The 144179-nt window shown below is 37.7% G+C and overlaps 3 protein-coding genes across 3 annotated transcripts in view; 1 reads left to right on the forward strand and 2 right to left on the reverse strand.

The window, feature by feature from the left end:
- The window catches only part of LOC139685879 (erlin-1-like), a 41724-nt gene extending 36904 nt beyond the window's left edge, over nt 1-4820 (forward strand). Inside the window, exons 5-7 of the mRNA XM_071583003.1 lie at nt 1573-1724; nt 2613-2794; nt 3870-4820. Coding sequence (XP_071439104.1) covers nt 1573-1724; nt 2613-2794; nt 3870-4150 — 615 coding nt within the window. The 3' untranslated portion in view covers nt 4151-4820. The remainder of the gene's footprint in view (nt 1-1572; nt 1725-2612; nt 2795-3869) is intronic.
- An 8254-nt stretch (nt 4821-13074) lies between these two features.
- On the reverse strand, nt 13075-86264 carry LOC139685717 (sodium- and chloride-dependent GABA transporter 1-like). Its single transcript, XM_071582750.1, has 14 exons — nt 85919-86264; nt 39698-40030; nt 38127-38258; nt 37937-38038; nt 36441-36624; nt 30049-30181; nt 29795-29929; nt 28639-28742; nt 28340-28464; nt 25209-25321; nt 24946-25077; nt 23439-23642; nt 17964-18131; nt 13075-16248 (listed from the first exon to the last, which is right to left on the reverse strand). The coding sequence occupies exons 2-14, from the start codon at nt 39957-39959 to the stop codon at nt 16159-16161; spliced, it is 1884 nt and encodes a 627-aa protein (XP_071438851.1). The 5' UTR covers nt 39960-40030; nt 85919-86264; the 3' UTR covers nt 13075-16158.
- Nucleotides 86265-132284: 46020 nt separating this feature from the next.
- The window catches only part of LOC139685819 (pickpocket protein 28-like), an 81368-nt gene continuing 69473 nt past the window's right edge, over nt 132285-144179 (reverse strand). Inside the window, exon 7 of the mRNA XM_071582937.1 lies at nt 132285-132397. Coding sequence (XP_071439038.1) covers nt 132285-132397 — 113 coding nt within the window. The remainder of the gene's footprint in view (nt 132398-144179) is intronic.

The following is a 144179-nucleotide window of genomic DNA, read 5'->3' on the forward strand; positions in this document are numbered from 1 at the left end:
AATGTACTCAGACTCTTTATGATAAGTGCTTTCAATTGAAATGAAATTATTTCCTTGGGAAATATTAAAAATTGGGCTTTTATTAGCAAAACACCTATTGGCCTTCTGTGATTTCAACTTCGCTCAAGAGTTCGGTTTGATTTAGGCCCCAAGTAATGGCATTTAACAGGTATGTGAAATACCTACTCATTTCTCAGTTTTGAGATCTTTATGTGTGTGAATTGCATGGCTATGCTGCATGATAATATTTCGTATATTCTTTCTAAAATAAAAATTTCCTTAAAAAGTCATGTAGAATAAAATAATAATTACTTGTCAGTTTTAATGAGTGTCCAAAAGTGCCATGAACATTTTTAAATGAAACAAATTTTTTTGAGCTGTCGTTGTTTATAATACTGTACAGAGGATTGAGGTTCAATTTTTTTAAGTTATGGAGGAACCTAGCATCCAATTAGAAGCAGTATATGACAAACAGTGCAACAAGTGCACATCGAGAAACATGATGGCGTCTTGTGATTGAGCAATATATGTGGAAATTTAAAACTTGTTTCATGCTGTTACTCAGGGCTGAAATTCAAATTTTAAAATTTTCATTGAAATTGTGGACATTTGTGAGACTTCTTGTTTTTCATGATGTTTCAAATGGCTGAAACAGGCAAACCTTAGTGCCAGTTGCAGTGTTACTATATAGGTAATGATGTGGTAGATAGGTAGTTCTGGGTTTTATTAGATAGGTGTAAGGGAGGCTATTTGCCTTGCCACCATCAATTCAAATTTGTAGTAATATTAGAAAGCTATAAAAATAGTAACCTTACTTATATGAATAGCAATAGCTACCTTCCCCCACTAGAGTAAACACCTTGCCAAAAAATGTTGTTAATGGCAATGTGTAAAGCATGTTTTACTAGCTGGTAGCAGCTATTACTGGAGCTTTTTTTTTAGGTTTTCATATGAAAGGAAGTACATGGATTGAAAATTTTTATGTTTGTGAAAAAAGACGTTAAACCATGGAATTGTGTAGTGCTTTCTGTATTTCCCCAAAATTCGCCAGTATATCATAAGCCATAATAATATTCTTGACTAATGCAATTCATAATTTTTTGTAACTGGTATATTTCTCTCTTGAATCTAATTTGATAGAAAAGCCACTAGGTATGACAAAGCTTGAAAATCATCTGCATATGAAGGGTGTTGTCATGAATTCATGTGCATTCAATTTCAGTAATGCATGAGACCTCCACTTGGTAGAGTTAAGGTTTTTCTAATTGCTTGTGGAAATTTTTAACAGTCATGCTCTGGCAAGCATCTATTTGCACAGTATCAGGGAAACTCATTATTTTAATTATATATTTTCATTAGTTTACTCCCGTTGTCATAAATTTTCTCTCAATCAAGTGAGTATCCGCTATGTAAATCATTAGTTAATATGGCTCAATTTTGGCAACACTGGTGCATAAATGATGATACATATATTTGATATTAAGCATTGTTTGCAAAAACTTGGGCGCATTTTTCATCAGTATACCATGAGGTGATTTACTTTTTCTCAGAAGATATCCTTGTGTCTTTCAGGTCTATATTGACTTATTTGATCAGATCGATGAAAATCTGAAAACAGCCTTACAGAGGGATCTAAATGAAATGGCCCCTGGCTTATATATTCAAGCTGTGAGAGTCACGAAGCCTAAGATTCCAGAAACTATACGAAAGAACTACGAGTTGATGTAAGTTGTGATATGATTAGTTCAAAAAATATCATCAATTCTTTTAAATATCCTGAATAGATATAGTGATGAATTTCATAGTTATCGTTGTATATGAAAATTATTTCAGCAGCAGTCCTAATTGGAATCATTTGAATCTCTGAATAATATATTCTATCTCATAAAACCCTGTACTGAAGGTCACTGGTTTTTTCAGTTTCAGTGTGTTTATTCAATTCATTCCTGTTTTACTGAAGTGCTTAAGCTAACCTTTGATTTTTTAATGGAAATATTACTTTTTAATATGTTATTTAGGTCGTGTGTTTTCCAAGTCAGTAGATTCTTCCTTAGTCATTTCAGTTTAATGGGCAATTCAAGTTGATCTGGTATAACTCTTTCCAGATTTGAAAAATACTTTTTTATTTGTCTTGCAGTAGATGCTGAAAGAAAGAAAGTTTTCCCGCCAGTTTTATGACCCACAAGTGGTAACTGCCATAAAAAATTATTTGAAAATGGCTGTTTGGTCTCCTGTAGTTGCACAAGTTAACTGCCACCTGCCTACCTATATTTCTTATAATGTTTGATCTTAAGATTGAAATTCAAAGAAAAGGCCAGAATAGGTCAACAGTAAATTGGGCCACCTTGAAAAATAGGTGCTATGTGAGGAATATTTTTTCCCTGGCAGTTCACAACCAGAACAGTAGGAAACACGTTCTAAAATTTGGGCTTCATGAATATAAATGCTAATTATTACCATTGGCTCTAATGGCTGGTGACAAAGCAACCGTAAAGGACATTTTTGTTACTTCTAATTATTACCATTGGCTCTAATGGCTGGTGACAAAGCAACCGTAAAGGAAATTTTTGTTACTTTTCTTTAAGTAATAATCTTCAATGGTTTCTTCACAGGGAAGGTGAGAAGACGAAGCTTTTGATTTCCATTCAGCATCAGAAGGTTGTGGAAAAAGATGCAGAGACTGAGAGAAAAAAAGCAATAATTGAAGCAGAAAAAGAAGCACAAGTGGCTAAAATTCAATTTGGACAGAAAATCATGGAAAAAGTTTCTTTACAAAGAATGTCACAAATTGAAGGTATGTGGCTGGTTTATAATTTGACAGAAGTATTTTTTAAGGTGGCCATCTAAATGACATCAGTTATGGGTGGGCTGCAAGAAATTGCTAGTAAGTGTTTCTTTAAAAGGAGTTTAACTTAGTGTCATTTTTTATCGCAATGCACAACCTACAATATCATTCTGATGGTTAAATTACCCCTAGCATGCTCATTTTAGACATTTAGTTTGCTTTTCCATGAATGAAATGGCAGAAATAGCTGTTCATGTATATTCTTTCTTGTTCAGCCTTGGCTATCACTTGTTTTATGAGTATTTTGTCTGTGCACTTATTTTTGTGGCTGGAGGTTTGTGAAATGCCATTTATCTATCTTTGTTCATGGGGGCTACCCACCCCTGAAACTAGCGAATACAATCTTCTAGGAATTTTAGATCATTGGTTTAAAATTGCTGAGAAAAATACTAAGTCTCTTGCACTGTTAATGGCATTTTTATAACACTGTAATGTATATTTTCATATAGTAAATGGTGAAATAATATACATATAGCTAAAGGAAAAGGGTACCACCATTGCTATCTGTGATTTATCGAAATCCTCTTATTGATATAAAATAGTTTGAAAAACCTTGAATTGTGTCAGTTTTGGTGATTGAATCAAGATTTTCATATGTGCAATACTAATTTTTAGACGCAATGCCCCCAAATGCTTAGTGTGGCTCTGCAAATGAAATTACCCTCTTGTAGAAATGCAACAAGTTGTATGTCTTTTATTGTGACTGGATGTCATTTATTACCTCTGATGTTTTATTGTTAAAGTCATGCAATTTTGTTGGAGTTTTATTTTCAACTATAGTGCCATATTTACTCTAAAAATTGCGCATAAAACTTGATAGATGTTTTGAATGCACAGCTGCAGATAAGAATCACACTTTTGTGCTATGATGTACATAAATCATTATATTTTTTCTATGCAGCGGGTGATGACATATTTAGTTAATGAATAGGCAAGCTTATTGCTAAAATTAATATTTACCAAAATGTAGGCTTGAGGCAAAGAGAGAGTTTTTACTTGATTCTGAAAAATTTCATCTTTTCAGATGAAATGCATGTGGCCCGACAGAAGAGCAGATCTGATGCTGAGTTTTATCAAATGCAGAAGCAAGCAGAAGCTAATAATTTGCTTTTAACAAATGGTTACCTGGAACTCAAGAAATATGAATATATTTCTTCAAACACAAAAATATTTTATGGGTCTGAAATTCCAAAATTATTTGTTCAGGGTGGCTGCAATGCTAAAGAGGCAGACTTAGATGAAACAGTTAATGGGAAAACTATTTCTAAGTCAGGAATTACTCCTTCTGTATCAAAGAATGAGTAAGATAATTGTTGGTGTGTAAATTTTAATTTACACAATTTTGCAAACTTTTCATTCCATGAATGGTTTGACATAGCAGTTTGCCCAACTGAATACAAGACTGGTATTTTATATATTTTTAAAGTCAATGGATTGAATGTTTTTTCCATTGCGAAAGTTTGTCTGATGATTGAGTAGGCTCATTTTGTTCTTTCAGAATTTTAAGAACTCACTGCCACTATGTAGTGTCAAGATAAATCTTGGAACAACTATTGTTATAAATTTGTTTCAAATTAAAACATCAGAGGTAGTTTTTTTTGGAAGATATGATTTTGTTTTGTATTGAAATAGTGGCTATTGACCATTATCATTAATTCTGATGTTTAAGTTGACCAAAATTGTTAAAAACAACAATGTGGTCAACATTTTGTGTTTTTGCTAATTTTTAATTTTTGACAGTCATTGATGCCAATTTTTCATGAGGTTTTTCAGAAAATGCTAGAACTCTGATGAGGGAGGGAGTTGTGTCTGAACTCCCCCAGCTTCTTCTGAGTAATGTGATTTTCTACTTCTTGTTTGTGCAATGTAACAATTTGAAATTATGATTGCCAGCAAAGATTTGTTAAGTATTGCTAAAATATGTTTTTCCTTGTATCTTGTGAAGTGCTTTATTTAAGACACACTTTCATGACACTTTGCATGCCATCATTTAAATAAATATGGTTTCACTGAAGCAGTTTTTATTCATGTTGTTTATCATTTATTAATTCATAGTGAGAGTATTTTAATTATTAATTATATTATGCATTTTCAATATTCAGATACCACCTATACAGATACTATTTATAAAGGGTTTTGGAATGGACCATTTGGATGAATTTTTATTCCTCGTGTTATGTTCTTCTCTTCATTCCTACCCTGAATGTTTGGAATTTTTATCTGTAGTTCAAGTCCTTGTCAAAGAAACTTTTTAATGCTCGTGATCTGCTGCCATCCATCTTTCTCACAATTCCTTTGTTTGTCATTTGTGTGTGTTCCTATCCCTTTTCCTGATATCTTTATCCATGTGAATGAATATGTGTTTGCCATTTGGTGGGTTTAACATTATGAAAGTCCTTTCAGCATCAATATATATTTTTCCTGGAGGTCTTGGTTGGCTTTTGGTTGCCTTTTTTTTACAAATTTTGATAATATAACAGTAATCAACAGCGTTTGAATATTTTGTTGACAGTACTTGAAAGAAAAAAATCCCAGATGAAGAGTAAATGAATACAATGTAACCCGTTTGGTTAAAAGTCATATTATTTGCTGCTGCAAAACTTGTGCGCATTGAGCTAACAAGGATATCACCTTTCTGATAATACATTGCAAATCTCCCAATAAGCTCGTCTACCGGTTGAAATCCTAATTAATATGGAGTATCATAAAGGCATAGAAAATGGATGCTATTAATGCATATTCTGATCCGATATCAAAGTAATAACAGAAACTGTGTCCCATAAAAAGTTAAAATGATGATAAATTCATGGGGTCTTAAGCGAGAAGATTGTCTTATAGTATTGCATTTCAACCTGAATACGTGAAATGCACTCCAGAATATGGAAGCAAGGAAGCTTGTAGGCATTTTGGCCCAGTGATATGGTATGTATGGGATTCTATGATGAATAAATGTTGAGATATGTGTAGCTGCTTAACTTTTAATGTAGCAACTTAATTGTCATGTTAAGTGTTAACAAAATACTTTGATCCTTTTCCTTCCTGCTCCAAGTATTTTTCATAAAATCTAGCCTGAATCAGGGTGTCTCTTATGGGCTGGGAAACATGGTAGATGTTTTAGGGCTCTACAAAGTGAGGTAGGAAGATAGTGGGAATTACTGAAGTGCTAGTTTTAGAGTACTATGCAGCGGAGGGGAAAAGAGTCGGTGAAGGGTGGCTATAATACTGAACAATAAGGTAGGTATAAAAGTAGTAAACATAGCAAGCGATAAAATATAATTGTTAGAGGTATATACCGAACTAACAAACTTGGTCATTGTTCAGGTATTCATGTCACCAGACATTTAAATACTCGGGGACTCTTGAATGTATTAGTTGAGTTAGGCATAGATTTAGTGACAACATGACAAATTACTGTCTCCTGGGAGCAGATGCGGACTCAGATCACAATATAGTAATTATGAAGTGTAGTATTGGATTCAAAAAAGATAAAAGGGGAAGATGGTTTAGGAAATGGAGCATAGAAGCACCAATCGAATCAACAAGGGAGGAGTATCTGCAGGCTGTAGAGAAAGTCATGATTGGGGAAAGAAGGCTGGGTACTGAAGAGGAGAAATGAAGAATATATCAAAAAAGGAATATCGAAAGCCACAAAAGTAACCATTGGAATAGGAAAAGGGCAAGGAAATCATGGATTATGGACTAGATTAGTTGGAAGATTGATGGCAGAAGGAAATAGAAGAACATAAATTCAGTCAGGTAGAAGGCAGTATAAAGAGTAATAAACTGAGGCACAAAGCAAATCGGGGAAAAAAACATGGTGGAAAATGCAGTACAAGTATTAAATTACAGGGAAAGGGTGAAATTGGTGCACTATACAGGCAGATTAAAGTATTATTGAGAAGTAAGAAAGGAAAATCATTGAAATCAATGAAAGATAGTTCAGGAAAAATATTAGTTGGTCCAGAAAAGATGCAATAGAGATGGAAAGAATTTTTAGAATAACTTCATGGAAATATTGACATTGTCAACTTTGTAATGTAATTGCTGGATTTAAAAGACAAAGAATGGTGGAGCTTTAAATTTGAACACCTTTGTGCTGATATAGAAATATTGGTGAAAAACAAATGTGAACTTCGTTCACAGCACAAGTGGTCTTCTTTAAAAGGCTTGAAAGAAGGAAGATATTATTATTATTATTAAAAATACACATGTGCTGATAGACATTGTCAGGTGGCACACAAGTCCCAAATAATTGCAAAAGATAAAGAGCAATAACAAAACAAGTGAATCCCCATCCCATTTACAGCCATTAATCAGCAAGAAAAAAAAAGATAAATTAAAAAAAAATTAAGCTATTACATATAATACAATACACCACACATCAATCAAATTATTACATATATGCTTTACATCTATTCTTAAAAGTATACACTCTGTTAGGAAAGGGCTCAAATATTTTTGCAGGTAAGGTGTTCCACTCAACAATTGTTCTATTTAGAAAAGAAAATTTTTTTTATTTGTTCTCTGTGCCTGGCATTTTACCTTAAATTTGTGATCATTTCTGCCTATAAAATTTGGGTTCCCCGCCTCTTTCCTAAGATCTGCCCAAGCTTTCTCCCCCTTCAGAATTCGGATGCTTATTTTAAACACCTAGAATGGTATTCTTGACCCAAAATCGGCTGAAGAACTAGCATTTGCTGTTCTCTCCTTATTTAAGTCTACATGTTCATGTGAACAACCATTTTCAAGCTTGAACATTATCAAGAGTCTATTGAGAAGTTGAGAACCTGGAATCTTGCCTAAAATGAAATACAACATACAAAATTAACTTAACCAAACTTTTAAAGGAGATGCAAGGCCATTGTTCACATTATTGTTTGCCAGTCATTGTCATGGTTTTATTGAAAGAAGTGAAATCAAATAAAGCCATAGGAGTAGGAAATATACCTGTAAAATTTCATAAGCGTTAAGTAAAAGATGGGAGGAGTTTTCATGGACTGATTTGTGTCATTTATGAGGGAGACATGACTGGAAGACTTAGTCAGATCAGTGTTATTTCATATTCCAAAAAGATAAAGGCTGCACTATGTGAGGGATACAGTACAGTAAGTTTGATTTTGTACACAGCTTAAGTGGTTCTCAGGATCATCAACAAGTGGATGAAGGGCAGGGCAAATGATTAATCAGGGGATGATCAGTTTGGGTTAAGGAAGGGGAGATGCATGCAAAATGCCATTGCAGGAATAAGTTAACAGATAGAGAGAAATATAGGATGTTATGAGGATGTATTTGCCTGTTTTGTTTGTTTTGTAGGTTTTGTAAAGGCATTTGGTAGAGTGAATTGGGAAAAACTAACAAAAGTACTGCAGAATATAGGAGTAGATGGAAGGGATAAAAGTCTTAACTGCAACCTGCACGTGTCTCAGATTGCTCAGGTGTGAGTGGGGAATGGAGATTCCGGATGGGCAGTGTCAAGAAGAGGAGTAAGACAGGGTTGTCCATTATCACGTGTGCTTTTCAGCAAATAAGTGGAGGAAATGATTAAAGAGGCATGGAAAGACCAGGAGATTGGAATGAAAGTTGGTGTACAATTCATAAACTCAGGTTGGTTTTGCTGTTGATCAAGCTTTAGTTTGTCATTCAGCAAAGGGGTTGCAAGCATTGCTGAGTGCATTGGATAGTCAATGCGATAGATATTTTCATAGGTTTTTGGGTTTAAATATATATTTGGCCAATGTGGCTTGTTTCCTTCTTCTGATTATGAGTGCCAAAATACGTACTGTTCCTCTCCTTTATAACATTGAATGAATGACTTTTCCTATTATCCTTTGCTCTTGTGTCCTTGTCCATTTGTCCTTTCATGGGTGAAATATCTCCGTAATGCCATCTCCTGGTGAAAGAGTCGTGGCACTTGGTTGCCTTAACCCCTTCTGTAGATTTCACTGTGATTTATATTTTCTCAATTACTCAATTGGTTAGAGCATTGAAGATCGGTAAGTTGAAGAGTTCAAGTCTCTAGTTCAAGTCTTAGCCAAGAAACATTTTTACGCTAGTGATCTGCTCAAATCCATCTTTCCCAAAATTCTTTCCCAAGTTTGTCTTTTATGAGTGTGTATGTGTGGGAGAAAACAAATATATGGAGGAAAAAATTAAAGAGGCATGAGAAGAACTGGAGATTGGAAAGAAAGTCAGTGGGGAATTCATTAAATCAATTATGTTTTCTGATCATCAAGATTTGATTAGTCAGTCAGCCAAGGGGCTATGGACATTGCTGAGTTAATTGGAAATTCAATGTGATAGAAATGGGATGAGAATTAATGTAAATAAGACAAAGGATATGCAGTTTTCCAGAAAGAGAAAGGCTAAGCTAAACATTAAAATAGGAGGGCAAAACTAGAGATGGTGGAACAATTTACTTATTTCTGAAGTATTTTAGACCAAAATGGTTAAAGTAAAAGGGATGTAAGGTGAAGAATTGCATTTGGCAAAGAGGCTTTCACAAGGAGGAGGGAGTTGATGATAGGGATGTTTTGTGAGGATGTTAAGAAAAGACTCGTCAAAACTTAAATGTGGACTGTGGTTATATGCGGCATGGGAGGATGGTCATTGACACAGGATTATAGGGATTGATTGGAGGCTTTTGAAATGTGGTTGTGGAGAAGGATGGAGAGGAGACATGGAAAATGGTTGCAAAGCATTTTGATTGGCAATGGGATGTTGAAGACTGAGATAGATGGGAGAATGTTAGGCAAATGAGAAAGAGGAATGAATAGGGTAGGGATAATGGATCTACTGAAGGGAGGAGGGAAGTATATGGAATGGAAGAGGGGCTTGTGGTAGAATAAGAGAGATGTTGGGTTGTGTTTTGTTGGGAGAAAAAAACAATTATTCGGATGTTGTGTTCATCCAAAACCTACCTCAACCCGTAGAATACTAATAATAATAAAAAATTACTTCTTAACATTTCTTTATATTCATTCACTTAGTTACTGTTAGAAAAAATAATCATGAACTGTGATAATATAACTTGTGACACATGGAAAAAACTGTTACTCTGGTGACACATTACTGAATCCAGTCCCTAAATTAGCCAAAGAGGAGGTGAGTTTCAGGACACCAATTGTTTACTTTATCTATGAAGGGGAGGGTCTGGGCTTACAGGAGAACCTCTAAATCTTCAACATCTTGTCTTGAAAATATTCCTTCTACGCACCCACATTTCAAAAGCCTCTAATCTACATCAATCATCTTGCTTATGACCATTTTTCTGTATCATACAAAGCCAAGCTTCAAGTTTTAGTGAGGCTTTTCTTAATATTCTTACTCAATGCCCCTGTCATTAATTCCTCATTGGAGGACCTTCCATTTAAACCTCTTTTCCACAGTTCTTTTGTTAATCTCTTTTGTGTTAAGTCATTCCTTGATATCAATATCACCTAGTCTGTTGTGTCTGTTACAGCCAATAACTGATTAAAAAAATTGCACATCTACTACTTGAACTCTGCTTTTTGTCATACCTTTTCTCTTTCCAGCATCAGAACCATATTAGGAAGAGAGAACTTATAAAATTACATAATTTTAACTGTCTATTTTTTTCTTGTTTTTCCTTTTGTTGTTCTATTTATTGTTCTGTAAACTGTTCAGTAATAATGTCATTTATTTTATGTATCTTTTTTTATGGCATGAATTGTCATTACCAAATGATAATGATTTGTTACTTGTTCTATTTTTGTGGTTATTATTATTTTGGCTATTACTTGTTCCCATCCTAAAAATTCAATTAGTTTTGTCGTTTTAGAGAACAGAATGCATATAAAAGCTGCTGAGTAAATGAAGCTCTAATACTGGATCTTTGTTGTTACTCTTCTATTTTTTGAATGATGATTTGGTTATCAGGGAGTAGCAGAAATGTAATTGTTATTTTGGGTGTGATTGTTATTCCAGGGCTAGCAGTGAGTTTCCAGTTTTACCATTAAATCATCATTAATGTATATGTTAAATAGAGCTGGGGATAGGCTGCATCCTTGCTTCACTGCCTGGCTTGTTTGAATTTCTTCTCTTTGTTTGTTTTCTGTGTTCATTATTGTGCTATAGTAATATGTTTCAAAGTATCACATAAAACACTTGTATTCTTGTAAAGGTTTTAGATACTTGTGAATGTGTGGGGATTTTCTGTTTTCCATTATGTGGCATAGTATTTGTCAGTTGACCAGTTCAAAAGCTTTGGCACAATCTGTGAAATTCAGGTATGTTTCCAAGTTAAGTTTTCTTTGTTTTGCTAAAATTTATTTCTGTCTAAATACATTGTCATTGCAATTTCTTCCCTTTCTAAGGTCAGCTTATTATTCAAACCATTAATGTGCGGGGATATGAGAAAATCATGCTTTCAATATACAGGCATATATATATTTCAATACACATACTTGTATATATATTTTATGGAGGACAAGGCAATCCAGTGGGTAGAGCACTGGACTGCTGACCCCAGATTCTATTTTGGGTTATGCCTTGGGGCACCCTCAGCTTCACCCATGCCATGTGATTTTTCAGGCAACTGATCTTCCTAGGAAAGCAGGTGAAGCTGGGAAAGGAATTGACCCTCTTGCCATGAAGTGTGGATTTCAGACTTTTGGGTGTGGCACTAGGTGGGATTTACCCTCACCTATCAAACCAACCTTCTGGTTGATAACTGTGGCATGTATATATATATCCTTCCTCCCTTCATTATGTTCATCATGCCAATCCTATTCTTACCTCTCTCATTTTCTGAATATTCTCCTCTTCACTATAGTCTTCAACCTCCCATCACCAATGAAATTGCTATGAATCCATTTTTCTAGCCTCCTTTTGTGTTCTCCCAACAGTCCTCTTTTCTCCCCCGCCTTGCCTAGCACTTCCTTGTTATATTTTCTTTAGTCCACTTCACCTTTTCTATCCTTCTCCATTCCTACATTTCAAAACTTCAAATATATGCCTATCATCTTGCTTCAATGACCATGTTTCTGCATGATTCAAAACCAAGCTCCACATCAATGTTTTAGTGAGCCTTTTCTAAGCATCCTTACTCAATGCCCGTTTCATCAATTCTCTCCTCCTTGTGATGCCTTTTTGCCTAATGCAATTCTTCTCCTTATGTACCTAATACTTTGACCATTTTGGTCATGAGTACATCTAAGCTACATAAACTGTTCCACGTACTCTAGTTTTTCAACTCTTATTTTATTATTTAACTTAGGCCTACTCTTTTCTTGAATGCTCAGTGACCTTTGTTTTGTCAGCATGAATTCTTATCCCATATCTATCGCACTGGCTTTCCAATACTCTCAGATATGTTGTAGGCCCTTTGCTGACTGGCAAGCTAAAGCTGAATCATCCACAAATTTACCTGATTTTATGAATTCCCCACCGACTTTTATTCCTGTCTCCAGTTCATCCAATGCCTCTTTCAACATTTCATCCATATTTGAGTAGAACAGTACAGATGATAATGGGCACCCCTGTCTTACACCTCTTAACACTGCCCATTCGGTTTCTCCATCCCCCTCTCGTACCTGAGAAGTCTGAGACATGTACAATGTGTGGGTCTTTTATCCCCCTAACCTAGACATGTTCTGCAACACATTCAATATTTATACTGAATCCTCTATATCAAATGCCATTTTGAAGTAAATACATCCTGATTGTATTCTAAATTCCTCTCTATAAGTGACCTCACTCCTACTATGGCATCACGAGTGCCTCTCTCCTTCCTGAACCCAAACTGATCATCCCCTAGGTAATCATTTGCTCTGCTCTCCATCTTTTTGGTGATCCTGAGAACCACTTTAGCTGCATGCAAAAGCAAACTTATTGTTTCCTAGTCCTCACATATGCCTCTCCCCTTTTCGGACAGAGACACTAGGATTTGATGAACACATATGTCTTTTATTCCCTGTGGTAAAGGATAAGTATGAACCCACTGTGAGATAGTAGCACTTGATACATAAGTCTTTGGGAAAATGAAGATTGATTTTCTTGAATCTCCTCAACTTGCAGAGTTGTTTTCATCATTTGCTAATTCAAAGTTATCATTATGAATTTTTCATGCAATGAGGTTTTACTAACTTAGCTACATTAACATTACCTTTCACCAGTTATTTATATTATATTGGTGAAAGTTTTATAATAAAGCAAGAAAAAAAATGTGTAGTAGGAAATGAAATAATAGTCTTCTTTTATATAAATTACTTTGTGAAATAATTTATTTTTATTGAGGCCAAATTGTGCATTAACCACATTCATTGGCTGTATATTGACAATAAAAACTTTCATATTTCTATGCTTGGCACAGTGTTTGAACTATGCTATGGCTATATGTATACGGAAAATTGTCAAACATTGGGACAAAAAGATCTGTAAAAGAAAATTACTATTAGGAGGAGACTTTCCCCGAGGAAGAAATAATACCATAGCCATAGCATTTTCTATTAGTTTACATTAGTTGGTATGACTTCCATAGTATATGATAAATATAGATGTTGGATGGAATTTAACACTTTAAAGGGACTGCTCTCATGAGAACTTGCTCCCACTCAAGTGTCTTTGAAGTCAAAATATGTACAGCAGAATTCAGTTAAAAGCCAAAAAAGTACTTGTAACACAATATTTTTATATAGTATAAATACATTAAAAACCAAAATTATAACTACATTAACAGTGCTCTTTGTATAAAGGCCAGTTTTAACAGTTGTCCCATGGTTCTTGGATGACATTTAAGTGATCATATTCCAGTTTGGTTTTAAGGTACAACATATTGTGACTATATTTTAGTGAACAACAATAGTAATTTGAAAAAAAAACATTAAACATAAGAGTTTTACCAATGTCATTCATAGGTGCACTCTCTCAGTGTTACATACGTATGAACTTCTTGACATGTAATGGTTAGGGAAAGTGAAAAATAATGGAAAAGCAATATGTACATGTGGAATATCAGAAAATGGTGGCCAATACATGAGGCAGTAAAGCTTGTTTGATACAGAGTATACTGTAAAGATTGTGAGCCATTCATTTAATAACTGACCCAACATTTATTCTTTACTCTATTTTGATATCAATACTGCTTGGAATTTTCATGATGACAATGTTAATGTTTCTCATCAATGAGGTTATTTTCTAAAGAAAAAACAGTACTTTGTGACAAAGTAGAACAATAAGTCCCTAAAACAATTGTGCATTAAATTTTTAGTCAATTAAAAGCTTAGAAACTACTGTAGTCTAATCTGCTTATGCCATATAAGCTAATACTTATAAGATAACTGATGTGGAATGAGCTAAGATTTCACCAGTAGAAATCTACAAATCCCCTTCTCAGTTCATTTTTAGGAATACCATTATTTAGCTAATAGATGCAGGTAATTTAGGAAGGAAATCAGACTTCTTATTTCATTGTTTTAGAGAATTTACATGATTCACTGGTGATTGGAGTCAGTAATTAAACTGTATGGTATGATTTAAAGTTCACCTTAAGAATGTTAGTTTTTACTCGAAGCAAGTATGTATTTAAATATTTAGTCATCACTGATAAATCAAGGCCAATTCAATGGATGTACATGTTAAAAATGAAAAGACATAGAAAATATTTTTCATTAATAATGATTTTGAGTACCTATTTCAAGTTTGTAATAAATTTTGAAGACTATTTACTTTTCTGGGAAATATTATTTGACAACTTAAATTTGATTCCTCTATGAAACAGATTCATATTTTGTAAATAAGAGAAATGAAGCTATTCACAATTAACAAATAAGCTCCCTTCCAAAACATCATTCAATGATGGTTGATGTGTTTGTAGAAAAGTGAAATTTAATTTGAGCACAAATAAGTGATGACTTCTATGATGAAATGATTGAGAAATATTGTTATGTTGTAATTGATTCTCACTATGTAAGAACGTATTGATTCTTAAGAATGAACGGTTTTAATTTTCTCAGATATATCTCTTAACCTTTTACTTGCATAAAGTTTATTTAGATAAGATATTCAGATTTTCAAGATTAATTACTGTAATTATTTTCCAATACTCTTTGAAGTAAATCATATTTTTTAGTAATTCATTCATTATACTTTCGGAAGTATTTGTAATAATTACTTTAATCATTTAAATGGACCCAGACATAAAAGACTATGTAGATGATTAGTTTAACATATGATTTTTAATGGCTTAAATCAGGAATGTTCCCTCAAATTATAAATGCTGAAAACTATTAAATAAGTTGCAGTAACTAATTATGATTATGTGAGTTTTGGCAAAAATACATAACAAATGACTGAGAAATGCTCATTTGATTGACTAATGGCTAATTTTTCTCATAGCAGCAACTTGTTATTAAATGAGAGCATCAGTGTAGAAATGGTTTATTTCTTATACAGGTAATTTTCTCAGTTGCTTTAAGTTCATTGAGCCTGCTTGGGATCATTCAACTTAACCCTTTTCATTGTATCAAGCACTGGTAACCGTAATTGTCTGAAGCACAAAAAAACCGTAGAAAAAGCTACTAAATGATGGCATTGTTCACTTGTGGCTAATCAGTTGTGATATTTTACTGTATGGCTTCATTTTACATATTGACTTCATGACACATTATTTTAATGCAATTACATTATCCACATTGGAATATTTTGCGAATGTAGTAAAAGTTGATATCTGTCTGCATGAAATAAGACTCAAACTTATATGGTTTTCTAGTTTAATGTGAGAGTATTTTCTAAATGGCTTATTGTTGGTTGATGTTTGGATTTTCCCTGGCTGTAACCTATTCTAGTTGAACATCAATCTATTACCATTCTGCAATTTGACAAGAAACCCTAACTGTTACCGGCTACTTAGTAAAATGTATTAATAACTGTTCCCACATGAAGGTTCTTAAATTGAATGTATACTGTACTAAAAATTAATCAGTTTTGTATTTTCCTTTTCTTTTTTTAAAAAAGTCTGGCAAAATGATGGCTGATCATTTTTATCTTTCAAGTTATACTATTACTGTTTGGGAACTGCAATAGATGGAAACCTAGACTGTTATTTGGTAAATGGATTAGAAACAAAATTTTTCAAACTTAATCAATTGTAATCATTATTTGTTTTAAAACTTACAATACAATACTTAAGTTTTATTATTTCTTGAAACACATTGTTAATCATAACACACCACATGAAATCTCTGTAAAGGAGAGTGAAGTATTTTGACAAAAGTTCATATGATTTGTTCATAGTATGTACAAAACATACTTTTTCTACCTCCTTATTCTGTTGCACATGTGGATTCATTATCCACTTAAAGTGCTGTGATTTCTGCTGCTTCAGCTGTCATTTTCCCCCGAAGAGTTGCAACGTCATCTTCTATCCGCACTAGCAACTTCATTTTCTGTAATTTAAAAATTGAATATAAATAGAATGGACAAACTCCCGGGGTTATCCTGGAATATTATGGCTCTATTATTCTAAAAAAAATTATTTAAACTAGGGGCAGTAATTGACTGCTGAATTGTAAATCCAATAGACTCATAAAATTTTATTTGTGAATTTTGACAACAATATATGTGGAGATATTTTACTGAACAACATGGCCTTTAGTATTGAGAGTAAATTAGTTTGTACAGATATTCTGAAGATTAATGTAAAACCATTTTAAACTACTTTTACATATGGTACTGGTGTTGGGAACATGTTTTGCTGTTCAGGGATGTTTTTAGGGATTGGAATATTTCTAGTCCCTTCCTGCAATAATAACCTTGGAAAGAAACTCCTCATTTTCCTGTGACATCAACTTAAACTGTGAAAAAAACAGCATGCAAATGTCTCGTTGTTCGGGTATGAGCAGTCTCAGAACCCGCCATGTACAAATACATTTCACATGTGTATAATTTTTTTGATACCAACATGTGGATGGCACCTAATGAAGTTCTTTATATTTATAATAGTTCTCTGAATATTATTTGATAATCTTCTCTCAAAATGACAGCAGCGGTGTTTATGTTTACTTCAATTAGAGCAGTGATTGGAGCTCTGTCCCCACATTTATTTGAAATTGTCTGCCCTCCTTCAACATTTAATGCCATATTCTGTCAGTGATGTATGGAGGATCTATACAAGCTTCTTGCATTATTCTGGTCTTGGTTGAGAATATGTTAATATATATTTATCAAATCTGTGCAACTTTCATAGACATAAACCTTTTTATAGACTTTCATAGGTTGGCAGCTTTACCACTATGATTTCCATGAGACTCATCACTATTTTAGTCTTAAAAACCAGTTGATTATACCATTGGAAAGCTCAACTATATTCTAGAACAAATAATTATTTCCAGATTCAATGTGCATTATTGTGTAACTGCTGTTCCCAAAGTTTTTGATTTTGGTCCATTTCATTTAGCTACCTCCTTATATATATAATAATAGCATAACATTTCTGTTTTTGAGATTATCCAATTCTCTATAGGTCTGATGTAACCAATTAGGTGGTCGACCCTGGAATTTTGCATGTTGTTGCTACCATAGCAGGTTTTTCTTCCATAGCATTATTTGTGATCTGATGTCTTACAATCCAGCACCAATGGTGTGCTATAACTTCAAGAACACATTCTGTTGGGCTCTGTATCATGGGATTTAAATAGTGATAATCATGTTTTGATTATGATTTGCATGAATGAAGTTCCATTTCTAAATAGTTTACCATATTACACGTTTGTGTTCTTAGGTAGACTGCATCGGAAGATTTGAATAGGATACATAGTTTACCCCAAAATAATCTACTCTAGAGAGTTCCGTCATCCTCATAGTTTGTAAAAATTGACAGAGAAAGCAATGGATAAGTTTCTCTTCTGCTAGCCGATATAAAATAATAGTAGATTATTCTTTCAATATCCTTGACTTCAGAGAATATCAAAATTCTAAAGAGTTAAAATGAAGATAATAGAATTCAAAGATAATATTTTTCATTCTTTGCAAGAAAACAACTGTACATATTTCCATGTACAATGCCATAATGTAATGTGGTTTTCCTTCTATTATTATATTATATTTAGTAAGTATTAATATAAATCACTGATTTTTAATCTTAAGAAATATGATCACTTACTGTTTGGAAGTCACCAGGAGTCTTTAGCCAGAGGTAGATCATATATCCAGGTATGCACAACATAGATGAAAGAGCTGTAATCCATCCTAAAAAGTGACTCCACCAGGGGTATTCATAATCTAAGTATTTAATTGGCTTCCACTGCACCAAATTGAAGATAAATACTCCCTAAAACAATACAGTTATGGTAGACATTAGTTTCCTGTGGAAAAATCAACTGGTAAAGATGCTTTGCATAATTAGATTAAAATTCGGATAGCTACATTTGCCTTAATGCAATAAATGAATGACAGTTAGGTGCTTTGGAAATAGAATGAATTGTAGGGCAACCTTAAGAATAATTTACTACTTTATTTTAAGATGATAAAAATATATTTTGGTAATAAATTAAAGCTTTTCAATGTAATGACATAATATGAATATATTACTTACCAGGCACATTTCATTGTACTAAATGCATATAAATAATAGCTCCTATGTTTATCGCTCAATTTCATTCACTTTATACAACATGCATATGCATTCCAATGATGCCGAAGTAAAATGGTTTCTCCAGCTGAACATTTCTGTTAATTGACTGTAGTGATGTAGATACAGGGGGAAGAAGAGCGGTTGCCTCTAACTCTACAAAGTCTGATGCCATGTATATCGATTCATAGCAAATAATAATCCACTGTTTCACTGTTAATAAAGATTTAATTCAACCTCGATTTTGATGTTACATTGTTGCTGATGTTACATTATGTTGATAGTGCAAACGTATATAGTTTTCTCCAAAATACCAAGGGGAGAGGCTGGAGGTATTTGGTGTGGGAAGAAATGGAGAGGTGTGGGTTTATATGGGAAGTGAAAGAACAAAGAAAGTTTTGACAGAAAATCCAAAGTATCCCCTACGCGTTGTCATGCAGAAGCTGGAGGAGCAACTCCTAACCTTTATTTTGCATGTGTAAAACTTTAAAATCGAGGTTACAGGCATGTTTTGAGGCAAGAAGTTAAATTTTCTGGAGCAAGTCGAAATAATCCGATGAGGGAAAAAGAAAACACCGCCCTCTTAAATGACGCCTAATTTTATTCTCCTCCTCAACGTTGTGACTTCGCTCCACTACTTCCGCCCGCTGCCGACTTGGAGGACTCCACTTCGTGGCCGCTGAGGGTTCTCAGCCCCTATCTGCCACCAGTGAGAATTCGGACTTTTCTCGCCAGGCTCCAGAACTAAGGACGGGGTGGGGGGCAGGGCAGTCCACCCCTCCTCCGATGACAACTTCACCCACCGGCGTGGATTCCCAGCCTATATCCCCCGGTTGCCAGATGACCACTCTCAGAGGGGCCATTGTCACAAATTGACTTTCTATGTACTCGTATTCCCTCTTTTTTCACATTTTCTTTATTTGGTGATCCATATCTCATTCGTTCTCTAAACAAAACCATTCATATACAGCACACTTGTCTTTCATATTTCTATCCCAAACAATGCCGTACTACCACGTCCTCCATACCCACAGCATTTAGTCGACATTTATGCTAATCTTGATATAACAAAGTAAAAGTTTCCAAACAAGAATGTGGAGAGGAGTGCGCTTACGCATACTATCACTGCCGTGGGAAAACATTACTATTTTGATGCATTCTTGATAGTGCGAGCATCCATTTTGCTGGATTCGCATACCCGATAATCTAGTCACATTTTAATCCAAGAATTTAATGGTACAAAAATTCTCCCAGACCGAGATTCAAACCACTATCCCTCGGTTTCCGGCGGAGTGCTTACGCCATTTCGTAAACGAGGCGCCCAATTACACCTTCGACTTCCGTTCAAGGTGAGTGTTTTTCCACTGCGAAATTTTTGCATTTGAGTTTATACAAGCAGATGACTCCGGTGAGTTATTGTGCAAACTGACAGAAATTTTGGTGAGTACCTTTCAACGTATGCACAAACACATTCCCAAACTTATGCTGAAAAGCGTACTCATCTTCTAGTGGAGGTCGGAAACCTTTCAGACAACCTTGCTATACTTTGTGATTGCTGTCAAACCTTTCTTTTTTCCTTCTCTTTCTATTTGCCCCCGCTTATTCTAATTTCCTCTCTCTTCAAACAACCCCTAATCTCCCCTTTTCCATCTTGGGGAAACTACGATATGTAAGCTTGCATCTTATCACAACTATGCACCTGATGATGAAGAGGTAACGCCGAAACTCTGGTCAAAAAGGATCTTATTAACAGTGGAATAGTGCATATTTATTTGAAACGAATCGTTCATGTTCGTTTCCACAACATCACGCCTAATTCGACACAATTGATCCATATATATCGCCAAGAACCACCAATTTTCAATATTGATTTGGGTGAGGAGGGGGGAGGCTTCGATCTAGTCAGTGTGGAGAATGAATATAATGCGTCTTAATCTTTTCATTTTAAGCAGGATACAAAACTTTAGGTGAGACAATTTAGGTCTATGAACCATGAAATCGAAATTTTCCTTCTTATCCAAAAGGTTCCTTGCCCAAAGTCCCACACTCCACCGACCTCTCTCTTCCATATTCCTTTTCAAAGTCATCGATACCGGAGTTACCCCTTTTCTCAGTTGCCATCTAATTCTCTTCCAATCCACAGCCCCTCACAAGTCGCTTATTAAATCCCTCCCATGAGCATTCCATCACTCTCCAAAATATATGATTTCATGTGATAAATACTGTTTTACTTCATGCTTCACTACCGTAGTGTCTTCTACACTGAATCATGATTTCCCACTGAAAAACTACATAGCTTGAGGTAGAGAACTTTGAGGACCTACGCGATTTTTAAGATAGGAATATTAGCGTGTTGCCTATTTTGGATTGCGTTGAATAATGGTTCATGTGATTTTATCAATATTATAGATGGTATTTTTGTAGTGAGAACGAAAACTTTTTCACCGTTTTTGAACTGTTGGGTGGTAGAAGTTATTTTCGTATTTATTAATTAAAAACAGAGAAAGTATTGACTTAGTAATGTCAGAAGAAAATATGTCATAGCATCTTGAATAGCCGTGAAACATTTAAAAACCCTAAGTTCACTACTTTTTTCGTTGTTAGAGATTTATTAAAGGTTGTCATTATATCGGTGTCTTTGGACCACGTAATTTGTACCGATACCTTGGCAAGCTACACATTACGAAATAAATAAGATCCTACCACTCAAAATACCAGACTTTTCAATACTGAGTTTTATGTATTTTCTAAAATGAGCGCGGCAAGATCGAATTCTCAAGACAATTCTAAAATCGACGTAAGCCGTTAGCGATCCTCAAGGGCCTGCCGTAAAGCCCACAATGGGTGTAAGCCATAATGGACTGCCATAATCACTCTTCCGTACTACCAACGTGGCGACCACGGAGCGTAAAGAATTTTTTACACTCTATGGTGCCGACCTTAGAATATATCATTTTTGACATTACAAAGGGTGGTACATGCGTACTACTGTTGATGGAGAGCGCCATGGAAACTTATCATCTTAACTTAAAACTACGAATGCTGCATACTCATTACTGTCAAGATCCTACTGCCCTAAGAGTAGGTAAGCGATGATAACACGGTGGAAACCAGGACGTGTGGAGTGAGGCACGACAGTCGAGAGGCAAGAAATGGATAAGTCACGGGTGCTTTCTCACGAAGAAGTGATTATTTTCCACTACAATTCTTTTCCAATACAGTCGAGAGGCAAGAAATGGATAAGTCACGGGTGCTTTCTCACGAAGAAGTGGTTATTTTATGAGAATATTCATTATTCAAGCTAAAAAATCTACAATTACAGCCTCCATATCAGTCATGTTGCTATTATGTTTCCAGGACCGTTACATTTCCCATGGATGACGATTTTGTATTGGAATAAAATAAATGAAGAAGGCATTTAAAGCTTTGATTCTGACAATTAATTACGAAATTTACCATCAGAACTGAATAGGTTTCAAGGTTTCGTTATCAAGAGAGCAAACCTAATGTAACGGAAAATAACTAGACAGCTCTTTTTAAAGATACAAAGGGTTTTTGACATTTTTTTGAACAATAATTTTAAAAAGTACAAAGCAAGTATGATCTGGATTCTGGATACATCCGACGTAAGTTACGCGCATTTCACTTGTTCGTATATTTGAATGCTCCTCTCACTCTTGCCGACGTTCTCATCATCGTGCGTCACCAGCAGGAGCGTCAATTTCCTCGTTGTCGTCGAATGGAACTATTTGGTGGTATTTCCCTTCTAAGAAATTTGGAAAATTTACAACGCTTGCTTGCTCTACATCACGGTCTCGGAAATTCCAAGGCATTACTTAAACTCCTAGTAAGCGATTTGTCTATCGTCTACTGTCAGAACGATCTCGACGAAACTGTCATCTTGTAGGGATTCAAGACCAAAATTCCTGATATTTGCTCCCCTATTTGTTCAAGATTATGTAATATTTTATAGCTAGATTGATGGCCCTCGCATGTTTATTGCCGAATACCTAGTATTGGGCCGCAACAACTAATGGCTAAACTTGGCTAACTTGTATTAGCGATTCATTAAACACTGCCAAAATTTCGTACACACATGTAGTGAGTTCCAAATTTTGGCACTAAACTTCATATCCGTATTCAGAATAGCAATAATTGGAATGAATGAATAGCTATTACGTGTATCAGTAGGTTAGGATACACCCGCTCTTGTTATCAGGCTGGATGAAATTGAGTGAAAAACATAGTAGATACTGATTGTATGCTTCCGGTACAGTAAAATTTATACCAGGTTAACGGAAGCTAGGAATTGATTATAAAAGTTTCCTATGACACATCGTCCTTAAAAAAATACCAGCACCTTCGCATTTACCTTCGGAAGTCCGAGGTGGCTCTGAGGTTGCTGTCCAGAAACAAAAAGCATTTAAGTTGCCAAGTGAAATCCTTTGATAAAAATTATAACCAGTAAGAAAATGGAAATACAATACTTAGCAATAGCTAATCTGTCCCTTAAACGTCATATATGTACATGGGCACCGGATACGCGCGAAGAAAACGGATTTTTAAATTCACTTTAAAATAAGCACTCAATTATTTCGTTCTAGACGCTTTATAAGCCTCCATTATTGGTGTTAAATGATTACAGCTATGATATGCAACACATTGAATTACTTCATATCAATGAACTTAGATTTAGGAAAGTACCCTATTCTTTATGATTTTTTGGTGAATAGTTTTTGGTTTATGGTAATTACATTTATATTTTTTGGTAAATGATTTTATAATTTCTCAGATTCCTTACTACGGATCATGCAAGTTTTTACTATTGTCGATGCAATTTAAACTGGTTCTGATGCTAACAAAAATACCTGAGTTACAATCGATGTCTAAATCATTTATCAATCGCTCTAACCAAAAAAAAATAGTCTATTTTTGAACGAAAAATGCGTAAGTATTCTATTTCCTGCCTTTTCTTCAACCTGATATTTATATTAACACCATACTTACAAAGCAGATTAGGGGCGTTGCAATAGTCCAGCAGAATTTCCACCACATGAAAGGATAGTATCCAATCATGTCCTTGATTCCATCGTAGAAGCGGTTCACACCAAATGCCCAGGAGATGGCAATGCATTCAAAAAATATGAGGAAGAGTAAGCAGAAACCGCTCACAGCATACGAGTCCAATATTTGAAACACGTACATGCCGCCCTATAGGAGAAGATAAAATACATATGAAATAAAATCGATTGGCCCGATATTTTGTTTTGTCGCACATTTTATTTTTAATCAAATTTTTCCACGAAATGAATCGAATACATTTTAAAATCTACTTCGCTAATTTTCAAGAAATATCCTTTCCTCACGCAGCTTAAACTTCTATTTTATTCCATCAGCTAAAATCGCGATTTTCTTGTAAACCTACGGCTTTTTGATTCACCAATTTAGAAAATAACAATTGCTTATAAGCATAGAATGACTTTTATATTAATTTTTATTGACTTTATGACATGATTTCTCTGCGGAGGAAAGTTATTGCAAGGAAAATACATATTCTGATCGGGTAAACGAAGGCTGTCTTTTGAATTAACATGTGCTGCGAACACATTGCCAACGAAATTGAGGATAATGCATGACGATAAGGTCAATGGAAAAAGAATGATGAGATTTATTATCAAATGGAGGTCAATTTATTGATGAATCATGCTACTAGGTTTGGTCAAGCTAATTTGCTGGTACCAAATTTAATTTCTGATTTAGAAATTTCCCCCTATTATACTTTAAATGATCCAACATTTATGTTATTGAAAAAAGAAAACGTTTTCGATCGCTGCTCACAGAATATTTTTAGCAATCAGCTGCACCCTCTCTGTACACTCTGTTGTTTTAGATATTAAGGAGCTTCATGAAAGACAAATTAAAATTTTTCTAAAAGTATATACTAGTGCAAGATGACTTCAGATTATTCGAAAAATCTCTCGTTGATGATCTGTAAGCATATTTAATAATTTTTGCGCCGGAGACCGAAAAATGTGTGGGGATTTTCTTTCAAATTGAAATAAAAGATATTTATTTTTATTAATCCTTCGCTAATAAAATATTCTCATTAAAGTTTACAAATAAAAATAATTAGTTTAATATGTTATTGATATATTTTTAAAGTTATTTCTGCAAAATGCATCCATACAGAATAACACTTTCCCTTAATTTCCATGGTTCGATGCATTCACATTAAGTTTGGATTATTCTATAAAAATCTATTAAGGGAAATTGGAAAATTGGTTTGTTCAATACTGCATTCTTAATGCTCGCCAAATTCATACTAGTGAAAAGAAAGAGTTGGGATAATTAATATCTATACCCTATACTGCATTTTATATAATAACCCAATTCATATAATATTTAAATGGCAATCAGGGAAATGGTGTTTCAACACTATCGTTGTTCATTGAGTAACAGGTAACTTATTCGTAATAAAGGAACGTTTTTTGTGAAATAATTCCAGAATATATACCTGTGAAACACACGAAAGACCTATGAGATACGAGAGAAAACAAACAACAGCAATGAATAGCTCCTTGCGACGTCGTAGAAGATGAGGCCATTCGTCAACCATCGCTGTGATGAACCCTTCCATTGTGCAAAACTGGAAAAAGGGAAGATACATAAAACAAACGCTTCGTCATAATTTTGAATTAGATGTAAACTAGGCTTTATTTAGGTAGAATATAAAATTCATGAGTCTTGCGATACCATACTTTCAGATTCACTTTTTACCTGGCTATCAAGTCCTATGAATAGGAGCATGAGGAAAAACAAGCAAGCCCAAAGTGGTGAGCCTGGCAATTGAAGTACTGCTGAAGGGTATGCAAGAAATGCGAGACCAGGACCTGAAAAAGTAGCAAAATTATCTAGTTACCAAAGAGTGAAAAAAGTAAACGTAGATAACTAAAGTGATTAAGTGCTAAATAACTTTTATGCACAAAAATCATTATAGTCAAAACTAAATTCAAATAGCTACACCCTTTTATCTTTGGTGGTGCCATCATGTGTTTGAAAGTGTTTAAGGTCTGCCCCAAAAATAAGTAGAAAAAATCTGGAGAAAAACATTAATTGCAGATAAAAGTACAAATTGCTAGAATTCTTCACAAGAGCACCCTTATGTATCGGCACACCAATGACAGTGCCCTCGCCAGTTGTGGTATGCTTTCTCGAGGGCATCGATGTCCTGTGGTCCAAAATGGTACTCAAAGGGGTTGTACTTGGTTCGTACTCAAAGATCAATATCTTGTTACCAGCAACCAACTATTCTAAAAAAATTGGGTCACTTTGACAGGGGTCCAAGAGGTCCAAGGCAAGATTGTCACAAAAGCAGTTTTCCGGCAGGGCCGTGGGAACCATTTGGCACGCACTCCTTTCTCATGGCTAAATCTTCTGTAAGAACGCAATGCTCTTTGGTTTTCTGATTATTGCAATCTTCTGCTAAAACGCTGACATTTGGGGGTCAATAAGAATGCATGTGTCTCACTTTTTACACATTTCGTCACACAGTGTAGTTGATGGATGTCCAGGGCATTCCTCATCGTCAACCTTCTCGTTATCCTCCCAGTACACCATGGGCAAGCAGAAAACCATCTCTTAGGGGATTTTTCCATCTCCATAAGCATCCTTAACCATAGTTATGGTCTCCAAACCCAATTATCCAAGTTTAATGCACAATATTATCGCATATCATTGCTCCATGAAAAGTGGCAACGTGAATTCGTGACGTGGTCGTCGAACAGGGGTGCAGCCTAGCAGCAATCCGCTCCCTGCAAATGCCCACAGTTAACTGACGTGGGTCTCGTTGCTTTCCCAAGGTCTTCCATTACCTGTCCTACCACAATTCACCCCACTCCAGCCATCTGCATTGGTAGCAAAAAATCATCCTACTTATTTTTGGGCAGGACCCTGTATGTTACAACTAAATGGATACAAGGTTAACTCGTGTACTCTTGCGTTCATCTTTGGCAGTCAAAAAATAAAAACAAAATTTCCTGCTTTAATTTTTAGGATTTAATGGGAAATCTGCATGCATAAAGTCTGAATTTGGGATAACCGATGATTATAGAGTTCGTGCCATACAACCCTAAAGCATAATATATTCTGTTTGGTCTCTGAATATTCGCTCAATGACCCATCGAAGAATTCAGCTCTTTCCCTTTCTTGATCCCGTCTACTTTCATGGTCAGAGACCCAGAGGCCCTCCCAAATTTTCGTGGAAATGAATCAGTAAGCCCGTTGTAATCGGTGGCGAAAGCGGCTTAGGTTTCGGAAAAGAACGAAAAATAGACCGGCAAGTAGTCACTCAAACGGTTCGGCAGGTAATGAACAAACTCCCCAGACGATCATACTCTCGTGAGCTCTTCATACTCTCCATACTCTTCTGACGATAACTCTCGTGTTTAGGTGAAGGCCGGGGTCTCACATCTCGCCTTGGACAATGTTTTTTATGCAATTGTTTTTTTACGTATAATTGTGTTTGCAGTTGTTAAGAAGTATGTATGTATGTATAAATGTATTATATAGAAAATGCCTCTCTCTGATATGGGATTCTTGAGTTTTATGGTTTGCTTCTTGAGATATGTACTTGCTACGCAATAACGGAATGGGAATGATTTTTAGGGTCTGTCAGTAATTCGTACTGTAGTAGAACTATTTATATCTGCTTTTATCTTCAGGAAAATCAGGTGTACCTGTTTGGATTAACCAATTTGAAAATGGACTACATCATTCAGTGTCGTCTCATTCCATAAGAATTACTCTATTATTTTTAAAGGCCTATAGCCAGTCCCGCACCCATAATTCCGTTGGGGGGTGTATATACGAGTATAATAATAATAATATTTATTCATTTTGAAATATGGTACAACCATATTAAATGTCGTCAATATAAATATTACTTAACATGTAAACATAAGTTCTTAAAAATGATGAAGATTGTCATAAAAGAATTCATCCAATGAGTAAAGTGGGTGAGCAAGTAACCAGGTATATACCCTATTCTTGTAACTCTAGATACCGTCTGATTTCAACTGAGTAGGCAGATCGTATGATACAGTCGTATGTTCATATTATGAAATGTCTTGTAAGTTGATGATAATCTACAATAAGTAGTATTTAGATTTACCTCTTGTGGAGTAGTTATGGATGTTAGATCTTAATTGGTAAGTTTCTAGATTAACTTTCACATGAATCAGAGCCTTAAAGATAGATAAACTAAATACAGTCATGATTCCGTACCTGATAAAAAAAGGTTTGCAGGAATCATGTGGTGGTATATTAGCAAGAGAGCGAATAGCTGTCTTTAGTAATAGCAAAATTTGTTTAACATGTGGGGAATGACCCCATAACTCAACACCATAATTCAAATGACATTGAAAGAAGGCATGGTAAAGTGTTAAACGATACTCATTGGAAATGAGAAAGTTGAGCTTTCTAAACGTATAGTATAAAAATGTTTGTGTGTCTGTATGTAAAAAGTTTTAAATAGCGGAATTTCGCAGAAAAAATTCTTTGTGTGCCATGGAACCGGTAAAATTAAAAATGAAATAGGTACTACAGAGAAAATCATATACTTTGACATACTTAAAGAAATTAGAATGTTATAAGCTCATTCGTGCAGATTTTCTTGGATCATATACCTGATACATGAGTAATTTTAATCATTCATACCCTAAAAGTTTAGGAATAGCTTACTGGTTTTCTATTTACTTTATGTTTGGGGAAATTCGTTACATGCTTAAGTTACGAATTTAAAGAACTCTAAAATATTTTTTAAACCCCCACGTAAACAAGTCACACTACACGCATATCAAAAGGCAACTTAACGTAATTTTATAGAATGGCTAAATACAAATAGTGATTACCTGATGCAGCAACTTCTGCGACAGGTTTTTGCTGCTCATGGGCCATGAAACCCACCACAGAGAAGATGACAAACCCAGAAAAGACACTAGTACTGGAGTTTATGGAGCAAACTATTAGTGCATCCCTGAAAAAAGTGATCAACGTCATAAATATGCCGTAAGGAAAGATTTATTATACATTAGTGTTATTGTGCATTCATGTAAACTCCTTGATATTATCAGCATATCGAAAGGAGCACCTTTGGATTGAAACAATATAGTAAAGGAAGAATTTATTTTTGATGAGGATATTTTCTTACTTGTAAACGTTATTGTTGAATTTGTTGTAACTTCCGAGAGCTACTAATGTCCCCAGACCAAGCCCATAGGAGAAGAATATTTGTGTGACCGCGTCAATCCAGACCTAAAAAGATGAGGGATATTTTTATGGTTTAATCCTTCGTGTCGATTCATGATTTTGTTTAGTACTTTAATCACAGTTTGCTAGAATGTATTCACGCACGATTCAAAATTTGATCTAATTTATAATATTTAATCTAAAGGAAATTCATTCAAATTGAAATGGAAGCTTGAAAAACCAATCCTGTCAATTTTCAGGTAATGTTAATTGATTTTCTGGATGGATCTTATCCATTATCATTGGGATTAAAGACTATTTTCTGATTTGTCTCTTCTGATAAACAAATACAAAGTCCTTTGAATAGAGATGTGGTGATCTTTGGCCGGTGAATTGTCCTATTTGCTTTGTTGGAAAGGATGGCATTGGTGGAAAAAGCATTTAAATGTGTAATTTCTTCGCAGGGGAAGAAATGCCCATGTAACTTCGGGCATGTTGATGCTGCATTTACTTTCCTTCCATGAGCGACTTGGGCATTTTGGTTAGCACATTCTCTTTGAATTAGGCACACATGATGTTGTATGTACTTAATTTTTGAAATAGAATTCAAGAAAAAATTATAAAGGCAAGTGCCAAAACTTTGTAATAACTGCATGACATCGAATATGAGTTTGGATATTTTCCAAACAAACTGTTTTTTCTCTTGAATAATCGGGTAGCGGTTACGGACTTAATTATTGTTCAGTCGAGTGATAAAGTTCAAATTAAGCAGGCGGAGAAATTCAAGTACCAATACTTCCCTATTAGTTTCTAGGGCATTGAAACAATTTCCGCAATTTACCATTTAATTGTATTTTGTGTTATTGCTTTCAATATCGATCGCTGATTCCGAGTCAGAGTGATTTTCTTGAGTGAATATTTTTTACTAGCTCTCAAATCCACACAAAGGAATTCCTTATCAAGCTTCCATAATTCATCTTCGGTTTAAAAATGTAGGCATGGGCATTGAGGCGGAGGCATTGGGAGTTCCAAGCGTTCTCACCTAAGTTTAACGCCGTATTTCTGGGATTTGTTGGTTTATAAATTTCCTCAGTAACTATTCTATAAGAAAAGCTTACCTCAGAGTCACCAAGACGTGACATGTCAGGCAAAATATAGAATCGTATCCCCTCTGAAGCTCCGGGCAAAGTGACTCCTCTAATGAGGAGGACAGTGAGAAGGAAATATGGGAAGAGGGCAGTGAAGTAAACCACCTATAAAATAAAGATGCAGGCTATGAGAGTATTTTTCAGGGTAAATCACTACTTTCGGCTGCCTTTTCTGTGACATCAATATAATAAATGAAAATTCATATGTAAATCAAACGAGGAACCTTTCCAGTCCAGCGCACTCCTTTCCAGATGCAAAAGTAGCACATGACCCAAACTAAGAGTAAAGTTCCGACCAGCTCCCATCGCAGCCCGCCAATATGCTCCACTCCGTCGGTGATTTGTAGAGCCCTCCGCCTAAAATAAATATGTATATTGCTTACTGTTTGAGTAATACTTATAAAACAGTAGGAAAAATAATCCGAGATTCAAATTAAAAAAAATCATTTAGCAAGAATAATGAAATTAAATAGCAAATCCTTCTCAAGATTAGGATAAACGTCTTAAAAATAGTCATTTTCTAGTAAAATCAAGTAAATTGTTATTTCGTTAGCCAAGATTATGTAGGTTTTGAATTATGAAAAATGAAATTGTAACTTGCATTTCCAAAAAATGAGATCACTATTATTTTGACCATTGAATATTTTTTTATAATTATCATGCGGTATGGACTAATTTTAATGGTATGGAATTCGGTGTTTTTATTAGTATGTATATAAATTAAAAGTAATGATGAACAATTATTATATTAAAATTATGTGAACTTGATTACATATTTATAGCTCTTCACTAGGTGGCCATATTCAATTAGTTTTTGACCTAAAATATTATGTTTTGGGACTGCGGTCAGAATATAGGGTGCATGCTGGATAAATGTGGAAGTTGAGCAAAATTCCATTTTTAATCTCGTCGAAGATATATATATATATATATATATATATATATATATATATATATAAACCATAAACAAAGTAATCAACCCGAAGGTCGGTTTGGTCTATATATATATATACCATAAACAAAGTAATCAATCAACCCGAAGGTCGGTTTGGTCTATATATAATATATAAATATATATATATATATACTATATATCGATATCGGTGACATCACAGTTGGAAAGGAGGAAAAAATTGATAACTTTCTCATTGTGGCCTCCGACGGGGCCGTGGCATTTAAGTCACTCCAAAAGAGCATCCGTACTGATATCCATCCGTTGTACTAGTATTTTTGTCTATAGGTAGGAGTTATGAGGAGTAATAATACAATGGGGGCATTTAAAGTATTGCATTGATTAATGAGAAATTTAAAAGAAAGTAGCGTAGCCACAAAAGAAAAAGCATAATAGTATGGGATCCATATGAGGTGGGACATATTAAAAAGATAGAAAAAGTTCAAAGAAAGGCAGCAAGATATGTACTCGGAAGGTACAAAAGAACAGATAGTGTCACAGAAATGTTAGACATACTGAAATGGGAGAGTTTGAAAAATAGAAGAGAAAGGAGTAGGTTAGGCGCGATGTATAGAATTGTTAGAAAGGACGAAGCGTGGGGAGATTTATGGAAAGAGATAGAAAAGCCTAACTTTAAGGGAAAAAACGACCATAGTTTCAAAATAAAAATGAGGACGCAAAAAACAAATAAGAAAAAATACTCTTTCTTAAATAGAACTATTATTAATTGGAACCAGCTGCCTGGAGGTTTGTTTGAGCCCTTTCCATCCAAATTTAGAAGTTTTCAGTATAAATGTAAAGCAGCCACTGGGTAATAAACTTCATTGTAGTTGACAAATTCCAAAGAAACTGCGGGAGATGCCGCAACAGTAACTTTTAACGGAGTCATCCGCTAATGTGCATTTCAATGCAACAATTTCAGAGTGTAAAAATCATTCGCCTTGACTGGGACTCGAACCCAGATCCTTCAATATCCGGTCGAGTGCTTCAGAGTTTAAGAGGACGCCTCGGTAGCTTAAGTGGCTAAAGCACTCGACCGGATATTGAGGGATCTAGGTACGAGTCCCAGTCAAGTCGAATGATTTTTACACTCTGAAATTGTTGCATTCATTGTAGTTATTAAAATATTGTTTGTATGTGATGTGGACGGTATTTTGTATGAGATGTGGAAGTGCCATTTTATGTAAGAATATTTTGTATCTTATCTTTTCTAATGCGTGTATTTATGTAATTTTCGTTGCAAGAGTTATCTTTGATCAAACTTGACCGTTGCCACCAGGAAAATCGCCTAATTGCAACGTAATTCTAAAATAATAAATAATAATAATGATACTTTCAATAATAGGAGTGTGTGGCTGAACGAGGAGGGAGCTGATAATAGAGACCTTAAATTAAGACGTGAAGACCTATTTGTTACTAAGATAGCATACATTTGAAAGTTGCTTTTTGGTGAGAAAAGGGGAACGTAGATTGGATGATTCTGAGAAATGGATGGAATCAAAGAAGAAAAGAGGAAAAGCTTTTGAAAGAATTTCGAAGAAGGCGGTGAAAGTGGAACTTTTTAGAGACTATAGGGTACCAAAAACTTAGTGAAGGAATAGTATTGAGTAAGTGAGGTAGAGGGAAGAAGGAAATAAGCATTTCGGATGACATGAATGGAGATATAATGTGGCAGAATTTTCCATCGGTGGTTTTATGTGGTTGGTTATTGACTGATCATGGTTGTGCAAGAATTTTGGTCAGGATACACCTAGGAGAACCGAGTAAGGGTTTTCGGGTGGGAGGTGAGAAGAAAAGGGGGATTCCCATTGAACCGTTGTTAAAATCCGGAAAGCAATGCACCTTTAGGACGAATGTGTATGAAACATGATAGAACTCGTTGGTGCGGTAAGTGGTGAGAAAGTTAAGGAAAAGGAGTTTGATTAGTAATGGAACATGGACAGTCTACAACGGTTGGGTTTGAGGGTTGTGTGTGCTTTGTTCCCCTTGAGTTGGAAAATAACTGTATCTTGAGAAATTCTAGGACGGATGAATATTTTAAATTAAGGAAATAATATTAAAGCAATTATAGGGGCTACTGCGAACGGACGTTCAGTAAAGATAATTTTTAATCCCCATGAACGAGGCTGATTTAACATTATTAATTCATGACGAAGGAAATGATAGGGGTATAAAGCATGAAGTCTAAAATAAATATACACGCTAAGGATTTTAGGAGAAATTATACCGTATAAGTGACCCGCCAAGCAAGCGTGGCGTGAAAGGGAAAGAAAAATAAAATAAAAACTGAAAAAGAAAATGTATTCCCACTCGGATTTTTATTGAACCGTACCCCTTGTGAGTTTTAAATAACCTCAATATTACCATAATATTATTTAAATAATACGCCTTTAATGTATCATAACATGCATAAAATGTGTTTTAATTGATTCCTTTTCCCAAAAACAACTAAAACACGAAAGAACTTGCAAAACGTATTGAATTAACGATGCTGCTCGTGAAGCACATTCTGCCGAAGGAAGTACACTCTTAGTGAGGATGATGCATCGAATAATCGACTCAATTGCCCTGCGAACTATAAAACTCACTTCTCTTCTAAGGCGTCAAGTTGATGTCCCTCTATGTTTATTGATTTAGTCTTGATGTGGTGGAAGAAGTCTAAACTGGAGTCCATAATTAATAAAAATGATCGCTTTTTAACTATGCATTTTGCATATAAAGTTGTTTTTTAAACATTTAATTGAAAAAAGTTAAGTTTATCGATTCTCCTGTCATTTTTCCTTCCCATTCTTTTGAAAATTATTAGGCTTGAATAAGCGTTGCCTTTTCTTGCCAGATATTTTGACGGATTACTGTTCTTTTTTGACACCAATTGAACGTGATCGTCGTTGAGTACTCCCTCCCGTCTCTTTTGTGAGTGGTTACACGGATATCAGCTGGGGCTTAACAATCTTTTTGGTAGTGTACTTATGCTCTTTGAAGGATTGTTAATTCACTGGATATGTGTTAATAACATAGTTCTGCTTCCCAGCGGAGATAAGGTTTTCTCTATCTGATTCATTATTCCAAAGAGAAAGGTCGTAGCACACTCAGATATTGGGATGTTTGCGAGTCTATTTTTATTACTTTTTCATTAGATTTGGCAGTTTAACTTTAAGTGGTCTTCAAAATACCATGTCATTATCTCTACATATTAATTAAGGCGGGTTCATTCTACTCAATTATAATGCTTTACAAACTCCATATAGAGCAAAAGAAGATAATATGGGATTGAGCCTCCTCTATAAAACACTACGCAACACTTTTGCATAATCCTCTTCACTTCTTGACCCCACCTACGAACTCCGTTCGTTCTTGCACTTGAAGATTCCGCGAGTGTCACTGATATGATCTTGTGCGAGACTCTCCGTCTGCTGGTGGTTAGCAATCGATAGATGCTGTCTTCAGTATATTCGTAGATATCTAAAATTGTTCCTGGCTTCAATTGATGGCATTAATTCATCTCGAAATGATTTAAAAATATCGTTGTATGAACACCGTGTAAATATTTTATAGCGTCCCAAAGATGATGAAAATCCTGTAAGAATGATCGGAAACAATTTTACATTGATAAGATTAAAGGTATGACACTCGTTTCTTTCTAAAAAGTGAAAATGCATTAATACATTAATGATTCTGATGACGAATTTTACGAATGACTCTAATTTCAAATGTTCTTACGTAATAGCCCGAGAGCAACAAGATGTGATCGAATCCATGGATGTTAATGACGGTACTAACTTTACATCTATAGGGAAATGGAGCAAAGTGGATGATGCAAAATTTGCCGCATATAATATTTTTTTATTCACTGTTTAAATTTGAGAATGATTTGTAAGTAACTCTCTTAAGTAAAAGTATGGGACAATGAACTACTAAAACATTAGATTTTATCAAGGCTAAATATAATTTAGGAATGGTATTATTTATCATTCCGTTTTAATTCCGAGGGAAATATACGCTTTTTATATCTTTCTAAAACATGGGAGTAAAATACTGGAAATCCAGGGTCTCCGGGATGTTTTTCCGTGTTTTTGTTCTTGAGACGACGATTTTGTGGCAATTTTAACTTCCATCGTCAGAAGTGTCTAGGCGCACTTGCAAAGAGCTCTCGGAGGTCACCTATCTCATCGATCAAACAGAGGAATTGCCGTAGAGTATCCAATCAAACTTGTTTTTTCTGCCTCTCTTCGGTGACAAAGCGTCACAGAGTAGCCGTATTCTCGGTTCAAATCATTGGCATCCTATTCTGTTTCTATGGCTTCCAAATTAAATGAGAAAAATAGCTATTTCATTTCATTAATATTTTAGCACCGTCGATTTTAATGCTGTGGTTGACTCCGGTGGAGGCATGTTTCGCGAAACATCATCCCCGAAGAGAGACAGAGACCATAACTCCGATTGGCAGGAGAGATAGGTGGCCAACCATTTAAGAAAACACTTTTTATATCCAAGTAGCTTGTCATCTGAAGAAGGACGTCGCAGTACCTTCGAAACGTCGTTTCGAGAATGAAGACTTAACGCAGTGAAACATCCGGGAAATACTGGAATCTCCAAGACGACATTGAAGACCTTCAAGTAGAATGTGCTAAAATATCAACGGAATTAAGACCTTTTTTAATTTATCATCCCTCAATTTTAATGTTTACCATAGTAGCTCTCTCTTCTGGATGGTTAATTGTTTTTACAAATCACAGTCACAAGTTTAGCAAGAATGTAAAAGTATTCAACCTTTTTTATATCTTGAATTTGGCAGAAATATGAAATTCCTTCCTTAATTATTTGATGGGAATAATCATCGATGTAGCTTAAAACTGACTAAGATTTAAGGATGAACCCATTTTATAGATGCCCTTCGAAACTCCAAAAGTAAACAGTGATCCATAGTACGCGTTTAGATAGAGCACCGGAGAATATAAACTCAAACTAGTGAGAACTAAGGCCGGCAATGGTTTGGTCGGCTGTTATTCATACTTTCTTTGTTTTAAAAGTTTTTTTAAGACAAAATAGTCACGAAGTACATTCCTTCAAGGAATTAGACATAAATTTGAAGCATGGCGAGATCAAAAATGGAAATATAAGTTGCAATATGAACTTTCTGTAGTTAGCTGCAAAGAGGGTGCTACTTATTGCTGACATTTTAAATGTCAGAATTTGACGAGTTTTCATGACTTTGATGGGGTGAATGACTTTGATGGGATGAAAAGTGCTAACATGTTTAATTGTCACTATCAGAGATAATTACGAGAAAAGCACAAGGTTGGATAACATTTCCAGGGTTCGGATTTCAGTTACAGCGACAATACGGTCCAATGCTTGGAGGAGGATCGTTTAATCGGCAACTACTACCTAGATCTATTATCTAGGAAGTCTATGTCTACGATTAAAAGGTATACTTAGTAATTATTAAAAAAATTAGCATCATAACATGTTAATGGCTCATATGCTGTCATTAATATGCCATTATGCAAAGGTATGAAATTACGGCTTATGCTACGTAACGCTATCCCACGATGGTTAGTGGTGTCTCATGTGGGTTATGTTGGTGTTGTGTGGATTTGTGTCTCCTTATGATTGGGAATTGATATCCTAAATTTAGATTATGATTTAGAAAATGTTTCTTACTCCCAAAATTCCTTCACTGGGTCTGTGAGCTCGCGGACAGATACGTTGTTTTCATTGACGGAGCACACCCGGTCGAAGGCCGTAGAGTTGAACTGTGATTCCCAACACGTCAGGTTCCCCCTCTCGTAGGCGCTGACGCATGTGTGCGTGTTCCAGTAGTTTGTGCACGTCCTCCAGGGCAAGTCTGCAATTTTAAAGCTTAGCTATCACAAACCTCATTCCATGACTCGGGCATTCCGTTTCCCAGAAAGAGAATGATTGGTTAGTTTAGGATTAACGCGTCGCTGACGCAGAGTTCCCATAATTGGAAACTTTTTGTGCAGTAAATGTAGAGAAAACTCTCTATTGCAATTTGAAAAGCAAAATGATGGATTGCAATCGATTTGGTGACGAAAGAATCCCGATTTGAGTGTTATTAAGAAAAATATTCCCTCCAAAGTTTTTACTAATTCATTACTATTTGTCGGTTTCTTGAATTGATAAAAGAAAATGTCTTCTAATGGTTGGAAAGTGTAATTGACAAAGACTGGAATAAGGATTGTCAATTACAGGTACCAAATGTTTGCATTTTCACCATTCTTATATGATACATAAAAGCAGCAAATACATGTATTAATGGTGCTGGACTACTTTCTGCAAAGAATCTCTGAGTACTTAGCATTTTCAACCCCGCCTAGTAGCAATTACTTTTCACAGGAAAAGTTATAATTCAATGATATTTTAATTTGTCAAATGTGGTCAGATTTCCCCAATTATGTGGAATAAATGTTTTTAAAAATTGGATCTGCAGTTCTGTGTTCCAAACAAACTTCAAAAAAACTTTCATCCAGTGAAATGAGGCTTCGAAAGAGCATAGCTAATTTCACTCTTACATCGATCTTGAATGCAAAATACCTCATTTACCCCTTGAATTAATACGTATTTGGTTTTATATATTTCTCCAAAGACATTAGTCAATACCAAGTTTAGAGCATGAAATTTGCTGATTGGTTAGAATTTTCGTCGGGAGTCAAATATTAATAAGTAAAACATCAACGTTTTGCGTTAATTTTGATTAGAATTTTAAGTGCATATTATTTACTAATAAGTTGCTTTGGCATATTACTTCAGTAGAGCGAAAAAATTCACAACGGAGTAAATGTGACTCGGCCAGTTCCTTGGTGCTTGCTGAAAATTTTATTGAAAGTTTGTCTTCCTCGGGATGACTTTGGCTGCCATATTTATATTACCAACACCAATAAGAAGATATATGCAGATAAATTTCAAATTTGCACTCGCTAATGCATGAAGGCTTCAGAGATTTTTCTATTGAAGAAACAATGGGCCGAAAAATTTTAAGATTACGCGTTTTTGGGATCTATTGTAAAGACACACGTTACGAATAAAAATGAGAATTTAGAATATGGATTTCTCGTGGAATGGTCGAACCCAAACCTTCAATCATTAATGACCTTTAACTACTAAACAAAGTGAAACCCGTTGGAAAGTTGACTCACCTGCTCTTATGGACATAAATAAATAGAATATAGCCCATGCCAGGATGACGATATAGTAGATATTCATCCAGCATGACATGACCGCTGCTGCATAACCTATGCCTAAAAATGAGAAAGAGAAGAATTTATCAACTCTTTCAGGAAGAGAGTAGGACTGTACACTTTTCAGATGCGGTAATGTACTACTCACCTTTAAATATGGGTGCAATTTTGAAAACTCCCAACCCACCGATCGTTAACATTTGCCCTAGGGCGAGTTCCATGAAGAACATAGGAATACCAGCCAAGATGAGCGTGAGGAAGTAAGGGATTAAGAATGCACCTGTGTAAGGAAGAAATAGAAAAATGTTTTAATTGTGATGTTTTACATTGTATAATAATTTGGCCAAACGGAATAGTTACGGAACATATTACTTTCTGTCCAGAAATACTCTAGAATGTACAAAGGCTTTCATGGTCATTTTAAATTCCATGTAACACGGTGGAATACTGGAGTGGTTTCACCTCAAACAAGAATGTAATTTTGCAGGACTTGCTGGAAGATTTAATCTCTATTTCACATGGCATGAAGAGACTTAATAATATTCCTTAGAATAGGGCACCACAACTAAAACATAAATTAGCGTTTTCAACCCAATTATTGATCATACTTATTTTAAATAGTCTAAAAATACATTGAAGACATTGACTTCGCAACTAGGTGGGAATCGAGCCCGCGATTCTGAGTAGGCTGGCGAGGGCGTTATCCCATCGCCACCGAGACCGACCTGCCAGGTTATTGCAAAATTGGAACTTATTGGAACATGAACACTACTACTGAACTTTAAGAATAAGTTCGGACACTAATGGCGGGGAGTGGGATTTACATTCGGGGTGGGGTCCACAGGTCTCTTATTCACGCTGTGTGCTGAAGTCACGAATAGCATTCGGTCGCAATAACCATCAGTGGTTATTGAAAAACATTAGTGGTATGTTACTGTATCTGCACTAAGTTTGAAGTTTGGATTGGCATATATAATTGTTCCGTTGACTGACTTCTTTTAAATTGATATTATTGAGAGAGGTTTTTCAATATTCAGGATATTTACATTGATGAAAAACTTAGGTGACTACTTCACTTTTATTAGCGTATTGCCAGTTTTACACTCACGGTTGATAAACGTTATAGAATCAAAATTCTGTGATTTTATGATCGCTCTTTTAAATTCACTTTTTACTTTCAATCTTTACGCACTTCTCTGTAGTCTTTATAGTTCAATTTAAAATGGTACATTTCTTTTATTAGAGCTATAAAATCATTGCCTGACAACTTTTTTATAACAAATACTGAAATTTGTTTTGTTACTGAGTTAAAAATAAGTAATAAATCAACCAAATATGAGCTATAATCAAACGAAATAAATTTCAAAAATCCATTTTCATTTTCCAGGGTGGTCATATTGTATGGGTTTGCATCAATCTTAGCACATGAGTGGAATGAAACAGTCGGTAATGATAAGCGGCGGTAGAAGAAAGGAGTCAGCATCAGTTTATCAACAATAATGAAGTAAGTCGGAAAAAGGTGTATATGCTTCTAGATGAAAGTATATTGTCTACCACGGTGTTCTTTGGAATGATTATCCCCGGACAGGCCTCGTGACACCCTTGCACTTTCCCAAAATACGTGTTCACTCGAGCACCGAATGTAGCATCACGATAGGAACTCTGAGAATTAGATCACTCGGCATTTTTTTAAAGACCGGCGAACCCACTTCGACATACCTCCGCCATTTCTGTAGCAGAGGTAAGGGAATCTCCACACATTTCCCAGGCCGATGGCCAAGCCGACGACGGAGAGGATGAAGTCCAATTTACTGCCCCAGGTGCCCCGTTCCGGGAGGGCGGAGACGGTCTTGCCCCCCTCGCCCTCCTGCCCACCCGCCGCGCCTGCCGCACTCCCCTCCCCCGTGCTACACTGGTTCATTTCCATCGGGAGAAGGTGCTTCTCGTTCAGTCCGAGCGATGTTTCTCTTGTTTCTGCCATTCCGTCAGTTGACGCCGCTCATGCCCCAAAACTTGCTTTCAGTCTTCACGCTGCTTCAGTCGCAGGCCTCTCTGCAATGAAAGGAAGAACGTTTGACTAAGCGGAAAATTTGATTCGTACAACTTAATTTTACAGTAAGGAATGCTATATGTAAAACATTTGATGCATATTATGACATTATTAGCATATGAGGAATATATGTATAGCCCTGTATTTTGTATCTTTATATGTATTTATCCCTCTTTTAGAAGAACATTTATTTATGTCTTATTAATAAGTTGCGTTAACACAGGCATCAAAGAAAGTATTGGTAGAGGTTGAAAAAGAAGAACTTAACGGAAGTGCCGTGTATAAAGTCGACCCGTTCGTTAGTGGGACAATCAGCAAACATTATATATATGTATAAATATAAATAGATAAATAAATAAATATATATATATTTAATGTTCACAGATTGCTCCACTAACAAACGGGGGTATATATATATATATATATATATATATATATGTATATATATATACATATATATCCATATATATATGCATATATTTCATAATATGTTTACATATGCAGATGTGTACATATGACTATCAAGAAAATACTTTTCCATGGAGGCCTTGCAGTTGAATTGATAGGCGCAAAATAACGGAGGAACGTTTCGACCTTCATCCTAAAGAGTTTTATAGAGCGGGAATAATTTTCCTAATTTTCCTAATTTTCTCCCATCAGTTCTGTCTACGTGTTCATATAACTATTTCAATTTCCCTTCAGTGGCTTTGTTAAGACCCAATCCCGAGAACTGTATTTAACCAGCTTATTTTTCCTATGTAAATAAATACATGCAATGCTACTTTGCTGCTACGTGTGACGATCTCAATGAATGCATTTGCCGTGAAGTAAATTTAGTAACTTCAAAAATGATATAATCAAGTGTATTTTGTGATCCAGATAGGGAACGGGTTTGCATGAGTATTATGTGTATTCTCCATAAGCTATATTTGAAAAGTCATTCAGTATTTCATCCTGTAAACTATGGAACTCTTTGCCTAATAAAGTAAAATTATTCAGGAACACATCCAAATTCAACAGGAACATGTTTGGGTATCTGTCTGCCACACTACCAAAATGACCTAACTACTGTTCTATCAGGCTATATATCTACGCTATGGTAATTTTAACTATTGTTATATATATATATGTATAATGTATAACACTTAGCACTAGTGGACACAGACAAAAACACACAAAAAAGAGACTCACTATTTTTCGAATTTTCGGTGGTCGTGGCCACTTTTATCAAGGAAGAGAGGGACAGAACTGCAGAGAATACGAGGGCTGGAGCGATGGATGGAAGGGGAAGGTGGGGAGAGAATGCGGAAGGGAAGGGTTTGGAGGGGCAGCGTAAGAAATATGGCTGAAAATATCTCAAATAATTAGTTGCATTTTTAATATTGAAACTTAATTACGACAGGTATATCTACAAGTTCTATTGATAAAAAAATAGCAAGATACATAACTCTTAACAAATATGGATTTAAATGGTTGGTGAAGAACTTCCGAGCATTAAAAGATACAGAGACACCTGCCCGTATACAAGCTGAGGTTGATGGAATAAGTAGCTGGAGTTTGACAACACGGTTAGGGATCTCGCCGATTTGTTCTGTTAGAAGGGTGGTGAAAATGTAGAAGGTGATGGGTGTGGAGGGGGAATGAAAAATGTTTGGAGCAGGGTAATTAATGCCTAATATTAATTCCTGGCCAATTCCAGGACTCCAAGAGCCAGATGAAGGATTGCTCTCGAGTTGTCTCGAGTTTCAGTGGAGGATCAGAGGGTGGGAGGGATGCTAAGATGGATACACCATAGCATTTATCAAAGGGAGTGTTGTGTTCGGAGGCGTGTTTGGGGATAGGGAGCATGTCAATTAGGGAAGAATTCTTGCATGGGGCTCGGTGGTTGTTAATTCTAATATGAAGGGGTGTGGTACACTGCCCAATATAATAGGCAGGGCAAAGTTGGCACTTCAGAAGGTACACTACATTGCTAGATGTGTAAGGAGAGGAGGGAATTGGTGGGAGAGAGTTAGAAAGCGGGTGGGAGAGGGATGGGATTTTGTTTTTGAAAATAGGGCATGTTTTGCATCTAGGTTTATTGCATGGCATGGGAGTGGTTTTGGGACGGGGTGGGGACTTAAGGAGTGGATTGGTTGATTTGAGGAGATCGCATAGGTTGGCGGGGCGTTTGAAAGTAACAGAGGGACATTTGGGAAAAAGGTTGGCGGTGGCATTATGATTTTTGAGGATAGGGTAGAGGTCTTTTAGGATTGATCGTAGAGATTCTAAGCCCGGGAAGTATGTGGTGCAAATTGAAAGAGGGTGGAGTCCCGCGGCGGAGGAAGGTTTGGGAGTGTAGGCATGTTTTCGGATTCTTTCGTTCAGGAGGGATTCGGGATAACCTCGTTTGAGGAGGGAACAGTGCAGATTTGAAAGGAAATTATCAAGGGAATCAGGGTCATTGCAAATTCTGTGTCCTCTTATGGACAGGGAGTAAGGAATTCCAGCGGAACTCCTGAAAGGTTTAGGAAAATGTGGGAGGAGGAGGCTACATGAGATGATGCGTAGTATCTATGAGGAAGGGATCTGGCCGGAAGAATTTGTCAGATCAGTGTTAGTTCCTATTCCGAAAAAGGTAAAGGCGAGGACTACAGAACAATAAGTTTGATATCCCATGCAGCTAAAGTTTTTCTCAGGATCATAAACAAAAGGATAGAGAGTAGGGCAAATGATTACTTAGGGGATGATCAGTTTGGGTTTAGGAAGTGGAGAGGTACGCGTGATGCCATTGCAGTAATGGGATTCTTAATCAAGAGGAATATAGAATAAAACCAGGAGGTATTTGCCTGTTCCGTAGATTTCGAAAAAGCGTTTGATAGAGTTAATTGGGAAAAACTAATGAGTATATTACAGAAAATATGATTAGATTGGAGGGAAAGGAGGCTAATCCGCAACCTTTACATGTCTCAGACTGCTCAGGTGCGAGTGGGGAACAGGGAGTCCGAATGGGCAGTTTTAGGAAGAGGTGTAAGGCAGGGTTGCCCATTATCACCGTTGCTGTTCAACCTGTATGTAGAGGAAATAATTAAAGAGGCATGAGAAGAACTGGACGTAGGAATGAAAGTGGGCGGGGAATCCGTAAAATCAGTTAGGTTTGCTGATGACGAAGCTTTGGTTTGTCAGTCAGCCAAGGGGTTGCAAGAATTGCTGAGTGAATTGGAAATTCAGTGCGACAGGTATGGGATGAGAATCAATATTAATAAAACAGGGGTTATGCGATTTTCTAGAAAGAAAAAGGCTAAGCTAAACATTAAAATAGGAGGGCAAAAATTAGAGCAGGTAGAACAGTTTGCGTATCTCGGAAGTGTTTTGGACCAACACGGTCGAAGTAGTAGGAACGTAACGAGAAGAACTGCGCTAGGCAAAGAGGCTTTCACAAGGAGCGGGGAGTTGATGACAGGGACGTTGAGCAAGGATATTAAGAAAAGAATCGTAAAAACTTTGATATGGAGCGAAGTTATGTACGCCGCGGAAACGTGGTAATTGAAGTAGGAGGATAGACGTAGACTGTAGGTGTTTAAAATGTGGGTGTGGAGACGAGTGGAGAAGGTGAAATGGACAGATTAGAAAACAAATGAGAGGTACTTGGTATGGTGGGCGAAGTGAGGGGTTTGTTGGGAGAAATCCTATGGAGGCAGGAAAAGTGGATGAAGGGGGTATTGACCGGCAGTGGAATGTTGAAGACTAATTGAGGGGAGAATGTTAGGCAAACGAGGAAAAGGAAGGAACAGGATAGGGATGTTGGACGGGATGAAGGAAGGAAGAAAGTACACAGAGATGAAGAGGGACCTGATATAGAGTAGGATTCTGGATTTTTTGTTTTGTTAGGAGTCACAAAATATTTTATTTAGTAGCTGTGTCCATCCGATTACCTAATAAATAATATATATATATATATATATATATATATATATATATATATATATATGTATGTATGTATGTATATATGTATGTATGTATTGTACTATACTGTATGTTTCGTTCAAATGATTTTAAATTATGTTTTGTGACTGGTTTAATTACCTTATTCTATGCATTATGTAAACCTGTTTCACTCTATTGGTAACCTCATATACAGGTAACCTGTAACATGTATTCCACTCCAAGGGGCTTAGCTCCCAGAGCAATAAAATTGTTTATATATATAAGAGACTAAATTTGGTGAGATTAATAACACATGAAAGCGTTTTTTATGTGCTACCTAGAATCTCAATTGATGCTTGAGTAAGTGCGGGTACAAATGTCTATGGTCACACCAAAGGTTAACTAATAACGTGCGATTTTAGACTATGAATTTTACTTAGCGCGAATAATGCAATTAAAAACTATATCCGGTTGTTATTTAATTCCAGAAAATTTACAATTTTTTATAACAATAAACCATACCATTTATTAAGATTTAAAGTTGTCTTGGTAATGGACTGAAATATCTTTTGTCCTTAAAAATAGACATTCCAATTGTTAGTGGTGTACAATTACGGAGGGTTTCGAAAATATTTGTGATATTTCGGAAGGACGGATATTTTCTGAAAATCTTCGGATTCCGTATAATGTATCAAATGAAACGTGCCTAAAAATAACTACGGTGAGAGTTATCGCGGGTAATGAGAAGGAACGCTGTCGGCATATACCGGAATGCTTGACGAGTCCGAATATGGATTATCATTCTTCATTATCAATCACCAGTAACCGTACCCCAGGTTCCATTCATACTTAAATATTTATTAACCCTCTTATTTTATATAAATGATTTATTTTACATATTTACTCTTTTAGGCTTAACTTTGTGGGATAATATACCGATTGGGGTTGAGTGGTAACACAGGGTTCCATATTTAAGTATGCTATTGACACACGAATATGGTTTCGGGCTGAGAATGTGCATGGTATCGAAATCTTGCTCGTTTATTTACTAAACGGTCATTGTAGGATTTTCTTCCTCTTAAACTTCCTCGTTCATGTGCACTAAAGATCCATGGAATAGGATACCTTATCTATGGTTAATCATTTTAGGGCAAAGCCAAGGACGGACCATACTCACTAGTTGGCGCGGATGGCATGACGTCGGCGGATGGCATGACGAGGGTTAAGGAAGTTGACGAGGGGCTCACCAATTAAGATCACTTAAAATATAATGGGGATAACGGTAATTGTGAGCCACTCGCAGAACGCCTCATTTCGTTTAATAATTCAAATGGTTTCTGTGAAGGAAAATGTAGACAAAAGCACAGACTATTTGTAGTTGAAAAAAACTGATGTGGTCTCATTTTGGCCAGCATGACAGGGCATCCGTTTGCGAGCGGAAGGCTTACTTGTTGGCAGCATAGTTTAATTTAAAAGTGTTGAAATTGAGCGTGGAAACGAGATGGGATGGATTTCAAAAGTGTTATTAATAAAACGATGAGCGCATTAACTAGCCCGGAGCCAAAGCGGTTGCGGAGCGTGAGACCACACAAGAACGAGCCAGAGCCATACTCCGTCCATTCGACCTAACATTCAAATCTGATGTGTCAGAGATAAACTTACATTTGTAATATCTGACAATCAAGTAGTGTTATGTTTTTCCAGCTCTACAACTAAAGACAGTTTCGCTGTTCGTCGTTGTGCAAATGTCGTTCATATTTGGGAAAGGTAGAAGGCGATTCCATTCCCTGGCGAGCTGTGGCGCTAACATAAAAGTCACAGAGAAGTCGTCCTTTCCTGAGGCTCTTGGCCTCAATGTCTCACTTTTCGGATCGAGGGAATTTTCCTGTCATAATTTTATTTTCTAGAAGTAATATTTCTCAGGGGAGGGGAGGGACAGCCCTGATATACTCTGCCACGAGGTTGGTAATTGGTTGGTTTTTAGAATTCTAGGAAGGTTCGTGAAAAATTCGACGCAATAATTAGTTTGCTTCTGAATGAATGGATTAATTATGTCCCTGAAAGGTGTGCCTACAACAAAGCGAACCACTCACGAGCAAAAGTAAGTTGGATGTGGTAATAAAGGAATATGGGGTCAAATAACGGACTCCCACAAACTAGATCACTGATTTTCTGCGTAGCCCTGCGTAGAGCCCTGCCCTCAGAAAAAGCAAGCAAATTGTCTCGAAATCTTTGAATCATCTAGCATGGGCTTTAGCCGAGCCATACATTTTTCTCCTTTGGTTGCCAGGTCTTTCCATGGCACACCATAACAGCGTTCTTTCCAACCTCCTCCGTCAAACTCTTCGTCATTGCATGTAAATCATTATGCTGGATACCCACTCGAAAATTACACTACCAAACTGCGCTCCACTCTTTTTTCAAAAATATATAAATAACAAATCTCAATCACCAGAAACCTATATGCGTGTTTCCTCAGAAATTTTATTGCTAAAACAGAGTCCGTGGGATGTGCTCTGGTGGATATTACTAGGAACTACTTGACCTGGATGGTTAGTCCGCCCTGTTCTGAGTGTGCACGCGAGGTAGAGGTCATTTCTCTCTCCCAGGGTCCATATGCATATTTAAAAGCATGCTCATAATATTTTCGTGCTACAGTAGTCATCGCACCTATCCAGCCCTCTGAATTTTGTGTTTTTTTAAATACTGGTGTTCACTTTTGACTTGTCTTTAAAGCATTTAAAACCAAATTCCTGCAAATTATTTCATGCTCTTTTTCCCGTCTTTATTTAATAAAAATCAATTAGCCTTCTCGGGAAATAGGAAAAATAATAAGCCGATTAAAAAAACTGGAACACGTTAAATATTAAAGTAAGAGGGTATGAATTATGGGAGATGGACTATTTTATTGGGAAGTGTTTTGGACTAGAATGAGCAGAGTAGTAAGACATTAGAGAGGAATTGTGTAACCGAAAGAAACATTTTCAAGGAGGGAGCGAATGATTGGAGCCTGAAATGTGGATGTAGTGTGGAAAGAGAAGCGTAAACTTCGTTTTGTGTTGAATGGCTCTGTTACTTGCTTACTGATGAGAGATGATGAGAGTAGATGGAAAATTTTTGGAATGTGGTTGTAGGGGAGAATGAAGAAAATGAAATACACGGAGAGGAAGCCAGAGGAAGAAGTGATAGGCGTAGTAGGGTAAGTGATGTGGTTATTGAGAAAAGGTCCAAGAAGTCGGTGACAGTGATCAAAGAAGATTTTTAGGGACAATAAGATGTTAAAGGCTGTAATAGAAGGAAGAATATTGGGTGAATGAGGTAGAAGGAGGAACAGCATTGGCATTATGGAGTATGATTTAGGTCTGTTTAGCTGAGAAGTGACAAATAGATTGATGCTCGGATTAATATCAATTCTATCAAAATCGACTTTTTATCGGTGGAACATTCATGAAAAACTATTTATCCATATTAGTAGTCGCAGTTTTCAGAAGAAGTCACAACCAAGGTAGTAATTCGTAATTTGGTGAGTGTTGGATGTTCAGAGAATGGAGGGAGGTTGAAGAGGTCTGCATGAGTTTACTATTGACGAATGGCGCTAAGGGGGCTACAATTTAATGCCTTATCCGATGGACGTAGTGCTCCACTTGAAGTACTCTCCACATAGCACCCAAAGTAGGGATCGGGATGCTACTAAAAATCTTACCATCGCCAAGGGTTGAACTCTAATCCTCGGGGTGGGAAAACAGCACGTTATCCGCCGCACCATCCCGATCCTCTCATCCATCGTCATGCACCATTTTCTCAGAATATATTTCATCTCTAGAGTAGGCCGTCTTCGAACTCGCGGCCTCTGGGTCATCTGGCAAGTGTACTAGTCATCAGATCGAACTAATAATATTTCATATTTACAGTGTTTTTTTAAGTTGATTTGAAATAACAAAGTTCGTTTGGGTACTACTATTTTAAAGATAGCAGAGAAGTTTAAATTATCTATAAGATATTTGTGTTTTCTGTTAAAATATGATTACATGGCATCACTTAAGCAGTTTACCAAGAAAGTTGAAATGAAACCTGAATGTAGCTCCTAATAACTGCTTTTCTGTGAATTGGCAGGTGGAAAAATTTTCTTGAAAAGCATGTTGCGTTCTAAAGTTATGAGAAGTTGATTTGTGTGATACCGCCGAGTACATGATCTACATCTGGGGATCAATATCTCTATTGTTATCCTCTCATTTGAGGTCACTGAGTGATTTTGTAAGCTCATGATTGCAAAGTAATGATCTCACTTGGCTACTGGTGAAATAACTATTCACCTTAGATTCCAACTCGAGGTACTAATGATAGATATGCGAGTAATTGGTAATGAGGTATTTTATAGTGACACCTACAGGAAATACAAAACGGGGATGTTCTGTTGGTTTGGCATTAAGTACATTATGAAACTAAAAAATTTTATTAATGGTAAATTGATGGTGGTTTTAGGTTATGTTTAACGGAATACGAACAATGTACAAGCGAACGATTGTTTTAATAATGTTTTCTTAGCACTTGTCTGTCCGTTGCTGAATATTTTTGAAAAAAACGTTAAGCTGAAACATTACTCATAAGCACTTAATATGGACAAATATTTGGCTGTGATAGTCTAGTTTTTCTTTTACTCAGTAAGCATTAAAGGCTTTACTATTCTATTTGTACATAATGCCCTTCATACCCCCTGCAAGTCGTGTAGTAGAGGTGTTTAGAAAACAGTCCTAAAAAAGCCAGAAAACGTCTGTAACATGGAAATATGCTTATCATCCTTGGGACTTCCGATCTGAATGATTGCTTGCGAATCATGCTGGGGAAAATCTAGCCTTAGAATCTGTAATTAATTCAGTCTTTATCTCATACAGCGTCATTATTTTCAGACCTCCGCTGTTGTGCGGGATATGGATTATTTTGTCGATATCACATTTAAAATCTTACGAGCACGAGTAAACTATAACTTTGTCTTTAATATTTAGCTATTTCAATTTAAAAATCACTGAATCCGTATTCCCATTTGGTTTCGATTTTGGAATGCAATAGTTTAATATTTTAATAAAATTGGTCCGGGGATTTTACTTTGAGCGTGAGACATTGCGTGAAAGTATTCTGTAAGAGTTCTGATTGATGAAAGCTGCCAAATGATACCCTATTCCCTTTTCGACCACCAGTACGGATTCACACGCCCGACTTAATATGCCAGTGAATGAGTTTTTTGAATATTGAATTGTGGCTACCTCCAGGTTAGGAAACGCATTTTGTAGAAAAAAGGAGGATTGACTATATATTTACTAGAGTCAAATTAAATTTAGAAGTTGTAATGAGTACATGATAAGTAAATATGACAAAGAAGTTCAGAGTCAGTTAATAGTTAGTATCCCTGAACGGTTCGTAAAGTATTACACATACTTGTACTTGTCTGGATGAAGAAACGAGTTCTTTCCTTCCTTTTATTTGGTATTGATGTCCTTGTGTCGCAGTAAAAGAAGAAGAATTGCGCCATACATTACTTAGAATCATTGGCTCGTATTAGATACAATATTCTTACTTTAGAGGTATTGCGCAAATATTTGAAGATAATATACGTAGATGTGTTCTCATCAATCTATTAGATCTACCAAAGCTATGTTTCATACTATTAAATTACGAATTGCTAATTAATTAATTAAATAAATTAATATATATATCAGTCTTCACTACTTAACAGAGATTTCCTTTTTTATTTTATCATGTTTATTTATATTATATATGCATGTACTACAAATGCGTATAATAGAGCGCAACCATTAAAGGACATCAAAGACATCGAACATAGGAGAACTATTCGATGTTTTCAGGCTTAACTTTGTGGAATCCATTATCACTTAAGTAAAATACCAATGTATCTTTCCACTCAATTTTATTCGGTGCAACTTGTTACGACGTGTGCCTGTGGATGACATCGATGCGTCGAAACTAGTTGTACCCGATAAAATTGAGTGAAATGATGCACTGATATTTTACTTCAGTAATAGCAGAAATAATTAAAGAGTCCATTTGCTGTATCATGATTAATGTAACGAAAGAATCATTTCACCTTTAAATCACTAATTATTCTTGGAAGCGACTACTATGAATTTTAAGCCGAATATTCTGAGTCTGTTTAAATGAGTTGAAATAACGGGTACACCGAAGGGAGAGAAAAACAATCATGACTATTTATTGTCTTGATATTGCATTTGAGCATTACACAATATGTACAACGATTTACGCTGCACCTGGGGTGTCACCGCTGATAAGCAAAATTAACTTATACTCAAAATTATCTTGCATTTCCGCAAATCCGGTTGTCATGAATTTATTAAGTTGTGGCAGCTAATGTGTGAATGCTCTGCTTATATATAATTAATCTGTTTTTAGCACGGTAGGATTACTCTAGTAATAAAAAGTTTTCATTCCATACGAGATAAATTTATTCATACATTCACATACATACATTTAATTTATATTTCATGATTTTTGCTATACAAATTCTTCATTCTAGTACGGATGGCCTGGTTGTTTTCCAGACATATTTAGTGGATGCATATATATGGAATCAATACTTTTATCATAAGCACCGATTATTGTAAAAGTCACACAATCATCCACAGTAGCAATTTTATTCTAATTCCTTACTAATTTTAGCTATTTAATTTACTATCATTGCATGCATTCGGCTCTCTGTAAGTAAGCATCGCTGTTTAGATTTTGTGGAACCAAATACTGAGTAGTAATTTATTTTGGCACTGAATTATAATGACAGATGAAATTCCATCTATTCAAACTGTTAGGTAATCCTCAAAATCAAGATCTTATTACCTTTTGATATTTTTATTTATTGACGTCCCTGATTTGACATGTGTGGAGTATTCTAGTGCCTTTTATAGTGACAATTTAATCATAAATTTCAATCTCTTTAAATATGATGCCAGCATAGCACCACTACCACTTGAAGCATACTCGAATATCTAGCCACATATAACTTAATAATAATTAAAGGTTGATGAAACCACTGTTGAAGTTTATAAGCTCGAAAACAACCTAACTAAATAAAGTGATATATTCATATTTCCTTACTGGAACTTTCAAGTCGTGAACTGAATCCAGCGTGAATTACGCAAGCTCCTTGAAGCATCATATAGGAGAAAACTAGCGCTGAATTCCGATCAACTCATCCATATTCTTTCTGTTAATTATCTTTTGATCGTGGCCTATTCTAATGGAATGTGTGATTAATCTCATATAGACAAAATTTCCATCTTTTAAAAAATTTAAAGACAGTGAACCCCCAAGGATACCCATCGTTCATACCAAAGTGGTATGCAAGTATTCACCGATAAGTCGTAAACAGTGACCATAACCAAAATCGCAGGGAATGAATATAAGTTGGCAATAGTAAATCGTTAATGGTTTCTGGCGTAACTTTATGGAACCGATTCATTATAAATAAATGAAAGGACTAACTTTGTAGTTCCACAAGAAAACGATTAATTCACACGACCCGGGTTTCGAAGTAAAGCTTCATCATCAGGTGAGCTCTCTACATTTGCCGCCCTTCTTATATATACAGCCAGGGCGGGGGTGGGGTGGAGATAATCAGGAAGGTTTGGGAGGGGTAAAGTCAGGATTGGTTTGCGTGCCGGAGGGGAGGGCAGTTTGGCGTCCCCTCCATAAGAAGGGCGGCAAATTTAGAGAGCTCACCTGATGATGAAGCTTTACTTCGAAACCCGGGTCGTGTGAATAAATCGTTTTCGTGTGGAACTACAAAGTTAGTCCTTTCATTTATTTATAATAGTAAATCGATAAAAGAAGGGTGAAAAGATTAAGGCACGCGTGGCACCACTTCAAAAACTCTCATTGTGAGTGCAAGGTGAAAAGTTAGGACACCCATAAATGATTTAGGATTTATATTTTTTTTAATTGAAGGTATTTTTTGACATTTCGAATCGTAAATTTATATGAATAGTACCGAGGGTTTATATTTCGTGAAATGATGGTTTCCACACTGCCAAATCTCACGCAGACATATAAATTTGACTTTAATCTAGCAAGATTATTACTGGGGGGAAATAAATAATAATTGCTCTCAAGCATTTCGACAAAAGGCCAAATTTGAACAAGGTGAACAGAAATTGCGTGGAATAGTAACGAATAAAAATAAAATTTCTCAAAGAATGCACTTATTGTTGTGCTGATGCCTTTCTGAAAGACTACTATATATCCTCTAATGTCGTGGTTCGGGTGAGTAAAAAATATTCGCGGTTAATTTACAATTGAATTGAAAATAGCAATTATATTGAACGGAGTCCCCGCCTGGTGAGTTTGTTTAGGTAATTTGAAATGAGTGTGACACCTGATCAAGGTAAACTCATGTATATGGAACGTATGAGAATTTTTATCATCTTTTACGGCGCTTGAAGGTTTTCTCTTTAGTAAAAAGTTTGACTTGATCTATTGAAATACTTGCAGTCTTTGGATATTGTTCTTACCAAGAGAAACATAACTGAAGCATTATTTTCTATTATTACCCGTCCTCCAACTGCCTCGCAAGTGGTAGATGATGAAATTAGAAATTTATACAAATTTTCTTTTATTACTATTTTCAATGCGTAAATTTTTAATTTTTGAGAGTTGGAGATGTGATAATTTAGTTGTTCTTGACCTAAAAGCAGTGCAATTAACTGTAAGATTCCGGCCATTTTTTTTCAGAAACTTGCATTTGACAGCAAAGATGACTTCCGGAGATAAAAAGAAAACCTTTAAACCAGTCTATGAGAATGTGGAGGTTAATGTTTACCACTTGAGGATAGGAAGTGGAAAGGGTCAAATATTTTGTTTGCCTTTCCGTCACTACCCAACTGTCGGATTAATCTAATGCAAACCTAGTCTAAACTGAAAGTCTCAAGGTGGAATCGAGACGTTGGCTTGGATATTGCGTTGTCATGCAATGGTTTTCTAGAGTTAATGGTATGGAGCGATATGGCGTCAGCATTTTAGAATAATATTCCCAATTCATTAAACAAAATATGGATATAACGTTTATGAATTTCCATTGGTCTTTTTAAGATCAACTGTTTGACATTGGATTTCTGACACTTTTAGTCAAAATGTTGGAATTCGTTACTCAAGGGCAGTTTTCAGATTCCGACTCTATCATGGAAATTTTATTACCATTTTTCTTTTTGTGAGTTGCAATGTGTTTAAAAAACAGTAATATTGCAAACATATCTGCCTATATCCATATTAACCTTGACTGGCCAATGAACAGATTATGCAATGGGATAACATTCTCCCGATTTACGCACATTATCTACTTTTTGACGTTAGAAACTTTTTAAAATTAAAATTTATTATTTTTGTAGATATTGTAACGTTAATAACAAGTTATATATAGTGTTTTTCGTTCCTTGGCAGTCGTGGTTGATAGTGGTTTTCGATAGATAGCGATTTTTAATAGATACCATTTTTTTCAGCAGTTTTGTGCTAACAACTGCAAACCTTATTCCTGTCAACAGATAATTCTCAAAGAAGGCATGGCACTAGTTAATTTTTTCCAAGCTTATAACGAGTGGAAAAAATAATGCGTTCTGGTATGCCTTTTTAAGTGAGGCACTGATAAAATATATCATTCATCTAAAACGATTTATAGGCAAAGAGCGGATATGAATGACTCCGTTACTCGTATTTTTGAATCATCAAAGTCACCACCCGGTCTTAAAAAAGTTGCAGGGTGCAATATTTAACACGAAGTTATTCGGCTAAGGAATTAGTCGAGCTCGTTAGCATGGAGAGGATAATGGACCATACACACTTGCCCATTAATCCTTTAATGCCTTGACTCCGTTAAGAGCATATGATCATCTGCAGTTCTCAATTTTGAAGATTTATTATAGAAGGAATGAGATGCTTCATAATAAAAATAAATTCTTCCGCTAATGATTCGCTGGCCTTGTGAGATAGCTGTTTTATCGTCGTCTCATCTGACATCTGCACTTTGTCATAAGAACACGCTGCGTGTGATATTTGAGCCCTTAATCACTCTTGTCACGGTTAACTAGGCCTTTTAAGTCACCAGGCGGTGGCGGAAAGCAGGCCAAGGAAATATCTTGAGCGAGGGGAGCATTCAGATTTTTAGTCTCTACGAGCACATCCAATGAATGGATGAATGAATCCCAATCCTGAGTTCGCGCCATTTTTAAAACTCCTCGCAAGAAATACCCACCGCTCTAAGAATCATGGCGTGGTTTAAATCATCCAACGACATGTAACAGAATATTAGTGAAAGCCATTTGCTGCATATCAACAATGAGGTGTGAATAACTAATTTCATTTCGTGCAGAACTGGCTATCGGCTGGGATAAAAAACTGTAAAACCGTACTGAAATCTAATAGTGGCATTCAATTAATGCATGTGAAAAATAGGAAGGGATTGAAATGAATGTTTTCCTGCCTTAATCTTGCAATAAGTATGTGAAAATGCGACGAACTCTGATTTCTCAACTGATAAACTTCGGCAAGGGGCATTTTACAGTTGAGGACCAATATCCGTTATAAAATGTTTTTAGTCTCCTAACAACGTACTTCACTTTCTACGTGGTCACCGTTCACGTTTGAACACTTTCCGTTACGCTGCACCCGCTTCTTTAATACCTCAGCATGGAAATTCGCCATCTAGGAATTGAGCCAGTTGAGTCCCTCGTCCTCTTCAAACCGCAATCCACCGAGCCGCTATTTCAAGTGCAAAAAGAAGACATTGTCGCTAGGGTCAAGGTCGGGACTCACTCCTTGTTGGCTCTGTTCTTCGTAATGCACTATTTTGCGGTCGTTTTTGAAGTCTCCACACTTGTCTAAAATTTCCTTCACTCAATAATGTAGGTCCATTAACAAGGCACAACTCCAAATGAATTTGGGCAACTGATGATCCTTTAGCTCATAAATATCGAATCACAGCACGCACTTCGTAGCTGACGGGAGCAGCGATTTTAGCAGATATTTTGATCTGCATTTACTCAGAAGGGAAATGATTATTGAATCAAAACAATAGCTTTGACAAAACAAGAACGTGACTTTGGAAGCAATCAGTAGATGACGCTGCATGCGTAGCTTTTTGTTCTGACTCGCCCATATTTTAGTATAAGAATACGGCCGGTGCTTTACAAAAATGCATCGTATATCTCATTGAGAGGTCCACACTTAAGATACTATTGTATGCGTAGCTACGATGCTATCCCGAGGTTGTCAGCCGACTCCGAGAGCATAATTTTTACGTTTGATCCGTTGCGTATGAAAATTAGTACAAAGGAATAGACTTGTGTTTCGCTTTTTTACATAGTGTCCCTGAAAGTTAGGGGTTTGGAGCTTAAATTTTTATTAGGAAAATGAAACGGCTAAACCACCTGGAAGCTGTAAGCGTGTCTTTTAAGTACAGATAGGTCCTAATGCTGGTAAAATAATCAATGTACTTTTAAGCTCAAGTTGTAATGCGGAAAATTTTGTTTCGACATTTACAAAAGAATATAGAATATGTATAGAGCAATAGAACAAACAATTTCTATTGAAACAAGTAAAACATGGTAATTTTTTCTATTTAAAAACAGAAAATCAATACAATTTTACAATTACATAATTAATAGAGACTTGAGGCATTGTCTAAATAGGAAAGTTTGACTTTCTAATTCTTCTAATTTTCTGCCTGCGCACAACGGAACGGAAGATTTTTAGAATTGAGTTCTCTACTGTATTAGAAGTGAGTTCTGAGCCTCTAATTGGTGAAAAACGAATGCCGAAATCACATTGGAGTTCGATGTTTGTAGTAAAGCTTAAATATCCAAAAATAATTGCGCCGGCCAAAAAAAATACACTGATTATTGATTTTTTTATTCTTTGTCTCTGCAGCGGTATAAATAGTTAATATTGTCTTATCAGAACAGTTTCTCACTTGACCCATTGGAGTAATTTGTAATTTCTTGATTTGATTGCCCTTCGAAAATTTTCGTTCTCACACAAATTATACATAGCACATAAAAAGGTTTAATTCAACATAAACATTTAAACTTCAGTCAGTTAATAACCTTTAAGCCACTTTCTATGACTTTGATGTCAGTTACCGCAGATGTCATGCCGTGCCTAGTATTTTAACCCACGGAAATGTTTTCTTTAGGCTGATATATAAAATTCATGGAGCAGATAAATATAGCACTGTAAAAAATCCTAATAAAATCTGATAAAAATCCTTTCAATCATTTGAAGCAAGTGTCTCTTTATGGGTCACAGAAAAAGATTAAAATTTGTTTTCCTCTTCCGGTCGCGGCATTGGATAGAAATATTTCTTCACCAGGAAGTTAACATCCTTAGCTGACGAAATGTTTGCAGAATATTTTGAAGTTAACGTAATAGAACTACGTCGGGAATATAAAAATTCATATAATGAGCAAATAAAATAAAATGCACCACACTCGTGTTCATATTAGCTAATCACTGTTTGTCATCAATCGAGGATTTGTAATCCACGAATTTAGCTAAAAATTACATAAAACGGAGGAATAAAATCTATGTTTTTTCGTAACTAATCATCTTCAGCAGTCCTCTAAAAAAAGAGCGTTTCAGAGGTGGATTTTATGTGATCAAAATCAATATTTCCAAAGAAATAGAAATATCGTGTTAGGACAAGGTATGGTTTTTATAATTATCATGTGTGGCGTTATGAAAGCATATTTGAAGATTTTATCAAACGTTTATTGCATTATGTAGCAAGCTTTAACCGATTCTCGGCGATTTTAATAATATCAGCTGCCAAATTGCCAAAAATCTAATGATTACTATCAATATTATTAAGGTAGAGCTTAATTGAAGCCACAAATTTAACTAAATTATATATTGATGGAATCCACTAAAATCCACAGTTTCTCTCCCTAATTATATTCAAGGCCTTGATTCTCATTCTCATTACTCATAATTTTGAGAATTCATTGGGAGTCAATGTCACATCATTTTCTCTTGCAACTATTGTGAATGAAAATTATATTTGAAGGTACCCTTTAGACAGTATTTCTTGCGTTAACAGTGGAAAAGTGCACATGATAAACAAAGTTCTCGAGAAACAGTTTTCCTTTTATATCACACACTGTTTATACTGGTACTAGACTATATTAGTATACTAGACTGCTGTTATTCGAATCTCTATAAAAAGTCCAAAGAAAAAATATATACTACTGCCATTCGCACATAGAAAAGCACTTTTCTTGTTTGCAATTCGGGACTTTTTGTGTGTTTTTAAAAGCAAAAACCGTAGGCAATAATTAGAGCTTCAAGTAGGAACTTCGCAATTGATTGTTTAACATGGTACATCGAATACTCGGGAAAATATTTCATTTTCTTGTTCGACTAGTATTCGCAGGAGTGCTTGTAGAAATTCAGGAGATCCATAGTGAAAGGAATACGTGGAATTAGTGAATCTGAAAATAACGACACAAAGTAATGCTTTTCGACATGGCATAAATGAATATAAGCTAATTCAATATCTCAATAAAATCGCGATGAATAAATATAGGAAAATATGAGCTCCCATTTATGCCTATAACAGTATTGTACAAGAAAGCATAAGTAATTTCGGAAAGAGAAACTCAACATAACCCACAGGCTTAATTTACTTTATTCAAAAGAATTTCACTTGAATGTCCGTCAATTTTTAGTACTAATTTAGGGCAAGTTCGGAATAGTTCTCTTGGTGGGAAGCGAGATGTGAATTTGAGGCTATTCTCAAAGCGCTTGAAATTGAACCTGACGTAAGCATTTGAGCTAGCGGCAGTTAGTCTAACTCAGGGGGTTGACAAGTGGAGCGAGAAACAACTCGAGCAATTAGCCTCTGTACCCTCAGAGGGCTAAATAATGGACGCCGAAGGGAGGGCCGGGGTGGGCATCTTAAATAAAACACCGTGTGAACAATGCAGATCATCATGGACTCAGTTCGGAGTTGTTGAGCTTTTCCTCTTGAATTTTGCCTTTCTTCTCCGTATTTTCATCGCTCGATTTCTGTTATTGATGCCTACATGCCTATTATGGTTCCAGCAAATTGGCCTAAATAGATGGCAATTCCGAGGGTATTGATTTGTTCAGTCGGCTAAGATCATAATGCACCGTAGACTCATCCCCAGAATATAACCATTGCACAACAAGCTTCATGGCCGCGCCTGATTCTCACTACTTTAAGGTTAACCTTCGGGTCCATAGGGAACCGTGCCGGCATAAACGAATTGTTCGTGCATTTAATCATGTGTATTATACGAGCATTGGACTTGGCAGATATGGGGAATGCTTTCAATTCAGCTTTAAATATTGGTTTATTGAAAGGGGTGAGTGAGGAGGAGAGTTTTCTTGTAGGTATTTTAAAGCAGTATCGAAGGAAGTTGATCCTAAAACTAGATAACAGAAAGATTTCAATTTACGTCAGGAGAACCTCTTAAGCATTGAAAGAAAGAAAGAGGACAATTTTAAGGATACGTAAGTGGCAGTGAAGGTTACTTTCTTGTGATTGAATGCTTATTGAATGTCTGTCTCTATTTAATGGTTTCATTCAAATGTATGTGAGCTGCTGATAAATTTTATTTAAAAAAATAGTGAAATGAACGTAATTCTTCATTTTTTATGCTCATACTACTTTATCTATCCAAAGAGAATGGAAATATTCCATGCAGTCTCTGTAGGAATGGGAATTCTCTTGAAAACATTTGGCAGCCTTAACTAAAAATTTTCGCAAAAAAATACCGTCAAGGTGGAACAAATTTACTTTTTCAGGAATTTAACGACGGAGGTCGTCTAAATGGAGTGAAGGAGGGACATTTAGGGTTTCATTAAGGTTTCATGTGGTAATTGTTTAGCCCTTAATTTCTTTGGGGTCTAAAAATGATTGATTGATTGATTATTTAGCCCGAATATTTATCATTATTTTTTCTCCCATTGTGCATGTTTTCCGAATTTCGAATATTATTTCAGTCATCATTTGACAGCTTCGTGTCCTAATATGTTAATAATACAGGATTAAAGATTAATGAGCTATAATCTTCGGTCGATGTTATTACTAAATTGTAAAGCGACTGAATCGTCGAGACTAACCGTTGGGCTCATGATGATTTCCCTTGATACTATGTCGCACATATTACGAGAGATCGAACAAGAATTCCTGTATTCAGGTTAACTTATTAAATACTCTATCAGGTGGGGATGGTACATAAGCTACTTTACTCCACAGATTGAGATAACGAGTTGAGGCCAACTCGATCTTCCTGCTCGGAGTTATTTTGAAAATGAATGAACTCATCCCAATGCATCAGATAAATAATCATGTTTTCTCAAAATATCACCTATTACACCGAAAATTAAAATAAACCTATCCCCATGCATATTGCAACGACCCGAGTCAATTGCAAAGTAAGTCTGCGATGGACTGAGGTAGCCAACTCTCAGTGAAATATATTTCTTTTGTCCTTTGACAGTTCTTTCGTGAATGTGGAAATCGGAAGATATGAAGTTTTCCGGTGGTTGTGCAAGTGAAGGTCAAATCAAATGGCAGTGATGGATATAAAATTGAGTGGTTTTCAATTTTTGTGTGATACCCCGACCCTACCCTCTAAAGCTAGCGTAAAGGCGAGAGCACCAAGGGACCAAAAAAGGATCCTCACCTGGTAGCGTATATAGAGTCAACCTGGTTGCATAGTTGACCTGGTTACAGGAATATTTTTTGCTATTTTGTTTACGACATAATATTAAGGCATTGATGTATGGTTCTAAGTCCAGAAAAATATGAATATCAGGAAAAATAATGACAAGTATACAAGTACGCGTTCAACAATCGGACAATCACTTTTAGACGCCGAAGAATGGTCTAACTATCAGTACGAACCATAATGAAACCCTCTTAGTCCCTCAAATGCTGGATTACGTTTTCACAGCGATCGGCGGTGGGCGATCCCTTAACCTGTGTGTTTGCTGTTTTTCCTACCGCTTTTAAATCTTGCCCGTATAACAGGAGGAATTGTCTGACGCTTACTGGATTTATCGCGGTAGAGTGAGGAGACTTCTCCCCCTCCTAATCATCCTAAGCACCGGAGAGCCGTTCATTACTCGGGTCAGCAGTCCAATTTCTTAGGGTGTCGGAGTAATTTATGTAATTATATTTTGATGTGCCAATGCATGTTATCAATGATCGGGGACATTATATTACAAGTATATTTTATTGCATTTTAATGGTTAGAAAATTGGTAAGTGGGATCTGAACCTGACGGCCCCTTTGTCCCACCCCTGCAATAGTTTACGGTAACGGGAATATCGTGGCCATCGAATCGGTTTGCAAGGGTTGCAAGGCCCCGCGTCTACCGCCATGGAAAAGTGTCACGGTGGATCTTTAAATTGGCGGGTTCTCCATCTTCCGGGGGACCATCCAATTTATACTATGGGAATTTATCATATTTGCACATAACTGGGCTACAAAACCTGCCCTAACTTGGGTGATAAATTGAGTGAGTCATGAATAAGTATTTTATTTGCAGTAATTTCAAATTCATCGCCAGTTCGGAAATGATTGTGAAACATCACCCTAATGGAGGTTAGGCCCATAGTATCTACCCTTTAAACTTACAGTAGCATCAGTCGAGTTTCATTCACTTATTATTCTATTCACTCTATTTCTGGAACTTTTGAATATTTTTTATTTGCAAACCAATTACATGAGACTGATGGGTCGTGTCTGGTATGTATCACGTATTTTATTTAAGATGATTATTTAGCATTTTTATAGCATGAGATGATTAACTCTCCAGAGGGACCTTTAATATCAACCGCACCATCACGGATACGACAACGAAAGAATAGCTGAGAAGCGAATTGCTATTCCTCCCCAAACCACAGCCGGAGTTAACGTCTGGACGAGTAATAATCTTTATAATTTAAATTTTGTGTTAACAGATGGACTCACCAAACTGCATACCAGTTGTGCTGCACCCCTCTGACAGCAATAACAATTTTTCATTTTGAACCGTATAATCAGGCCCTTATGTTCCTGAAGCATCTTCCATTAGTAACTTTTTAGTCGAAAACATTCTTCCATACCAGTGGCTGCTTTATTTCAGTGTCATGTATCATTTTATATCTTCTTTTTCCATGAAGAATGTTTTTTTCCTTAAGAACGGATTATTTTTAGGGTTAAATGGAAAAAGGGACCTTATGTTCTCAATTTTGCCCGGATAAAGACGTTTATCTATCCATGTTTTACACGCAGTGTCATAAGGAGCGATAATAAATGACGAGTGATAAGGGAGCGATTTTTGCTTAAGGGAATACATTATTTATTAAAAATTTCAAAGCACTATTGTAAAACAAGTTTAATAAGTTGATTCTGTTCATGTAGACAAAAATATCTAGGACCAAACCAAATCGTTCCGTTCATATGCAAATCTATTGGAATTCAAGCTGCCGCATGTTTACTTAATTTTCAATTACAGTTACAGAAAGAATTTGTCGCTTAGTTTCATACATAATGGTAGCTTTTTATTCATCCCCATTAACTGCTTTTATGTTTTATATTATTTTACCAAACGGCTAAGTAGGGTATTATCTGCGGTAAATGTTGTAATGAGAAACCATCAAATCAATTCAACACCTTTTTTCGGTTATTTCAGAAACTAACAATGCTAATATGTTACCAATTAATTCAATCCTGGTTCCTTTTTCCGTACAAAATTCCCAATTACGAAATAAGAAAATTTTAGGTGCTCAAGATACTGTAAATAGACATGTTACCTGTCTCTTAAATTTCACAATAAAATCACATATTTCTGTAATTTTAGGTATTCTAATACTCTCTCCTGCACACCCCTGAATACAAATATGAATAGACTTGCATAGCATGGAGTTGACTGGTGAATAAGCAATTCACTGAATTAACCTTCTTTTAACCCCTGAAGTGTGATATCAAATTCGTGTGGCTGCTGGTAGATGCTGTCTTATACTATTATTTATCATTTCAGCACCATTTGCATAATATATTACTGATTAAATATATTCTAAAAATATGATAGTGCGACTTATTCGAAGGAACTCTGATGCACCAAATGAATATCTATTGACTAAGAGGAGAAAGAGGGAGTGGGGTTTTACTTTTATTTAGTCTTTCTATTAGCAGAATAATTGCATTTAATCTGTAGTTTTCTAGTTACCATTCTTTCAATGGCTAAATCTTACTGAAGGGTATGTACTAAATTCTGTTTCTACAGGGAAATAAAATAGCAGTTATATCGGCAAAATTATGGATAAATAAACTAAATTATCTCTGAAAGCCTTGTAAACAGCTCAATCAGCCGCAGATAAAATTAGCCTAACTGTTGCAGCCGATATGGAATAGAAATATTGCTCGAATCAGATCAAAATACCTTGATAAACATCACATCCTTTTATTCACTGTCTACATTCAGAAAAAAGGGGTACTCAATGAGACGCAGAGTTTTTAGATTTCACGAAATTCTCGGATGATATAATCGGAACAAAATGGCACATAAAGTAGAATCTATAACTGTAGTTTTGGGAATATTTCTAAGACTTTAAAACACTGTAGAGCGGTTAATGAGTAATGTGACCTAACACCGAAGGCCACATTACATCTTTAACTCCCCTGCCACACGCCCTCAAGACAGTTTAGGAAGTAAGTTATAGGTGCAGATGTAAATGTAAGGGCTGGTTATCAAAATTTGTGAAAAGGGTAACGCGGGTGCAAGGGTAGAGCAAGTATAGGGGGGAGTGGAGGGGACATCGAAAGGTAGACGCGTGCGATATGATATCCATTTCAACTCTGGCATTTTGCAGTATTTTATTCAAAAGTTTATAACTCAAGCGAGTATGTTACAACCTACTTGCTTTTGCTACCAGACCCCTAAGCACCAGGTGCATATGTGATCTAAATTGAAAAATTAATGGTTACTACTCCTGCAGCTGTTTAAAATCAGTAGCAATGGCAAAACTGTTTCGTGTAAATATCTACCCATCTAATTTTCAGAGGTTTTTGGTGGGGCTGGCAGTTTTGGCCATAAATGGGTAAAGAAAAGCCGAAAAGATTATTTTGAAATAAAAATAATAGTGTAAGTAGGCTATCTTGGGTTTCCTAATGGGTACACATTTAAGCTAATGTTCCGATCATACCGGGTCAAAATCCAGGTAATACCTTTGGATACTACCAGCTGGAATCTAAACGATGTGGTTTTTAGTACTAGTATTCGTCGCTAAAATAAAATGGTACATATACCGTATGCATTTTCCCAACTGTTTATGAAACTGGAAAAAAGAACATGCCCGATTACTCTGAATGCCTTAATTTCCCACCCCGAAGGGCTGGGGTTTCCCATATCAAACCCAATATTCGGACCAATTACTGTGCTTAATGCGGTGGACTGATCATGGTAACGTTACCACTCAATCAGTAGTATTTATTCCATCGTGCTTATTATGAAGTGAACACCGTTTGCTTACGGTGTGTAACGTTTTAAAAATCTTGCGTCAGTATACCGAGTTTGGTGCTAGAGTAATTTTGTGAATTTTCCTGCACCTCTCTCATACCTCGCAATCAGTGGGTGGGAAGGATGTGCGGGCTACATACATATACATCACCGATGAGGACAGATGCGTCGAAGGTAAGGTGAGCCCTGGTAAGAAATTATTACTGAAATTCTCCATAGTCCGATCTAAAGGGGGACACAGAATGGTTTTAGACTTCTCTATGATGATTTAAGCAGCAATTACGATATTGCTAGTACAACAATGAATTTTACCACCTTGTTCTCGGCCAGTGGGCCAAGAATTTAGAAGGATGGTTTTGCGTTGTCCAGTTGTGCCAAAGTAGTTCCAAAACCATGTTCTAACACGGTAATATTAAATCTTAGACCCGACCCCAAATGGGACCTTAGAATCTCAGTCTTTGCAAATGTGTATCTACCAAGTAAAATCATTTAAAAAGGCATGCAAAGCCCTAAGAGTGTTGAATACTGACCATGAGGGCCATACGTAAACTAATTCGTTGATTCTTAGCCATTGATGTTTGCCAACTAGCTAACTGTACGAGAAAGAGTGAAAGCATCCACGCTTGAAAATCTCGAATCCAGCCAAACATTGAAAAAAATATCTTGGGAACCAATGACAGTGCGGCTGAACGGTTAAAAGGGTAGTATACCTAAGAGTATGCAATCATGAAAGTTATATTTATAGGTGAAGGTAGAGGTCACTGCGTACTAAACCCTACTAATTTTGAAAATCACGCAATACACTTACTTTTCATGTGGCTTCCTAGATGATATGTACTCTAAAATTCTCACACCTTGGGGGAGTAGGGTGCATTAAGTCCATAGAAATTGGACCCGGACCCTCTGTTTAGGAACTGAACACAATTAGCTACCACTTTCACAATGTATAATAATAAAATACTTCTCCTTGTGCTAAGTATTAAGTGACTTTATATTTATTTCTTCCTAGCTAACTCAACGCTATTTAATGACACATAACACTACATTGAAAAATGATGGCATTGAAATAAAAGTGAGTTCAAGCATATATTAATGTGATTTCGTTAAAAACCTCAGTCGTTTAAAAACTACGCATCTCGCTAGAGACAAATGCGAGACTGAACCTTGCGAGAAGATATTTGGGTTGCAACGAGACTGGAAAAAAACGAGAAATAGGGATGGCAATAAAAATACTTAGCCAAATGACATATCGTCCCTTTTTTCAATTCTAACACTTGCAGAAATCACCAATATTCAGTTTTCAAGCTTCTTATCTGTGTCCAATGATACTTTAACAGGAAAGTACTTTTCTTAAAAATCTTATGGGCGGATAAACAATGTGTAAGTCTCAACTTCATGTAAACTTTTTGCACCCAGTTTTTTCACAGAAATCGCGCTTCTAAACTAATATCAAGAGGTATTTCCATCCTCTTGAATCTTTACCACTATGAGATCGTTTGAGTTACAGCTGGCGATATGCACACTTAAGCCATAAGACTGTGGCCCTTCGCAGTCGACCTTGCAAGGCGCTCGAGTCGGGAGGAGAGGCGGAAGGGGTCGAGCGGCTGGCTGCGAGGGGATGACAAATAGCTAGCTTTCAACCGTGCAGACATCCAACTAAATACTTGAAACGCTGTCCATTCACGGCATCTCTAGACAAATTTATACGCTGGCAATTTTTTTTACAAGTGATGCAGTAAAATTTTCGTTCTTGTTGTGCAGTGAATGTTTGCCTTTTCAGGGCTCATGAAGAGTTAATGATTTAGCCTTATTTTTTGCTAACAGTAAGAAAAAATACGCAGTAAAGAAATTATCAAGAATAATTGAGTAATGTATGAAATAATTGAGTATCGAATAAAGTAATTGAAGTAACTTAAACCGTTGAAACCTAAAAAAATATTGATTTAATGGGAAAATGATATTTTTCCTTTGCTGTTTTGAATTGTCTTACGGATGGAAATCGTATAATAGTGCTGAAGAGAATGCTAGGACATACTTGGGACAGAGAAAGAGGAGGCTTGAGAATGAAGGCTAAAGAGAACGACCCGTGAACATTGAAAACCCGAGGTGCATTTCTTCTTTGAATGAGATGAAGGAAGGGAAACATTATGCAAGGATATCATAGCAAAACATATTTTTTGGGAAGTATGTACATAACAAATTTCATCACCTGAGTGATTTGTCATACATTATGCTTCGATTTTCATCGGCTCGACCACTGTATTAAGGTTTCAGTCAGCATATAAAATAACCTCACTTAATAGAAAGTTTTACCTCTTGGACTAGTTATAACTTCTTATCTTCGCAATGTCGACATCTCTTAGCATAGTAATTATGATAATATCTAGTCAATTGAATGATATTTTCGAATATACTTGCATTATATGTATCTTAAATTTGGAAAGTTATTGGATTGTACGTGTTTGATTTCCAATTTAATGGATTTTAATATTGAGGCAATCGAAATATATTTAGAATTTCATCCATACCACAAGGTAGAAACATTTCTATTCTTATATACATAATACTGATGGTACTCGTTTTTTTCAGTTTTGCCATAGATGTGGAGAAGGAATGAGAAGTAAAATCGGCAATGAATTGAAATATAAATATGTAATATCGTTGTTGTGGTAGTGGTAATAAATTTGCCCTATAGTCGCCCAATCCGTGTGCTTAACTCTCTAAATACTTGTATATCTGATACGTAGCGAGTTGACCACATTGATGACAGGGTTGCATGTAACTGATGTGTTGAAAGATGAGCGGAAATACTACTGGGGTATTCAAAAAGTGCTTCTAAGCAAGAATTTTAAAAAAAACCTCCCGTCGTGGGGGTTCGGAATCGACACGAGAGTGTCATTTGTTCCGGTGGCACAGCAGCAGGGAACACATTTAAGATGCCCTGGGCTTGGAAGGTTACCGTTGGAGGAGCTCACGCGTGGGCGGATCATGAATGAATTCATTCGCTCTCCTGTCACGCGCGACTTGGTAAGAGAGCCCACGAGCCAATTGACGAAGGCGTGCCCACGGGAGTTTACGACCAGCAGGCCTTTCGATAGAGAGCCTGGCGTGAACTTGATTTTTAATGGAGCAGTGTGCGTTTGTTAAGTTATGTTCTGTGGCTTATCTCACATTTTTCATCGAAGAGATTTTTAAGCATGGACTTATCAATTTACATTTTTGTAGATTTCTTTTATTTCGAAGATAATCTCTATCTCACAGTCAATTAAAAAACATGACGCATGATAGTAATATAAAGAGGTTTCGCTGACGTTATTTAATTGGAAACCATTATTTATGGTTGTCTATGAATTATGCATGAATTCCAGTTTTTTTACTATCAATATAAATAAGGAAAAGAGCAGTTCACTCGTCAAATAAATTCTTTCCTTTCATTATATTTTTAATTATGTAGGCCTTTTTCAAAGATTTTCTTTGTTTGTCATGTAACATCGTCATTAGTATGTTAATTACCACGAGAGGGAAACTGTCTGTGAGTCATTATACCTTTTTTACCTCACAACCTGCCACAAGTATGTGAAAACAAATCTTTGTAATTGAGATTTTGTGTTATTAGCAAGTGAATGGTAATGTAAAGCAAGTGAAAGGTAAACATCAGTTAGGCTGCGTACAGAATATTTGACAAGCATTTAGATCAATTGGATAAAGTTTAAATTGACAAATCAGATCAAATTCAAAGAAGACCTGCTGATTTGTAATTCCTTAAAAATCTATCTAAGAGACCAGTTTGACAGCAAGTGGGGCATGTAAGATTAACGCTCTTAGAAATGGGCGCTTGAGTTCACTCTGAAACTCGATAAATTCACAACGCCACCACTATTTATCACTACATTGGCAATTTGGACTACCACGTTATAATATAAAAAATATATCCACACACTGATACGTTCAAATACTCGTTTTTTTCTCTGAGCCAAGTTTTGTTTGCTACAAAACCAAGGCGAAGCATCCCTACACTTTAGGTAAGGCTTTGTTGCCATTAGGAATTTTAAGAGGGTTCCAGAAGAGAACTTTAGAATTCCCTAGAATTTCATGGTTATAGGCTGGAGACCTAATGTCTCCACTTTAAGCCCAAATCGGGGCTCAAAAGCTATAGGGTGTAAAAAACTACTTCACATGGCGAAATAAAACCAATTCAATCTCAAATATATATCATGATTAAGGTTGTTTGAAAATTAAATAGCTATTAAAGCAAAAAACAAAGCCATATTGTCAATCTGAGTACATCTAAGTGATACGAAATAGGGGATCGGGTTTTGCGGTAGCTAATGTACTGGCTACCCACCGAGAGGGCCCGGGATCGAATCCAGGAGACGGCGGATATTTTTCAGTGGTATCCCGATCCCTACTTGAGGGGCTTTGTGGAGAGCACTTTGAGTGAGTACGCCGTCCGTCGGGTGAAACGTTAAACTGCGAACCCCTTGGTGATTTTCTTTAGGAGTAGGCAGGCTTATACCGACGCCATTTTCGCTGCGGGGTTTCCTTCAACCATCCTCCTTTCCCATTCATCCCTAATGGCGCAAAATACCTTAGATGCCGGTCACCTCTCCTGAAACAACTACTGCTACTACTACTATTGGTGCGCAAAAGCTTAACCTAATGCAGTTTGGTCAACGGTTATTGTTATTGATAACTCTTGTAGTTCTCTCTACGGTTATGGTGGGTAATTGGTCCATCGAACTGGAAAATAAACGGTTTTACTCGGATAAGAGGACCTCCGAGTCAGCAAATTCATGTGAATAACACCGGCGAAAGTTTGTGAGAAATTTGAAGAGGGAAATGTGTTATTCACTTCCAATGTGCGCTCACTCAATATGTACGTGTATTCTTAAAGACAATAACGTTTTAAAAATACAAAACATATATATCGATACTTGTCAGATGACTATCATCATGGAGAGAAATATGTAAGGTGGCTTCACGGAGGAAGAAATTAATTCAGAACATTGTCACGGGGACATTTAGTTGTCAAGCAACTTGGTAACGAGCATTTTCTCCGTGCTAATATTTTTCTTTCTCCCTTTCATATCTCTTTGGAGTGTTGACGTCTGTCATGTCCTATTCGCAGCAGGGATACACAATTTATTTTCTCCGTCGCTATTACCTAAAACGTCATCAAGTAACATAGACAAAGTTGTACGAGTTTCTGCGCCACCTGATTATCAGAATACAGTCCCACACACATCCTTGCAGGCGAGTAGTACTAACCCCGGTTTGATGCACACGGTTCGACACTGTCCTCTACTACCTTGACACAAATGGTGTGAAGTAGTGGAAAACATCTCTGTAGAACGCATCTAGATCATAGCCTCAGAGCAATCTCCGCATATCTTTGAGGGAGATTGTGTGACCTTTATTAGAATACACACACTCAACCTACAAATGCCGGAGATTGTTTTCAAATCCTTGTGGTTGGAATCACCAAACGCCGCGTTGCGTCGGTACCTATGCCTTAGTTCCCCGGCGTTCACGCGTACGAGGTTGGCGGGCAGCAAGACCACAGCCACCGCCGTTTCACAGCGCAGTGGCGGAGGAACGAGCGTCTCCCCGCGGGGACCACGCGCAGAGGGGCGAACGAGGCGGCGAATCACACTGAGGAGACGGCGTGCCGTTCGTTGTCCGTGGCCGTGTTCCGTGGTAAGTCGGAGCGGAAAGCATGAAGGGGCGGACTCGTGGCTATTGTGACGATTAACCTCGACTGAGGGTCATGACACATTTGTCAGTAAAGCTGTAGTACTATTTAAAGCTCTCTCGTTACAGGGCATGTGCGTGCCGCTATAGTCGGCCTGAATGTTATCACTATTAAGATTTATAATCGGCCGACACTTCCCGTAATGGCAGGCGTTAATGTAATCTTATTCACACGAAAATACATGACGGACTAATAATTTTCAAGTAAAGCCAGCCTTGCCAAAACTGGAAGTATTCTATTGTTAGGCGGGCAATGTCGTCATATGCATACCAAGATGGGCACACTTTGGGATATAAAGCTTATTTCTCCGGAAATTTAAAAGTGAGGGCAGATAGCTATAATTGCAGGAATGGTTTGTCAAATAATTTGTCTGTCGGTGTGAGAATGGTATTGCAATATTTTTATCCTATACTAATTTCACCAATACTACAGTTAGACCTCGAATTATATCACGAAAACGTGATATATCCCGATAATGCGTTTTTATCTGGATGGATTATCAGTTTAATGTTCCAAAGAAAGTCGTTCCACCTACGTATTTGGCAGCAATGCACAGAAATATTGGAATTGATAGTGGACGTTATATTTTGATTTTGTAATTTTAAGGAATGAGAGACTTTAGTATTCCCACAACAGCTTAAATGTAAAATTATGTACAACATGTAAAAATAGCTAGCCATTGACAGCAAAATTCACTGCATAGTTATTTCCATCTATTTTAACCATTAGTGGGAATCAAGGGTATAGAGAGTGGTAAGCAACATAGGTATCAAGTAAGCAATATATATATATATATATATATATATATATATATATATATATATATATATATATATATATATATATATATATATATATATATTTCGATTCGAAGCTGTTAGTTAAACTCAGGGTTAAAGGGAACTGAAGGATTGGAATTGAGGGCTCAGATTATTGCACCGATAAAGCGCCTATGTATTTATAATAGTTTTTTAGACGACATTCTGGGAACTTTCAATATACTTAGAAAATATATCCAAACTTATCATATTTATTAATGTTGATAAAAGCCAAGGTCTGAATAGTGTAAGGGACAAGAAATATTGAAATGCTATTTTGACATCTCATATAGGAGAATGCATATATATTATATTTAACATAACCTAGGCTTATTTAGATAAATAGTATGAACAATTCCATTTTTTGCTCATCTGGTTTGCGTAGCGGTAAGCATTTGCCCGGAGATGACAGCAGGTGATGCCAAATGTGCGAGGCTACAAATCAATCCTGGCAATTTAGGTGATGATATATGTATAAAAATATGAAGCATAATCATTGATATCAGGCTCAGTCTTGTGAAATCACATAATGAGACATTAGAAAAATTTGTAAATTTCACTTAACTTAATTGCGGTACGAACGGTTTCATGACAAATGTGACATATCCAGGTCTCATATGAGTGTGACAGACATCACATATGGAAACCCATCGTATCGCAAAAAAGTATGTTAAATATAAGAAGTATTTTCTTTGTTTTATGAAGCTATCTTAATAGTTATTAAAGGGAATTAGTATGAGACGTTTAAAAGCATAAATATGCCTTATTATATATTATGCCTTATGCCATATATGTTGTGAAATATATGCTTTAGAGCGTTGGTCTCAGCCCTAGCCTTGCACGTCCTACAAATGTTGAGCTCATATGTACTTAAAAATATTCCAAGTACCATAGTATCCACCCTGATTGATTGGTAGGTGAGGGTAGAGGTCACCCTAGCATAAGCCCTTAGGCGTGAACAATTCAAAAATCCAAGATAGGATCCAGCCAATTTTCTCTGGGCCACTATTCGGTTCCCCGTTTTTCTACCGGGATTTGAACAAGGAATCCTGAGGTCAGTAGGTAAATACTAGTAACTATTACCACTGATAAGCCATGTGCTACCTACATGAGTGGAAGTTAGACCGTCCTTCTTACGTAGATGCAGCCGAAAACTGTTTATGAAATTAAAAAAAATATTTTTGGTCCCGCCAAGGAATCAACATTTGCGCCACTACAGCGAGAGCACTTAGGCCTAACATATTAAACGATATGCTGAATTTTAAATATATTCGTATCGTGTTAATTTTGAGATTCTATTGGCGGGATAGTTTTCCTCATGAACACTCATGTCTCCGAGGAGGTAGTCATCCAGACCCCAGACGAATAATCTATTTTGGGTGTTACGAAACTTTTTCCACTAAAGCTACAGCTCCAAGGTTCATTTTTATTTAGATATAAAGCGTTCCATAAAAAGGGAAAATATCAATTCACATAAAATTTCATTAAGAGATGCGTACGTTAACAACGAAATGTGAAATATAACCAAAGAAGCGACCATGTTCATAAATCTGGAGAAGTAGTTAACCAGTCAACGCGTGATATCTTTGGGTTTGAGATAGTGAGTGAAATTTTCAATAGTTCACAAAAATACATAAGTAAATTAAAATCCATGAAACACATTTTAATAAGAATACAACACTAAATAACGTGAAAAATATTGTGATGAATTCCTCCATTGATCAAAATATTACTGCCTGGAATTTATGTTTAAGCTACATGTCCAGATGCTAGGGAGGCACGGGATGTATCGTTTTCCACTATAGACAATTATTGATGTCTCTATTGGAGCAAGGATTTTCCCTACACTTTCAAACTACCCTTTTTAGAGTTATTAGGCACCTTTCCATAGATAATGAAGAAGAGTCATAACATTTTTTTACTTAAAAGTCTAAAGTGTGATTGTTCGAATTCTATTCGAGAATTTGTTTCGTCTTAGAATATGGCTGACAACAAGGAGTGAATAAGAACCATTATCTTCTTAATTATTCATCTTTCTCTTCTCTCAATGTTGACTTAATACAATTATGAAAATATCCATTCATTGCGATAGCATAGAAAGCGACATCGGTTAGATGAACCTGCTTAAAATTTACTGCCGATGAACAATGAAGATGGCCAATAATAATTCGTTTTGCAATTACCTCAAGTGGACGTTGAATTATGTCTATCACAGAGAGTTGTACTAAAGAAAATAAAAACGACATTTTTTTCTATTCTTAAACTGATTGAGAGTTTTTACGTTTGTCAACGCTATTCGGAAAACGGTGCAAAATATCCTCTTTTTAAAATATACGTATCCACGCTAGTAACTGAGCTCACTAAAGTTTGATTGAATGGCAAAAGTTCCTCGTATATTCCTTCCCATTTTTCAGGTCAAAAATCAAAATAACGAACAAAATTTTCCGAGAAAAGGTTCCTTGGTTTTATGCATAGTGCTTGGCGCTGAAGTTTGATCTGTCTTAGAATCAGTTGGAGCGTGAGGGGGAGGGAGTGTGCGTAAGTAAGTGTGTGTGGAGGCGGGAGGAAAAAATGGAAAATTTGAGGGTGGGGAAAGGGGGGGGTGGTTAGCGTGGAAAATAGTCCATGTCTCAGTCTGACCTGGGAGAAAGGAATGAGTGCACCTGAGGGGAGCGCTTTTTGTGAAGTAGAATCCAGAAAGTTGAGTGAATGATTAGGGAAATAGGTTTACGGGTCAAAGTATCTCAATCGTAGGGGTTTAGTGGAGGAGACGGATGGAGGGGAGAAGGATGTCGAGGGTGCTTTGGGTGAGGGGGCGGGCGGGAGCGGGAATCGATCCGGCGGGGGCAGGAGAGAGCCGAGCGGACTGCACTTCCGACGTTTAGGGACGGGGGGGGCAATTTCCTCAGAAGAACTGCTCGCGATCCCCCTCCCCCCCTTCGGTGGTGCTCCTCTTGGGAAACTTCCCGCAACGCCCGTGGAAAAGACACCCCGCCCTTCCCCCTCGCGCCCTCTCCTCTCTAAATCCTCGGTTCCCCAATTTGGCACCCATATTGCGTGTTCGGTCTCAGTGAATTGGTGTCCGAACCACATTCCTTCCGACGTGAGCACCCCATCCGCCTCAAGTCCCCAACATCTCATTACCCCCACCTCGCAATACCCCCTCGCCCCAGCGTCTTCGGCGTGTCATTATACCCGTCGCTTTGCTGTCATCCTCGCCGTCAACCGCCTACAAATGACTTAAACGCGTCCGGGACGGGTGGAAAGAAGGGAGAGACGGATGACGGGGGGTCGCAGGGGAGGAAATCTCGAGACCGCGAGCCTCTGAAGCGCTTGCGTACCATGGGGTTTGGGGGAGGGCTTTTAGTTGAGGGTGTGGGGAAGAGGAGGAATCGGATTAGGATGAAGAATGGGGGGCGGTTTCATTGACAGAGGGTGGGGAGCGAAGGAGATGGGCTCACTTGAGAGTAGGGGGGGACGATGATATCTTGGCGAAGGGGCGGTCGGGGGAGAGGGTTTGGGTCCGTCGAGGATTCCTCCCGGTGGCGCTCCTCTCCCGGGAGAAGGGCTCCCCCCCCGCCCCCTGGGTATGGCCTGGGGTGGGCGGGTGATGGTGGTCCATTGATGAAGCGAGGAGGAAAGAGTGGTGTGCCAGTTTCCTTCGGATGAGATGGGGGCAGGTGAAGCAATCGGTGGGCAGTGTTGTGGAGGGGAGGAAGGAACCCGTGATCTATTTTCTGTGGCTGAACATTCCCTCGTGAGCGAGAAAGCCCGTGAGTGTTTGAGAAAAAAATAATTTAGCATTCCTTGGCACATTTTCGTTTGTGAGTTCGGATTTGATAAAAATGGCAGCCGTCTCATAGGAATTATATAGTGCGACCTTTTACAGTCAATAGGCTCGTTTCCTTTTCTTGACCTTCCTTTCCTACGACCACGGAGTAGCAGTGATGATCACAACCCGTTTTTTAGAAGTCGATGGGCCTCACGAGACCTCTTTTCTGCTCCCGAGGGTTTGGCTTGGGCTTCGTGAGATATTCTCCAAACGCTGCCCCAGGAGCAGGGACTCCTCGAGTTCTAAATCGCGCGGGTCTTTCGGAAAAAGCGCCGCTAGCTGTTAATTATCATCCATTTTTATTTACCTTCAGGCTGATAGCGGTGAAATTATAGTCTGACTGGAAGATGATCCATGGGAGTAGGGATTACACGCTCGGATTGTGCAAAAGGAGTTATTTACACATTTTAATGCCAAATAATCATTATAAAATGAGTTTTTATCATATTAGTATTTATTAACTGGTTGGCAGATGTGCCTTCTAAGAGATGAGAGGGAAACAATACGCGAATTCAGCGTAATATAATAAGCATTGCATGCAAAGTATGTTTTATGTAATATCGGTTGGGAATAGATATTGTCAAGCATTCAAAAATACAGAATTTTTATCGTTAATTCTTTTGAGTTTGCTCTCTCTTTCTCTCATGTGACATATGAGAAATTATACATGCATATATAAGTGATACCTGCACTTCTCTGATGGGTCGTGTGCTGCCTAAGGGCACACTATATTTTCCACATCTAGTTAAGATCTGGTTTAACATTCATGCAGGGTTTTATTTAAGGTTAATGCTCTCATTTCCAAATGTGTAGCTTAAAAGTAAAATGGAGGCTATTTATTTGCTAGTATTGAATAAAAGGATTTCTTTTAATTGACATTTGCAGCCCATTTAATAAAGCTTTTGTCCAATTATTATGAGTTTTGCTTAGTTAATGAATTCTCTTTATGTTGAGATTTCCAGAAGCGTATTTTAATACTCTTCCAAAAATAACGGAAATACAGGGATTTATTATTCGACGAAGGAATTCATTGGTTCAGCCTGAACGCTGTAGAGAAATAAATATAGGACGCTTTGTTTACCTGTCGCCTAACCGAAAAAAGTGTAAAAAATACAGGGTGTTAGAGCTCCAATTTATCCTTACGGACGCGTATCATATGTGACCAAGAGGGCTTACACGGGCATATTTAATTAAAAATTCCGCTCGCACACACAAAATACACACACACACACGACGACCATTTACATTGACGTGGCGGAAGAGACATTTCAGCCTAACAATTCCGGTTTGGAAGGAGCGCTCGGAAATCAACGGCGGTGAGTCTACCGAAGATTCGCGTTCGTGGTGTGTGCTGCGGCGTGAAAAGTCGAGGGCAACCGCATGGGAGGGTGGGTGGGAGGGAAGGCGGGGAGAGCCAAGTTTGAGTCGGGAGAAAGAGGAGGACGGCCGAGTGGGGGTGAGGGGCACGAACCGATTAACAGGCTGATGACTAAACGGCTTTATTTTGACGACACCAGTGCCATGTGCTCCATTCTCACATTCAACCATCCATTGTCATGAAAAAGTGAGCCTGTAAAAAAAAACAGACGACTTGGCCTGCTTGGGCGGGGAGCGGGTGGTGCGGGGGTGGAATGTGGTGGGGCGAATGAATATTCGGTTGTTTCTGAGGAATTGCGGTTCGTGGGTGGATCGCTTTTGTCGGGGTCGCTTCGTGGGCGCGGTGGGGCGCGTGGGGAGGAGGAGGGACTGAAGGGTGCTCTGGTGGTGGTGTGGGGGGCGTGGCGGGGGACTGAGGTGGGGGTGGCTGTGGTGTGCCGGGGGAAGCTTTCCTTGCTAACGAGCCGCGTCCTGTTCCAAACCCCTACTCGTGCCCCTCAACCCATCCCTCTCCCGGCCCCCTCTCCGCAGCGTCCCCGCCCCCCTTCCGATATCCGAACCAATGACCCCCCGCCCTTTCACTCCCCTACCATTCCCTCCCAACCCTCCCACTTGGAAACTTTGAGCTTCAACGAAACTAGCTTCGCATTGTGACGTCATCGGGAGCTCTTTCGATTCTTACTCTTTTGCATCTTCGGTGTGAATCATTCAACTGACGGTGGCAATGTAGAATTGTACCGAAATTGCGGGCAATCGTTGAGTCATTTCCACGTCAGTTAAAATATTTCATTTATCATCTCATCATCATCTCAAACCACCGGCTATTGCTTCCTTTCCTCTTCGCATGCTATTTTCTCACCAAAATATATAACAATTTTAATTCTAAGTGTACAAATTGTTGGCGATTTCCGTTTTCACCTTAATAATAGAAGAAGTTTAGTTCTATTACTATTCAGTAAATTTTACTTATTTTACTGCACCAAAGTGATTTTAAAAGTAGCCCGGAAAGCTGTCAGTATTTAATGTTCATTTTCTAACTCAACATTTTTATTATTACTTTTTTAAAATTGTAGCGAAAAAAAATTATGTTGCTCTAGATAATACATATAGATAAAACATATAGATATAACAATCGCTGTCTTTCTACCAGATTGTGAAAGTGAAAGCAAAATATCGTTTAGCTGAAGTACCCAATCTATAAAAGTTAGGAAATTGAATCTAAAACTACACTAAACGCCATCACATAGATTGTGCTAAGTTATTAACAATCTCCTAAATTAAAAAAAATGTGCTAGTAAATCAATAAAAAATATAGCCTTTTGAATGATCTAATATTTTTCAAAAAGCTGTCAGCTATTGGCTGGTAAAAGCAAACAATGAAAAGGGAGGAGAAAAATTCTTGTCTAAATATTGTGGTCAAACCTTGTGACCATTAAAAGGTACTAGTTTGTTAGAGCTTGACTCCAAGAAGTCGGTAATGCAGGATTACTGTCCGCTGTCAAGTGCTACCGCATTACTTTCAACAAAAACAAATATTCAGCGAGCGCAAGTCAAGGCAGTGAAACTGTTAATTCACAATTTCATGGAGAAATTATGGGCTATATGCTTGCTTTCAACTCAGAGAACATTGAATGAGTCCTATATATGAGCCACTTGAGAGAGCCAAGTAGTTAAATGGATTTGAAATGCATGGAAATGAGTGCAAAGCACCCTTTTAAATGTTGTCGTTGCCAACTCTTTTTCATTACTCAGTCGTAGCGAAAGATTTATCCCTTCCGGGAAGGATGTATCTTTTTTTTTGGCGTCAAAAATTGTTGCATACTCAATGTCCCATCAAAGAATATGGCAACAAAAAAAATTTAAATCGATAAATATTGATTTCCTCCGATTCGTTAAGTCGTGCCCAATGGCCAATTGTCAAAGAAAATAATGACAATCTTTCGTAATGTGAAACAAAGTATTTCATGCGAAAATTAGGAGTTTCTTTTTAGGCATTTGGGTATTTGGAGGTTAACACTTTTATTTCTCGTGACAGCCGCACTTTTTCTGCAAGGGAAAATTACTTCAAATTCAGTTAACAAAATTCTCTAGAGGTAAAACCAGGTCCCAATTTCAGTATGTTGCGAATAATTTTCTCGAATTAATAGAATTTGAATTGAACAATAAGAATTCACCCCAATGCAACAATTTCAGAGTGTAAAAATCATTCGCCTTGACTGGGATACGAACCCAGATCTTTCAATATCCGGTCGAGTGCTTTAGCCACTTGAGCTATCGAGGCGTCCTCTTAAACTCTGAAATTTTGGGGCTATCCCAGTCAAGGCGAATGATTTTTACACTCTGAAATTGTTGCATTGAAATGCACATTAGCGGATGACTCCGTTAAAAGTTACTGTTGCGGCATCTCCCGCAGTTTCTTTGGAATTTGTCAAGAATTCACCTGTTGATAAATACTATTATAATTATACCTAAAGGACCGGCTACTTCTAAGTTCCCATGTTACTTCATTTTCATAGCCACAATGGCAGTTACGCGAATGAGCATTCAGTGCATCAACAGAAAACGTAAGAAGAGTGAAATTTGGAGAGAAACTCATTGATAATAGTAAGTCTCTTGAAATTCTTAAGATGGCGTTTACCTAAGCTACGAACAATGATACATATAATCGTGTAGTAGCAATTTGTCTGATCTTGCATACTAATCCTGGCACTCTGGCATGTAGTGAACTCGCCAGCCAAACAAATGTCATATTTTCAAAACGTTCGTGATATACAGTGTACTGAGAATACCAACTTGGAAGTAATTTCTACGGTGGTATTTTACCACATTTGGCGATTAATTCTAAATTTCTGCAATCATTATAAATATGTTATAACATTCATGGGTTATAGTACTATAGTGTTCATTCATAGTACCCTTTCCAGGCCCCGCGCCGTATCTCTGTGAAATACGATTTCCCTGAAAGGTGATCGATCAAACGAAGATTATTGCGCAACGATTTTACTGTATAAGCCTGCAAAAAGCGTTGGCCAGGTCCTTCGAGGGAGGATGAATATGGTAAAATATAGGCAAATGACAAAAAATCCTTTTAGTCTTCGCGAACCAAATTCCTTGTAGTGACCATTTACCGGTCTCTGAAAAGTTTTGATGTGCTGAGGTTACTGTGAAAATTTAGATAAAGAAAAATGTTGGGAAATGAATTATTCAGATCACAGATAAAATAAAACCATATCATTCAGCAATTTTCCTGGCAATTCAGACTGTTTGGTTGGCTTCTACAAAGAAGTATAAACATGTAAATGCATGAAAACGTGATTGCTTTCCTGAAATGGTTGTTGTTCGAATTATTGCAGCCTTCCTAAGTTTACCAATCGGCTTTCAAAAGTTGGAGTTTAGTGTTGCTTAAATGATCTGTCTTCTTAGATTAAATACCAACTCTTAAGAGGTAGTTTTTCAAATTAATGGTCAATGAAAATGGGAAAATATATTTTGAAAAACCATCCCTCGTTTTTGGAATAAGTGTGTAGTATCATTATTAACATAAGTTCACTAGACGATATTTATTACCCAGGATGTCTTAAAAACGTTTTAAAGTAATGTTGGAAAATAATCTGCTGTTATTGATAATTCTTTCCCAGGTTAAATATATATTCTTTTCCTTGAATTTATACGTGTTGTGATACTTCGTGGCCATGGTCGTATCAATGCCGTCTCCCCTACCATTCCATGCTCATACGGGGTAATATTACTCCATGGGAAGTCTCTAACTCCCTTATTGTAAGTTAAAGAGTCCAACATCATGTAAAATGAATGAATGGATTGAAATTTCAACTGTGTGCTAAAATGTTGGATATATTACCAAAATTTATGATAAACTGGTTATGGTTCAGAGGTCGGCCGAAGAAAATAATCGAAAACGGTAGAACTACACCGATTGATTATTACAGTATGAAAGGAATTTAATCCGTCGCTGGTTTCTCCGATGGGGCTGAATCAAAAGATAATAATTTAAACCTCGAAAGCGGATTTCGTCTCTACCAATTCAAGCTTATTTTTTCACATTCCGTAATCATTAAACATTTTACATCTCGTAAAATCTTAGGTTTATTTTACAGGCTATATTTACACCTTTTATTGCTGTGAAATTACAATCCAATCCTATATAATTCACACGTAAAATTGAGACTGTGGCTATTAGGTGACCATATTTGCACTGAATACTCTTTCTGTGTCTGAAAAAATGATTTTTGCACCTTATAGGGAATGATATGAATAAACTTGAATGAAAGAGTTTGTCTTTTTGCAGTAAATAATAATGAAATCAAGAATCTACATTTTAATATGAAGAATTATTGTTACCAAATTATTTTTGTAATTTTCTAGATTAGAGAATTTCTAAATAAAGATATTTAAAAAAGCACTTTTTATGGTAGAACGATTAAATGAATTCAAAATAGTGTCCAAAATCATAATTAGAATATAGAAAATTCTTTTCTGCCTAAAAAATGTGTTTTAATTCATGCCGATACCACTGACTAATTTCTCTTTTGGGTAGTGCAGAGGAAAATACCGTGCTTAATATGTAAATGCAGAGGAAAGAATTCCATTTACATCATCGTGAGGAGTATTTAGTCACAATAACATATGAAGTATTCTGCAATATAAAGTCATTAGGTAGAGGCCGACTCGCACAAATTATGCGCAAAACAGCCAAGTAAGGAATGGAATCCAGGCCTAGACCATTCAGAGGACGGGCAATGCATCCAAATTGGCATTTACGTTGTCATGATAAATAAGTTTTTCAGCGTTCATTATATGAATACTATTGTGTGGGTACCTCCAATAGTAATAAATTCTTCGTCAAGCAAAGGTGGGGAGAAATATTTATATGTTTTATATATGTATGTGTATAAAAAAACAATAATATGTATGTTTGTGTGTGTGTGTATAAAAATTTATTGACGTAATAATTTCATTTTTTGAAAGGATGCCACCATACTATATATGGTATACCTCCAAGGATAAGTTTGAAAAGGAGCTAATCCCTTCGGCCAGAGCCACCAAAATTAATAGATCCTTATTTGGGCCTAAACCACGTGTTTAGACTTGTGTTTAGCATTTAAATTGTAGTTTATTTATTTACAATACATATAATATCCAAATTCCAGATGTTTTGCTTAAACGGAAGGGTCTACGAGAAAAATAATTGCAAAGTAAGACACTCAATTATACCTTATCATCTCAACTACATTCCATCCCTATGTTAATGAGAGGCCATATGCAGGCAAAACAATTTTGAAAAATTAAAATTGAAACATGCATTCATATTTGCGATAAATTGGCTACTTTAAGGGAAATTTTGAGCATATTGTTTTACTCTGTAAAAGGAAATATTTTCCACCAGATTCTAAATTTGGGACGGTAAGAGACGCGAGGAAGTTACCAAAATATTTTTTTTAAATAATCAATTAATTGAAATGAGCATTTTTGGATACCGATCCGTTATATTTAAAATATATTGAAAATTTCTCCTTGCGCATCATTTTCAATTCATTATTTCTAAAAACTAGTGCCACAATATGCCTCCACTTAATGGAGTATTTTAATTCAGCAGTAATATACTGACCACCAGCACCGTCTTGTTCAAAGTCGTCATGAAATTTTACATCAATAAAACCTCGGCTTTTTTGCTCGGTACTTTTTATACGGGATTTTATTTGAAATGGTATGTGGAAATCAACATAGGTATAGGGAATGCCACGCGCTCAGGTTTACGAGAAATAGACACCGCGGAGCCGAAATATCGATGATTGCTGCACATTAGAAGGGCAAATATTGAAGCTCATTCCTTATGGAGAGTAGTCCATTCGATAGGGACCTACAAATATCAACCTCTTTGATTCAGGCTTCTGAACCAGAACTTTAAATGTTAAGGAGAACCAATGCATTCTTTCGTTGGTATGGAGGTAATTCAGAAGACTCCTTCAAAATTTACCGTAGACTAGTCAGCCAAAAATAAACCATATTAGTAATCGAGCACGGATAAGAGATTTATTATTTAGAGCTTCCTTGTTTATTTCAACATGGACACTGGTAATTTGTACGTTATTTGTAGATCATCAATCCTCTTCAACCCTTGGTAAAAGTTGCCATGAATTATAACCTAGAATGCAATAGGTATATAATAGCCAAAGGATAACTGAAATAAGTGACTCATTAGACTGGATAATGAGATGGTTTCTTATTTCTTCAGTTTTTCAATAAATAAAAGAATTACGATTCATCCGAGAATCCAACTCAGGAGATATCCAGAAACAGCTAATCACCCACCGATCACCCAATGGCTGATCAAACCCAGGGCAGAATACCAGTACTAATACGTTGAAATTCATCCTGAGGAAAGTATTTTTTCCAGAAGATATGTTGTGAAACCATTGATTCACATTATACCAATTGCAGGTGGTGAGTGTAGAGGAACTAGCATTATCTATTCCAACACTGTGTAGTACATAGCGTACACAGTCTAGATATGTAGGAGTAAAAATGCCACTAGTCACTAGAAAAGGTTGAAAATGTGTTACAAATACATAATGACTATTACATTTAAGCAATCCGATCATTGGGAAATCCTTTGTTAATTAAATTTTTTATAGAAAAAGATTATTAGCACGTCTTGTTATCTCATCCTTACGATGTGGAAATGAAATTGAAGAACTCAGTAAGAGAATAAAACTTCACCTTTACTGAGACTAGAAAAAACTCAACAAAATGCATAACCATACGAATGCAGATGAATAACACAAATGAAATTGTTACAATATTTTTCGGAAATCCAGGTGCAAAGGCTTGGCATATTTTAATTAACAACATTACAGCCTGAATATTCTTGGTGAAATAAACGAAAAGCTTCGGTATTGTTACTAATATCAGCTACATTCTTATTACGCCAATGTAAGACAATTTCAATTGCAGAAAATATTTTAGCCTTAAAAGTTTTGAATTAAAATACAGAATGTTTCGTTTGAATGAATGCCAAATAAATTTTCACTTAAACAATGCTAATATGAGTGACACTCAATACGTATTCCGACCCCGCTCGACTCCCCAAAGGAACCTTTCAGAATTCCACTTCAATTTTGGCTCATGGATTTGAAATATAAATGCATCTCTTAAATTATAAATGCATTTTTTTAACATGGCTTTGTGCCCTATTAGACGGATAGGGACGTGTTAATTCACCGCGGCCGTAGAGTGTGGGTGAGATCCTCGAATGAATCCAACAGGTAACAGCGTCTTCGTGCTAACAGACGCCTCTCAGCGTGTTTCAAATCCAGCCTAAGGCAAAAAGACCGAAAGACTGGCAGTTACTGTTGATTAACGCACTACAGCGTTCAGTCGGTAGGGTTCGGCACCTTTCAATACCACCGAAGTGTCGAGGAAGCATTGGTTCTCATATTTTCGGAGCATCATGCCGGAGTTGACTCGAGTTCTGAATTTCAGGGCGCATCGATTAGCACGCGACGAATTCCTTCCGAAGAGTATCTTTGGAGTGGTCAGAAAACATATAAAACGGAGCTACCACAGGCGAACGCGAGAATCAGAAGAGCAATGGGCGTGGTGGAGTGTGCCAGAGGAAGCGGGGGCGGGGGGCGTTGAGTGGGGTGGCTTTTGGCAGTTGGGGAGGGGAGCGGAGGGGGTCGGTAGGGTTGGGAGTTAAGGTCCCCGCGGGTGGAGTGGCGATCTGGAAATAGCAAAACTAGGAAGGAAGGGGTAGGGAGGAAGGCGGATTCCGAAGGGAGCCGGAAGGGGAAGATGCACGCTGGTAGAACGGGAAGCGGAGGAAATTCTTCGCTGGTGTTTATGTCCGTCGGCGTTTAGTCAGAGTGCTCATAGAGTATTCCTGACCTCGCTCGTAAAGCGTCGGAGAGAGGCTTTTAATCCCTTCACCCACTGCTCCTAGTCCGTCGGGCGCCTAACTTCCGGCGATATGGTTTTTTCCGGAAGGAATGACCGCTCTCGTTTTGAGAACTCCTGGGCAATTTCACGTGTTGCATATTTCCAGCTAGCAGGTGAGGTTGGGGAGACTTGTTGCTTTCGCTTATGAAGTTCGTTGAGCAGAATGCATTTAACAGATTAAAAAATACGGTTTCGTGACTTGGTGAGATTCATAGTCGTTTTCATATGGCGTCTTAATCATTTGCTGTCTATAATGTCGCACGATGAGTTCATTACGGAGAAATTTGATCGATAGCACGTTAAAAACATTACACTGGTAATTCACGCTGCGTCACTATGTCAAAAATAGGGACAAAATCTGTAAATGACAAAGGAGGCATTGGTAGTAATATAAAATTGAAATGAAATATAAAAAATAATGCTTCTTGTGATTGTCTGACCATTAAGAAACTAGCAAAAAGTAAATACAAGTTAAGAGGCTAATAATAAGTTTGATATAAATATGGGCCTTTTCGGCTCTGATGAAAATAATTTTATCCAACAGGGTGAAATGAAATAGTGCCATTAATGGTAAGCGTGAAAATCATGATAATTAAAACAGGAACAATGTCATCGAATTCAAATTATAGCACATGATATAATAAACACCAGAATACGGAACCTTAGGGTTAATCAATTAGAACGCGGCACACTCTTCTCAACGATTATCTTGGAAGCGCTCAGAAAACATTTAAAATGGAGCCACCACACGTGGATGTCAGAGCCCGAGAAACGGCGGGCGTGGAGTGTGCCGGAGGAAGCGGAGGATATGGAGTGGGGTCGCGTTCGGCGGGTGGGGAAGGGAACGGAGAGGGGCCGGATATGTCATTCTAAATTATCATGATGTGAGAAAGGAAAATTTATTAAGTTTTAGAATGGTCAGTTTTACGATGTTTATGATAGCGTATGTAATTTATATCAACATTTCTGAAAAGTTGAAACTATGAAAAATATAAGGAACATTAACCATTTATCAAAAGTTCTGAAATCATTGCTTACTCTCTACTGCCTTAAATATCTCTTCCATAAACTTTAAGCCCAAATTTAGATAATTAGTGGGAGGAGGAATCAAGGGAAATAACACAGTCTCAAACGCTTCCGAACAGGACTCCACACAAATCACTCATTACTCAAAACATAATTGTGAGAATGAAAGGGAAAACATATGCATTGAAACATGCACGACTCTCTATGCGCACCTGGTTGAACGAAATTACACTCCTTGCTGAGAGCTCGCAATTTGTAGCGATTGTGAGCATTACCTCACACTCCCTCGGTCATATGTCCTTTTGGATCGAGGAAATGACACTCACGCAAAACGTGCGTCCGTATTGCTTCTCTGCGGATGCGAATCTCATCCTCGAATTTTTCTCTTATCCTCCATTCCCCCACCCTCCATTTGGCTTTCTCTCATCCCTCTTTACTGCTCAGTTTGCCGTGCATGGATATTTTTCCTCCACCATCGATCACGACCACTCCAGCCGTCCAAACGGAGGACTTAATTACACCCTTTAAGCATGAGGCAACGTTGGTTTGCTTATTTTTTCCGGCACCCGAGAGCGTGGGTGTGGTGGCTGGCGTGCGTGCGGTTGGGTGGGTGGCCCGGGATGGGGTGAGGAGTAGGGCAGCCACCGTAGGGAGGGGGGAGGTGGCGGCTGCGTAGAGAGGAGGGGGACGGGATGAGGGAAAGGATGGCGGTGCTGTGGACTTGGAATGGATGCGAATGTCATCCCATGAGCTCTTCCTTTCATTCAACCAATCATTCGTTTACGCCCGCGACCCCGATACTTCCCTTCAATCTTTTACCTCTCCCTTTGCCCCCTTTGTGGCGGCCCCCTACCCTCTTTCCCCCCGTAAGGCCTTCCCCCACCCCAACAGCCAATATCATCCTTCCCGCCACCCCTCTTCCTTCCCGCTACCACCATCTCCTTCCTCGCGTCGCCAGCATTTGCATTCACAATCCCAATTGCCGGGGGAGCCCTCTCTCTCTCTCAGTATTCCCTCAAGGGCCTAAGAAATCCGTTTCCAAAAAACGCTGCCTTCCCGGTGAGGGCAAACTGTTGCGCCGGGAGGGATGTGTGTAGGGTTGATACCCCCACCGACTCTTAAGTCCGGCGGCCCGAAGATAGCCAACCCCCGGTCAACTCGAGCTCACGGGAATCGGGCGAGTGGGAAAATACCCCTCGTGTCGTTTCGACTACCCCCGTTTGTCACGGAACATCATGGGGGTAGTTGAGGAGGGGGGATGGGTGGAAGGGGTTGCCGGAAAATGTCCCGCACTTGTAAGGGGGGGGGGGGGAGAAGATTGAAAAACAACAAAAACTATTTAATCGTTCGACAACCAGTGGACCGAAGTCTAGACTGCGTGATTCCAATGCACATTTCGGCCAAAGTCGACCCAAAAGACGTGCCTCCTCGAGAAACCACTGAGATGTGATTTCAAATTTACCGCCATAATTCCTCTCTCTCATCGTACTCGCCAAAGAAATAATGAACTCAAATCCCTCCCCGTGAAGAAGTGCTTCCACGTGTGGTCGGAGAGCGTCCTCCTCTTTCGTTGAAGTTAGCGCCTCGTGGGTCTCTGACGCATGTACGCTCCTGTCCCTCTCCTCTGAAGTTTCACGTCGAAACGTCACTCACACCACAGAAGTAATTTGCTCTCTCACCTGGGATATATCTTCTTCACTTGGGCGTCGGTGATCCTCGGGCGTCTATCTCTCGAGGTCTCCCTCGCGTCTCGCTCCCGGCTATATACTCCTGTCGCTCCTCTCTTTCTCTCTCTCACGGCTCCCTGTTGCGAAGTCCACGCTCCTGCGGCTCTGCAAACGCCCAAATTGTCACGCGGTGAAGGAGAAGGCGCGATCTCAGTGTCAGAACATGGCGTAGAGGACTGGCAGCTTGCTCGGAGCCCGACCAACGACTACTGTGCGTCTACGGCTGCGGCGCGAACTTGTCTCCACCCTCTCTAGTGGCTGCTGCTCGCTGTCGCGGTCCAAGCGCAGAGTGAGATTTGTCAGAGGCGCGGAGGCTCTTGGGTGAGAGGGTGGTCGGGTGGCCTGCCGGGGGGAGGAGGGAAAGGGGGCGGTGCGTGCGGGAGGGGCTTATGGCGTAGAGGGTTGAGGGGGAGGGGTGTTTGTGGGTCCGGGACGGTAGGGGGGTGGGGGACGGTGGGTTCGCGGGAGTGTGGGGGCCGCACCGGCGGTGGGGCCTTTGGCTGCCATTGGAGGTGGGTGAAGCAGTTACGACAGATGAAACGTGGTGGCTTCGAATGGCCCGGGAGGAAACCCATAAATCTCGCCTCGCAGATCTCTCTGTTCCGGCTGCCAACGACGGATTCCACCTCGTGGATCCCTTCCCACACTCCCTCTCTCACTCTATCTCCACCCCCGCGATCTGCACCCCTCCCTACCCTCCCCCCTCAGCCCTCCTGCGCGCCCACTCCTCCCTCCCTCTCCTCATCCCCCATCTAAACAACCCCCCTCCCCCCGACAAGCTCATACGCCCTCTCGGCCGTCGGTGCGCGGGGCGGAACGCATCATTCCGCCTTATGATTTTTCGGCTCGGGACGCAAGTGCACGCGGGATGACTCCACCACCGAGGAGAGATGCGTCTCACCACTCCCTCTCCTGTTTCACGTTGTTACCGTGGGTCCGAAAAATCCATTTGGAATGGTATGGGTTCCCTTCCCTCCGTCCTACACTCTTTCATCCGCCCTCGAAATAAGGCACTCGATGGTCCGAGTCTCAGCGGCGGGGACTACGCTTATTGCGAAACATCGGTGACGTCACGAGTGACCGAAAACTCAGAGAACTGCACATTTACTAAGCACATGTGTCATCGGAGAATGTCTGGGGATATTGGAGCGACTTACCAATTCTGAGAAAAATGCAGACTTCCAGTGAAGCAAGACGGGAAGATATAATTGACATTCTAGGGTTGCAGATAGAAATAATATGTTTGGCTAATAACTGCTTTGATTAGTATGAGAATATCTTCAACTATCAAGATCTCGGAGCAACAATAAGAAAATCCAGAGATCACTTATCGTACTCAGAGGACTTGCAATTTTAGACTATATTGAGCCTTTCATATGATTTTCGTGCATTAAGTGGTTTTCACTTTCAAGGATACTACTATGGCCATCATCTTAGCTGATATTTAATCGTATTTTAATGCATTTTTTATTTAAAGTTTTGATTCAATTCACGATTTATACAATAAGTCCCAAATTACCAATGCATATTCAAGACGTAATAATATCAAATTAGATGTATCCTTGGAAATTTTGCGTTTAAGTACTTTTATCATTTTTGTTTGCTGAGGTAAAAGTTCTTTAATCCAGATCTCCTGATATTTGGAAATGAATGATCTATATTAGGCTCTATGATGAGATAATACCCGAGGGTTTCACTTGATCCACAGGACATTCATATCCCTTAATGATTTTATAGGTTTAAGGTGTTCGGGTTTATTTAACAAAGAGTTATGATATTTAATTTTTTTCAGATTTAGTGGGAGGCACCACTCATGACACCTACGTCTACGTAAATTTCGGAATTAGTTATTGCGAAACGATTTCTCTCAGAATGAAAGCAGTACGTTGTGGAATAAAACCAAAGCAAAATTCACAATTCGGCAGAGGTAACTCTGAAGAGTTCCGGGTTTTACTATGACGAACCTTTTTCAGTATTTTTAGCCAATGCAAGAAACAAGGAATGTGTCTAATTCACAAAAAAAACCTCACAGTGGTTCAAACGATTGTCAAACAACAACTGAGAGTCTAAAATGGCTGAAATTTGGAGAGTGCCTTGAAATGCAAGCGCAAATATATTCCCCAACTTTTGTTGAAGAGTGCTTTCATATTCAAGTTGAGGTCGGAAACTGTTCAAACAACCTTTTTACTTCCTCAGAGATAATTTACCTATACGTAATATGTACAGCCCACCCATTCCACCACGTTTATATCCCCCTATTAGTTTCTCTCATTTTCTCTCATTTTATTGTTTAACCTTCTCTACTTCCTTCATTCTAATTGTTGCGTTTAAATGTTCCCATTTATTTTTCATTTATCACTTTTGTCATCTCATCTGTAAGCCAAGGTTTCCTTATCATTTTCCTATTTACTATTCCAATCGTTTCGTTTGCGGCGTTCGAAATTCCTTTTCTGAGATGTTCCCAACTTTCTTCAATTTTACTCATACCCTTATCCTCATTGATCAATATTTTCACTGTCTCCTGGTGTACCTTCTTTTTTCCCTCTTATTGATTCTAAGTTCCGTTTCCTAGTCCGTATTCCTCTTTAATCTAACGTTACACTGTATTAACACTAAATTATGGTCTGGATAAGCAACAACATCCTGGAAACTATGAGAATTAATTACCGTATACCTAAATCAGTGCCTAAAAATAATATGTGGTAACTGATATCTCTTTGAGTCCCTATGAATTTTTTCCAAATAAGTGCTTAATGCAGCGTTTAAACCAAGTATTCTTAATGATTAAACCTTGTCCCCAGCAGATTGTTATTTCTTTCTCCCCGTAGTAATTACTTGTTCTTAAACCGTAGCCACTTGTCTCACTACCACCTCTCCTTTCGCCCATTACCGCGTTCCAATCTCCTTTAACTAGCGAATATTTCCTCCGAAAAACACTCGTCGGAGGATACGGCAAAGGAAAAATGACACAGCTTGTGTGAGGTTGAGGTTGTCCATAGACATCCCCGAAAACCAAACCAAAGCCATTTGGCCAGTACCCCAGCACACTACACGCTGGACTGTCGAGCATTTCTTGACCCACTCTCATTCTTTCTTTCCCTTACCTCGAGCAGAAACGGCATAAGTTGTACATAATGCGTAATTTAAAAAAACTGTGCGGAAATCCTGAATAATCACTCTTATGCAAAGAGAATGCAATTCCTCGCCGTTACAGGCCAAGTCATTTTAACAAATTCATAACGACGTAGGAATGTAACATATGTGTAACGGACAGACTGTCCGCTGATAACACGCCTATGAAGGGTTCGAGCCATAATGGGACGATCAGTGTTAACTGATGGCTGAAATAAAATATATGGAAAGTTAATCAAACATTTCAGTTATCAATGCATACCTCAATATTTAAAATAGGTGATAGACTATAGATAAAAGTGAATGAGATTATCTATCATCACAAGCGTCAGAACTTTATTACTTTTTGCTTAAACTCGAATTCGATATTTTCTTTCAAATGAGCAACGTTTGCTTTTTCCTAGCCAGTTTTCGGAGACTATTTTCCAGGGTAAATATAGACCTGAGCAGGCATTGGATCGTCGATTTTCGAAATATATAAGAGGTCTAGGCTGAGCTGAAAAAACTGGAAAGTATTTCTTCTAACTCGGAATCGAAATGCCAACCGCAGGTTTGGAAACATTTTTAACATGGTCAATTGAATCAAATAATTGTCCGAGTAGTGAAGAGTTCCGGGTTTTACAATGACGAACCTTTGCCAGTATTTTTAGCCAATGCAAGAAACAAGGAATATGTCTGTGAGTGTGCACACACACACATACACAAACACCGATATATATATATATATATATATATATATATATATATATATATATATATATATATATTATATCGTTGTGGGTTCGTGTGGGAAGAATATGGTCGGAAGATTTCGTCAGATCAGTAAAAGTTCCCTGCCCAAAAAAGGGAAAGGCAGTCGTATGCGAGGACAATAGAACAGCAAGTTGATTTTACTCGCAGCTATAATGGTACTTTGAGTAATCAGTAAAAGAATGGGGAGCGGGGTAAAAAAAATACTTAGGGGTTGATCAGTTTATTATTAGGAAGGGGAGAGATACACCTACACGTAATATGGGGTCTCTAATAGAAAGGAACATGAGTATGAGGTGGTGAACTTGTTTGCTTCGTGGATTTCGAGAAGGCGTTCGATAGAGTCACTTGGGTTGAATTAATAAATGTATAACAGAATTAAATGCAGTGTCTGGCAGGAGATTAGGAGACATGCATATCTGCCTTCACTGTTTTTACAATATATAATTGGGGAATTAATGTCAAGAAAGGCAAGGCTGGCTGGAGGCAGGAGTAAAACAGGTGGGAAATCATTTAGATTTTCGGAAGATCAAGCTTTAGCTATCCATTTAGCCTAGCGGATACAATTGATGATAGAGCCAATAGAAAGTAAATGTGATAGGTATGTGATGAGAATAAATGATAAAAAACAAAGGTTTACGGTTTTTGAGAGGGAAGAAGGCTAAGTTAAACGTTTAAATTGGATGGCAAAAACTAAATCAGACAGAAAAGTTTCCCTATCTTGGAAATGTGTAAAACCAAGATGACCAAGGGGTATTAGAAGAAGAATTTAAGTAGTAAATGAATATTTCACTAGAAGGATGGAATTAATGACAGGGAAATTGACTGAGAATGTCAAGAAAGGATTACAGAAAACTTTTGTATGGAGCGTAGTTTTTCTGGGCGCGGAAACTTGGTCATTGAAACAAGGTGGTAGGTTTATATAGGACGCTTTTGAGATGTGTGTTGAAAAGAATGGAAAACGTAAAAAAGACGGAAAAAACAAAAGAAGAGGAATTAGGCTTGGTGAGATGGGACAGAGGATTGTTGGAAAATACATATGTGGCAGGAAAAGTGGATTCAGAGCATTTTGACAAGTGATAGAATGAACCTTACAGAGTCAGGCTTTAATTTTTGGTAGTTTCGTGCATTCATAAAATAAAAGAGAGAACGTAAGTACACGAATATAATTTTGAACTATAAGCAAAAGCCAAATCGCCGGAAAAATGCTATTATGTATTTTCTCGCATCAGGCATAGAAAATGGTTGCAAATTAAAAATACTGATAATATGTCAATGTAGCGCCTTTAGTTTAATTTAAAAATGGGGGTGCAGCCGCGAAACTTAAAACGCATTGGCTTAACAGGAATGTCGCCCGTGTGCTCATATATGCAAGGTTTGTATTGAAAGTATCGGTAGCAATTTTTTCCTGATGTGTGCGTGTAGTGCTGAATTCAGACCGTCGGTTAAGTGTGCGGATGCTCGCAGATCGTATTGGCTTTGATAAGATTACAGTTAATACCATTATCACTAAAAATTTGGCAATGCAAAATATCTCTAAACTTGTCTCGAAGGTTTAGACGGAAAACCAAAAGCAGAGTCGATTGTCTGCTTGAGAAAACTTGCAACAGCATCGCGATGATTTCCAAATCCCCTTTCAGTCCCGATTCGGCACCAGCAGGCATTTGCCTATTCCCAAAAGGGAAATCCTCCCTCAAAGGACACCACCATGGGACCCTAAGTGCCGTCAAAGAAACTTGCTCGCGTACCCTTAAGAAACTTCTGGTATCCGCCTACAAGGGAGCCTTCGAGTTGTTGAAAAGCCGCTGGCAAAATTGTGTCGACGCTCAAGGGATTTACTTTGTAGAATTTGAGGAATTCTAATAATATCGAAACATTTCCCGATAAAGTTTATACAAACCTTTAAAGCGCCTTGTCTCTGTACTTCGCTTTCGATATTTTTGTACACAGTACCCTGCAAGTCATCGCTAGGATGTGTGGCAGAGGGTGATTACATACCAGAAACTTTTGACCTCAAAGTTCGGTCGGACAACGTTATTTTGATTACTTTTTGTTCGTGGGAAAATTGACATCTTAATGTATCTGTTCTAAACTTGATTTCTCTTATTTATTGACATGAGATCTCCTGCTGCACTACAATATGCCTTCTACCACATCTATTTTCAGAAAAATACACTGTCTACGCTTGCAGTCTTCCGTTCTTTAATTTCACAATACTGTTACAGCCTACTATTTACTTAAATTAAAACATCCCTGTATTTATCATCTAATGAACTGTGTCAATTCCATTTGGTGGAGATCCTCATAAAACCCCCTCCAACAATCTCTAATGTCGCAATCATCCTGGAAAGTAGTACCACTTGTACATTGCAATTCAATGTGATAAATTATTTATTGCGTCCATCCATTTATTCTCTCCCTTCCGTTTTGCCTCTTCCTTTCAATCATTTTACAAACGCTTCATTTCCTTAAAAATCGTTCTGCATTTTTGCTGTTTCCGGTATTCGTTTGCTTCCCTTACTTTGTTCACACTTTAGCATTCATGAAAATTTATTTTTGGAGCATCATAAGTTATTCCCCTACACTTCTTTCTTTTGACTACAATTGTTTTCTTATTGTCTTTCTTTCATTGTCTTGTCTTTCATTATGATCACGGAATATTTAACTTCTTCAGTCTACCATGCCTTTTGTCTTCCAGCCACAACTTTTCTACGTTACTTGCGTTCCATATTCCTTTCTTTCAAACTTTCCACAGCATCATCCTCACATTCCTCTTCTATATACTCATACCCTAAAGTTTACATTTTTGCTTTGTGGATTTTCAACTTTTAAGTTCCATTGGTTTGTCTCTGATCTCACTTGTGCTCGAGGCTACATTTTGCAAGTATTGTAATTGAATCTGTGCTCACACCAAATAGGTGGCCAATATTTTCGGAGTTCACTCTTAAACTATCTTAAACTTTCATATATTTTTATACTATTGCTCTTTAACGAGTGGGTCGCGGTAGTCCAGGGGGTAGAGCGTTGGACTACTCACCGGTGGGTCTCGGGTTCGATTCCCCGGAAGTCTCTGGGCACCCAAGATATGTGATTTTTCGGGTACCAGATCTTCCTGGGAAACCATAACCGGTCCAGGGAAAGGAACTGGCCCCCCTACTCTTTGAATTTCACACGCCGTCGGGCTTAGTACTGGGTGAACTCTACCGTCACCTACCAAACCGACCTTCGGGTGATTACTGTTTTTTTTTAAATTCTTTTACGGGTGCCTCGCACTCAAAGGGTTTCTGACATTCTGTCTTCGTCAAAAGTTGCATGATTAGCTACGATTCCAATTTTATAAATTCAGAATTCTATAAAAACCATTCTATGAGACGGTAGCTTGTATTTTATTCCACGCATCTTACTTTTCTCATTCAAAATCAAGCCTGTCTTCTGGTTGCCGTGCTCGATATTGTCACATTATAACCACAATAGCTTATTATTTCCATCACTATAGCACAGATTGCTATATTTTCTTATAATCTCAACGCATCGCAATAATTTAGTTCACCCACTATTTTTTTCTTCTCTCATCTATTACAGCACATACTTATTTTTTTAGTTATGTATATTTTAAGCTTGAAAAACCGGAAATTCTTTGAGGCTATCTGTGGAATGAATGCAACAGTATAACAGAAAAGTAGTAATTCTAATTGATCGCCAGTTAGTTAAACCCCCCCTGGCGGAATGGTGATTCCATACCATCTGTCCCTTTCCCAATCCGCTACGTTTAGGCTTTAGTAAGATAGATATATATTTTAGGGGAATTTTATTTATCCACATTCATATGAATAAAAACAACAGTAAAATATCAATGAGTACGCATTGCCAGAGACTTGTAATTTTAAGAAACACGAGGATTGTACCTCTGATCTTTTATAGCGTAGGCCAAATTCAAATAGGGAATCTCATTTTGAAAAACATCTGTGAATGAATGAGGGACACATAAAGTAATAAAAAACCATGAGAGACCGGCCGAGAAAATGCGTAAAACTTTGGTAACTTACCCAGCACGGGTTAGCGCGGTAGTGGTCGCTTCAGTGCTTAGTACGCGCTCACAGATTTGGCTCGCGGCTGAGCAGCCAACAGATAATAACTGACCCCTCGCCTTCCTTTCACGAGTATCAGTAAGAATATCTGTCTCTCTCATTTTCCAAAGTGACTTGACGTCACCGACTGCGAGCGAAGGCGTCGAGGGAATGGGTCGTAGAGTGTCGGGAAAACAAAGGAAACGTAAAATAAAAATGAATGGAGAACACTGAAAGTCAAAAAGTATAATATTGAGTCACAGCGTTGCCAAATTTTCTGGTTTGAAAATCTGCTAAAACCCAACGCCAGGGAGTTGACAAAAGCTTAATGTAGGTGGGAATCGTGAATTTGTGAAGCTCCTTAATAAACACATTAAGAGAGTTTAAGCATTTGAGAGTATCAAAATAAATTTGCCCCTATTTTTCCTGCTTAAAATATGAAGATATCGGATTATTCGATTACCAGCTATATAAGGTAAAAGCGACTGTTAATTGACATTAAATATTACAGAAAACACTTCGGTATTCTAATTTAAAAAGAGTGAGATAGTTCTGAGATTGGAGTCGGTATTCCAACTTTTTCACTTAAAAACTAACAAAATATTACCAGTGTAAAATTAAATTCAAATGAATTGCGTAATTATCTTCAGTTAACCTGGATCCAATCGGTTATCAACTAAATCCTCGGAAGATTCATCAGCGCTCTTAATCGGTAACAGTGAGCAAATATCAAGTTTATAAAGTGTAAAAAAGTTAAAATTAAGAAAAAGAAAATCATAGATGATTGCACAGCCCTATATAGGCATTTCATGCATCAAGAAAACTCTGAATAAGGTCAAGCAAATGTCATTTAAGAAAATAAACAATGCGGTGGTATTAAGAAAATATAATTTGATGGATTTCGGTTAAATGAAGGTACAATAGGAATTAAACGGTTTTAACAATAATTTCTTAAAAGAAAGAAGATTTCAAGAGAGTAAAAAGGAGTGTTGGAAAGGGTATGAGAAGTAATGCTCCAGAATAAAAAAATAAGAGCTAAGTTGGTATCTGAGTTAGCGAGTAGGATTTTTGGATTAGAGTATGAAAAAATGCACTCGAATAAGTGGAATAAATTAACTATATGAGCAATAGGAGATTAATAGAAGAAACATGAAACCAATAGTAAGCAACTATGTAAGAGAAGATTCTCTACATATAGAAACAAATACTTACAGACGGTAGCACGATTTTTTGAATACATATCGATGGTTTCAATTTTATGTGATTTGAGGCATCTTTAATAGGAAAAAGAGAGGAAATCATATTTGAAGCGAGCGTAGCATGTGTGCAGCATTCCAATCTGGTTTTTTAGGAGAATATTTCATCTTAAAGGGAGGTACATGGTACATGTGGTGAATCACTGGATTCTTCGTTTATTTAATGATCCAATTAGGAACTATTACAATAAATATTACCCTTATCATCTATGGTCAGAATTAAAGGAGTAAGAATATTTGAACTTGCTGCAAAATCTCACAGTACTTTCACAAAATTGTTTGTTAGAAGAAGGACAATTTTAATAGACTTTTAAGTATCAAGAGTTAAAGGATTCAAATCAATATTTTGATTGGGAAATATAATTTGCAATGGAATGCATGGGGATCGTCAAATAAGTATTTGTTAGAAACAATGCATTCTGAATACCCAATTAGTTTCCAAGGATTTAGTGCCGTAAGATTTTTTATTTTCTCAAAAATGCAAACAGGTCATGTTTTACTATTCGAGACGTCCTGCTGGGCAACCAACCCGCTCCTTTCCCTGCACACCATTCGCCATCACCAAGGCAGGTGCCCCCTCTCGCTCGTTTCCTCCCGAGTCTCTCTTCCCTAGTGGAGGAGCGACCACCTCTTTGTCATGCATGATTTATAATTACTTTTAACTAGCTCGTGCCTGCACATGTCGGTACGACGACAATCTAGGCTTAAAAAGATAAATAAATTTTATAAATAATGGATTGATTCAACAACTATGTATGTGTGTATATATATATATATATATATATATATATATATATATATATATATATATATATATAGGGTAGAGCGTTAGACTGTGCTGACCGGAGGAGCCCGGGTTCGATTCCCGGGTAAGGCACTCTGGGCACCTGCAGCTCCACCCAAGCTATTTGATTTTTCGGGTACCAGACATTCCTGGGAAACGTTAACCGGCACAGGAAAAGGAACTGGCCCCCCTACCCTGATGTGTATATATAATATATATATATATATATATATATATATATATATATATATATATATATATGTATATAACCATAAACACAGTAATCAACCCGAAGGTCGGTTTGGTAGGTGATGGCAGAGTTCACCCAGTACAAGCCCGATGGCGTGTGAAATTCACACATCAGGGTAAGGGGGCCAGTTCCTTTCCCTGTGCCGGTTATGGTTTCCCAGTAACCCACCCACACATATATATATTGGGTCGCAGTAGTTCAGGGGTAGAGCATTGGACTATTGACCGGAGGGTCCCAGGTTCGTTTCCCGGGCAAGTCTCTGGGCACCTTCAGCTCCACCCAAGCTATGTGATTTTTTGGGTACCAGATCTTCCTGGGAAACCATAACCGGCACAGGGAAAAGAACTACCATATATATATATATATATATATATATATGGTAGTATATGGTATATATATATATATATATATATATATATATATATATATATATATATATATAGATATAAAACTGTTTTTCCTATAAAGTGGTATGATAAACGAGTGAAATAAAGTCTGCGGAAAAAACTGACGTTGTTTCAAGGAGAAACTTTCAGGGATTTTATAAGCCTGCATTTAAAACGATAAAATCTTTTTCATTTTTTATAAAGTAATTTTCCTAGCTGGTCAAAAAATACCGATAATTATCCGATTATAATACAAACAATCTCTGGTGGGGGGATTTTGAATTTGGAGAAAATGATTTAACCTTCATGTATTATCCAAAAGATTAAAATATTATAAAAGTAGACCATCTTACTAGTTGTCTATTAAATGTTTCTTCATTTGAAGTATGATTGGTTTAACTGACCACAAATGATTTTCTGAGAAATAAACTAAAAATTTCTTCCAACTCTCAGGAAGAAACGCACTGCAAAAGATAAGATAGATTGTAGTGCCGACTTACTGCATGAGAATGATTTCATCATTTAGCTGTAATTATTCAGGGGAGGGTTTAAAGATGACTTTGGGGTGATAAAATCCCAAAAAAACTTATCTACCTAAACAAATCCGAAATTTTGAATCGCTGAATACCTTGAAAATAATATATGGTATTGATATAACCCTGAGATACTTCTCAAGTTCATTTTGGTTCCCTTTTTAGGCATATATCCATTAAAAATAAATATGATTTTTGAAATCAAATTATAACTTTCCTAAGAGTTAAAGAAAACATTGTGAATACCATGTGGGAGATTCTTCAGACATAATATAATTCATGAAGATAATTCATATTGAAATTATTGCCGTCTATTGAAAGGATCAGACTATATTACCATTCGTTCTTTTTTTGTACATTAAATATTCCATTTTGTTCACATACATTGCTTCATCCCTTCGGAACTATAAGAAGGTAGACAAAATGAGTTGATTAAATTGGGGGACATATTTTTCATTCGATAGAGAGACAGGAGTTCATAGCCATATGATCAGAAAATCAAAATAATGCAAATTTTATGGGAATAAAAACGCAAGCACATCTTTCCTTTCGTATATACTTCAGAAGGTAGGAATGTATATTTCTTATTATTTTGTTTTCATCGCCCCAACGAATTACAATTTGAGGAGAAGTGTAGCTAGGAAAAAGTGAAAGAAATGGGTAAGGTGTTATTCCCTCCTAGTATTTTGTTAGCATTGCACTCATAAATAGAACCTGTAACAGTAGGTCATAATAATAATTAACGTTAGAATGAGCAATTTATTTTTCTTTCACAAGAAGTAGCGCAGCAAAGAGTATTGAACTTCCATTTCCACAGCCTTTTTTCAGTCATCATTTTACTTCAGGCTAAATTTTTTGCTATCCTATGAAGTCAATTTTTTCGGTATAAGTATCATGCCAAAATGTTTCCCTGTATCAATTTCTCGCTTCCTGTCATCTCCAGTCTCTGTTTTCCAGGAATTCAATTGACAAACTGAAGGACAGTGAAGAGAAAGGCTCGGCGCCGGAAGCGCAGAGAGCTTTCAATTTTTGTGACTTTCGATAAAATTAACCATTGGTGGCGCGTGTAAATATTCTGCCATTTTCAAGCATAGTATATATAACCATCTGGTGTAATAAGTCAAAAAACCAAATATGTAGTTTTGGAAATTATTCATTATTATTAATAATGTATTCTCCTCAAATATTAAATTAATTCTTTTATTAAGACATTTTTTCATTACATTTTGATTTTATTTCATATTAACGAAAAAATTGACGATTATAACGAAAAAATGGAATACCTGTGACTTTTAAATTTTTGGTTAAGAAAGGGTCAAAATTGGTAATAATGGAATTATGGAAAACCCATCTCAAAAGATAGCGGCATATCGCATTACTATTCAGTAAATGCAAATGTAGCGCTCTTATTCAAATGTCTTTGCCCCTCGTTATCTATGGGTTTCTCTTTATCATCGGAATTTCCGGAGTTACGTATATTTGAATGCAATCCCATCTTCCTTTCAACTGTTCAATTAAAACTTAAGACTGGGGCCATGACGGTAATCGCACAATGATTTCACAATGAGATACTTGCGAATATTTTCAATAATATCAGTTATGCGTGCCTGTCATTGTGAGAATCAAGCTGATGGTATTAAGTTAGCTTCACTCTTCAAAGGTCTGGGTTTCAGACGCTGATAAGAATTCATCAGATAAAGCCAGGGTTTTCGATTACTACCGCGTTGTTCTATGTGATTGCAGGACAGTTTTGATGACGTCATAGTCATCAAATCGAGTGAAGGAATATTGACCTGAAGAATTCCATCTAAGTGGACCTTCAGCCTGTTGGGCTGAACAGGGAGTATGTGTACCCTGGTGTTATTTGCAAATAACCGTGGAAGCCGTCGTCATAAAATCGTATGGCTTGCAAAAACTGTTTTTTTAATAGCGGCAAAGTGTTGCGTTATCTCACCAACTTACATATCTCCGGAACAAAAATATTCAAAATTGAAGATTATGAACCCTATGCCCGATAAATATGTTGTGGGCACATTCTCGAAATTTTGATATTGATCCAATTATTTATGAGCGTGCAAATATCGTGATGGAAATTACAGCCTTATTTAACTGTATTTTCAATTCAAGTAGGTGCTGCGAACTAATGTGTTGGAGTACTTATACAGAGTATTTTTCTTGAGATACTACTAAAAGAAGTTAATAGACTTTTGTCATCATATCCTAATGTCAGCATTTATTCCAAGGTATGAAATAGGAAGAAAAGTAATAAGAGAAAAATAGAAGAAAAAGTAGAAATTCACTTTGAAATAAGGTAAAGTACAGGGACAGTTTAGGAATGCCTATGCGCAAGGATACTGGTAGAAAAAGTGGTGCACGCAGAAAATCTTTTGTGAATGGGATACTTAGATTCGTAATTTTCTGATTGTGGGAAAAAAGCCATTGGAAAAGTATACTCAAATAGGCGAAAAACTGGCCTAAAATAAAAGAAAAATTTCTTTCAACCCTACCAGAGCCAGTCACAACTACTGTATGTATATAAATAACTGCCGCTGTGGTAGCAATCGTTTTTTGGCCTGATCAGTATTTCACCTACTATTTGCTCTAGGTTGCATGTATTTTGAAGCACTACTGTTTTAATTAATACAAGTTCTACAGCTTGTGCTCGTACTGCAGTTCCTCTAGAGATTTCAGTGACAGTCCTAGTACTGTGACTGAACTGAAAGTATCCTGTAACTGTGCTTGTACCGAGAACAAATGACCAAAAGCACCAAAGTAGTTTTATCATACTGCAAGATTTATCTTACATTATTTACCGGCATATTAGTTATTAATTATATAACTAGGGTTAGTTATTCATTTAGTTATTGTTACGTTGAAGGACCAATATCGTCAAGATAAATGTTTACGATCACGTAATATTTACTGCCCTAATTTTAGCATATATATATATTTAATCAATAATTTTGGCTTTCCACAGTTAATTATTTAATGAGTCCTATTATACAATACTTGCGTGAATAAGTCTATTAAAATGAACTTAATTGAATACCGAATGCGATAATTTGGTAGATATCTCACTGGAACTCTTGTGCCTACTGGCCTTCACTGCAGTTAATTAGGACTTCTATTTTCTTACTCTGATGTTTTATTTGACTCAAATTTATGAACCCCTACAATTGCTTTGTGTGGATAACTTTAATTGATATACTCAATCAATTGAAGCTAGAAAATTAAAATATTAATTCAATATACCTATTAGTAGCTATAGTACATGACCAAACAAGTAATTTTTCTGTTTGTTGAGTTATTAAAAATACCATATCATATTATTTTTTAATTTCATAGGCCTCACCGAATATTTCACAAGACATTCTTAATTGAAAATGTATGCATATCTTGAATACACGATAAAATAACAGTGTTAAATTTGATTATTATTTTTACTTCTTTACGCAAGCGTAGTTATATTTCCAAGAAAATAAATGTTATTATTTTCATCGTCGCCTCTGTGTCAAATTTTAGTATTTCACTAGTTACGTGCCATTGATGAAAATTACAAATGAAACGATATTACAACTAATTTGCGACTTAGTTCTAGGAGATGCAGATGGAAAAATAATTTCATGAACATCAAAACTTAACGGATTAGGTTAACTGAAACACGCTGGATCAAGTATTTTAAGTCCATGGCATAACAATGATTCGTAAAAATACTCGTGAACTAAGCATATCTGTAGATATGATGATAGAATATTTTAATCTCTTAAACGTATTTCTTTACATAATCAAAACAAAATTAATAATTTCTTGTAATGTTGCCTTGAATTTTCATCATAAATATCAGCATTGTACAGTACACACAATGTACATGATGGAGTTTACAGGGCATATTAGGGGGAATTTTCACTGTCAACCACGGTGGGTGTGGGTTAATCAATGATCGAGATGGTGTGATAACGAATGTGCTGGCTTCCCACGCTGAGATCCCGGGTACGAATCTTGGTGATGGTAGTATTTTTCAGGGGTATCTCGATATCTACTTATATCTATTGGGTTGTCATGTAGAGATGTGTATGTATTTCGTCCATCCGTTCGAAATGGAATACGCCGTCCGTCGGATAGGACGTTTAAGTGTGGATCCCTTAAATTAAAAGTAGGTTAATACCGACGCTAATGGAGAGTATGCCCTGAATACCCTACCATTACCAAATTAACTCAACTATGACGTTGAACTTAGCTGTCGTTCGCCTTCCCTAATAATTACTATTACTTGGGTGCTGTTAATATCTTCAGTACACTTTCTTATACGATACTACTATGATACTAAAGAAAGTTGAAACAAGTTTGTTACTTTGAATAATAATTTCCATCTGAATATCAAAGTAATATGAAATTAGTTTCATTAGTAGAGTATTGAATATTGTTGCCATACTTCAGTTTGAGCTAGTCTTTCAAAGAATCACAAAAAACCCAAGATCTACTCCGAGGGTATTTATCGAAATTTTTAGATCAGCACAGAATGTGATCCCTTTTTTTACTTAGTTTTACTTAGTTGACAGTAATTAAGACTTTCAATATGAATTTATTTTCATAGCAAAGTATTCGCTGTTTCCGTCAGTGTTTCAGATAGTTGGTTCATCTATCTCTATGTAATTAAATAGGAACGGTTCAACAAATGAATTCCTGGTTTAGTTATGAATGTCCATTCATTCTTCGGACAGGAAATTTATCTTTAGACCCTTAAAAGCCTTAAAAATAATAATTGTGGGGAGCTGTCAATAAATATGTACGTTAGTGTTTTGTATTACTCTCAATAAGATATTTGAATGAACTGAAGTCATAATTTATTAGAAGTTAAGGATATCTATATATAATCGCAAATTTTCTGTGCTTGAAAAACCTATGCTTCTTTGAAGCCACTTGGACTGGGAAACGATTATATTCGTTGAACTTAAATTTTGTCTTGTTAGTGTGTGCAATTTCAATCAAGATATTTTAAAAGTTTTGTTTATCATTTTAAGTTAGCAAATATTTCCTATCCTAAAATATCTTCCATTTGAGGGATCCTTCGACCAATGACAACGCGTATGCAGTTTTATTCTTTCCTCACGACGTACAGGACGCTAATTGTGTCTCAATCAGGCATAGAACTAGGCATTTTAACATTGAACCTGGAAATGCTTAATAACAGTCATAAATCAATTTTATTGCCAAATTAAAGTAGCAATAAAAAATAATTTCTATTTATGCTATTCCTGTTTGTGCCTCCATTCTTCCAATGGAAATGTTCACTTTGCATTTTTTTATTTACAACGCTTCCCAGCAATAAATTTTCGAAGGCGAGGGTGAGTCGCTCTCACGGAGGGTGGGGGGAGAGAGAGAGGGGAGGAGGTCGAGTGTATTTCCTAGTCGAACAACAGTGGCGGCGCCACTGGAATGCAAATGACCCTCCTGTGGTGACGGCATATGGCCCACTCAACAGCAACGTGCTCGCCATTATTCTGTGTCGCATCGCACTTCTTCCAGTTTCCTTCAAATAGCCCCGTCAACGGAATCGCCGATGAAGCGGAATAATTTTTCCCCAGCCTCCCCTACACTCGAAGGCCCCCGCGGGTGGCAGAGGCGAGGAGGAGGAAGTTGGGGTGGGGGAAGAGGTGTGGAGGGAGTTGGAAACAGCCAAATGTCATTTCCACTCGGAAAAAAATCCCGTGCATCCCAGCGACGCTTGGCCGGCGGCGGCATCGCTCATCACCACTCGAATACTAGGGCGGGGAAGGAGGGCGGCGGCGTTCGCTCTGCCCCATCGGATGCCGCACACGATTTACAGTCCTTCCCCCGCCCCTCTCTCTCTCTCTCACACACACACACACACATACACCCGTCTTCCCCAGCGGCGTCCGTACCCTCCTTAAACCCATCGAGGGGGGAGTTCGAGGGTAGGGGATGGTCCCATCCTATCTCCCCGTACACCCATGCGCGTCCTATCCCTCCCGCCAACCAGACCCCCTTCCTCTTACATGCTTGATCGGGTGAGTCCCTCTCCTGCATTCCTATCCACTTTGTCATGCCATTCAATGCCTGATCACGCGGACTCGCAGGCCGCTCCAGTTTAAATAACCCGACAATGAGCCGCGTCATCATTCACCCGATCCGACGCGATTAACTAGCGAGTAGGTGCGAGACGTTGTTTACTGACTGACTGACTGTGTCCGGCGTTTTTTTTTTGATTTCTCGGATGGAAAAATAAATTGATTTTTTTTCCAAATTATATTCCTTTCTACATTTTGAAACGTCGAAATCTTCCGTAAATTTAAGTGCTCAAGTTAGGAAAATGGTATCGACCTGGATTTTAGCGCATAGGTAAAATCACATTTGCAAAATGTCCCCCTGTGTGCACTGTTGGCCATTATATAAATATTAACTCATAAACGTATACTTCTTTATTAGAATTTTGTAAAACTGAACTATTGTACAATGTGCAATTGTAATGTGCAAACTATCAATATTTGGTTACCTTATATTATTAGCTTCCCCAAATTGTCGTAACTCTGCCAGCCTTCATGCTGTCTAAAATTCTCATTCTCTTATTCCCCCTCTTAGGTTACTTGGGTAGTTCAATCAATTGCTTTTGGTAACCCTCATCTTTCTCTAGACTGATGTTAAATTTTCAGCTTTATCCATCCCGTGGTCTCATTTTCACAGTCGATTAAAGCAGCAAACTTTGGTTTATTTAGAAAAATGAACTTCATGCGGTGAATAAACACTTCTATTATAAAGGCTTAAAATTGGAAGAGATAAAAGCTAAGTTGGATGAAGTTGGAGCAGATGAAGAACATCTGCTCCCACATTTGAGACTGTTTACAATTGGAAAAATAAATTTAAACGTGGCCGTGCATACACAAATGATAGGCATTGTTCAGGCATCCAGTGGAAGTGACTCACTCCAAAATGATTGAAAAAATCCACGATATGTTTTAAGTGATCGACAAATCCAAGTTCGCGAAATAGTTAGAGCCACAGGTATATCACAAGGTAGCTACAGTGTTTTCACTTTGGAACGAAATATTTTGTGTGAAAAAAATGTGGGTAAGATGGGTGCCGCGTTTTCTCTCAGGGGAAAATTAACGCAATCGTGTGGTCGGAGACTTGTTTTACGCTTTTCCGTCGAAATCCTGACGGGTTTCTGCGTCAATACATCACTGTGGACGAAAACTGGATGCCTTGCTACACTTCAGGGAAAAAGGAACAGTTGACGCAGTGGATTTCTAAAGACCATAGAGCTACGAAGAAGGTGAAGTCGGCGACCCTCAGCGACTTTTTTTTATTTCCAAACTTAAAAAATGGCTTGGTGGAAAAGGATTCACGCCGAACAAGGAGGTTATCACCAACACATTTTGAGGACCTTCCGAAATCCTTCAATTAGACGGCTTAAAAATGTGGGAGAAACGCCGGGGAAAAATGCATTGAGCTAAAAATAGATAAAGTCTAAAAATTAAAAAAAAACTATCCAAATAATTTTAATTTCTTTCGAACTTATTAAACGCCCGCGTATCTATCATTCTTCCTTCCATCCCAGCATTTAATATTCCACTGCTGTTCAGTATTTCCTCCACCAAATTTTTCTGCCTTTCCCTCTGCAATTTCCCCTCTTTGACCATAAAATTTACAACCTCGCTTGTCCCTCGACTATCTGTCAAAATATTTTTCTTCGTTCTTCCCGAAAATCATATATCAGAAGCCTCCAATCTATACTCATCCGCTTATCTCCAAGGCCAGGTTCCATTCCAAATTCCTTAAGGCCAGACATCCATTCAGCGCTAAATTCCATGCTAAAGTTTTTACTTATATTTTCATCACATTTTCAAGTGGTGCCCCTATCATAAATTCTGTAATGTTTGTAATTGCTTATTGCTCTCATCCAATTCTTTTCCTAATGTCCCCAATACTATATTAATTTGATCTCTACTACATAAACTGTTTCGCTTGCTCAGGTTTATTCCCTTCTACATAGTTTTAACTTAGGTTTCCAACATCTCCAGAATCTCATCACTGTAGTATTATTGAGGCCAATTTTTATATCACACTCCTCGCTTTGTTCCTGTAAAGTACTAAATAATAACTGCAACGCCTTGGGTTGCTTCGTCATCTACAAACCTTACTTAATTATTTGTCCATCTACTTCTAATGCCAGCTCAAATCTTTTACATGTCACCTTAAACATTCCCATAATATATTAAAGAAGGCAATAAAAGACAACCCTGTTTCACCCCTGCCTTCCTATGTACCTCTGCCCATTCCTATTCTCTCTCTGACAAATTTAACTAAGATGTCTGAGTCATATTGAGGTTTCGAGTAAGTCGCCTATCCCTCCATTTTGTTCTTATATTACGCCATATTTCTATCAAGGTTGACCATTGTCGTCCCTGCAATGGCGTTACGCGTTTTCCCCCCATTTCCTGAACCAAACATGACCTATAATGAGGTATTCCTTTGCACTAATATGTAGTTTTATATTGATTATTCTCAGAACTACCTTTGTTGCATTTGAAATTATCGTTCTATAGTACTTAAGATTGCCGTTTTACTCTTTTCCGGGATGGGGATCAAATTTCATTCAATGAAATCATCCGGTCAAATTCCTTCCTCATTATTACTTACTATTTACAAGTTCAATGAACCTCTCCCTGCCCTTTTTCTAAAGCTCTTCATCGGGGATATTATCTATTCCTAATATCTTGTTCGACTTTTCCTCTCTTAGGGATTTTTCTGTCCCTCTGTATAATTCCAGGTCCTTAGATATGCCTTCCACATTTTCCGTTTCTATTTCTAAACTGATATGCCAAACATCTTTGCTGTAATTTTCTTCACCACATTATTTCTATGTTTGCAAAATCTCTTCTGGCTCCATCAATAGCTCTACTGCGTTAATTCTCATGAAAATTATAGTGTTCCCTTGACTGGAAATTTTACCCCCTTATAAGACGCTTCTACCTTTCCATGCATTTGAAATTTCTCGCACCAATCCCTTTAATGATATGTCACATATACTCATACAGAAATTTTCACCACATTTACTTATCCATATGTGACAAGACAAGGGGTTTTCCCCTTTCTCTTTACTGATCAAACAAACTGTTTACTTATACTTCCCACTGGATACTTGTTGTTATGCAAACCTAGGTTAATATTGAATTGGTCAGGCCTGATAGCATCTCTGCCAAAAGAATTAGATCACTCATCTACTCTATATCTATTAGCCTTCTCTCCAGTTTTCTATTTGGAACTCACTCCACTTTCACGCTCCTCACCCACTATACGTAAATTACACTGTACATTCGCTTCGGTAAACCCCGCTGTCTCTCCATATCACCTTACACAATTCTTAAATACCGCACTTATTTTCCATGCCTCTCTTCATGATTTCTGGCTTCATTGTCCATATAGTCTATGTTAACCTGGTCCATATCCCAGCCTAATCCAAGTCCATATTCCCTGTCCCTAACCTAACGCTTGCATCTTCTAAATCTTCTTTCCCACTCTGGTCGGCTGTGTAAGGATTTCGTGTGATAACGACCGGAAAGGCCTTGCCTTTGCGGTCATCATTACACGAAATCCTTACACGTTGCCTCATAATGTTACTATTCATTATCTCTTTGTTTCCCTTCGTATTGTCATGGAAATTTGATTGAGGGTTCCGTTAAATTCCTCGATAGCGCTTTAACGTGGGGTCATCACCAAATGGCCAACCCGTTCTGACAGACGCCCTTACAGTTCCCTCAGTAAATATAAGAAAATATTCCTATTTTCCAAAGTACCTACCCATTGCCGTCTACGTGTTTCCTTGAGTTTTGTTGCAAATTTTATGCAAGGAAACGAATACTTGAATGCATTCGTTCGGCAGTTTATCTCTCTTATTCTATGAAAATTTTCTGTCCTGCTCGTGCAATTGTGGGCCTTAATTATATTTTCTATATCTAATGCAAAACCACTCGATTGGTTGCTTTGCAATAGTTTTAATCTTACTGAGTGTTTTCATATCACTCCAATTCCCACTCCATTTTATAGTATGTGAATGACGCTTTGTATTCTTTGGCACACATCTTACGAGAGATCTAGCGGCATACTCTGTTGCTTGTTCAATTCTGTGGTCAGTGTTTTTTTAGATGAATCCTAGATACTCGCCGCATCCTCTATTTGGGTAATGCTAGAGAAAAATAGGGTATTTTGTAAGTTGGTAAAGTTTGCTCGTGCTTTTTCATTTGCAAGAAGTGCGTGTCCGCACATTTTTTAGTATTTATATCCAAATCTCATTCTCTACACAATTTTAAATGATGCTTAAATCAATGTTTAGTATTTGACGGTGTGTATATATCACTATTTCCCTGTAGATAACAGTGTCGACGGCAAACAACCTTACGTTACTTTTTTTAATTAATGTAAATGAGATAGAGCAAAAGGCCAATGACGCTACCAAGAGGGATACCGGATGTAAATTTTACAAAAATAGAGCTTGAGCTGTCTATCACTACCATTTGATCGCGGTTAGTAAGGAAGTCCTGAACCGAGTTTATTAAATTATCATTTATTCTCTACCCTCGAAACTTGAATGTCAATTTGGCTTGCGGGACCTTATCACAGGTCTTTTTAAAATCCAATAAAATCACTTACATTTGGTTGATCCCTCCCCTTGATTGTCGGATATCGTATATAAAAAGCCGCTACTGCGTTTTACAAAGTCCGTGATGTTTGCTGAATATAAGGTTGTGATTGCTGAGAAATGGCATTAGGTTCCTAACAATGATATGTTCTAAGATACGAGGGTCATCCGGAAAGTAGTACCCGTTCGTGCCGCATGAAGTGCTGACGACGCGAGTGAAAATATTTGATTGATCAGTAATTGTTGGGAAATTGTTTATTTCCACTTTAAACATACGTCTCATGTATTTTCCTGTTAAGAGGAAACTTCCAAAATCGATTTGTAATGCACGCGTGAATAAGGGTGAAATTTCGGGCGCGGACCCTTACAGTACTCTTGCGGAGATATCATCTGGTCCGGGGGATTTTTTCGTTTTAATTTGGAGGAGTTACTGCGTTAACCCCTTTTCGCGTAATTATAATGTCATCTGTATTTATAATTGGTATTATTGGGCCTTAACTGGGTAACCTTCTTCCATGAGTATAGACGATTTGAAAGAAATTTTGTGGAACATTCACTCTTTGAGTGTTTCCTGTAAATATATTTCGATTATGGTCTTTAAGAGACGTAATGCTTGGATGTTTTCCATGCATTTTCTTAACATATGACCAGAAAGTCTTAGGGCAGTCTTCCAAAAAATCGCACTGAATTTTTTAAAAACTTTGATAGGGCACTTTGAATGATTCTTTTTTGCTTAGAGTGTGTTGATTATTTTTCAAAGCTTTTTTCAAAGGGCTTTCCTCAACGTATATTTGTATTTCGGATTCTCCTTCCTTTTTAACTTGAGAACTATTCGAAACTTATTGTTTTATCATAGTAGCTCGCCCTTTCTTGTTTTGTTTTGCAAGGAATATATGTCTCTATGTCTAATTTATTCCAAGAAAAACTTCTATGTAGTTTCAGTTCAAGAATCGTGCACTTTTGTAGGAAGAAATAATGGTTTTTCTTGAGATAGTGGCCAAAACCCTGGGAGTTCTCTTTTTAGAAAAGATTTACTTTTCTCATTGATTTTACGATTTTATTTACCGACGCATGTGATTCGGCAACAATGGCTGTGTGGTCACTTGAGTCGGTTACATATATGCATACGAGTATGCGTAACCACTCTTGGGTAGTTTATGAAACAGAGATCTGGAATACTATTTACCCCACGGAGGAGTTCTTATTATATTGTGCATTTGTGCATGGTGTGTTTTATTATCATATATTGTTGCCTTGCATGAATCGTGGTTCCTTGCTGCGGTATCAATGAAGTAGCTATCCTAGTCTATTGAGAATTGAATATTGAAATCGCCTCCAACTAGTATAATAACGGTTTTCATATTTTTTCGGCTTAAATGGTTACCTAAGTCGTGTATTAAGTCGGAAGTAGATAGCCTGTAATATGTGCATACGTGTAAGAGTTTTGATTAATTGATTATTTCTCTCTGTTGGACGCCAAACGCTCTCAATTCGATTGTCAAACTTGTGCGTAGAGGTTTTAGTGTTTTTTCGCGGCAATTCAAAATACGCGTTTCCTCCTCCGTTTCGGTTAACCCTGTATCGTTTGTAAAACTCTCGTCATGTGTTCGTACACATGTATCCTACGCACTGCCTCCTGCGGTACCTCATTCGTATGATTAACGATTTAGAGGCTTCCGACATGATGCAAGGAAAGGCCACAAGTCCATCTATTCCTCTCCAAACCCCCGACAAGAATTTTCCATTTTACTTCTTCATCTTTCTATTTGGTTCCAAAATATGCTACCACGAAAGATCATGCTAAAGAAAACGGAAAGAAGTATCACTTCACTTTACTCTTGAAGTCGCTCTCTGTAAGGCAAGAATAAACTTTGAGCCGACAACTTCTTCATACGCAGCCAATCTCGAGAACCACCCCAGCCCATCAATGCCATATATAAAATTATAGCCCTAGTCTATATGAAGTATACAGGAAAAATAGGCGTCTTTGGCAATAAAGAAACAAAATAAGGGATTAACAGTAAATCGTTATTCATGAAGCTTATAAAATGGGTGACGACATCAAATTGTCTCCATCAAAAACAAAGCTCATTAATTGAACAAAGCAACTTCGTAGATGCAGTCAACAACATCAGCATATAACATAATGATGAACTTACTACCTCGACCCCCTCTTGTCACTCTAGGGACAGACAAGGAATACTGAGAAAGATTTACTCATTTCTCTTATGTCATGCCATCCATTCTAAGGAATGGCCACAACGAACAGCGTACTATTATCGTATTTCAACACGTATACATATTAAAACAAAGTTTTCTTTAAAGAACAATTATTTACCTAAATCATGTTATCAATGGGGCTACCCAACCGACTACATGGTAGTCGAGTTTGAAAAATGAAATATTTAAACCTGCGTTCTATATATGCAGTTAGATGAAAAATTATTGATAGCTACCTTAATGGGGTTTTAAATAACGAAATAACGTTAGGCATTAGACCGAGAGTGGAAGTCCCGTATGAACACTAACCTAAATCCCTTGAGGTCATTATTGCAAATATAAATCTCGTGCGGTCTCTTTAAAACGGAAGACATTCTCGGGATAGAACCGGGGTAAAACTCGGGATAAATGTTAATTTTTTCGGGAAAATGTTGAACACTCTTGATATCACTTTTCTCCATTGCAGTCACTCGTAACTGAGTTATATGCATAAAAATGCTTAAAGAAATAATAAGATTGTTCAGCTTTAGTAATTTTATTCATCCGTGCTCCTCAGCGGGTCCATTTTGTTTAGCGGGAAAAATTCTATGGATCAAAAACACATTTTAAAATCAGAACTTTAAGACAAAAATGTCTTTCATGAAAATCCTTGAGTAATCGAGACAGATGCACGCGTACGATAAACAAACCTGTTGAGACGCATGACAAAACTGATTGCATAACATGATTACCTAAAAATAACCCTTTTTTGCCGATAATCGAAAAATTACAATTCAGTTTGGATACAACTTGCACTTCCATGGTGGCAGTAAGAGAAACAGGTGGCAGAGACGTGAGTGGCGCTCCAATTTGTGACGTGAAATTTCAATCTGTATTATATTTATTTGGAGATGTATAGCCAAATATATTTTTCAAGAATTGAGTGTGTGGTCTAATTATTTATTTTCATTCGAGTGATTGAGCTAACTAAAGATGTACCTGAAAAAATACCAGTCTCAAGTAAACGGCAAGTAAAGGGCAAATTGAGTAGCTTCAGCCGTGGTGTGGTGGAAGTCGAACATAATGAATAACTGATCGCAGCACTTTTGCACTTGATACAATTTTTATAGTAATTCTATAAAATTTATATTAAATTAAAATAAAATTATAAATATAGATAAAAACTTTATCAAGTGGAAAAGTGCTACGATCAGTTATTCATTAAACATATGGGTTGTGTCACAAAAAAGTAATCTTTTTCTCGTCGTCTTTTTCGACCCAATGGGCGTTATTCACCAAACGGTTGAACCACGGGCGGGCAGGGGACAGAAAATTTTACGAGGAAGCTCTCGAAAGGTTGCGGAAGAGCTCAACGCATCAGGAAGGAGATTTTTGCCAACTGGAGGATGCACCACGACAACGCGCCATCACACTTTACATTCTTCTGGACCGAGTACCTTGCCAAGCACAGCGCTGCCTCAACCGCCCTGCAGCACCGACGTGGCACCACCGGACTTCTTTTTGTTCCCATGAATAAAATGGAGCCTGAAAGGCAACCATTTTGGAATGCGGGATTATTTCATGTGACTTAACGAGGTCCCCGTCGACGCCTTCGAGAAAGCGTGTCGCGGCTGACAGAGGAGATAGTATTGGTGTGTCGATGCTCTAGGGTACTATTTTGAACTTTTTCAGTGATTCTACTTTGATCTGCAATAAATTTTTCCCGAATTTATTTTACGTATTTTTGGGGTAGACTAATTATGGCTAGAGTAAAATGCATCATAAAATCTTTTTAATTCTTGAATGAAACTGGAACTCATGAGATAGAGGCGCCACGAAAAGGTAAGATGATGATTAATATCGTTTTAGCGTCTGGATTATGCACTCAATTAATCTCCCACCACTCTAAATTATTTTAGGTGATGCTTATAAAGTCGAGAATATTTTGCAATCAGATTGAACTAATATATTTTGAATTATCCAACAACATAAAATTGAAACTTAAATCTGAATACGAACTGCTGGAAAAGCCAAGGTTGTGATCTGAACACTGTTTAACTAATCTCTTCATCATTGATGAAAAGATTAGTTAAAAAATATTAATTCATCAAAATTTAGCATAGAATATTTACGTCGTAAATAATAACTAAGGAGCATGGATTTCTCTCGAGTAATTGATTGTGAGAAGTAATATGAATTCTCATGAAAAATCTTGGTAAATAGAAAACCGCTCTGCTTGGTATCCAATGCAGAGCGGTTTCTACCACATATTTAAGTTTTAGAAAACGAAGAGAAAACGTTTTTTTTGTAGCAAAGCTATTTAATACATTAAGAGGAAATTCCAATGGATTAGAGAATATTTGGGTGTTTATAAAGGAATTTAGGGATAAGACGGACACCTACATTAGATAAAGCGTTGTCATATCAGGTGAAAAATATCTTCGGTGTCCTTGATCTTAGTTGATCACTGAAGTCGTAGTTAAAACCGAATTTCGGTGACGGTGGGATTAAAATTTTTTTTTAAGCTTGGCAACGCTGGGATTTGCAAGAGATACGGATGTAGTAGTAGTAGTAGTTTTGAGGGGAGGCGACCGACAGCTAAGGTCATTTGCGCCATAGGGGAAGGACAGGAAAGGATGAAGGGTGGAGAGAAACCCGGCGTCGGCATTAGCCTACTCTTTACGAAAGGCGCCAAGGGGTCCGCGGCTTAACGTCCCATCCGACGGACGGCGTACTCACTCAAAGTGCCCTCCACAAAGGACCTCAAGTAGGGATCGAGATACCTCTGAAAAATATTCAACACCGCCGGGATTTGAACCCGCGCCCTCAGGGTGGGAAGCCAGTACGTTAGCCCCCGCACCATCTCGATCCCCGAGATACGGATGTGGCACACATAACAGGGAAAGTGGTGAGTTTAGAGGAGTCGTCGCCGTCCTTATTGTGCACGAACTGAATAGAATGGAGAATGGCTCGGGACGCATCTAGTGGGGACCCCAGCCCTTTGCTGTGCTTCGCGACTCGCCGCCAACGTCGCCGTGTCGGCCGAAATCTATCCGCGTCCCCACCCTCTGCTACTCCCGCCCGCTTCCCCACCCTGCCTCCACTTCCCTACTCGTCAGGCTCCCTGTATCGTATTACACACAAGCGTGGGACTAGCGCCCCCACCGCATTTTTGGAGTTTTCAGCGTGGTTGTTGAGGAAATCGTCCTCGTGCTACGGTATACTCTTCCTTCACTTGCTTCTCTCGTCGGCTACGTCATGGAAATAGCTACTTGTGTTTTTTTAAAATCTACTAATGAATTAAACGTGGATATCAGAATGGCTGCTCTACTCAGGGAAATAATGTGCTTGAATACTTTAGAGCACCAATTAATGTAATAATAGAATTATTATACGATATACCAGTGCTCTGCAGTTAAAAATACAGACTAAACAATTCGACTTATGTTTTTGTATTGTGAAATAAATAAAGTAGAGGAAGTACTGAAAAATAATCAGCTACTGGAGTGTATATTTTGCTAAAGTGCATTGGCTCTCTATGCTGGCGTTTCGCGTTTGATTCAAAAAGAGGGGAGGAGGAGTGATGATGATCTTCCGGAATCTAATTGATGAGATGACGCTGGACGAAGTATAGTGCTGACGATTAAAAACGTTTCCGTCCGAGGTTTTCTTTAAAAGGCAGTGTCATTGTTATCACCTTCATCATCATTACCCTTCCATTTCTTTTTAATTATGCTGGCATGAAAACATAAAATACTAAGCGCATTTCGCATGAAAAGAGATAACACTCAACTTCGTTTTAAACACAGGACATAATTCATTCCGAGCAGAGAGTGAAGCAGTCAAAAATATAAAATATTAAAATTTTTTTAAAAAAATTAGAAGAATTAGTTGCAAATACGAGTTATTTCGACTATTTGGGATGGTAGTTTCGAGTAAAACCTGTTTTACGGGAAACCATCCTGACAGTAATGCGCTCCTTATATCCAGGACACGATGTAGTGTTGGCATGTACGGAAGGAGAGACTAACCATTTTTATCTGGGAAATACTAAACTTATCCATCGTAAATTCTGTTCACTCTGATCTGAGGACTTAAATTAACTTTGGCATACTTTACTCCATCAGTGAGAACGGAAATAGACCTTTTTACTTTAGACTCCGTTACTGCGTGTGCAGTCACAATGACAGATGTACCGGTAGACCCTTAACTAAAGTAGCGTTAAGAAGTAAAGTAAAACCATGGGGGAAGCGGAACCCAATATCATGGCACCCTCGACCCAAGTAGTAAAACATTTTTCAATCTACTCTTTTCCTTGAGAAGTCTCTGAATCTACCCCTCCACGATGTTATAAAAATTTAAATTCCAGGGATCTAAATTAGGCCGTAATATTTCATTTCAGTTATCTGCATCATGGTTACCAATAAGAAAAAGGGTTACAGGCTAAAAATATTACAGGATAGGGGTCATTCAGTAGCGTTTCAATTTCAAGCTGCGTATCATGAGGGGAATTATACGTGCATTATCTGCGCATTATACGTGCTGAGCACCATCCATCGGATGGGACGCTAAAACCTTTGAACTTTCTCGTACTTCTCGGTGAGAACATGAAAGTGTACAGCATCAAGAGTCCAATGAAAAAAATGCTTTCGGTTCAATAAAAAAAATAATACCATATTGCTTTACCATTCAACACAGAAACAAATTTATTCAGAGTACCTTGAACTCCAAGTATCAAGTATTTAACCTTTTTTCGAGAGTAACTTGAAAACCCCTAAGCATTTTATTCTTTTAGGAGAAATATACGATCCTTGTTTTTGGATTATATTGGGGGCTGAAACATCAATTGACTGTGATTATATTGGTTATTTTAGTTCATCTAGTGGAACAGCAGGAACATCACATTTGAAGGAAATACATTTCATGAAAACCTGCTATTATTGCCCGAGGCAGGATTCCAACGCGACGTTAGGGTTATCCTGCGCACTAGCAATAAACCACATTAACTTTGTCGGCTTGGTTGGATTATGGCTTTGAAAATATTGTCACTTCACAATGTCAGAATGAGTTAGGTGCAATGGTGTGGATGCTTTCATTACTCGTTGCACACTGGTATGACCGTATCTGGCTCTGATGGCGGAGGACATTTCGCAACGTTGATTTAAATCACTGTAAATCATTACATGACAACACAACGCGCATGCTGTGAAACCCAGATACGAACCCACAACTTCAGGATTAACGCAAGCACACAGAACTCCCCAGCCTCTGCCGTACGCTTAGGACTTATGCGTAAGGTTTTAAGCCTAAAACGTGGTATTAATAATACATCCCCCGATCTGCGCTGAAATTTCCTCTATCCTGACGTCATAGCATCCTCTTATAATAATAAACTTGCCTGACTTTTTCTTTCCTGCTGGGAGTGGGACCCAATTTGAGGTCATTTTTTCACTTTGTAGCCAGATGCTAAGATCAATTTTTCATAAATGTAATGAAAAATTATTATTAAGTTTCACAATCACCATCTTCCCTTGCTTCGACGGATCCACCGGAAATAGCGGAAAATAAATAGAATAACTCGTTCTACATTTTTTCTCCTATTTTTAATTTTCTACCGTTTTAATTTACTCCTGATGCACCTATGAGGTCAGTTAATTAATTAATTTAATAAAGAACACTAAAAATAATTTACTGAGCAAAATGCAGAAAAACATGCTGCTCTACTGATAGATATTATTGAGACAAACTAGGGGACTATAGCATTATATACCATATCGACGCATATTATTTCTAGACACATTAATAATCTCTCATAATTTTTCCAAATTTGGCATAAAATGGCGACAGCAAGTAACTCAGGGAACGCAGCTACCGATTATGAATTTATAATTACTAATTATCATTGAAGGTACCACGTGGGGCTTGAAGCCACTGAGTCGTGCCTTAATGGACTGAATAATACGTTATTGTAGGGTACAATTCACCACTGTTATTATCTTTCTGACAACAGTTTTGGCGGTAATTCGACGCCCGAGTGGTAAAATGAAAGTAGTTGAGTACATTTATGCCTGACGTTTTACTCTTCCCCTTACTGGTGTTATTCCACAAATAATAACATCCATTCTTCAAGTCTCTAACGCTTATTCGTTTGAAAGTTATTATTTACACTAGACTATTTTTGTTCATCGTCGCACAGGTCAACGGAATACGTTTTTTCCACTGTTCATATTCCAATTTCATGCATATATATTTTTAGGAAAGAACCCAATAATACAATCTACATTTTTCTCAGCAAGTTTTTGTTTTGGCCCTTAATTTAGCGTGATCTCTTTTAAATCTAATCCTCCCTCGCATTCTTTACTTGAAGCTCTATGTATCTCTCTTGACAGCGTTTTTAATGCGAGGGTGATTACTTTTCGATTGATGATCTCAGTCTCTCATTCGTTACTCCACTTCGTCTATGATGCATTGTGAACTTCAAATCGAGACAGCTATATAAAACGAGTAAAAACGTTTTCTTTTAATTTTAAGGCTTAAAGGGCGTTGTATCCAATTCTTCGAGGCATTAGGGAAGAATTGCGTGAATGTAGAGGGAAGGTACTTACTTCGGTATCCATAGCTATTTATTAAAAAAAACATAATTCATTCCTCTCGAGTGAATCATTGGATGAGGTTTAGGAAGTACCGTTTTAGAAAGGATGTTTCCTACAGGAAAGGCCGCAACTTATTTGAAAATAATGCTAGAGAGGACATGAAAAAGGCACGTTTAATGCTTGCGGATATAAACAGTGTTTATAGTCAGCGCTCGCGTACACAACACGATTCATTTCGTTTTCTACTCTGGAGGCACTTTGGTCGCAACAGTTACTCTTCGTTCGCAAATACGTTCTGCTCTGGGGACGGATCCGTCGGGTGGGGAAGAGAATAGGGGAGGGGCAGTGGGAGTGGAAAAGGGGGGGAAGTGTAGCGGACCCGCATGCCCTCCCCCGTTGCGGGGCTCATAATCGCGGCGACGGGACCGGTGCTTTGCCCGAAATGGATCCACTCCTGCCCCCTCTCCCCCGCCTCTTCCCTTCCTACTTCCTCGTTACATTTTCCCCCTTTGCCCCTCCCCACACCCCCACCTCCCTCCCCCGCTCCTCACTCTCTACTCCGTCACTTGGCCGCCCAGGAAGGCCGATCCGGGCAGCCTCCCGCTCCTCACATCCTCCCGAGAGCGTCCCCCCCCCCCCGGCCACCCGCTCAGATGTACGCGGTTGTCCTTGAGTGCGGCGAATAAGTTCCCGAGGGCGTGGGGAGGGGAATTGAGTGTTTTGGGAGAGGGGAACTTCATAGATGGTCTAAGGAAATTGTAGTTCTGTAATACGTATGCGACTTTCGGTGGTGGGCATTGAGGATCACTCAAAAGGGACTTCAATACCCCCTTCCCCCACGGCATCTCCGTTTTCGGTACAAATCTTGACGGACAATTGGGATGCAGATCGTTCTCCTTTTATACGGGATAGTGCGAGGGGAATTGCTGTACGTAATTGGGAACACAAAGGTCAAGCTAAGGATTAATTCTTCAAATTTTCAGCCTTAGGAAACCGTTTCAGCCACCATTCATGCCTCGCGAAAAATCCGTATTAAGAGACGACGGAATGAAACGAGGACTTACAAAGTTTCTTAGTTTAATTAACTCCAATTAACCCGCAATATATCATATTGGCGTGTAATAAGTTTCTATGACAATGAAAATTTCAATGACATCCTTCCCGGTGAATAATTCCGGAGGTGAAATAGTCCCCAAATCGGATCTCCGGGTGGGCACTACTGAAAAGGGTAAATCGGTCAGGATAGACAGGTGCAGGATAGGGACATGGAATGTATGATCCTTAGGAATGAGCGGATAGTTGAAGAACGCCAAGATAGAAATGGAGAGGCTGGGTATAGACATCCTGGGAGTTAGCGAGATCCAGCGGACTGGAGCTGGACTACTGGAGCGACGGATATCGAGTTATATACTCGGGAGACGACCGGAGGATCGCAGGCGTTGGCATCATACTGAAGAAAGAATGGGGCAGAAAAGTAAAGGCAATATTGCAGTATAACGAGAGAATTCTGATGGTGAAGCTGGAAGGAGAGCCCTCGGACACCGCGTTCGTGCAAGTATATGTACCTGCCAATGTCTAGCCATACAGAAGAAAAAATAGAAGAAGTGTACGAGCCAATGGAAGAAGTCCTCGGACAGGTGATGGGAAAAGAATGTCAATGGGAGACTGGGAACTGGGGCAGTCGTAGGAGAAGGAAAAGAAGGACGAAGCGTCAGAAATTTCGGGCTGGGAAAACGGAACGTCAAAGGAGAGAGACCAGTCGAGTTCTGCAGAGAGAAGAATATGGTATTAGATAACACCCTCTTCGAACAGCATCAACGAAGGAGGTACAAATGACGCAACGGAATATCGCAAGATACCTAAATAGACCACATACTAGTGAGAAGGAGATATAAGAACCAGGCGAAGCAGTGCAAGAGCTACCCCGGTGCAGACATAAATAGCGATCACAATCTAGTGATCATGGAGAACCAACTTCGCTACAAGAAAATTAATAAGACCAAACAAGGGCCAAGGTGGGACTCAAAATTCCTGGCGGAAAAATACAACAGAAAAAGATTCGCCCAGGCCATTGACAGAAAACTAGGTGATGGAGGAGAAAGGAGCACCGAAGAGAGATGGGATGAACTGAAGAGGGCAATCGCAGAAGTTGCAGGAGAGAAACTGCTGAGAAAGAGAGCCGACATGAAGAAACCATGGATCACGACGGCGATAAGGGAACTAATAGAAGAAAGAAGAAAATACAAGAGCACCAGGAATGGTGATGAGGAAAGGCTCTACAAGTAGCTTAAGAACCAAGTCAACCGTGAATGCAAAAAGGCAAGGGAGAATTGGATAGAAGACTGCTTCGAGGAAAACAACAAAACATTAAGAAGGGGAATACAGACAGCATTTAAACTGATGAAGAAACATTTCGGAGAAAGAAAAATGAAAAGCAACAAAATCAGGGATGTAAACGGTGATATGCTGTTATAAGGTGAAGATATTAGCTGTAGATAGAAACGATACATTGAAGAACTCTACCAAGGTCCGGGGCCACTGGAAGAAAACCTGATGAAGGACGAGAGTGAAACGGATGATGAAAACAAGGGCCCAACAATACTGAGGAGCGAATTCGATAGAGCAGTATAAGACCTTAAGAAAAACAAGAAGAAGACAGAACTACAGATGAGGAAATGATCCGTGAAAACATTCGCATGGAGCGTGGAACTCTATTGATAGAAGCATGGACCATAGGAAAAGTACACCAGAAAAAGCTAGAAGCCTTGGAAACCTGGTGCTGGAGGAGGATGCTAAAGATCAAATGGACGGATAAAATGAGAAATGAAGTATACAGAAGAATAGATGAAGAACGGACCTTATGAAACACCATAGAGAAAATAAGAACCAGATGGATTGATGCACACAGCCTGAGGCAAAATGGATTCGTGAAGAATACAATAGAAGGAAAAATAGAGGGAAAAGTCCCAAGAGGAAGGCCAAAGAAAAACGATAAAGGATACGTGGGACTAATAAAGAAGAAAGTACATTGTAAAAAACCAGGAAACAAACCAATTAGCATCAAATAGGGTTGGATGGAAGGCTACATTCAACCAATCTTAGGGTGGAACGACCAATGATGAAGTTTCAGGTAAACGGTGTCCAGTTAGTCTCATTTTTTTACGAGTTTTCGTACATAGATATGTTATCTAGTCCACTTATAAGTGCTCTTTTATAATATATTATTCAGTAGTTCAATTATTTTATTTTTATGGTTAATTGCACGTAAATACAAGAGTACGGACGTTTCCAAAATCGCCTTCATGTGAGATGAGGTTAAAAAATATTTTAGTTCACAAATGTCCAACTCATCATTATAACAGCAATCGCTTGCAGTTGTTGAATCGTGGTCCACAGTTGGTACGAATTGGTATGGAAACAATTGGGTCTAAAAATAGCGGAGGGCAACTTCAGCGGGGCTTTGATCCATTGGAAATGAAATGCAATAATGACTGTGACAAGAAAGAGCTGCTAAATCTCAAATTTCATCATGGTTCATTTTCTCGTAATTTTTGGACCAAATGATTCTTCAAACAGTGTAATTCATTTTAAATAAATATATAATGGGACGGCACAATAGAGCACAAATAAAATAGTGACATTTAAAAGGACACTCACACGGTAAATTGTTTAAGCTTTCGGCCTTCTCCGAGGCCTTCTACAAGTAAGACTGCTCTGCTTTTCCTGATATATATATATATATATATATATATATATATATATATATATATATATATATATATATATATATATATATATATATATATATATATATATATAGATGATTTCGTCGACGTAACACGGAAGTGGCCGAATAATGAATTGGGCAGCAACAAACAATATATATTTTATTTATATATATATATATATATATATATATATATATATATATATATATATATTCATCTGGAAAAAAGATACCTAACAATCAATGCTAATGTAATCAACCTAGTGGTAAGTTTTATATGTGAGGGTATTCGCCGATCCTGAGTAGGGGCGTTGTTACCGTTACTTGAAAAATATTGCCAATTCTTTTCCTTGTGCCGCTATTCGGCATTCCACGAAGTTTTAAAAACGATAACGTTTACCACCTAGATTAATGTGGCGTTCTCTTGTTCTCTGAAGATATTATCTGAACCCAGAACCCTCCAGTCGGAAGTCAGACACCCTACCCTCTGAGCTACCACGTCGCCACATGAAGCCCTATGACACATTTATAAAGCATGTATCTCCAAAAGCCCTTAAGGGTTAACTGCGGTGTTTAGGGGGCTTTGGCCAATAGTTTCAGAGACATGAGTCATAAATGGAAGCTATTATAATGACAGAATTCCCTTTCAGAGACGACAAAAAACAGACATGAAAATTCTCTTTATTCCTAGGAGTTGGTCGCCTACAGCTCCACCAATATTCAGTCCTCGAGGAAAAAATTGGCTGGTAAAAAAGAGTAAAATATGTGATTTCTTGATGAATTAGCCCTATGAGTAAATATTGTGTTGTGAAGTAAGCTTAATAAATATTTAAACAAAAATTGAGCAACATTAAAAATGGTAATCACACCATTACTATCCCGTGATTTTAGGAGAAATTAATGTAAGATTTTACTGGTTCAAATCAATCAAGTTTATCCTGCAAAAGAATGGTGTTTTTCGAGGGAATTAGAGGTTTATATAACTCACTCTATGCACATTTTGCCTCGTTTTGCCGGACCCTAGCTCCCGTTGGGTTTGAGGCAATACTGAACTCTTCCAAAATTTGTAAAATGGATGCGTTCAGTTCATTTAGAGTACAATTTCACTTATGTGTGCGAGACCTGAAATAATAGGGATCGACCCACCCCCCCTGCTCCATTCACATGCTCTTTTCATTACGTCACCGTCCACGCCCCAAATCACCCATCCCTTCTCCGCCCTCCTCCTTCCTTAGCCATCCCCATTCTTGACTCGCGTCTCCATTCAAAAGCCTCTCGCCATCCCCGTCTATTCTCCCGCCTCCCTCCCTCCTTCTCCACCTCAACCCTTCTCCCCATCCACCTCCATGACTCTCTATCCATCCGCTCCCTTCTCCCACTCCTTAAATTATCTCCTAATTGCCTTCCTCCACCTGTTCCCATCCGCTCCCTGCCATTAATCCCGGCCTCTCTCACCCCCTCGCCTGTTCTTTCCTCCTCCTGTAATCTCTTCACTCGTTTCCCTCACCCTCTTGTGCTATCGAGAATTCACTCCAGAAGCTCTTCGACTTTTTGCCTCACGATCCGTGTTTCACATCTCTCTCCATACTCATGGGACTTTTTTCTTTCCAGTGGATCGTCTTCACCCCTTAATCTTTGTTAAAAAGTACATGATGGCCTACTGAGTTGTCCGCTAGACATCAATTCGTTTTTTATCTCCTTCGAGGGGACACTTCAGCCGATTTTGACGCCGGTCGACAGACTCAGTTAATGCAGTTATCAGCGGTGAAATGCTTGTTCGCTCGTTTCAAAGACGGGATTTTTCCTTTCCTTTTTGAAATGATTTTGTTCATATAGTGGCTCTCCATTGTTATGTATGAGCGCAAAAATTCGGACCAGATATGCTATTTGAACAATAAAATTGATTAATTAGAACACGAAGCAGCGTGGTTTAATCTTGAGATTTGTATCGATTTTTGAGAATTTTAATATTGTACCTTCGTATTCCTGCGGCAACGGAAATATTTCCAGCCTTTAAATTGGCTTTTTCAATCTCTATGGAAATTTCATGTAATGTTTTCTACAGAAATAGCCCGCAAGTCATCGAAAGTGTAAATGACGGGGGGCACCAGGGCAACGGTCTTTTTTGTCTATTATTCACAAAGTATTTAATGTTTTTGCACGTTATTACCTTTGTTCCTATAGTTCTATATTTGTTTTTAATATTTATTCCAAGGGCATAACATTTAAGTTGGAAAATTATTGTTCAATTTAAGTGTGAACATTATTATTTTCTCTTCTCAAAATACTAATTGCTCCTCCAAGATTTAAAAAAACGGACGTTACTTGTTTGCAATAATATAAATGCATATGTAGACTCAGAGATATAAATTCTCTTTTAGTTGAAGTATAAGTATGTGTAATTATGATGTGGAATTGAAATTAATAGTAAATATTTATTTTAAAGCATTCTTTGGTGCCAAACTCATTCTTCCGATATATCCGTTAGAGTTAAATACATACATAAGAAATGTATGAGCGTCATTTGCACATTAATAAATTGTGAATGATTTAAGCGATTGATTTTAAAAGATGACAAGATTGCACGTGTACATCAACATTAAGTTTAAATATTATTTTATGTGAAAAGAGCATTGGAATACATTTTCACAACATTTAAATTGAAATTTAAGGTTTGTATAGATAGATAGAGGTCTTTATTTGGGCGAAATTGAGACCAAATGGTCCAAAGGTTTGTATCATATAACGTGTGAGGATATTGTCTCTGTTGAAGAAGAAGACAGTATGCGCGAGGTTTGGGATAAATGTTTAGAGGACGCAATGAAAATTAAATATGGTGAAGAGGTTTTGAAGTGTAACACGAGGGTTTATATCCCCATACGTATGACAAACTTATGTATATAGAAGATCTGAGAAGTAATCTAGTAAGTAGGGAGAAAGAAATAAGATAGAATCTCAAGACAAACAATAAACTACGCAACATAATGGTCTACAGTCACAGTAAAACGAATTGGAGATGGCAAAGAATGTTTTATATAGCAGAAAATACCATTAGGCACATGTTGTAACATCATAAACATAAGGAAGCAATTAATCAAAACATAAACATGGAGCTTACTTTTTACGGTTATGAGACGAGGGCGGTTGGAGAAGCAGAAGATATATGTACAGGTCCTATCCTGTAACTGTAGAAGGGATGAAAATCGGTCGTTGCAGAAGAACGCTTTTTCTACTTCTACATGGTACTCTGCAAACCACCACTAGGGTTTGTGGTAGGGTGGGAGTGATGATAATAAAATAGATTAATGTACTAACAAGCTCTTTAAAGAGAGCAGCGTGAAGGACAACTAGATGGAAGCCTACAGAGGACACTTAATTTTGGTAAATTATTTGGGCACATACCGAGGAACGATAACTCAATGAATGCCATTACGGGATGAAATATAAGAGGGTAAGATTTATGTATAAAATTCAGGGATTTTCTATAAAACATAGGTGGAGTAGTGTTTCAGATCTAGCAAGCATGGTGAATTAAGTGATCGATTGCCACTTTATTCAGGGGCTGCTTCGATAACCACTGAAATGATAGTGCTCGGGTTGATTTTATTCCTACTCCTAAAGAGAGAATACAATTTGCTTCTTAAAAGATATTTTCAGAGTATCACATTGTCTCTCCTCTCTCCTTACCTGAGAAATTAGATTTAGTAGCGGTTGATACTAAAAAATGGTTGATAATAAAGTCTTTAATGTTTAAATAATAAATTTGTCAGTCAGCAAAAATATTTTTAATAAAAGGAAAATCTACCAGGACAAATTTTCTGTCAGATTACCTAAATAACCAACAGTTTTTATATTTTCCCTTCCTACAAAATATAGAAATTGCATATTATGTATTTCGCGTTTAGATTATTATGTATACACCAATTTGGCAAATGATTTATTTAATTACGTTGCATTTAATTTAAAAAATGTTTCCATTTGTAAAATATTTTAAAACTCATTTTTCACATGCTTAATCTCTTCAACAGTCGCGGATTATAACTTCTGTATTCAAATTATTAAGGCTGCTATGATTGATAATTTAGGGTTTTCATTACGATTATGGTGTCAAATGAATAATTTAAAAGTCTAAGGTGAAATTCAAGGAGGCACTTATTATTGCTACTTGGTTATCTCACCTATTTTATCTTTTTTCTATAGTAATGAAATTAATAATGCTTAAGTAAGAACATGGCTATTTGAATGTTCAAATATTTAAGTATTCGTGGTGAACTTACCTGGAAGTACAGACGTACCTTGGACGTAAAAAACTTGGAAGGTGCCCCTAATTTTTGTCTGTAAAACCTCGGTGACTTATTAGGAGTAAAGTATTGTAAAACAAATGTTACTTGGTTATAATTGTTCTCGACATGACGGCCCATTTATAAAGAGCAGTTATTTATAATAATGATTATACGATTTTTTAAATGATTGATCCAAAAATAATCCTGAAAAAATTTCGCACACCGGCTGTAGGATATCTGAAACTCTTTGTGATTTTAGAATTAAACACGTGCATGTATCAAAGCGCTTTGTCGACGAGTTCGAATTAAGCAAATGGTGTTTCAGGAGGGCAGGTGGGGTGATGGCAACGATGGTTACCGTCACACGGACGTACGCCACCACCCCCACGCCGTGCATTGACGAGCGCCGCTCAGCGAGCGAACGAGCAACATACCCTTTTCAGACACCCTCAGTCATTCATTTAGGTCACTTGCAGCGCGCGTCTTATTGTATTATGAGAGATATGCTTGTGAAAACGTGGCCGCGTGCTCATGTACCGTGCGTGCTCGAGGGAGAATGGAATTCGGGGGTGGATGGGTGGCAAGAGAGAGATGTGATTCAAAAGCACATAAAATAATGTGGGGGCGGGTGGAAGGGGGGGGCGAGGAGCGGTGCGGGAGAAGCGGGGCCGGAGACAGCTGCTCCGAGATTCGCTCTCCCCTTTATCGCGGGGCAAAGAAAAGTCAGGAGGGAGGCTTTAAGTGGGGGCAGGGGGTGGGACGAAGAGGGGGCGGCGTGGCGAGAGGGGGTGGCCAAGAGAGGGGGCGGGTAGAGCGGGTGGCGGGAGAGGGAGGGGATGGCCGTGGGGGGAGGGACGTTGAGAGGGATAAATGATGCCAGATTTCCGGTCATGTGATACCCGTCCCGCTGGTATTGCCACTTCCTCTCCCGAGGTGGGGAGGAATGGTGAAATAGAGGATGTGCTAGAAAGTGGCGCGGGAACAGAGCCGCTTCGCCGACTTCATTTTCAAGACCCTCCCCCGACAGCGCGCCACCCCCCTGTGCCCCCTCCACCCCCCCTGTGCCCCCTCCCCCCCATGTGCCCCCAGGCGCCCCCACCACGCCCCCCTCTCCGCCCCACCACGCCCCCCCCCGGCGGCTACATTGCCGTCTTTCCCTGTGCCTAAAACGCTGGAAAAATCGCCCGCTCATATCTCGCCCGCCCGTCATCGACCCCGCCACTCCGCCACGCCCCCTCCACCGCGCTCGCCGCCACCCCCATTTCTTCTACGAGGTCTCTCATCCTTCGTGTACGCAGTCACATAACTCATTAGGGACTCCACTATCTTTAAAGGTGATTTTTTTTCTGATCCGGTTGAAACTCCGAACCCTTCTCCTCCTTCCTCTCGTAACCCCCCTACTCACCCTCTGACAGCGGGTCCTACTTGTCCCTCTCCCTCCCCACCGGCCGCCCCTCCCTCCGTCCCTTCCCACGCTCCGTCCACCCAACCCCTCTCGTTCATCCCTTCCCACTCCTTGGATCTATCCCCTGCACCCCTGCGTTCCACTCTCATACCCCCTCCGCCACTTCCACTCTCTCCCTCTATCGGTGTATGACGGCTGCTTACGTCGCCCCCAGAGTGTTTACCTGCCCTCGTGAGCCCTTTCTCTTATGAGTTCACTTTTCTCTCCGTTTTCTCTTTCTCTCTACCCGTGTATCACTTTCCCCCTCCAGCTCCCTTTCACCATCCTCTTCCCCCCCGTAATTTTTTTCTTTAGCATTACTTAGACTTTGGTCTCTCGTTCCACTCCTATGTACCTCTCCGCGCGTCTACTGGTCATAGGATTTTTACTCTTCGAGGGTGCGGTCCAGATTATTTGTGGCCAGCAAAAGACTTAAATCGCCGGTTTTGTTTGCATAAAATTCCCTTTGTCATATTTTTCACGCAAGATAGGAAATTTATTTTAATTGGCGATTATCACAAAATATTTATGAATTTTCTGTTAACATTCGCTAGAAGGCAGTATTTTATGTTTAAATTAGAAATATATAGGGAAAATCGGCCACTAATAATTACAATAAACATTTTCAATCAACATAATTCTTTAATGACAATATATAGCTATTATAAATGGTGAAATATCCAGATGGCATGCTTTTTTAGAGTTCTGTGCCTCCTAATTTGTTCTGCTGCCCGTCATAACGTTTTTCAGTCAATCAACTTTGACAATATGTTACCAGGGGAAATCATTAATATCCAGAATGCGTTTAATTACCTTATGACTATTGCTCCCTCTTTTTTATTCTCTGTAGAACTTGTGATGCTCACGTGGAATATGTTTAACTTTGGGAAAATGATGTATGATATCTCCTGCGTCGTTACCACTTTAAGACCGATTTTAAATTTCAGATTTGAGGATACTTCGCATAGAAAAGTATTAAAATTTGAAAATACAAAATGTCTACTCATTAGCTAATAAATATGTCTTTCACAGTGAGAACATCACTGAAGAATCCAAAGTTTGAACTGATGACAAAGGGGTATCGTAAACTTTCAACTACAAATAATCAAGATTGAACTTTAATTTTTACTTTTTATTCTTGACACATATCTAAATGACCACCATCCAGAGTTACTTATTTCTCCCAGCATTTTTTGGATCATTGTAGAACTCAGCAGCTGGCGTCGAAAAATATTGTTCCACCTTTCAAATCACGTCATTAGTATTGTTAGATCTCCGGCCCCGCAAATTTTATTTTTTTAAGTTTCAGTAATAATTAAAGCAAGGGTTAACTTTCATAATGTTGAATGGAGCTTCACTTTTAAAGTGTTTTGAGTTGTCGCTAATATAGAAGGAATCCCTATGTATTGAATATTATGATATGATGAGTTAATGATCCCTATCTTAGTGGTTCATAGGTGATTTCAATTAGTAATAATTTCTACCATTTTTCTTCCTTCGCAGACAATACAGTCATAGAGTGAGTGAAATAAAATGTATCCCTTGAGAGGGAGAGTGAATGTATAGTACACTCGGATGGTAAAGAATAAGGCTTCCCCATTCATCAATGGGAAAGTCTTATTCTTACCGGAGGTATCAGATAATAGCATTAAGTGTAGAGTAAGGTCATCAAATAATAGTAAATTTATAACTAAGATAATTTTTTAAACACTTCATTTTCAATACTGATTCAATACCGTCTGTACCGTTGAGTCTGTGAACACCTGTGGCATTGTGCCCTTCTTCTTACCAACTTTGAGTCACTTATAATGCCTTAACACTATCGGTTATTTACTTATATCCTTTACAACTACGCACGTGTAATGTGATAAGATCATTCTGAAAACCAATTTAGTTCATAATTGATTTCGATTTTCAATGTCAATCTAATGTATTTTAGGAACAATCATATGATAAGGAAGTTAGAACATTTGCTCAAAAACTATTTCTACAGTATTATTTTTTATGAAATTAACATTCTCTTACCTTTTTATCTTCGTACATTATGTCACATTATTCTCACATATGAGGCTGTTGAATTTTTTTGGTCCTTGGTTTGGTCGAAACATTGGATAAATCCGTATAAATACACCAACACTGCTGTACCGTGCAGTTATAAAACATAGAACCTTCTAAACAACATACATTCATCAAAAGGCGGAGCGGGAAGTAGTTAAAAAAGACTAGAAAAGTAAAATTAAGAGTGGAAAATCTCTTTTGTATTACCAATCAAAGAGTCGTAGTATCATTTAGGGAAAATGTTATGAATATTTCATTTTCGCCATCCAAAGTTTTGAAAAATTTTTCAACCTAAGTTTACGATAAACCACCACATTGATGGTCTTAAAATATTTTTTATAAAATGAGGGTGGAGTTCAAGCGTCATTATTCCGTCAAGTCCTGAGAAGGTTAAATCATGCATTTATGATAGAGTTGGCGGCAAGCGACTAAATGTGTTGCATAGATAATGGCATAGTTTAAGGTTGCTTATCGTGTACATAGACATCACGTAGATCTAAATCTTTTCAACATTCTGCAGCTCGCAGGCAACTACACTGATCATCTAATTGATCAATTGTTCACATATCCCCGACCAAAACACAAATGAGGGCCGCAGTGATTCCCAAGAGGGTCGCGGAAAGGAGTCTGTACCTACAGAGAAACCGTGCGCCGACGATTTTTATCGCCAGGTTGGATGAAATTAGAAACTTGGGGTAGGATAAGAAAAGACGTGAGGAAATGCGGATGTAGACCGTCACATATTTTTAATCATGAAGATTGTTTAAACATATTTAAGGTATGATTGAAAGCATAACCGTAAAAGGTAAACTATGAATAGATGGAAAAAGAAACAGGTAAACGAGACCGAAGAAAACGGGTTGAGGGCACATGATGGAAATCATCTTGAGCTGTGATTAAATGTGGTATTAATACAAACAGCAGACTTAAGACCAATACATTGAAAAAAAGATGCTTTCGACATTGAAACCGAGTGATTACATGCTTATGGTACACGTAAAAGGTACTTCAACATTATGTTAAATCTTGAAAATGTTTGGTTGATTTTTTCTTATAGATTTACTTCAAATAATTTTTAGAGATGTAAAGAAATGCTTTCATAAGTACTTCTTGTAATGGTTGAATTCAAAATCAAATTTATTGCATTGTTTACATTTTATTCACTCAAAGTGGAGAAAAAGAAAAAAAAATTGCAAGCATAGGAAGCAATGCACTCTTTGCTATGATTTTTGCTGACAACAGAGACATGTTTTAAAGCCATATAAACTTAGCGTCACAACATTATATGATATTAAAATACATATTAAACTAATTAAATTTCCTGGTTATTAAACATTGACATCCGTTTTGAAAGGAATATCTTCGTGATGGTCCTCTTCGAGTCTCTTCAAGTGGGTCTTTATTAATTGAAAATGATATATTTTATTTTTCTCTTTGGCATCAAATTAATTGCCTGAAAATTAAAGTCTCTCCGATAGTGCTGCTATTATTTTCTTAGAACTAAACCAGGTTCAATTTATCACTGAACCCAAGATTGCATTCCGAATGACATGTCACCATCTTACCGCTGCTGATTGTCGGGAGGAAGTTGGTGACATTAATGTAAGTCTCCCCCAAACTAGTGAGACAGCATTCCTGTGAGGACAAGAGCCGAAAGTGAGCCTTGGCTGTGAATCTCGGCGAGCATACAGATATGAGAAACTTGGTCCATTTTGAACGCTACAATCGAACCAAATCCTGGCGGGCGAGTGGAGTCCAAGCCATCTGAAATGAGGATAGCGTTGGGGAGCGATGGTTGGGAGTTCTGGGTGTGTGCAGTGGAAATCCATCTGTTTATAGCTACCACCAACCCCTTCCCTCTTCCTCATTCCGATTAAAAATGAAAAACCCCAGCTAGAAAGAGCCTCCCGCGAGTCACCTTCAAGCCAAGAACTCTCCGGAGACACGGCTCGGTGACATCACCTCAGCCACCCCACACCTCTCCATATATTGAGTGGTATCAAGCTTTTCCCCCAAACATTGCCCCGAATTCATCTTCTCTGACTTCGCCTCGCTATCAATTACCCCATTTTGCATTTACTACCATACGTTTTTTAATCTCGCTCATCCTCCCTATCCCCTCCTTCTCTCCAGCTACTTCCCGGTCACTGCCTCCATAAATTTGCCTACTTTCATTCGTCTCACATCTCTTTGAATCTTTCCTTTTTTCCGCCACTTTTACATTCGGAAATTCTTTGACATTTATACGGAATGCTTTATTTGTCCGTCCATGACTAGGAAATCTTGGGGAGCAGAAATGGTAGAAATTGCGATTACATATCTACATGGGTGGTCTAAAATGTTCCCGACCTAACAAAGATACAGGATATTTTTTCTGAAATTTTCGAGGACGGAAACTTTGCAGTCCACCCTCGTATGAATATTAATTTTGGATTTTTGGAATCTCGGATGAGTGGGATATTCCGTGAAAAAAATTGCAAGGTTTCCTCAATTGCTTATATTTCATGGCTCAGGCACATGTATGAGTTTCAGGTTGAGAACTTCGATAGTTTCTCTTTTTATTTATTTAATTATTCAATAATGTGGTTTGGTGATTTAATCAATGCTATACTTTGCAAAACATTGCTCACATTCGCAGCATTATTCAAAACTTATGGTATAATAAGAAAAAGCAAATGGCAACGGGTTATAGGAAGAATGTAATGCTACTTTGTGAAACTTAACAGGGTGAGTAACTAGTGATTAACTCATGACCACGGTACCATGGAAGCTCGAATAACTTCAAGGAAGTTATTCGAGCCTCTGTTGGTTTATTTTTTGTTTTTTGGTATGTTTTTCAAGCAAAATCTGTGGTGTGCCTGACTGAACCCAGGTGCTTAGTGATATTCGTATTGCGGCAGTAATTATATCTTCTTCATTCTGAATTTCGATTCCATGAGCGCAAAAAGCCCGTCATTGAAACGATCCCTCCCTTCCATACCATTCTTTTTCCTCTTTCAATTTGTCCACCATTTTGCCCCCTCTCAATTTGTCTCCCTCCCATCCACCATCCCACTTTTGCCTCCCTCTCTTCCCAGTCATTACTCCCTCCTAAACCCCGCCTTCCCATCCACTCCCCCTCCCCTCTAACCCTCTTCGCCACTAATTATTTCCCTCCCTTCATTCTACCCCTTCCCTCCCTTCTCCAAAGCACTTTCCTCATCCCCTCTATTCCTCTCGTAACCCTCTGGACCCTCCCCCGTATCCCCCCACCTTTTCACCCGATGCCATCCGCACCACCAAAACCTCCCACGCAATCACGCGGCCCTCTAAATCACTAGCTGGCGCCTGCGGCCAAAACTCTCTACTAAAAATGCTCTCCTTTCCCCTTTTGCGAAGAAGTTTTCTTTCATTGCAGAGATAGTTTCCCTCACTCTTCCCATTTCCCCCACCTGTTTCCCAGGCCATCCCCACGCGTATACGAAAGCCGAAAACGCAGGTAAGCGTATGTGTGTGCGCGCGTGTTCTAAAAGCAATCGTAACACACGTTAATAGCAATAATATCATCGACAATAAATGGATAGGACGTTGATACAGCATGGATAAAAGATAACGGAGGATTTTCTGTGACGCTTTTGGCACTCTTTTCAGCATTCAGCTTTGAGACAAACCTACGTATCTCATGTATGTCTCTCTGCTGTAAATGCAGCGGTGCTCGGAGAGTTGTTGGGCTTTGTCTCACGTGTAGCGTATAGCTGCCCTCTCCTTGTGGCATTGATAAAAAAATAAATGAAAAAATATAAAATAATGAAACAAAATATAAAACAGGTTGGAATCGTTCCAGGCCCAAATATCTAGGGTGCCCTACATATGCGCCCTTTCAATGACATTCGTCGTGCATGTGAGGCAGCAACGGTGCGTGAGGGCGCGGAGGTGGCCAGCTGGGAGCCGCTCCGTCGCTGCTGCCGTGTGCTGTGCTGAGCGCTAGTCAGATTCTCGCGTGCCACACCACTCACCCCATCAGAAGCGCGTGAGGGGGTGGACAAGGGGGGTAGGAAGAGGAAGGAGGGGTGTGCGATCTCTTCGATCGACTCTGCCCCCTTTGCCCGGAATCTCCCGGATTGACATTACTTCCGGCGGAATTTCTCGTCTCTCCCCCTACCCCCCCATCGCCATCCGCCGCCGTGCTCTTGCCCCTCGGGGCGAATCCATCTTCGTCGCTAGGTCGCCTTCTTCCCCAGGAGCCCCATTCTCAGCGTTGCGAAATAAACGATCTCCACGGCACTCAAGAAGCTGAAGCCGAGGCAGAGGCCGAGCAGTCCACCGATGTTGGCTGGAATAAGCAGAGTTTTTTAGGGTTATGGCTGTCCGCGGTTAAAAATGTGTAATAATACGAGGGTCATCCGGAAAGTAGTACCCGTTCGTGAAATAAAGACACAAAAGTAAATATTAACAAACATAAAAAATTTTATTTGAAAGAGGATACTTTAAACTACTTCTCAACATAATCTCCAAGCAAATTAAGGCATTTGTCATAACGTGTGACAAGTTTCTGTATTCCTGCTGCATAGTCCTTCGCCGGCAGCTCATTGAGATACGCGAGGGACCCATCTTGCACAAATTTTTGCATAATGCAGATGGTGTTTAACAATTTCATGAACAATTGTTCGAGAAACATTGGGAAAATGCTCACAGATGTCATCAATTGTGACGCGCCGATCGTTCCTCACGAATTCGTCAACTGAGCTCACCAGTTGGTCTGTAATGACAGACGGTCTCCCCGAACGCTCATCGTCGTGTGTGTTCCCCCTCCCCATGTTGAAGTTGCGACACCACCGCCGAACAGACGACTCGTCCATTACATTGTCTCCATACACCTCCTTTAATTGGCGATGAATATCACATGGGCGAACGTTTCTTGCATTGAGGAATTTAATCACTGCCCTCACTTCACAACTGGCGGCGTTCTCAATTTTTTTAAACATTGTAAACAATCACAGAAACAACACAGGCAATGCTAGCGTCACGCAACTTGGCTCAGAGAAGGCAGACAAGCCACTGAAGCTATCTGACCTCGTCCAGCGGCTACTCGCGTCGTCAGCACTTCATGCGGCACGAACGGGTACTACTTTCCGGATGACCCTCATATATATATATATATATATATATATATATATATATATATATATATATATATATATATATATATATATATATATGCGTTGCAGAATCTACGTTAATGATGAGAGGATAAGAATGAAATATTTCATTTTAGTGAAAAGTTAGGTCATTTATCGCAACCCGGACCTGTATAATTAATGGTGGAAATTCCTATGGCTTTTTCTAATAGAGATTCACTGCTAATTTAAACCATGTGTTCTACATAGCTGGAGTTTCACTCTATATCCTCCCGCTTGGGGTCTTATTTTCTTCAATCCAAAGCGGTGGACCAAAGTTTCGCCATCTTCAGGTGAGATGCGATTACCCAGAGGTCTTCCGCTCAGGGGACCGATGTCTGACCAGTGCTATCACTTTGGTTGCCGAGTTCTACTTGCTGTGTTTGGTCGTTCGTTGGTAAACTTTGTGGAACACGCACTCTCGAGGGTTATGCCTTAATATACCGAAACGGTTATTTCACAAGACTGTCTCAACGGTGACCTATGGTAACGCTTTCAATTCAGCGGCCAATGGAGAGCGTACTTGGTTAGATGCCTGGGTGTCTCCTTAAAAAGCTAAAAACCTCTCAAAAAGGAAATTATCAAAGCTGTGGGGAACGAGAAAGTAATTTTTAAATGGTACAAGAAGTTTTGTAATTATAATAATATAAAATATATTATGCAGCTAAAAATTGACATTTCCAGAGCAAGGCGGCAGTGGATACCGTTTGACTAAGCCGCTTCGGGCTGTCGCTTAACAGATATAAAGACAGATGAAAATATTGTTGCTAATTGCTAAATGCAAACAGGGGGCCTTTTTCTCTTTTTTAAAAAAGGTGGTAGTTCCACCAAAATATATATACAAAAATAAAAAAAATTGGAGTGCCTTTTTATGTGTTTCTAAGTTGTATAAAACTTAGAAACATGAAAAGGGACCAATAATTTTTGTTTTCTTCAATATTTTGGTGGGACATATTATCCAAAGGGATCCACAACGCTTGTGAGTGGCTTTAATTTGACTTCTATGAATTTTTCGTGAATAAATTATTATTAATTTTGGTAATCTGCCGGCTAAGGTAGGTTTTGGGTGGACAGTAACTACCAAATGGCACAGCGACAATACTCTTGTCTCTTCTCATGAACCAACCAACCTCTTATCCTAAAAAAGCCCCTCTCCAACTCCATACACTTCCTATCTCCCTTCATTCCATCCAACATCCCATCCTTTCCCTTACTCGCTTACCTAACATTCTCCCGTATACCACAGTCTTCAACATCCCTTAGAAGAACAATATGCTATGCATCCATTTTTCCTGTCTCATTAGGATTTCTCCCAACAATCCCCTCTCCTCCCCCACCATTCATAGTACTTCCTCATTTGTTTTCTTTTCTGTCCACTACACCTTCTTCATCCTTCCCCTCAAGCACATTTCAAAAGCCACCAATCCACGCCTATCATCCTGTTTCAATGACCATGTTTCCGCGTCTTTTGCTACTACATTCCATATCAAAGTATTAACGAGCCTTTTATTAACATACTGACGGAACCCCGGAATCCCGGTAATCAGTTCCCTCTTTTTGAAAGCTTCTTTGCCAAACTCAATTCTTCTCCTAATGAACCAACTACTTTGATCGTTTTGATCTAAAACACCTCGTAATACAGATACGTATACTCTTCCAACTGCTCTAGTTTTGTCCCTCCTATTCTAACGTTAGCTTAGCCTTTCTCCTTCTATAAAACCAAACTTATTAGCTGATGACTTTGTTAAATTTACAGTGTGTCTCCCCCGCAGTTCTTAGATTTATTATTCATGTACATTTAACCAATTTCTACCATTCAATTTGACATAAGTAATTTGAAGAAAGGCACTTCAAATATTTCTGGGCAAATTTCTGCTTCGATGCCAGTAATTCCATTATATTTAAGATTTTCAGTCGGAAAATAATCGGTAAATCCCGTGGCTTCTTCTGATCGAATTTTTTCAATCGAAGTTATTTCTGACCGATGTCAGGGCTATAACGAAGTAATAACTGTGTTGGTTTTTTTCACTGTTCTCGCGGTCAGCAAATTTGTATAAGGACTGAGACTGAGTGAGCACGCGCTTCTCTCTCGCAAGTGTTTCGCATCACACTCTCGCGGGTATGCTCTCGAGGCTTATTTAACTAATCGGAGGCGTTCCCGTTCGCTTGGCGGGTGGCCCTCTCCAGAGCTCACGTAAGTGGCGCGGGTGCGAACCCTCCGTGGTCGGAGTTGTGGCGCAGCCTGGATGTGCTAAAGATGGATGACAAGTAACACGGGATGATAAAAATCGATTAAGTGCCTAAAACACATATGCAGCCACCAAACGACTAATTACCTCTTCGGAAAGTTCAAGTAACCGAATTTGGAATAATTTTTCTGGAGTTCACATCTGTATATATGACTTTATTTATTCGTCATTATCGTGGCTTTAATCCCATTAATGTACACATTTTGTGATCCCAAGCTTAATCAAACCTCGTCTGAGTGGATTTTCATTGAGTTGTGTGTAAAGTTTATTTTTTTTTGTTCTTGATTGAAATGAGTTGCATTTAGCTCTACGGTGTTGCAATCTTCAAAAATGAATCGCTCAAATTAAGTGGATTTAATACATATATAAAACATCTGGATTCGCCAGTAATAAACTACTATAACCTCTTTGTTTTATGTTTACGTTTCTCAATCAACTGTGTCTTTCAACAGCAACAATACAGGGTCCTAAAAAGTTAGGAAATTTTTATCATGCATTCAACAACTGGGAACGCTGGTTTTTCCTGTAACATGTTAATAGCTTGGGAGGCATGTAAAAATAAACGCCATGATTTAACTCCATTGTTAACTTACTTGAACATAATACTTACCCTTAAATTATATCAAAAATGTGAAACTATTTTCAGACCTTTTAGCGTTTCATGATTTCATTTTTCTGAAATTTATTTTAGTTCAACAAATGTTGATTTTTACTGGCTATATTGCTGTCCTATATACAAATGCCAATTTGCAGTTTCGTACTAAACACTTCTATTATTCATCACTTAAGAATCTGTTGCAGGAGTTTTCTTACTATGGGTTGACATCAGTTGCGCTTAGATTTTTCTATTGACAACGAAATTGTACTCCATGTAACGAACATAAGGCACAAAAGCCACCAGCGCTGAATGCTGCACTCGAAGCGTAAGGAATAATATCCATAAAAATCGTTCAAGTTTTAGTACACTGCATCTTTCTCGATCATTCGAGTTTCCTAAGATAGGAGAATATTTTAATACTGATCACTTCAATTATTATGACTTTAACAGGAAATTGTTTTAGATTAGACTATTTGAATTAGACTGGCCTGTTATCCATTGCTCGATTAGTCTCGATAATGCATGCATTTGATAACACTAGATGTGCGTTGAAAAAAATAGCTCTAAAAGTGGATGTGCAGGATCTTAGGATATTAAATAGAGGTTTGACCAGGATTTAGTAGAAATCGAAGTATAACATCCATATCAATCAATAAATTGAGGGGTGAACTTCACATAGAGGGTTGTTTTGGTTCGTTGTACAGACTTGTACTTTTCCACAAGTCTGTAGAAAAGTACAAGTCTTTCTTTTTAGTATGGATAGTGATGGTGATGGATAGATACGAAGTGAAGCCTGAAACAATATCATATTAAATAAGAGGTGTTTGGCGATTTAACTTTCTCACTGATACCTGAAGGTAAATTCAATGTGATCATTGAGTTCATTGGTCTTCTAGTTTCTTCTTTGCCTTAACTAACTGGGAGTAAATTTGAATATTGTGGGCGTAACTTTGTGGAAGATGCAAGTATCCATGTCAAAGATAAAGTCGTAACTTTCCACCGATTTTTATGGATGCAAACATCTTTTTGTTTGTGAAGTGTTATAGCAAAACCATATTTAGTAACTGGTCTCATCAATCAAATATAATAAAAAGTACATTTAAAATATTTAAAGTGGACAAAATGGATGAATTTAGAGGTGGAATGGAATACTAAACACAGAAATTAGGGCAATATGTGGAATACTATATAGAAAATACCTGTCCGTTCTACCTCAGACGTATGCCATATTTACCTCTCTCTATGATCAATTTTTCCAAGTGACAGAAATTACATCTTTCTTCCTCTGAATTGAACTAACTATGATGGCTAAAATGAATTTCAAAATTTCATCTTACTGGACGTTACAAAGCAATGAAATACTTGATTTCAGATGTTTAATACATATTTAAGGCGTTTATTTTCCATATACTCGACATGGCATCTGTATTGACTGCTCACGAAAGGTCTAGCTCCTACAAACACGGAAGTGTACATATTAAAAAAATATGTTGAGTTAGTAGAGCCTTTATATGATTTTAGATAGTCGAATGATGACCACTGAAAGCAATTTGAGTTTTAAAGATTTCATTTCCTCTGTGATATTTCAGTATTTTCTTGAATTACCCATCATTTTAATTGGAACTAAATTATTTCCCAATTAACGTTGATTCCGCCTTCCTGTGATAGCTTCTCTGTTTAACATCCTTGAGTGTTGTAAGTGAGGTGAATATGTTGAGTGAGTAGAGCCTTTATGGGATTTTTGATAGTAGAATTATGACCACTGAAAACAATTTGAGTTTCGACGATTTCATTTACTCTGTGATATTTCAGTATTTTCTTGAATTACTCATTATTTAATTCGAACTACATTATTCCCCAATCAGCGTTGATTCCGCCTTCCCGTGATAGCTTCTATGTTTAACATCCTTCTTTATTTCTCCTATATACTGTGCTTCCTTCTTGGTCTTTCTGGCAATCTCTTTACCTCAGTTTTATTTTCTGCTATATTGCGCACGTATAAATTTCGCCTTAAAATGTATAGATAATCTAAATATTCAAAGCAAACGCTATTTTAAATTCTTGTTGCATTATCTCACATCCAACCTTTCTTTTCCATCCATTCCCTTATTCTCCATCCCTCTCATTTCCTTTCTCTCACGAGCGATGCTCGTACCCTGGTGAGCATTTCTTGGTGTATTGCACTCTGTACTCTCTTAAAATAACTCTCTCAATATACCAAATTCCAAAAATCACCGATTTTACCCGTAGGATTATCTAAAGAACAACAACTACTGATTGACTTTAACATTACTTCCACATTTAAATTCAAGATTAGTAACTTAGATGGGTGAATATGACGTCTACAAATTTTTCTATTTTCCCGAAAGATGACTTGCTGATTTATCTCCACGTTATTACATTTGCGGAAAAGTCAATAATCACTGAAAACGAAATTGCAGAAGTATGTAAGAGTATTGGGGGACGGAAAAACGAGCGATGGATATATTGTGGAAGTATATATACATTTATGTAAGTATATATATGTATATATGCAAATATGTACACATAAATACGTGTATATATATATATATATATTTATTTATTTATTTATTTATTCTCTGGACACATGGCTCTGATTCTCTCAACAATTTCTTATCCGCCTTAAATTCATCTTTCACTGTTAAATTCACCCCTTCCATTTCAGACTCCACCATCACCTTTCTTGACACAGACATCTCACTTCAAAACAACAAATTCACTACTTCAGTACACATCAAAGCCGCTAACCATCAGCAATACCTACACCACACTAGCTGTCATCCTCAACACACGAAACGCTCGATTCCTAACTCTCTCTCTATCCGCGGACACCGAGTTTGCAACATCACAGCCACTCTCAACAAATACCTTGACAATCTACATCTTGCAATCCTCAAACGCGGTTACCCAGAAAAGTTACTACAATATAAAATCCACCGCTCCACCCGACCACACAAACCACACAATAACAAGCCCACATCTGACGCAGGACTCAACCTTTGCACCACCTATTTCCCCGGATCACACAGACTGAAAACCCTCCTTAAAGAACTGTTTCCAATTTTTCATGACAATGACGCGACCTCATCCTTACTACCCCAATGCCCATCTATCGCATACAGACGACCCGCCAATCTCAAAAGCCTTCTGAGATCCACCAACCCTTTGGCGCCCCCCCGTTACAAATTTCCCAATATTTCCCCAACTTGCAACCGCCCCCGATGTAAAACCTGTCCTCTTATTATGCCTACTCCCCTCTCCCTACATCCCCTCATTGCCCCCTCACCTCGTTCCCAAGCTAATTGCCTCTCAAAAAACATTATTTATCTTTTATCATGCAAACATTGCACTTCCTTTTACATAGGCGTATGCATTACCCCCTTATCCATCCAAATGAATAATCACCGGTACTCCTGCAATTCTGCCTCACTCTCTTCTCTTCCTATCCCTTCACACGCCAATTCCCACAACCTTTCATTCGACCAGTGTTTTGCTCTCAGCATCCTAGAATCCCTACCTGATTCAGCCACCAATATAGAGGTGAGAACTCGTGATTCCGCCTACATATTAGCTTTCCGTTCTTTCAAAATTCCCACACTTAACCGCCATCTTTAATTTCCCTCCCAGCATTCCCTCCACACCTCCCCTCCCCGCCCATACCTCTTTCCCATCTCCACAGCAACAGCATATTTTCAGTCTCTCTTGAAGAAGGCCTCTGAGAGGGCCGAAAGCTCGCCCGTGTGAGTGTCCTTTTAAATGTTGCTATTCTATTTGTGTTATATTATGTCAGCCCATTATATATATATATATATATATATATATATATATATATATATATATATATATATATATATATATATATATATATATATATCTTCGAAATTGAACGCTCTTCGGCGACGCAGAAATATATAAAAACAGAGTAGATCAGAGTTTCTGAAGACGACGGCCGAGCCGTCGAAACGTCAAAATAACATATTTTGAGTGTCCTTTCTTTGTGTCTCTATGGTTTAAAAATCTAAATCTGTGTTTATATATATATGTATATATATATATATATATATATATATATATATACACACACATACACATATATACACAAACATTATATATAAACATTCCTGCGGAACTACTAAAAACTAAAAGGATTAGGAAAATGCGGGAGGAAGAGGCCATATGGACTGATTCTTCGTATCTATGAGGGAGGAATCTGGCCGGAAGACTTTGTGAGATCAGTGTTAGTTCCTATTTCAAAACACGTAAGGGCTACATCATGTGAGGGCAACAGGGCAATAAGTTTGATATCCCATGCATCTAAAGTTGTTTTCAGGATCATTTACAAAAGGATAGAGAGTAGGGCAAATGATTACTTAGGGGATGATCAGTTTGGGTTTAGGAAAGGGAGAGGTACGCGTGATGCCATTGCAGTAATGAGATTACTAATCTGGAGGAATATTGAATACAATCATGAAGTATTTTCCTGTTTCATGTGAAGAAGAATTGAGAAGGTTAAATGGACCGAGAAGAAAACAAATGAGGAAGTACTTGGTATGGTGGGCGAAGAGAGGGGTTTGTTGGGAGAAATCCTATGGGGGCAGGAAAAGTGGATGAAGGGCGTATTGATCGGTAGTGGGATGTTGAAGACTGTAATAGAGGGGAGAATGTTAGACAAACGAGGAAAGGGCAGGAACAGGATGGGGATGTGTGACGGGATGAAGGGAGGAAGGAAGTACTCAGAGATGAAGAGGGCCCTGATGTAGACTAGGTCGCTGGATTGTGTTTTGTTAGGAGTCACAAAATATTTATTTGGTAGTTTTGCCATTCAAAAATCTACCTTAACAGGTAGATTACCTAATAAATATATACATATATATATATATATATATATATATATATATATATATATATATATATATATATATATGCATCATATATTCAGAATGATGGTTGGAATGACGCGGATTTAAATCTTTCGTGATCTTGAAACCTACGTTTCTTTTGTTACATAAGCAGTCGAGTCTCCTCTAGAGTGATCGAGTGTTATAATTCCTTTAATATTAATCACAAGCAGTCTCGAGTGCTTGATACATTCTAGTAGCCAAAATCTGGCTTTCTACCAGAGAGACTGAAGGGTGTTCATCATATTTCTGTAACACTAAAACTTGCGTAATGTATTTCCCTATCATAAAGCCTTTTATAAATCTAGCTGACCTCTTTTTGAACCAATCCAATTACCAAATACACTCCGTCTCATGTTGGTTCCATACATATTTTTAAGTGATTGAAATAATTCCTCTGCTAATTTTTCCATTTTATTTGTCGGCGTTAATATATCGGAACGAAGTTCCTTGAAGGTGGGGCTTGATATTCGCCTGAGATTTGTTTCGTGAAACGTTTAAGGTAAAATTAACCGGAAATAATTTGTCTAAGAAGAGGAGGCAAGTGATTCACTTCCATCCATTTCTATTCAGATTCGTATCTCTTATTCCTTTTATTCAAAAATTTCATTTTTTCGCTTTTGTCAACGTCTATTTATAATTTCCAGTATTTAAACCAATCTGAAGTATTCTATTAATCCTTAAAGATCAACTAGCCCGCCGCTGGTAAAATAGTAATCTCTCGCAAACTTAACACTATGGTGGGGGGAAGCTGTGCTCAAGAATGAGGATAAAATACGTAGTATTCAATAATTACTTTGATTTACTAACGATTTCACGGTTGGCCATAAAGAGCTGCCCTAAAAAGCGTATTCCCCATTTCTAATATCCCAGACGGCGTTTTATTAAATCGTTGGATTAAAATTGCCAGTAAATTATATTCTTGAAATTCAGAAATTTGAGTGTAGCCAAACCATCACGTAATTTTCAATTCATAAATTATACCGCACAGAATATTAATTTTTATGTTCAGTCCTAAAATTCTTAGTAGAAGCTTAATGAAACTGCGAGAAAGTAATTTGAAAATGGTTCCCGGCACCCCCTTAGGCGGAGTAGGGTGAACTCCCAGCGGAAGTTTCCGTAGTCACCGGCGGTAGCGCCGCCGGGTCAAAGGGCTCAAGAAGAGCTCCGTGAATAATAATATTGTTAAGATTGAAGAGGGGTTTTTCTTAATTTTTCCTCGTGTGAGAGAGAATATTCAGAATTTTTTTTCTTTTGAGTCCACTAAGTGGATGGAAAAAAACGGTGAGACCAATATTATTCACTTATTTGTCGGTGCGTATTTCTCATTCAATTTTCCTTGATTAGATAGACCTCATTTAATGAGGCACGTACATTTTATCGAGCCTCCAAATTGTAAATTGAATAAAATATTCCGATTGAATACAAATGAGCGGATTCAAGGTTTTAAAATGTAAAAAAACAATTTAATGAGATAATATATTCGAGCAGTTAAAAGTGAACAATCAGTCGCGTAAATACTAATCAGAGAAAATACGGGCAACTTCTTGTGAAGTGGTTTGCAATTACGGAATAACAATTTCCCATCAAGCAGGAAACCAAAATGAATGATAAAAATGGAATTTATTGCTAATGGGATAAAGATTCAGACTCATTTATTGTGTGTTTGATGCAGTGATTAATTCATAGCGAAAATGCGAAAGTTAATGTTTTAAAATCGTGTTTGTTTAGGAGTTTTGGAAGCGCATTAAGACCCACTACGTTTATTGTTGTGATTATCTACGTTTATTGTATTAACTCGTAAGCAAAAATAGCCAATTTTAAGTCCAATTGGGAAAATTAACAAGATTGGGTTGCTGGTCCTTAAACCTTGGATTCAATTTTCATCTCTTCAAATACTTTTGATATGTTTCTAGCAAATTTTAACGCAGGACAGTTAGTCATTATAGTATTTTGTAGAGTCTCACCTATAAAGTTCATGAAGAAGTTTAATACACGAGGGGTTGGTTTTATTTACATAATCAATCAATAAGCTCTGGAATTTCTACTGCATTGTTACTTTAACAACTGATAAAAACGAAAATGAAATAATTTCAAATTGGGCATGATCTATTCAGTTCGTTATCCTTATCTAATATCGTATCCGAGCTTACGGAGTGGCTACTGTCTCTTGTTTATTTACCAAAACTTATTGAAATCAGCAAGGAAAACATCTTAAAGAAGAAAGGGCTTGCCTAACAGTTATTGTATTTCTCAAATAACCCAAAAATGACGACTCTGCTCCAATGATAAATATTAGCGTGGTATTTTTACAACAATTTTGGAATTATCCATGGGAATGTTGCATAAAGCCGCAAAATAAAAAGGCGATTAAAAGCTATTTGATGTGGTTTTAAGTGGTTATTGAAAGAAAATAACACTAAATGGTTGAAAATGGAACTTTCTACCGCACAAAACATTTCCACGATTATCTCTGAATCTCTACGGCATGAGTAAAAGTATACTTTTCATAATAAAAACTATTTTAAATGTAAGTTATCGAATGTACAAAAGAGTACAATTCTATAAGCATTGTAGGAAGAATTTATGCCCATGGAAAATTAATGTGCCCGATAATAAGTTGAAACGCAACTTATATCGTTGCACGGTATTGTTTTGGTTGGCAATTTTGCAACAAGCCGGGCACTTTTGTGCTTTGATTGAATTGATTTTGATTAAATTAGACGCAAATGCTATGGTGAAAATTTTTGAAAGAGTAATGCGTAATCTAATTGCAGAGAAACAGCATGAAATGCTCTCATTCACTTTTATACGGTCACCTTTTACCCTAGCTTCACCATCACATTCACCAAGCCATTAAATGAGATCAAGTGATTTGCCGTATTTTTTGATACGTTTTCTAAAGCTGCATTCAAAAACACCACTAGTTATAATATTCGTGTATTTTTCTTTTACAAAGTTCATTTTTGCCGCATAAATTTTATTGAATCATTTTTTAAATGTATAAACCGTTACTGATGCTATCAACTTATGGCTTATTATGCAAGATAAGATAACGCAACATTTCGAAACCCTATGGACTAATCGCAGATCGGTGCGCACAACTTCATGCTGACCTAATTTCCGTGAGTTGCCATCACCCAAGTTTTGTGATCCCATTCATGCATGATCC

This window comes from Hetaerina americana, unplaced genomic scaffold (genome assembly GCF_022747635.1).
Source record: "Hetaerina americana unplaced genomic scaffold, ioHetAmer1.1.p SCAF_12, whole genome shotgun sequence".
In the NCBI taxonomy this organism is placed as follows: domain Eukaryota; kingdom Metazoa; phylum Arthropoda; class Insecta; order Odonata; family Calopterygidae; genus Hetaerina; species Hetaerina americana.

Excerpts from the sequence above, each read along its gene's own strand:
- LOC139685717 (XM_071582750.1), bottom strand. The coding sequence starts at position 39,959 with ATGGCAGAAACAAGAGAAACATCGCTCGGACTGAACGAGAAGCACCTT. Across the intron at positions 29,930-30,048 it reads GAGTGCGCTGGACTGGAAAG|GTGGTTTACTTCACTGCCCT; the intron begins GTTCCTCGTTTG and ends TTTATTTTATAG. Across the intron at positions 25,322-28,339 it reads CGCAGAAGTTGCTGCATCAG|GTCCTGGTCTCGCATTTCTT; the intron begins GTAATCACTATT and ends CTACTTTTTCAG.